Source organism: Tripterygium wilfordii, chromosome 1 (genome assembly GCF_013401445.1).
Source record: "Tripterygium wilfordii isolate XIE 37 chromosome 1, ASM1340144v1, whole genome shotgun sequence".
In the NCBI taxonomy this organism is placed as follows: Eukaryota; Viridiplantae; Streptophyta; class Magnoliopsida; order Celastrales; family Celastraceae; genus Tripterygium; species Tripterygium wilfordii.
In genome coordinates, this window is record NC_052232.1 from 8,204,086 (window position 1) to 8,341,559 (window position 137,474).

The following is a 137,474-nucleotide window of genomic DNA, read 5'->3' on the forward strand; positions in this document are numbered from 1 at the left end:
ATAATGCAACTTTTTATTTTATTTTATTTTATGGAATGCAACTTTTATTTACCTAGTAGAAAGTATTCCCTCTTTAAATCTACTTTATCTTAAAGTATATATTTTGTATTTAGATAGTATGTGATCGATGGGACTCTCATGTTTGATTAAGCCAAATCCAGCTAGGGATCCAAATTCCAACATTGATAAAATAGTCAGAGATGAACCTATCATGAATCTCTCCATATACTAAAAATGCTCATTTTTTGAAATATCGTAGAGAAATATTCTTGCAGTTGGAATCGAATCTTAAGTACACATATGTCTAATTCAACCGATTGTTTACCGAGCCACCTCTCGTTGATATTAAAAATGATATTTTAATTTTAGTATATACATATGCAATAGTTTAATTTTACCAATGCTTTAAAAACTGAATATGAAACTTAACCATTTTCCTGACCGGTTCTCGATTTACTGATCCGATCGGTCCAAAATCAGACGGTTCATCGGTCCGATTATAATATTGATAATAAATCATTTTAATTATTTTAAGAGGTTACTAAACAAATAACTTAAAGATCCATTAAAATAGTTATTAAACCTGATCAAAATGCAACAAAATAAGCATTAAACTATTAAACGAAGCACCAAATAAAGAAAAATAATTTTATTTTTGTTTAAAAAAACTTTAGTTAACCGATTTTGAGCCGGTTTTTATCGGTTTTGACTGATTTTAATCAGTTAAGCCGATTTCTCAATTAATACGCATTAACTGGACCGGATTGATGTTCGATTCCCTTCAACCGGTCGGACCGCTCTGATTTTTAAAATAACTGGTTCTATTTGGCTAGATATATTCCCTTATTATGCTATATATGTTTTTATTGGTGCAAATTTTAAAAAAATTGATTTATTCAAGAAAAAAGAAGAAGGAGGAAAATTATGAAATCTATGAAAGTAAGTGTTGACCAGTGTCAATGATTTATATAGTAATGGATCATTGAAACAAATATTTGAATAATTTCTCTCTTGTCAAACATGGTGGAATAAATGCTTCAATATGCATGTTTATTATACCTTATCTTGTTCTACAAATCCCAAATTTTCCTACCACTTAATCATTCTGATTTTGGGTTGGATTTAAGATTAATTGTCATTAATTAATTATAGGTTTTTTTGTCTTATTGTAGGACCTATATAGCAATTCATGTTCTTGCTTTTGTAATTTTATTCACATATATATTATTCAAAACCCACATCATTATAATGTACCATGACTTTGAAGTTTGAACTCAAAACTTTCTTCACATATCAATCAGATTATTATTGAAGGAGCCCTTTGTAATTGTATGTATATGATAGTACTGATCAACAAAAATATTGGAAGCTAAGCGCCAAAATGTTGCAATGCATCCAAATTATTAGAGTTTATATATATATATATATATATATAGTAGTAAACCACTTGGGTGATACGATAGTAATTATGAATCTCTTTGAAACCAACTGATATGGACTCGAAAAAGTTTTAAGCTCGATTCTCACACATAAACAATAATCTTGTGACCACGTGCTGAACTTTCACCAAAATTACTTTGTTGTGAGGTGGGAAATTTATGGACGTGCGGGCTTGACGACTCGAGTTTATGACCGTATCGAATGTTCGAAAGACAAACTTCGTTCTCGGTTAAAAACAAATTACACAGATGTATATATATATACATGAGCTAAAGAAATAATAATGCAATCAAAGTCCATATATAATGTCACTTTCTTTTTTGGTGAAAGAAACCAAGTATTGTATTATGAGATGTCGTTCTCTAAACCAGTTAAAGCAACTCGATCGATACATATTAACGAGAATATCTTGTTTGGTGACTTGTTAATTCTGGTTGCTGGACCAACTTGAGTCAGAAATTAATTACACTAACAAGTATCATATATAACTACTAATTTTAAAAAGAGAATGTATTGGTCAGTAATGAACAGTTTGTCTGCTTTGGGTCTGAGCCTGTATAATTTTGTTCTTATGATTTGTTGCCTATGACACTTAGAGCCAAAAAAAATGCATGGATACCATCACAATAATGCAATTTTTTTTTAATTTTATTTTATGGAATGCAACTTTAATTTAGATAATAGAAGGTACCACTTTAAATATACTTTATCTAAAAGTGTATATATATTGTATTTTGGAGTTTGTGAGCGATGGGACTCTCATGTTTGATCAAGCCAAATCAAGCTAGCCATCGAATTCCAACATTGACAATGTAGTAAGAGATGAGCGCCTATCATGAATATCTCCATATTTTTTTAAAAAATTGATATTTTAATTTTACTGTACATGAGAACAACGAGTAGTTCAGATGATACTCATGTGTGTGGTATCACATAGAGATCTCGAGTTCGAACCTCCTCATCCCTTTTCTCTGTATTCAAATTTTTTTTTTACTATCTTTCTTTAGTTTAGTCTTATCTATTTACCAATGTTTTAAAAACCGAATCGAAAACCACATTTTCCTTACCGATTCTAGGTTTACCTGTCCAAACGGTCTAGAATCAATCGTCGGTCCAACTATAATATTGATTATAAATGTTTTAATTTTTTTTAAGAGGTTAATTACCAAAATTTTAAAAGATTGCTATTTAAAATATATGGTTCTAGTTAGTGAGATATATTCCCATATTGTGCTATATATGTTTGTATAGGTATGAAAGGAAATTTCAAAATTTTGATTTCTCCAAAAAAAATGAAGGAGAATTATGAATTCTATATATGAAAGTAAGTGTACTTGACCAGTTTCAATCTCTCTTGTCAAACATGGTGGACAAAAAAGAATAAAACATGCATGTTTATTACCTTATCTTCTTTTGGAAATACCGCTAAGAAGTTTCTCATTGAAATCAAACATTAGACACATATATGTCCAACCTAGTCGATCGATTGTCAATCGAATCACATCTCGTTGGTGTTTATTATTATACCTTATCTTGTTTTATATATATATATATATATATATATATATATATATCCCCATTTTCTACCACTTAATCATTCTGATTTTTTTAAGATCAATTGTCGCTGATTAATAATTGATTTTTGGTCTTATTGTAGGACCTATATATAGCAATTCATGTTCTTGCTTTTGTAATTTTATTCACATTATTCAAAACCCACATCATCATAATATATGACTTTGAAGTTTGAACTCAAAACTTTGTTTACATATTAATCAGCTTATTATTGTATGTATATGATATTTGATCAACAAAATTATTGGAAACTAAGCACCAAAATGTTGCAATGCATCCAAATTATTATGGGTTTATATCTTAGGAAATTTACACACATGTATACAAAAATTCTCATTCACAAAAGTGTGAACCAACTTTGTGAACACGAAATCTAATTATTATAATAAAACACAATAAAAGTGGAGGCCACACATTTATTATGGGACCCGTCACATCTATGGTTGAAAAACAAGTTTACAAAATTGGTTGACGTAGTAGAATTTATGCGTATGTATATATACATAAGCTACAATGAATAACAATGCAATCGAAGTCCATTAAGGTCACTTTCTTTTTTGGTGAAAGAAACCAAGCGTTGTATTACGATGTCCTTCTCTAAACCAATTAAAGCAACTCGATCGATACAAATTAACGAGGATATCTTGCTTGGTGAGTAGTTCATTCTAGTTGCTGGACCAACTTGAGACGCATAAATTAATAACACTAACAAGTATTATACATAACTACTAATTTAAAAAGAAAATGGATTAGCCAGTAATGAACATTTTGTTCATTTTGGGCTTGAGCTCATAGGGTTTTGTTCTTCTGGTTCATTGACTATGGTACTTAAACCAAAAAAAAATGCCTTCGTTGTGTAAGAGAGAGTGTATGTTTACTTATAAACCACTCAGTTGGTTTATGCTAATCTGATGTGAGATTTTTAGTATTGACACTCTACGCATATGTGGGCTGAGTTATGCTAGATCCAACAATTGAATATGTAGAGGTCACGTCCAATTCTGAATTGAGAGTTGCACCGATATCATTTTAGAAAATCCATCCCAAACACTACAGATCAATATCATCCGCTTTGGGCCAGAGCTCGCACGATTTTGTTCTTTTGAGCCATTGCATATCGTACTTAAACCCTAAAAATGTATTGGTTGTGTGAAAGAGAGAAATGAATATTTATTTATAAATTATTTGGTTGGGTTATGTTAATCCGAGGTGAGAGGATGGATGTATAGTTTAAGAGTCCAATCAAAAAGCTTGTAAAAACACATGAAAACATGTCCATTAATGTATCCTTTAGAACAAATTGACATTATAGAGCCCGTTTGGCTTACCATATTACTTGACAATATATTGCTCTAGTAGCATATATTGTTTGTACGCACCAAACAGCAATATTCGGGCGGGTATTTCAAGACATTTTTGATACAATTTTATTGTGGTTTTGAAATTGTCCACAAATGGACAATTTTCTACATTTGTGCAACCATTTTCCAGTTTTGTCCAACATATTTTATTAAACTGACTATAATGACCTTTATGTTAGTGCAACCTCCATTTTCCACTTTTCTCCGTCTCTCTCTATCCCCCTATTTCGCCTCTCTCTCTCTAACCTATTTTTGATTCTTTTTCTTATAAATATTCTTTTTATCCAGTATTGATTCCAATTGAGAACAACGGTGCACAGCTTGTAAATGAAACGATAACTTAAAAAAAAAAAATTTCCTCGTTTTAGTTGTGCAATTAATTTCTCTTAATTTTATTCATTTTTCTTTCTATAATTCTAAAGATTTTATTTCAAATATTTAAATATATAACATTAATTTTTATTTTATTTAATTAATTTAAATGAAACAATTACAACTTAAAAGCATAATACCCCTGCAAGTAATTTACACAACAACTTTAACACCATATATGCTACCAGCAAAAGTAACACCAAACACCTACCAGCATTTCAACAACAATATATGCTACCATTTTATACCAGCATAAATTGTCCACAATATATGCTACAATATATGCTACTGTCAAAATTGTCTACCAAACGGACCCTATATATGTGTATGTGTGTGGTGGCATATATGCATGAGGAAAAGAGAAATAATGCATGGATTGAATATACATATATATATATATATCTATCTTGTCATGAAATCTAGTCATGCATCATTGATGATCATATTTTTCTTTTTCATAGGGTTTTGACAAATCGAATTCACGTATACTTTAATGCCACTCCTAATTAATCATAACAAGCATTACTATTATATATTAATAGGGAAATTAGATAATGAAAAAGAACTTTAAGCCTATCAAAATTGGAATCTTTCCCCTCCATCCATGTCCACCTTTACACCTCTTAATTATCATTTCATTTTTATGGGCCCACATACACACACCCCACAAGAGAGAAATGTAAAATTGAAGCAAAGCAAATTAAAGTCACAATTCTATATAGCTGTAGAGAGAGAGAGATGTTGTAGTGCATTATGGTCCAGACACAATCTTTTGGTGCATGACAAAAGATGGGGTCCATCTCCCAATTAAGCCCTTTTAAGTGGGTTCCTCAAATTATTGGATGGTTCTAATATACCGTGTCATATGTTTAGGGATGAACCAGAATTAATAGAACGATATCAATGTACATGCGGTTGGTGTATTTTTGAAATTTGAATGACGATCTATCTTTTTTTCTCTATTCTCATCTACTCACGCGTTATTACTAATATCGCCTATGAATTGACACCATCTTTATTGATTTTGGTATAAATAATTTGCATTGTCAATATTGTGAAATCAGGCAATGTGAAGTGGGGGAAAAAAGTTAAAACATGCCTCCTAAAAGAAGAGTTAAAAAGTTAAAAAGAAAAGAGTAGGCATTATGATAAACATCTAGTGTATATTCAAGGAGACAAGAAAACACCAAGTGAGTTTGTGTAGTTGTAGTTGCACCCATTGACTCCTCCCCCATCATGAGCCATTAATCATAAAACATATCGATCGATCGAGAGAGAGAGAGTCATTGACTTTTTGAGTTCACAAGGTTGACATTTGCCCATAAAGTGTCTAAATTTTCATTATCTTCAAAGCATCCAAAGCCGTATCTATAGAGATGAAGAAAAACAAACAATGCTCTCTCTCTCTCTCTCTCTCACAAAGTTGTGTTGGATTCTTATCAGTGAAGGGATAGGCACTCTCAATTGTCACAAGAAAAGGTTGTTGGATACAAACCCACAAAAAGTGGACGTTAGATGGATATAGCATTTCTAGTGCGCGGCACATATTTAGGGTTTGAATATTTGTACATACTACTACTACTAGTAGTTGCAAGTCCGAGATGTAATTGTAATTATTACTTATATTGTAGTGTTATCATGTAATATGAAATTTGGGAAAACCACACCCTAAAAGCTACATTGTGAGATTAAAGAGCTCAATGTCCATATAAACCCCACACCAGAATCTCATACTTCTGATGTGGGACTTGAGTTCGTAACATTTCACCATGTTCCACAGCCCTAGCGCCCACGCGGACTGACTTTACACTAGTTAGTCTCGACGAATCGGCATCACGACTTTTATGGCTTGACGAACACTGCTATGCCGACGTTACCACCTGCGCCGCACGATTGCAATTGAGAGACGTGGTGTAGCCTTTAATACCAATTAATACGAACCTTGAGAGAATCACACCCCAAAAACTAACTTGTGAGAACCACATCCCAAAAGCTAGTTTGTGAGGTTGGAGAGCTCAATGTCCATATAAACCCGACACTAGAATCTCATATTCCGATGTGGGACTTTAGTTCGCAACACCATGCTACATGTGTTCTATAGTTTTTTTTGACAATAAAGACTCCATCTTGGTATCGTTCTTCGTGTCTTTGTTCTTCTAAGATCATGTATCAAATATACGGAAACTGTTTGATCTTCCCTCCCCTTACAAGTGTGAGAGTAGCCGAGTTTTTGTTTATAAATCACTCGACTAGGCTATGCCAAGCCTATGTGAGAATTTAGTCGTGACAAATACAAATACTCAAATTGAGTTGGCAATAATCAAAATTCATATGGACAAAGCAACTAGAGCTTTCAACCCGGATACTCAAAATAAAGGAAAAAAATACGAAAATTTGTGAACTACAAAGGCAAAATTCAATTACATAAAAACAATTTAAAAAGTCAGAGAAAAAAACACCAGACCACTCTTCCTGACACAAACATCACATTCGGGCCCCACAAAGGAATGGGCCGAAACTTACACGTGAGCCCAGGCCCATTTCCATGTAATAAAACAAAACTATGTTTTGTTTTTTCCTCTCTCAGAGTTTCCCTCTCTTCACGCTCTTCATGCGCATCCATGGCTGCCCACAGACTCGTACACATAGATACATACATACATGATACATACATCATCCATTAAAAGTAAATGCTGTGGAGAGAGAGAGTGATGCAGCTGCTGCACACTACTACAGTCTACAGTACTGCTTTTCATAATTCACAGACCCCAGAGAGAGATTAAATCCTCTCCCATGCGTCCAAAATTTTGAATAACGTCTCTGCTTTTCTTTTTCTTTTCTTTTTTCAGGTTCAACGCATTCAAGGCTCTGCTGCTGCATCTCATTCATTATTCTTTTATTTTCTTTTTCATTTTTATTGTTTTCACATTATGGGTCTCTGAGCACAAAGGAAAATGATTTCTCTCCAATTTTCTACCCCCATTTTAAATGGATAAATTCCATTCAGCTGGCCTACATCTGTGTTTATGATCAGTGAAATACCCACCTGTCTTTTACTGTTGTCTTCTTGTGTTGTGTTTTCCTTTCATTTTTCAATAAACTCTCTCCAAATACGTCTCTTTCTGCTGGTGGTTTTGGCTTGTTTTCCTGTTTCTCTCTGTCTATTTGTCTTGGAATCTCGAGATTGGCGATAATAGACCACAACAGGACCCAACCTCTAGTTCTTTCTCAAGTGGGTCTTTGAGAAAAAGAGAAGCGAAACCCATTATCAATCTGATGAAAGCGAGAGTAGGCTCTCTTGGAGGAGAGAGCCTGCCAGAGACCAACACCAACAAAACCAACTCTAATAAGGAAGAAGATCACGAACCAACACCTGCGCAACAACAGCCCTTCTAATCCCAAATTGTCCTCCTGCGTTCCTGTAATTGTTTTCTTTTTTTGGGTTGTTCTCTCCCTTGTTTGTAGCCTTTGTGCATTTTGTGACCAGAAAAACACATTCTTGGAACTTTCATTATTTTGGGTTAATCTCTGTCATGTCTATGGCGCATGTTATGCACAACAAAGAGGCATTAAAAAACCAACAGATGGATTCAGGTAAGTATGTGAGGTATACAACCGAGCAAGTAGAGGCTTTAGAGAGGGTGTACTTGGAGTGTCCAAAGCCTAGTTCTTTGAGAAGGCAGCAGCTTATCAGGGAATGCCCTATCCTCTCTAACATTGAGCCCAAACAGATCAAAGTCTGGTTTCAGAACCGCAGGTAAATTTTTTTAACAATTTTGTGAGTTCGTCTGCTTGTGCGAGTAAATTAAAAATGGGTTGCAGGTTTCGGTTTGTTTTCCTTTAATGCTCAGATTTGGATTATTTGCTTCTCGTTTTCAATTGGATTTCTACTTGGTTTCTTATATTTACTACTTGATCTGTACGCCTTTTCTGTGTGGGTCTTTACAAGAAAAGCATAGTGATGGGACAGAATGGTTGCAGGTCTTAATTTTTTCTATTTAAGGGAAGAATGGAGCTTGTTAAGTCTTTGTCTGGTGATTCTTTGCCATTCTGTCTGTATTTACTTCATTTACCTATGGCCTTTTCACTTTGTAAAACATTTTTCTCGAAGATTAAGTGAGCTGCTCAGAAAATTCTTTCCTTCATTCGGTGATTGTTTAATTATACTATTTTGCAATTTATTTGATTAAAGGTTTCCTTTCAGTTCCTGCACAAACTTTTATGGCAACTTTATCTGTCTGGGAAGGTCTCTGCCATTTGTGTATTATGGAAATGTAACGGAAGATGGTGGCAGCTAATTATTAGCTTTTGATGACCGCCTCTCTTGGTTTTGTTTAGCAGTTGATTTACTTGTTTGGTTTTGTGGGTTTTTTGATGTTTGATATTTATGTTTCTGAAGGATAATTTCGGGAGCTAAATTTACATCGTTTTCTTTTAATCAATTATTGAGGGTCGATCATGAAGAGAATTTGAAACTTCCTGTTATTTCATCCTTTGTTCACTTTGTTGGGGATTTGAAATTCAATGAAGGTTAATCAATCTTACGTGATGAAGTTGGTATTTGTACCTTCAGTGAACTAAAAGATCAAGATTTAATCATAAGCGCATTTATATAGTAGCTCATGGATATTATATTTAGTCTTATTTATGTTGCGTGTGTCTATTATCTAGCAATTCTAATGATACATTAGAGGAGTTTGGGTTTTTTAAAAGAACTTTGGTTTTTAAGAGTGAGGGAATTGTGTTCTTTGTTGTTTTGGTTGTGCAATTTGAGGTGTTGGCCAATAAAGTGTCTTGTGCTTGCATTTCACACCTTGACTATTTCTCTCAGATGCCGCGAGAAGCAGAGGAAGGAAGCTTCCCGTCTTCAGACTGTCAACCGGAAGCTGACTGCTATGAATAAGTTGTTGATGGAGGAGAATGATCGATTGCAGAAGCAGGTGTCACATCTGGTTTATGAGAATGGATACATGCAACAACAGCTGCACACTGTAATTTTCTTCTTTTTTGCGAACCATTTTGATTGGGTTTTATGCATTCTGAGATCAATGCGTAAGCTTCAAGAACAGACATCTCTTACTCTTTCTCTGCATTTACGCTCCATCTTGTTTTTGTTTTTATCTGAAGCATGGTATTTTGTAATATAGGATGATCCTTGACCTTAGTTGCACTTACTTAGTTTAAGGTTTGAAACCCAGTACCTCTTTTGTTCTTCTCAAGAATATTTTTCTGATGAGCTTTCCAGTCAGGAACTTTTCATAATTTCCTTTGGCTTCATTCAGAACTTTCCAAACATGTTTTTCATTTATGTGTCGTAATAGATTTTATTTGAATTCTGATTTGTGAACAGGCTTCTGCAACGACGACAGACAATAGCTGTGAGTCTGTGGTCATGAGTGGTCAGAACCAACAACAGCAAAACCCAACTCCTCTGCATCCTAAAAAGGATGCTAACAACCCAGCTGGGTAAGTAAATCAGTCCCCTCACCCAGCTCAATTGGGATGCTTCGATTCCTTTTTAATGTAATCTTACTAGCTCGTGAATCTTCAATTGCATTGTAGTCTTCTCTCGATAGCTGAGGAGACCCTGGCAGAGTTCCTTTCCAAGGCTACTGGAACTGCTGTCGACTGGGTCCAAATGATTGGGATGAAGGTATGACTTTTTATAGGATTATTTGTGCTGAATATTTTCATATTGTATAGCTTTGGTTTTTGTAATTAAATCTGAATTGCATCTCTCTTATTGATAATAATGTAGCCTGGTCCGGATTCTATGGGAATCGTTGCTGTTTCCCGCAACTGTAGCGGTGTAGCAGCACGAGCCTGTGGCCTTGTGAGTCTAGAGCCCACAAAGGTACTTGCTTCTCATTTTGTTTCCTACTTTTCGGTCTAATTTATTATTTGTTTCAGATATAAAGCATATTGAGAATTTTACTAGGTTGCTGAAATTCTCAAAGATCGTCCATCTTGGTTCCGTGATTGCCGATGTGTTGATGTGTTGAGTTCAATTCCTACGGGAAATGGGGGGACAATTGAGCTTATGTACATGCAGGTCTGTAATTTTGCAAAACCAAATATTACTTGTTATCAGATACTCTTATGCATATACACACTTGCCAACCCAGTGGAAAATTCTTTTGGACATTCTCTCCCCTTTCTTTGGCACATTACTTTTTTTCAGTTTCTAATTGTGTCTTCTGCCCAGACTTATGCTCCGACAACATTGGCTGCAGCACGGGACTTTTGGACACTGAGATATACTACTAGTTTGGAAGATGGGAGTTTTGTGGTATGAATGTCGGGGTTTATTTCTTTATTCATTCTAGCTATTCAATGGTCTTTCATTTGGATATTACTAATCTTTTCAAGGTGCTGTTGATCTTGAATTTTTAGTTAAATATTAGGTCTGTCATTGTGTATTTGCATGGATTACCTGCTGCTACTGTTTGCTCTGTTTGCTTTAGGATTTGTGGTTTCTAGTGAGAATGAATTTTATGCAGATATGCGAGAGGTCATTAACTAATGCTACTGGTGGGCCGCCTGGGCCCCCCACCTCGGGGTTTATTAGAGCTGAAATGCTTCCTAGTGGATATCTAGTCCGACCCTGTGAGGGTGGAGGCTCCATCATTCACATTGTTGACCATGTTGATTTAGATGTAAGGATGTTTTTTTTTATTTTTTTTATGTTCTCCTGTAAATTTAGATATACTTTTTTGTTTTATTGCTTTGCATTTGCTTGTGCCAGGTTTGCAGTGTTCCTGAGGTTCTTAGGCCACTCTATGAGTCATCAAAGATGATTGCTCAGAAAATGACCATGGCTGTAAGAACTACTGCTCAAATGAGATATCTCTTATTTAGTCATTACTGTTCTCCAGGTTCAAATTGGAATTTGTTGTACAGGCCTTGAGGCACATTCGACAAATTGCTCTTGAGACCAGTGGAGAAATTCAGTATGGTGGGGGTCGTCAGCCTGCTGTATTGAGGACATTTAGTCAGAGGCTCTGCAGGTAGGTCCCTGAACTTAGCATTATTGTTTGGTATCATCTTTTTATGATGCAAGCCAACTTGACTCCCCTGCAGAAATATTTGAAAATTTTTATCTTATTAAAAACATTGCTTAAGAAATGAGATTGTTAGATCCAAGGTAAGAATAACACCAAGTGAAGATAACTTGCAAGGAAACCATTTATGATGGTATGAGCATGTACTCATGTAGCCAACCCCAAATTTTTGGGATAAAGGCTCAAATGATGATGAAAAGCATATGCTTCTTTTGTGAATCATAAGTTCTTCTATCTATTCTTCTTTCTTTGGCAAATAAACTCTTTAAATCACTTCATAGGAGTTTCAATGACGCTGTCAATGGCTTCCTTGATGATGGTTGGTCACTTATGGGTAGTGATGGTCTGGAAGACGTGACCATTATGATAAATTCATCACCAAACAAATTTATTGGGTCTCAATATAATGCATCAATGTTCTCATTTGGAGGGGGTGTGCTGTGTGCCAAGGCATCAATGCTGCTGCAGGTACTTACCTAGAAGCCAAGATGGCTGTGTTTATTGTCTTTGATTAGCTGGTTATGAATCTCAGTTTTTCATGTTTTGCTACATGCTATGTTACCCTGATAAAGATTCTTTTACGGTGTACAGAATGTTCCTCCTGCTTTGCTCGTTCGTTTTCTAAGGGAACATCGTTCAGAGTGGGCTGACTATGGGGTTGATGCCTACTCTGCAGCATGTCTCAAGTCTAGTCCTTATGCAGTTCCATGTGCAAGACCTGGTGGCTTCCCCAGTAGCCAGGTCATTTTACCTCTTGCCCACACTGTGGAGAATGAGGAGGTAACTACTTTTCACCTTTATCTGTTGGGTTTTACATTTTTTGGTGCTATGATCATAAAAGTTAATTTGCTATGCTAACTTCTCCATAAATTTCTCACTCATGAAGTTCTTGGAGGTAGTTCGACTAGAGGGTCATGGTTTCACCCCCGAATATGTAGCAATGGCGCGTGATATGTACTTATTACAGGTGTGTACCCTTTCGAGTAATAGATATGGACAACTCTTACCAGTGAGTTAAAATCTCTTATTGGCTAGGAAAAAAAAAACAAAACACAAGAAAGGAAAAGCAAATAACATAAACAATCTGGAACTGCAAGAGCTTCACCTTGAAATATAATCTCAGGAATGTAATGCCATGTTGATATCGGTGGAATAGCTCGTAGGCTTTTTGTGCACATAAATTCTGGGCAATAACCACCAGTACAAAATAATTTATATATTTTCTATCTTTTTTTTTTTTTTTGTGTTTTTTAGTCTCTTACAGTACTGTAAGAATTGTCCAAGTTTACTTGCCCCATTGTACATACATGCATGAATCCTTAGTTGGTTATGGGGTTTTTTTGTAAATGACTTTTTTTTCCTTCCTATAATCCTATTTTGGCAGCTGTGCAGTGGAGTTGATGAGAATGCAGTTGGTGCCTGTGCTCAGCTTGTTTTTGCTCCCATTGACGAATCTTTTGCTGATGATGCTCCTTTGCTGCCATCTGGCTTCCGTGTCATTCCGCTGGATCCTAAAACAGTTGGGTGACTTTTTTGTTCTTACTACCATAATTATTCTTTAAACTTGCCACTCATTGGGATGTCATGAGAAATCTTGTTAGGGCTGTTGCTAGGAGTGCAGCTAATTGTTGACAGACCAAATCTGAATTTTTTTATTAATCCAACATTTCATTAGTTGGTTGGGTTTGATTGTTGTATCCGTAAAAAAAAACTTATACCAGATGTGAATGCAATGGAAAAACTTTAGGGTTTAAAACCAGCCAAGAAATGAACTTAATAGCGGTTCACTCTAGTTACCAAAATTTTTGGTCATGATTGTAAAAACAATTTATAACCATTTTCTGGTATTACCTATTCCTTGAATATGTTTTTGGTTTCTTTGCAACATAGGATGGGGCTGCTGCATCTCGGACATTGGATTTGGCATCTACTCTTGAAGTTGGAGCTGGTGGTGTCCGTCCAGCTAATGAAACTGATCTGAGCAATTACAACCTTAGGTCGGTCCTGACTATTGCATTCCAATTTACTTTTGAGAGCCACTTGCAAGACAATGTTGCTGCTATGGCTCGGTCCTATGTACGAAGTGTGGTGGGGTCTGTCCAGAGGGTTGCAATGGCTATTGCTCCTTCCCAACTCGGCTCAAATATGGGACCAAAGTCTCTTCCTGGTTCTCCCGAGGCCGTTACATTGGCACAATGGGTTTGCAGAAGTTACAGGTGGGCAGTTCATGTTCTCATCTATAATTTTCGGTCCATATGCCCAAAAGAACTGAATACACATCATCACTTTTTATCGAAATGGAAGCCATTTAATAGCTGAGCTTTTGAAGTACTTCCAGTTTATGATTCTGATTGGCATAAGATAATAAGTAATGTGTAATGCGTTATGTTTCAGGATTCACACTGGGGGAGAACTGCTTCGCGGTGACTGCGAAGCTGGTGATGGATTGTTGAAGCAACTCTGGAATCATTCAGATGCAATCATGTGCTGCTCTTTAAAGACAAATGTAAGTCCACTAATCTAATTGTTCTGATTTTTCATTTTAAGTGAAATCCTTATATTTATGGCTCGTGGAAAAGCTGAACATTACTTTTGAACTAAAAATGCAGGCATCTCCAGTTTTCACCTTCGCGAACCAGGCTGGTCTTGATATGCTGGAGACCACTCTTGTCGCACTTCAAGACATTATGCTCGACAAGATTCTTGATGAAGCTGGTCGGAAGATCCTCTGCAACGAGTTCTCAAAAATCATGCAGCAGGTAATATACTGACCAAGCAGCTAGAATTCCACTTTTAGTGTCATCGCTCTGTTAACATCAATTCAAATGAGACTATATATTCCTCAACAAAATGTTGATAAGCAAACCTATATTTGCAGGGATTCGCATATCTGCCCGCAGGGATCTGTATATCAAGCATGGGGAGGCCGGTGTCGTACGAGGATGCGGTTGCATGGAAAGTTGTGAATGATGAGGACTCAAACCATTGCCTTGCCTTCATGTTCATCAACTGGTCCTTTGTTTGACATTGATGAATAAAGTTACTTTTGAATCTGACTTGGCTATCTATTTAAGTTATATTTGCTCTATGTTGGTACCTTAAAAGATGCTATATGGCATTATGCTGGATGTTATAATCGCAGGATGTCGGAAAAACCTATATATAATGTGTATGACTGGATTATGGTTTCTATGGTCTTTGGAAGACATGTTGGAACTTGAAATTCCACTGCAAATGCATAGTGTGCATGGTGTTTAGGAGAGAATCATAAGTCGCATGATAGATTCTGGTGATATTAGTTGCAACATCACATTGCTTCAGTTAGTATTCATGTAATATAAAACTAATGAAACGAAAATTATAAAGATGTCAACGTATTTCAGTTATCTTATCTGTTGAGGTGGATGCATAGGATCTAAGTGGATTCGTGGACGTAATATGTCTCACATGATGTACATGACGTCTTGTGTGCGCAATTCAATCATTGAGATAATTAGGATATTAACAATTGAGATTTTAATTGGTATTGAGACTCTTATAGATTTCATTGTAGATTCATAAAGAGGGGTCAAATATTTCCTTTAAATTTTTAAAATTTATGTGATGTATTTTTTATTTGAAATAAAAATTAAGTTCACATGAAATATATATGTAATGTTTTGGATTTGTATTCAACGTTCGAAAATTGTTATAAATTTTTTATTTTGATTTTGATTTTTGTTTTCAACAAAATTTATATTGTTAGATCAGCAAGATTGATCAAAATATAATATGAACATAATTTTTAAAAAAATTGTGAGTACCATTATTAAGGAATTACAGCAGCAGCCCCTGTCATCATACCGATTGCAGTAATCCCTATAATCACACTAATCCTAATCAGCAGAGCACTATAGGTCGTACCACGTGGCAGTTTGCGCCATACCTTTTGATGATATTTGGTGTAGGCATATCCATCTTTTTTTAAGCTATAGCCTGTCTACTTGACAGAGATCCATTAATGAACATGGTCAAATCAAATCAAATCAAATCACGATCCTCATCTGTTTTTAGTAGTTTTTGGTCAAATCAAAACCCGGCATTGAAGGGTCAAATCAGACGGTAGCAGTTGTTGTGCCACACATTGACCAAAGAGAGAGGGAGGGGAAATCGGTTATTTCAGTTGTATGGTCAGAGCATCCACAATGGTAACCATATAATACAACAATTCAAAATCATTCTCTCTCTTCTCCTCTCTCTTATGTGACACAATTCAATTGGATGAATGAGTCCCATAATAAATACTATTCATCAACACTTCATAAATTTCAACACTCTATAGTCTATTCTCATTTTCTCTCTCTTCCTTTTCATCACCTCTCTCTTCCTTTTTATCATTTCTCTCTTCACCATTCATCAACTATATATATACTCCAACTCTCAAGTATCATTTTTCCACAACTAAATTTTCAGGTGTCATTTTTCATCCATTGTGTGCATGTAGCGCTATACTTATCAAAAAAGTAACATTTTAAGTACTTAAAGTACACTCTATTATACCCATTGTAATGATACAACACTATATTTATTCAAAAAATGTTGTTAACATTGTTAAATATCATACCATTGTGAATGCTGTCACAGTTACAGAGTGGGACCATGGAAACCACGTCATGCCACGTAAGCACACAAATATAGTCAATGGTGAGTGAAGTCATGGTATGCCCATGTCACATCGATCCCTTAATCCCTTCGCATCAAAAGTTGTGCCTTCGCCCTTTCTTCTTTCTGGCTTTGTCTTTAATTTGTCGCCCAGTAAAGTACGGCGTCGTTTTAAATGCTTGGTAGGTTAGTATCACGCAGACGCCGCAGATATAGACAATTCTACAAGACATGTAAGTAACTACCCTTGAGAAATAAAGTGGAAAACTACAGAAGTCAAAGAAAAAATACCTATATATATTTACTGAAAGGAAATCCCTCACAGGCAGGCTTCTGACCAATCAGTCTACGCATGTCACAGAAGGCAATGATATATACGTATATCAAGGGGCCCACCTTCCAGTCTACGTGTATGTGTGTGTATGTATATATGTAAGCACAACATGCATGCATGATACATGCATGCTTGGGGACTAACCTTCCTGACTTTATTATGGCTTTCCAGTTTTGTCTATGTTTTTGTTGAAATCCTTTTCATGGCACAGTGTTTACTTACAATTTGTGCAGAAGCCATTAAACAAAATCAATTAAGTAAAAGTGTTCAAAGATCTGTGTGACTTTGTCAGAACCCAATGAACAGTAAACAACTTAACAGGGATTGTTTAATTAAAGTGCCTTGTTTTTTTTCCTGTCTGCTCTGCTGCACTAAGCAGAAAGAAAGAAGCAAAGAAATCTTTTTAGAGTCTCACATGGTAGATTTAGTAGACTATATCATTCATGGTCTGATGAGACTCACACAGTAGTCCAGTACTATCATTTAACAGCTAACACAATTACTAATTTGGGTTTGACAGGGGCTTGGCGTGTACTTGTTTTATGAATGCAGATGCTGTTCTTGCACTGACAGTATTTTAATTAACCCTTTGTTCATGAAGTGTAATGATAGTTTTTTTGGTGTTTATTATTTATTGCATTTGTTGGGCATGCAAAGTAAAAAACAGTAACCTTTCAAAAAAAAAAGTAAAAAAAGTAACAAGTTTGTGTCAGTTGGATTTATGGATTTATGGATATATGGGTTTATGGGCTTATAGTATGGGCCCTATCCACCGTGTTTTGTATTTACAGGGCCCTCCTTGAAAGATCCAACAAAAAACAGTTGGTCTGTTTGAGCCCAAGAAAGGAGGCCCATTCGTATGAGTATTTGAACCGAATTATGGCGTGAAAGGCCCACGCTTGTTTGTTCAATGTTCAGAGTGATCGGAAATGGAGCAGGAGGAGAAAGAGTCGATCAACGCGGCTTCGCGCGAAATGTCTCGTGAGTTCAAAACCCTAATCAACGACCACGATTTGGAATCCCTCAAGCAATCGCAGAACCTCATGTATCACCCTTTTCCTCCCTTTTTGCTAATCTTTAATCTTACATTTTTGTTTGGCAGTTTCAATTTCTCAGTTGGTGTAGTTATATGATCGGGTATTGAAGCTTAAAATTTCGTCTTGGAACAAATCATGCTTTGTTATTGGATTGTGTGCGTCTCTGTGCTTGAGTAATTCAAGAAGATAGTGTGTATATATTAAAAGCCCGTAGTTGAACTTAACTGTTATAGGAAGTAATTCAACAAAGATTTACAATATATTTGTTACAAAGTATAAGAAGTCTGAAGTTCCTGTTGTCTTTGAGTTCAAATTTTGGTTGGCTTGGAACTAATCAGCCCGTCTGGTTAGGATTGTAATTAATAAAGATTTACTCATGGACCATGGTACAATCTATTTCATTCAATGACATGCTTGCTACTGCATATGTAGGAGCAAGTGAGCTCAGCAAAAATGAAAAGATACAAAGGATTATGGTTTTACATGAATCTCTGCAGATGTGTTCTTAATCCCTTGATTTAGTTTCAGATTCTGATTCACTGATGCAATGACTTGGTAAGATAAATGTAGCACTGTAGTGGAGAAAAAAGGAAGAGTCATATCGTGTTGAATTCACAATAATTTCTTGTCATTGATGTTCTTCTGTGTTCAAAATGGTATCAAGTACCCAAATATAGAAGAATCAGTTTTGTTGATGAGCATTGGCCATTCCATGGAAAATTTAGTGTTTTTGCTAGGGAATCTAAAATTCGTTAACTTCTCTGGAGATTAAAATCCCAAGCGTCCATTAAATTTTCGGTAGAATTTTGTGGCTCTTATACGTACTTTTTCCATTTCAAAATTTACAAGATTATTATGATTTAGCAGAACCTATTCATTTATGAAGTGTTGCCATTCTTAATCTGTAGAAGTGACCATACTCATATCGTGTCTGCGCTGCTAAAAACTTAGTACTAAAAAGAACCTGGCTTGCTAACCCCTTTGCTCCCATAAGTGGACGCATCCATGATTCTAGACTGCTAGTGGTAAGGGCCATATTTTCTCCTTGGTGGGCTTGTTTTGCCTTGCTGTTTCCTTGATTGGTGGCATAAATATTCTTGATGGCCATTCTCTATTCTTGCCGCAGACTTGCTTTACCCAGTTGGAATAACTTGTGTATTATTTGCTACTGCTTATGCCAACTGAATGATTGGGGTGCATGTGGGCTCCTTAAGGTTCACCACCGCACATGTTTATATTCTTCTACATGTCTTTTTTTGCTTAAGTCAGTATGGCAGCTGGTGACTACATCTATCCCCTGCTTCTTTGTCTTCCCCAAATTACAGATTAGGAAGATTACAAGACAGTAATGCTGTCTTATCTCATTTCAATGAGTATTCAGAGCATTGCTTTGCTGAGGTTTCTGGCGATTTTGTAAGAAATACACGTGTATTAAAGTCTATGAAGTCAGACCTTGATTACATATTTCAGAAGCTTAGGTACAGTCAAACTATGCTCTGTTCCTTGAATTTGGCAAACTCCAAATTTATGATTTGTGGTATTTGACTTTATTTTCCCTGTTTTCTTCTCTCTTTTCCCCTTGCATTCCCCCTTTTCTGTGGTTACCTTAGCTTTTCATCTAAATTATTTCATTATCATAGGAGGATAAAAAATAAAACTTGTTTCCTTCCTGAAAGTGAGGGAAAAAAATGAGTAAAAGCTGGTGATTTGTTCTCGCCTGACTTCTGTCTTTACTCTTTAGGCTGTTTAATCATATCTTTGCTTATCAGGACATTTGGATTGTAACTTATTTAAGGGTTTTGGTACAACAATTGTAGAAGTTCAATGCACCTATATGCTCAGTTCATAGTTCCATGTTATGCCAACTGATGTATTTCTCCTCACTCTATTTTCTCTTTGAACTTATACATGCCTCGTCTTTTAGTTCCTTGGGTACAAATCGAGTGAGAGTTTTGTGGTCAGCTTATGATTAGGTGTTAGGGCTTCTTATTTGTTGTTTCATAAGTTGTTAATTGATAAGGGCATTTTGTATTGGAGTTCTTTATTTTGTGCTGTTCCCACTGAAATGTGTGTGTGTGTATATATCTCCTCTTAGACGCAGAAACTCTTCGCGCCTTGTTTGCTATGGCATGGGGTTGTATTTCTACTTTCTAATACAGCTAACCTCACATCTATAGGGATTCGTGCTTTTGACTTGAATCCTTCCCCCCTTTCCTTTACAGGGGCATGAAGGCTAAAATTCTGGCTACCTATCCAGATGCATTTCCTGATGAGTCAACAATAGAAGTACTCGACCGAAGACCAGATCTTGAAATGCCTCAATAGAATTATTACAACTTGTCAACGTGTTTGCAGCACGCTTATATCATTTGGCATTGTGGCATACAAATGCAAGATAAACATCATGTGGATTTGTTTTGCTTCTTTTTCTTCTTGAACAATTTCTTTCCAATATGGAATGAGGTTTTGTGGATGTGCTGTACAAAGTATCTGTTTAACCCTTATTGCTTCTATTAAAAAACAGAGAAATGAAAACCGAAAAATGGGAAAAACAGAAAGCGGAAGCTTGAAAAATCTCTAGGTTTAAGCTTGTTTGTTGTATGTCTGATAAAAGTTTTGAAGTAGTAATTGAAATTAGCTTGATGCTACAAGCAAAAACCAAAAGAAATGAATGCTTTCCATTAATCCTACCCAGCTTTCTTGATCCTCTTAGAACTTGTTTTTGACTTAATCTGCAACCTTCTCACCCTGCCCCTAGAAAATCGTCGTCTCTGCTGTAAGATTATAAGGATGCTTAGCATGTTTTTGGAAGCTCCTTGCTCGTCTTTGTTGACTCTGGAGGTTCAAAATTTCCTCATGTCCTGAACTTCAAGACTCAAGGTAAAAAAGGAAAAGAAATCTCTGGCATAGCTTGTATTTGCTAGTCCTGTTGATGCTTTACACTTGCTTCCTCTGTGCTTTGTTGTAACCCTACCTTCTTGGCTCTTGCAGGACTGATGAGGGAGAGAACATCTTGTGCTTCGTCAGCCCAGTTGGATTAAATAAGATGGTTTGCTTTGTATGCTGGGAAGTTACCTGTCAAGAAGATCCCATCGCTTTCTCCCTCTAGCTAGGCTTGGACTATCTATAAATTGTAAGTCGCATTTATTCTTTGCAGTAGATGGAAAAGACAAATAAAAGACTTACCTATCCATGCATTGTTGTCTCAGTGAATGTTATCATTTCGGTCATGGAGTTTGGTGCATGTCCTCTAATTGTCTTAAGCTCTCTAATTGACCTTCAATCCTTGTTTCTTTTGTGATTGGAAACCTGAAATCATGTCTAATTTCAAACTTAAAACTTCCCTTAATGACTCAAATATTTGAAAAAAAAATTACCATTGAGATGCGGCTGTAATTACCATTCAGAGGAACAAATAAGGGGCAAGTTGTGATTGTGAAAGGAAGCTGAAATGAACAACACTGTCATTTAGACAGACAAAGTCAACCCCTTCTCTTTTTTGGGTTTACTGTATATGCATCTACAGAATGTATTCTTGAATCTCAAGGGGACTATGACTCCAATGCAAGACTTCTTACTTTCTCAAAGGAAGCAAATCAGTGTTCATAAGACTTCAATAATCAAAGTTCATGAATTATTCAATAACATCTTATATGCATGCTTGTATCTTTAAGAAAAAAATGTATGTACAATTAGCTAATGATTAATAACCAGTAAAACTAAATATTGACAAAATATCTTTCAAATTTTTCAAAATCAAATTTCTGCATCAACTTCTCTGCTGAAGTTTACCATCAGAGTCTCTGCTCATCATGGTCCCAAAAGCAAGCACCAAAAGCTTCAAGTCGAACCCAACCGATAAAAATAATAATAAAGAGAGACAGCACAATTCTAATCCATTCTCCATGGAATCCAACAACAAAAACCTGACAAGGAACATCGCAAAAGGAGTACAACAATCCATTTTGTATCGTGAACACATTCTACATCATTAAAAAATGGTTTCTAAATAATCTCAACCAGTATCCGATAACATAGCCAATATGGCTTGAGCATTCTGCTTTCGAGTTAAGATGGATGGTCCAAAAATGAAAGATAAGGACTTCTGCTTTCGAGTTAAGATGAATGGTCCAAAAATGAAAGATAAGGACTTCTACATTTGCAAACAGCAAGTATATCCTACATGAAAAACTCAATATCCAGCTCTAGGTGGGAGCAAGGATCAGGAATGCCAAAGTTGCTCAAGACCTGAAAGCCATACGAAAAATGTATATCACAATGCTATCACAGATTAAAAAGATTTAATTCAGTAGAAGGAAGGGATACCTCAGGGTGCACTATTCCGAAAATCCCAATGCACTTCCCCTTATAAATAATACTGGCTTGTCTGCCTTGAAGGAATTCAGGTGCCTTCAGAAAATACACCAAGGTAGTGAGTACCAATGTACCATAGACCAAATATATTCTACAAACCATAAAGTGTAACAAATTAACACTTACATCTGAACGCTTGATATAGTATCCCGTATCATCACCAGCTGGAACAAAAGGAGTTCCCATAACTTCCATAACTCTGTCCACCAGGGAATGAATCAGCTGCAAATAAGAAGGTTCAAGTTTGTTATATATCAGGCTTGCATATAACACTATAACTGATTCATATCCTAATTCTTGTCTGAACTCATATCAGGCTTGAATTGACTTGTCAATTCAGTTCACTTTATTCATTATCCTAATTCTTGTCTTCTTCCAGCACCAGCGCTGGCTGAACTCATATCAGATCTTCAACAGCAATACAAGAAAGTGTCATCACAGTTAGATGTCAGTTGTTCAGAACAAGATGAAATAAATTTAATAAGCAATATCTCTAGAGGCCTTTTCTATAGCCATTAAAATTTCCCCACTATGGTGGAGAATAATGAATTCACACAAATATCTTGAATGCATGAATGTAGCCCCAACATTGTTGCCCATAAAGACTTAGATGATGATGACAATGATTTTTAATCCTAAAACCCCCCTTTCCAACCAGCAAACAGCAGAAACCTTGCACACGGGATTTAACTTTAAGCTTCATAATCTTGCTCTTCTTCAGCTTTGTTCTAGCATGATTAGCAAGATCCTACATTTGCTTTAATTTAAAGTTCCATGAGACATGAAAACATATATGAACCATGTCCTGCCCCTACTACTACGAAACTGTTTATAACAGATTCAGGGGCTCAACGAATTTATTCAAACCAAACTAAATATATCAAATCTGCAAAATTATACACAAAACATATAAAGTAATCATCATAGATATCTTCCTCATTCTCAGAAGGAAAAATAAATCTAAACGTTGCAAGGCAAGTGTACCTCAAATCCTGAATTGGCACCACAGTGCAATGCTGCAAGCATTCGACGATTAGATGCACCAACATCTCTCTTCCCATCCAAACATGCTATATCACCCACTTCAAAAATCTAAAAGAAATACTTGTCATTTACACAAATGTATATATATTTAAAGCAGGAAACATAACAATGGATACCAAAGAAACAAAGATTTTTACGACATGAATTGCATCATAACTCTATTATGTAAGATAATTGAAAATGCTTAGCAGGAAAGTTATGCATGCGTGTAACAAAAGTGTGGAGAGAGAGATATGATATGGACAAGTATTTCCAAAATGAGTTCTGCAAGATTGTTGTAGTAAACTTGCAACCTTGGGTACCAAGAAAAATCACAACTCATTGTTTGATTTTCAAAAAAAAAAATGATATGTAAGATAGTTGAAAATGCTTAGCTGGAAATCTGTTCATGCATGCAAAAAAAAGTGTGGAGAGAGAGGGAAATCATACGGACAAGTATTTCCAAAATGAGCTGCAAGTTTGTTGTAGTAAACTTGCAACCTCGAGGGTACCAAAAAATTCACAACCCATTGTATGCTTTTCAAAATGATGTGTTCTGGCAACTTTTTTAAATTATGAACGACTTTAGTGGGAAAAAAACCTTTGAACACCCTAGTCAGTTATGTGATTTTTTAAATCAATGCCAAGTTTCGAGAAATATCCTGGCACACTTGAAAATACGGCTACCTCCAACCAGTGGCCACTCCACTTATTAGTCTTTGCAGATGGAGTTAGTAATGGATAGCGGTATCCACCTCCATTCATGTGCAAAATAGTACATGCCGCTCACACCTTTATTTCCACATCAATCCATAAATGCACAGGACAAAGGAAATGAAGATTCAACAATTGAAGGTTAAAACTCAACAAAACTCTCCCTTCAACATCTGTTAGATAAAACTAAGATGTCAGAAACTTTTTGATCATAGGAGCAACCAAAACAATTTAAAAACAAGCACACTGTCTTACAAGAGAACTGCAAGGTCATAAGAATAATTTAGTTAACAAAAACAGTTGAAAAAGTCTCCAATACCTTTATGGGTTTCGGATGGTCTTTGTTGTATGCAACAGTTTTCAATGTACCAGGCATGAGACTGGTACGGACAACCTGCACCACATTTAGAAAGAGAGTTTGTTAGCATATGCCTTACCATATGAGGAACAAAAGGGTTTCAATACAGACAAATAGGGGAACCACATGAACTTGGAGAATGATGATGAGGATAAACTAGTCATTAATTTACATATCACCAATAATTAAAAACCAAGTACTTTTTGTTAGTAAACCTGCTTATCATTAATTTTCTTGGCATGTTGTAAACCTGGCTATTACCATAGCATAATAACATCATGTCACAGCATTAAGCATTCTATTAACATAGCAAAAAATATCAAGGATAAAAATTTATTTTAAAGTTCAACACTCTGTCACATTACAATTAAGCGCAATAGCAAAATAAACAAACCTCAAAGTCAGAGGTACGAGGATTTGAGATGACAACAGTTTTGTCATCATCGCGATTTAACATATGAGAATTCTCATTGGAAGAGAGCAAAATCCAATTCAAAGTCTCTACAAACCCATTCATTGCTACCTAACAGAAAAGAAATGTTAAACACTGAAGAACGTGAGTTAAGACAGAAATTAACAGTAAAAAGAAAGGAAATAATGAACACACACACATCAAACGGACACATTCAAATTTTCCTTACCTCCAGTCTGATAAGATCACTGAGCTCGTTCAATGCCAATGGCTTTATAGAAGTAAGCTTTTTTTTTGGGATGTTATTATACCCATAAGCAATAGCAACATCCTACAAAACCAAAAAAAAAAAAAAGAGCTCGTCAGCAGGAAATGCATGTGCAATAACAGTTTAGTGGATTCAATGACCCAAACTGTTAGCATCAATACCTCCATTACATCACACGGGTGGAGAACATCACTTCTTGTTGGAGGTACAGTTACATTGATGTTACATTGTTCAGCATTTACAATGGACTGCTCAGAACGTAATTGCATACGGTTTAACAAACAAGTGACCTGAAGGATAAATACAATAAAAAAGTTGTTCATTTGTCTAACTTGAATCAGCAACTGGCTGAAAACACAGAGTGGTCAGGGATCTAATGCAATAACCTAACATAAGATGATGACTGGTTCCAAGACAAAAAAAACAATATTTCGATGATAAAACATAATTTAAAAGATCATATGGACTTCATAGACTTACTTCCAGCAAGCAATGTCTCTATGGTGATGCATATTCCAATAGCGCCATTTTGTGTTTCCAAATGTAGAATTTTAAAACAAAAAATGATCCAAGGGATTCACGTACCTCATCCAACTCCAAAGAGACTCCCATTAAACCAGTAATATATTCTAGAGGAACTTGCATATTATAGACGGATAAATCAGGGTAGACAAATGACTTCCCATCAGAATATATCACTTCAACAGGTTCCACCTCAAACTTTCTTCCACAGTATGATGAGAAAATTGTCGCCTAGGAATCAGAAGAAGAAAAAATCGAATGCCATCCGCTAATGAGTGGAAACACAAACACAATTTTGATAACAAAATGCAACCAGATAATCTTAGCTCTTACCATTGTGTTCAAAACAATTTTAGCTTTTGTTAAATCTGTGGCTGTGCATTCAATAAACACATTCTTAGTCTTTAAAGTGATTGCTGAATGCGCACCATTGATAATTGGGGGTAGAGACAAAACAGTTCTGTGAAGAAAAAAAGCTAAATTAATTCAACAAAAAAAAAAGAACTTTTTTGAGAAGAAAAACTATAAAACATAATCAAATGTAAAATTCAAGATTAAATAATTGTACACAAACCAGCCGTTTAAGCCCAGGGTATCCTTAATTGATAAAACAAAGTTAAATGAAATATCATAAAGGCAAATGGAACACCATCAGGGACTAATTTCTGGGTAAGAGTGCATATTAATCATAAATATGCTGTAATAAAAGAAGCCATACCTGTTAGAGTCATATATGACAGGGAACACTGGTGAATTCTCTATTATATGCAAAAACTTCTTCAATTTCAAATCAGACTGCCAAAGATTGTACGGTGAATAACATATTAGAAAAGGTGGAACTCTGTATTCAAGATCCAAATTTCAAAATCCTAATCATTAGTACAAAACTCCAAATTTCAGTATCACAAGATTGGGAAAAAATGAGAAACAATAATGGACACCAACGTCTTCAAGGGATCCCTTTTAAAAACAAGTCTCAGTTTTACTCACTCTGTAGAACTCCATCAACTCATCAGCTCTGAAGTTTTTATCCTAAATTACAAAACAAAATTACCAGAAATTAGAATCAGTATCATGTTACTAGCAACAACCCTATCTGCATAATCCAAGATAGCAAGATATCCAGCACTCATATCCTCCATAGAAGGAGTACAGAATAACAAAGGAGAAACAATGAGAGAAATGCAACAACAGATCTATAAAGACAACAGTAACAGACAAGGCCTTCTTTCTTATTATTTCATTCTCCATGGGGTATGCAAATTTGTTCAATCCTAAACCATATGAAGCTCAAGTGATCTAGAGCCCATAGAGAAGAGCTCGAACTTCAAATGAAGATATTTAATAAAAGAGCTTCTATCAAGATAGTTGCATTTCATTATCAAAGGTTCTGTAGAGCTCTTTTATACGAAACAGCATTAGAGAAGGCACCAACCTCTTTTAACAACGTTTCCCCTGTTTTTGGGCCACTTTTCAAAATTTATCCTTTTATGGATTGATCACAATTATGACGACAACGATGATGAGAGAGAGAGAAAGAGAGATTGGTAAGCTTGTTCTTTCTAAATACATATTATTGTCCCTATTATATAAAATAAATTGTCAATATTCCTCTCCCCAGGAAAAGCAGCTACATTAATTTTAGAATATCAACTCCTGTCTCTTATTTTTAAAGCACATATGGAAGTTTAACAAAAGCTTATTTGAGTAAGCTAATATATTACCAATTTTAAAAAAAATTAAGTAGTTCTAGAACGTAATTAAAAAATTAAAGTATAAACAGAATAACAACCTGTTTCAGTGGCACAAAATTTATGTCTGCAGGAGGCAAAGCCTGAAATTGAACAAGTAGATTAAAGTAATTAACAAGTAATAGGTTTTTTTGTAAAAAAGTATCATCCAAAAAGAATAGAATTTTCAAAATCTTTAACAATAATTTGAATATCCATATTGTTAGGCTCCGCCTCGTTTCTCGCTTAAAGCGAGCACTTCCTGCGCTCATGACAACTATGTGAGGAGAGGGAAGAGAGATGAGGATAAGTAGTCAAGAACTTCCTCAAGAACTTCGAACCAACACTATGAGAAACCAATATTACATCTTAATGCAGAGAATAAACAGAAGTCAACCTCGTAACTAAAAGGCCCTTGTAATCTATCCAAGTCATGAGTCCCAATAGCGACTAAAGTTCTTCGCCTAAAACAAGAAGAAAAGGTAAGCTCCAGAAGAATATTTGAAATGAAGAGAGAAATAATAATAATAATAATATAGTATAAGATCCATCCAATGAAAACGTGAAACAAGATAAAGCAATATGATTATTTGTTATCTTCCAGCAAGCACTAATAACCTCAAGCCAGGAAATGTATTGCAAATATTATCGATCAAAAAGTTTAAACATTTATTCGCTGAATGAAAAAATGACAAGTTGCAACTACTTTATACCAAATTGTCAGACATGTAGCATCAGTTTTTAAATCAAACTGGTATCAGAGGTTAAGTCCACTGGACAATATATTCTCTTCTATTGTGGGAACACGATTTAAAGCACACTATACTCAACCATATACAATGAGTTGATTCACACCCTGTTTGTTTGGCCTTGACTCATTTGGGAATAACAAAGGTGTACCTCCTTAATGATTCCATAAGAAAACAAGGCAAGAATTTGCAGAAAACAGTAACCTTTGGATAGAGAAAATTTTCCTTTAGAAGAGCAAGAGGGAATAAAATAAAAATAAAAAAACAGGAAATCATGTTCAACAACAAATAAAATCTACAAAAATTCAAAATATCTCTCATATCAAAATTTTTATCTAGAAGGGAAATAAAAGTATCTATACTAGATGTGTATGAAAACCGTAGATCACCCAACATGCTATGAGGGCTATTAGCAAAGACCAAAGAGATCACAAAACAAAGCTCAGAACTTTAAAGATTTCTTACTTCGGATATCGACTATGGAAATCAAGCCGCCATACTAAAGATGATAGGAAGGCCAACTTGACCCATATAAAATTTGTAAGGAGGCAAATTATGATGCTAAAATAATACCAAGCAAAACAAGCTCACCGTTCTTCACTTTACTAATGCAAATGGTTAAAACTTAATTCAAATACGAAATTAAGTCAAACTTTGTAAAGATCATGCCAAGCTGTTAATTGCAAGTGGATTCATCAGACATGTTACCTACAAATGTTTTGATGAAGCTTATCTTGAAGATCAATGAAGCTCTTATAACTTGCTTCATCAAAGGTCATTCCTCTCAAAACAGCACAAACAACAAAGGGACGAATTAAAGAAGTCTGCAAAAGTGCAAGCAAGGTCACATACACGCAGCAGAATATCCAAAATCAATATGTAATTATTGGCTATGATGGTTACCTCAGGTTTCACATGCATTTTAAGCATAGATTTTTTGCTAATTTCAGCCAGATTATAAGTGGGTCTCTCTTCCTCTCCAAGGAAAACACGTAAAGCTTGTGCAATCCCTTCAAGGCAAAGCAAATCATATCTGCATTGTATCAATATAAATGGTGATCACTCATAAATATTGCGGTCCATTTCCGTGAAATTTAATTTTAAGCTACCAATAAACAATCAGAATGCACATAAATTGATTTGTGGTAACTCAATTGAAGTAACATAATTTTTTGGACCCAGAAGATTAATCAGCTAAACCAAATTTCTCCATCATCTCTGTCCCAACAAAAAAAAAATTAGGGAAAAAAGACAGCTAAATCCAAACAGTGAGTTTTTGATCAACAAGAACCTGGTGAAGAGGAAGCAATTAATAGTATCAGGCTATCAGCACCATAAGCCAAACCCCACTTAAGTGGATTGGATATAACTTCAGAAAACTAAAACACGGAATGACAAGCTGACCAAATCTCATTCAAAAACTATAACTTGGTTCTTCCGAGAAAAAAAAAAAACTCTAGCTTTACAAAACCCAAATGCATTTGGAATAAAAAAACGCAACCATGAAGAGAAAAAGGAACATAAAAGTACCTGTTTGCAGGAACTTCAATTTTGTAGATAATTTCTTCATCATCACCAGCCGCTACCGTTTTAGATTCTTCCAAATGCAGCTCCTTTCTAATTATTTCTTTCTCCGTTGTCTACACCATAAAAGGTTAAAATCTTCAATAAAACCTATCAAATCCTATTTGATTGTAAATAATTTTTTTTAAAAAAATAAGTGAGAGAGTATAGTATTTACTCACCACATCGTCAAGCTCAATCCCAAAACGGAAACACAGATCCTCGAACTCTTCTTGAGCTGCAACTCAAGATAAAATACGCACAAGACACTGAAAATATGTTCTCTTGTGATCAATTGAAATAGAATGAAGGAGATAGATAGAAAGAGGAGATTACTATAAGTTTTGCCAAGAGCATTGAAGAGTCGATCCCTGCCCACACTCACTGTAGGCATGGTGGCGTTTCTTGAGCGACGAAGAGTGGATTTTCGTTGGCTTGTAAATTTCGAACCTCGAGGTTGCTCGACTCTCCAATTGGGGAAATTTGATCGCTGCAACGAGAGCAGGAGCAGTCGTTTTGTGGCGTGGTTTTATACCCTAAACCCTAAGCCAGTTACTCTCATGCAGAATTTTAAAAAGGCCGAACCATTGCTCGCGTGGGCTGGAGAGGCCCACTGTTATACTACAATGGCCCAAGGAAAAAAAAGGCCGAACCATTGCACCTGCGGCCCCTTTTGCATTTTCTTTCTTAGCTCAGACAGGCGCAACGAATCTTCACTACGCGTTTGCGTGATCGTCCGGCCACTATCGAACATCGATCTCAACATCAAATATAGACCAGGGCAGGAGCTTCCATTACCAGATCAGACCTTATAGAGACTATCGCAGGGGGGACGAGACTTGCGATCCTCAATGGCTGACGGAGAGAGTGAAAGACCGCTCAGAAAGATCGCGGAGGCCTTCAAGGAGCTCGCGGCGACTTTGAATTCACAGACTGTCGACATGGAAATGGAAGTGGCCCCATTCTCTCGCGCATGCTCTCTGGTCTCGCCTCTCTTTGGCTGTTTGGGGGTTGCCTTCAAGTTCGCCGAAATGGACTACGTCGCCAAGGTATATACTTTATTCTCTTGTACTCTTTGTTTACGGAGAAAAACTAGGTTAAGAAGATGGCTAATTTCTTAGTTTTGAGCCATTATTTGATTGATTATACCACTTAATACGAAAGTAAAATGGAGTTTAATTTATCTGCGATTGTAATTTGTAGAATGAGTTTGCGATTGTGTGCATATATTGAATTCATGTGTTCTTTTTAGGTGAATTTTTTTTTTTGGGCTGATTGAACATTGCAGGTTGATGATATTGGAAGAGCTTCGAATTCGATTTTGACATTGACAGCTATGCTTGACAAAGATATAAAAGAGAACACTGTGAGGAAAGCCGGTAGTCATTCGAGAAACTTGTTAAGGGTGAAGCGTGGACTTGACATGGTCAGGGTGCTGTTTGAACGAATTCTAGCTACAGAGTGAGTATATAGACTAACAACTTTAACTTGTTCATTTTTTGTAAAGGCGTAAGCTTAGATTCCAGCATTTCTACTAGGTAACAGGCATTTTTTTTTCAGTTCTTATAGAGGGATTGATGATCTGTTACTCTAGTTTGGTTGTGTATCTTTTTCTTGCAAATTGAATGCCTTTAGTTTTCTCCTATGTTTGACAATGTGTTGGTGTTGGATGTTGGGAATATTTTTGCTAAATGCTGGCTTAATTTGCAGTTTTCGCGGATACTTAGATTAGATGGTGTTACATAAAACAATCGTGACTGAAAATATTATCCTGGTTTGAGGTTAACACTATTTTCTTTTTTTATTGTGGCTTAGATTAGCAACATTTATCCTCAAAGAAGTGGAATGGTCTTCAAGTTCCAAATAGAAATCACAGGAATTTTAGTATCGAATGAATTCTTAAAGCTACTTTTATGCAGCAGTTCCAAAGCACAAAGGAAAGTGTTTGCAGCTGATCCTGCTGGACGTGTCCTTTGTCGAATCAAATTTATAGGATATGATACTGGCCTTGTATCTATTTAGATATACGAAGTTTGGTTGCTTAGGATCAGGATCATTTATTTATAATATTTCAAACCATAGGCTTTAGACCTGAACTTTGCAATGTACAAATGTAAGGTCAATAGTTTCGTACATATCATCATCCCTATTTCTTCTAATAATCCATTTATTCTTTTTCTCTTTCAAAATGAAGCTTTGTATGTAGTCACCTTCAAACTGCTCTATTCAATATAGCGCATCCCTCTCCAAAATAAATTAGAAATGGTTACATGAGATCACCTTGACGTAAGCCTCGTGATGAGAGAAGAACTCCGTGCTGCCTCCATTAATAAAAATGTAGAAATAGGAGAGAATATGCCCTTCTTGTTTCATGATTGGCGTCTACCAGCAAACCCCTTTCGACCTAAGTTGCTTTGAGCCTCCCCTATTTTTGCGGCAGTAAACACTGATTTTGGTGGCTGAAGAGTAATGTGCTTCTATTACAATGTTTTGTTTGACATTTACTTTCCCATGATTATGGTTGACTATGGTATATCATACTAATGAACCGGTGGTTGGGATATTGATTGAATCCTTCATTTTTGGTTGTCTTTTTTGTTTTTTCTTTTATCCTGCTCGACGATCAAATTGTTGAACTTAGATGCCTTTTCTTACTCATTCTTTTGAGCAACATATGCCTTCCATACTCATAGCTCCTTAGTTCGTTAGTAACTATGATAGTTCACCTGCAATTGACTCCACTTCTGCTTAATTTCTTGGATCCACATTGTCTTCATGAATAGTGACATTCAATCCATGCTATCAGCTCGTATGTTTTATGTAATATCATATGTGGGTTTTCAAAACCCTATGTTAATTCCTATCATAATTTCTGGAATTCTGGTTATCTCCCTGAATAGGGAGTTGTAAACTGTTTAAAACTTATTATGGTCCCTGGGAACAATTAGGTTCATTGATGTTAAAAAGGTTTGATACCTTATTCATTTTAAAAAGCGAACAACACATGGTGCATAGCACTCGAGCAGGCCCAATAAGGGATGTTCACAGTCTTATGCCTGCATCATGAGGAGGCCGTTTCTGTGGACAATGAAAAATAAAATTGTTTTGTTATCTTACGTAATTGTTGCAAAGATCCAGCATGTTGCAAATGAAAGCCTAGATATCTATATCATTGTCTTTTGATTTGGCTTGCAAGTTGCAATTCATTCTATTAGTAAATAATCATCAGACTTGGAATGAAAGTGACTTTCTGGACTAGATCATCGAAAATTAGTAAATTGTTAGGAAACTAATCTCTTGGTGGTGATGTATTCCTTTTGTTTAACATTAAGTCAAGTGTGTAGGTAGCTATTGTTGATTCTATCAACTTGTACCTGATTGAATAGGTACTCTCAGTTACATGGTTTGCGTGTTTCTCCATACTTTTACTGATGGGCTATCTTAGTATCCCTTGTTTAAAAATATGTCTTGGCTGTCATTTTGTTTCAATACATTGACCCTCACATGCAAAAGAAAGAAATAGGATCGGGAAAACAGAGGAACCTATTGAGAGTTTTGTTTCTGGTTTAATCAGATACATTTTGATGTCTAAATTGACACTATGTTTGTCATAGCTAACCCTAACAGTATTGATGTCTTTGTGGCAGGGGGGCTTCCCTGAAGGAGCCAGCTTCTACGGCTTATGCCCAGGTCTTTGCGCCCCACCATGGATGGGTCATCAGAAAAGCTGTTGCTGCAGGAATGTATGCCCTTCCTACGAGAGCACAACTGATGAAGAAGCTCAATGAAGACGGTGAGCGTTTACACCACTGGTAACACTGTACTTGGTCCATGTGTAATGTACCTGCTCAAGGGACAAAATGTGGTATCTGCATGAATAGCTTGAAAAATTAGTAGCAATGTGTGACAGTTGATGGAGTTGGTGAAGTATTTAAATCTCGATCATAATTGGCTAATCATTGAACTTCATGAACCTGTAAGTTAGGGGCAGATGTTTGGTGTGAAATAAATTCCTCCATGTTTTTGAGGGTTTATTTGACAAATGGGCTAAGGTGAATAAATATGCACCTCTAAGGTGAATAAATATGCACCTCATGCAATTTTGGGTCCAGCCTATCAGGATAGGTTTGCTTGTTGAACAGCTTCGAATTTTGGATTTAGGGTTGCTTTTCGATGATGTGGTGACCTTGTGGTATTTAAAAGAAAACTTATTTGCTTTTTACTTGTATTAATGGTTGATTTTGCTGCTGTTTTCCAGAAGACTCCGCGAGGATTCAAATGGAAAGTTACATTGTTACTTCTGCTCCAGTCATCACATACATTGACAAACTCTTCCTCACAAGAGAATTGGGTATAGATTGGTAACTAGTGAACCATCTGGTAATCATAAGTATTTATGGCTTCCTGTGTTCTCCCCCTTTTTTCCCCCTATTTTCCAGGGGAACAGCTTGGGGCCACCATTCTTTGATTTTCCAATTGGCATAAACTAGGATTTATGCAACTCTTGTTTGATTACACCACAAAAATGCAACCACACTGTACATGAAATAACAGGAATGGTAGTTTGTCTTGAGTTAAATATCCTACAATGCTTAAACCATAAGTTTAGTTTTGTTTTGTTACTGGTGTTTTGGCACCAGGTAGTGAAAAAGTTGTTGTTGGACCATTCATTTGGTGACATGCTTTAACATATTTATCTCTTGTATTGTCGTTTCTATAGAGTATAGACTTTGCCATATCTAGTGTGATAAAGCTTGCATCTACAGGGAGAAAACAAAGGGAATTTACCAGAGCCTCTTGCTTCCCAGAGGAGCCCAAATGCCATTTTGTGCTGTAAACTGGAGGAAACGTTTAAATATGTGATTGCTCTGAGCATCTTCACTAGGCACGATAAATGATTATGGAACAATCCTAACAATATTTGACAATCAATAATATGCTTGTTTGCAAAGGCTTTTGCATATCCACGGAATTTATTCATGAGGACAACTTTCATCAACAGTATTTATTTGTCATTAAAAAAAATTTCTTCCACCGTGGATAAATAGTGACTCTAAGGGGGTAGTGGATAAGGTTAATGCAAAGGAGGTTGGGTTGAATGAAGAAGGGAGCATAGTCCGAGAGATTCAGGACTTAAAAGACAGATGGTATGTTTAAGCGAATTCTGTTTCGCCCAAGAGGGGGGTAATATGGTGGTGCATTGTGTTGCAAGATTTGCTTTAGATTGTTCAATTCTGTGTACATAGAGTGCATTGAAAGAGCCGTTGTGGTTCAAATAAGTTGTATTGATAAATTTGCTGCCTCATGATTAATAATAAATTACATACTTTCCTTTAAAAAAAATGAGGACTTTAGAAAAAAAAATGATTATCGTAAATTTTTTAAAAATTTGTGACATTATGAGTTTGTTCCGTAGATCTTATATTTGAAATAATAAGTTAGCTTATAAAATGTCAAATAAATTATATTTGGGGAAAATAGGAGGACAAATAAGTTAATAGATCGCTCAAGGAATCTTAGATCCTTAAGGAGCCTGGCCATGCTTTCGATTTCGTTGATTCTAGAAAGGAAATGCATTGGGTTCTCATTCTAAATGACAATATTGCCCTTCTTTGCTGCCATTCTCTCGCCCGTCGCTTGCCGCTTGCATATTGCCCGTTAATCTTCTTATAATTACATCCCAACGGTCGAAATTTTCAAAATCACTTCCAAAACCCCCCATTCACGCATCTTCTCTTCCTCTGTCTCTCTGAATCAAACAACAAAGCACGCACCAACTCTTGCACTACCTCTTAGAGAGGTTCAGACTTCGGCGGCAGACGAGAGTGAGAGGGAAATTTGGGCCAATTCCAACGTAGAAACCACCTGCCATCGATTCCTAGGCCTCTGGATTCATTCACGGCCACGGAGATTGCCCAAATACGGACGAAGAAATCTTGATCGTGACTCAACACTTCCCAACATCAGCAGAGATCACCTACTAATCCACTCAAAACTTTCCTCGTGTAAGTTCTCTGTTGTATATCTAGCATTCGGTAGCATCGTTTTTCTTTACCGTGTAGGATGGGCTATATAAATTGAATTTTTTTGACGAATCCCGATATATTACTGGTGTATTCGATGTGTTTCTTGTTTAGTTTAAGATTTTATCTGTACCGAGTCGTCTTGGTTATTGATGCCAACAGGAAGTCACCCTGTGCGACGACTTTTGGTTAAAAAATTTATGCCTTTATGGCTGTTCGGATTTAGTGCAAGATCGTCTAGGAGATAATTAAGGAGAACACTCGAATTGTTTTCAAAGTTCTAGTTCCCTCTATATCAGATGATGGCGGCATAGCGCTTCAGATTGTCAAAGTTGTTTCCTTTTTCTTGTTTATCAAAATTTAAAATTTAACGTTTTTCCTTAATACTGTATGTTTTTAAATCATTATGAAATATTACATTAATGAATCTTAAATAACTATAATGGTGATCTTCATTTCTATACACTTTTCAAGGCCTGAAAATAAACCCTCTCATTAGAAGGCTTGCAGTTGTGCTGGCACAAATTTTAACATGCTTGATTACTGATATTTATGTAGTAGTAATAATTTTGTGCTCGTAACATGCTTGCTCCTGTAGTTCTGTGGATTTTTCTCTTTCATTTATGAATATAGGAGTCAAATAGTTCTAAATCAAATGATGTTTTGATATTTCTCAATTTCTCCCCTTTCATGTGATCATGCTTGGTTGTGAACTTTTCAGATGTTGTTATATTGGTTCCTTTTGTTTTTCTAATCCCTTCGTCAGTCACTGAACAGAGAGGAACAGAGAGGATATGGTTTGGTCTTTGTTGGTTCAGAGACAAAGGGAGTGGTGCCACTCTGGTGAGTGTAAAAGAAGAAGATTGCGTGAAGGAGAAAGTTGTCGTTGGATTTTTAAAATGTGACCGTTGGGGACCACGATGACCAATAATAACGTTAATGTGGGTTGTTTATTTTGGAAATTAAACTGAAAAACACGCCGACGGCCAAAATAATTGTGGGCCGTTCGATTGATTTGTCCCTTAATAAATGCCAATCCTGTCCTTGTCGAAGATTTTATGGACAGTGACAATTATATGCTGCATTATTGCAATCCCTATTTTCTTTGGTTTTAATATTAAAAAAATATATAAAAGGCCTAGTGGGGCCCATAAATCCCTCCAAGTTCAAACCCTAATTTCAAAACCCGCTCAAACTCTGGAGCCAGATCATGAGATTCTCCTTCCAACAGCTTCCATGTCAATTGGACCTAAATTTCTGATATCCGATGGTTCTGGTTCCGGTTCTGGAGGAGGTGGAAGATGGAAGAAACTGACATTTTCTGTTCTTACTTTTGACAAATTATTCCAACCCCAACCAACTTCAAAATCCTCTCTCTCACACTCACTCACTCGCTCGCTGTGTACTTTAGCGGCCTTTTTGTTTTCTCTCTCTTACTTTATCTTTCCTTTCTCTCTGGGCACCACGCTTCACGAATAGCTTTCTCTCTTGTTGATTTGATCCTGAAACGCTTTGTTTTCGGTTTCTTTACTTCACCAGATCTAGTGTTACTCTCTCTCTAGGTTGTTTCACCTTTTGTTTGCTTCTTCTGCTTGGATCGAGGAGGAAACCGGCTGTGATTTCGCTTACTGGAACTGCATTGTGGGCGAGATCCATGTAGGGTTTCTTAAATTCGAGACTTCGTGCTGCTGTCTGCGTGAAATTTAACTTGTAAGTGGTTTCGGTACTGTTTTTCTTTCTATTTCCGTCGTTTTTTGTTTTTGTTTTCCTGATTTGACAACAGTTCAAAACACGCTAATAATCGGTTCAATTTTTCGTTTTATTTCTTTTTTTGTTTGTGCCTTCGGTGGGTCGGTTTTTAGCTGCATTGCGCATCTTGTGTTTGGTAGATGAGCAAACTGATTTCCATTTTTTAATTTCACTTTGTCATCTCTCGTTTTTTTTTGTGGGTCTGCAACTGTGAAGAAGACCCAGACCCAGACCCGTAAAGTGAAAAGAGTTGTTGAATTGTGTGAAAAAATATTGAAGATTCTTCCAACTCGGCAATTAAAGGTCAACTCAACACGTTAACTTCAAATTATTTTCTTTCCCTTTTTGCTCTTTTATTTTTTTTCACGTTTTTGGCTTCCAACGAGAAGAGTAAGAACAGAGGTTTCTTTGCTTCATTTTGTAGAAAGCTGAGTCATAGAGAACAATAAAGTGAGTGATATGTTTTTGGTCTTTCTGGCAAATAGTGTTTTTTTTGTCTGCGTTGTACATCAAATTAAGATCATTTGGTAATATGGTTGCTGTTCAATGTAGTAATATGATCTCGTCTTTCTTGACAAACACTTCTTCTTCCCAAGTTAACTTCTGTTTCTATAATGCCATTTCTTGTAGTTGAATCAAGCTAATTTTCCTTTTATTTACTAGAAGTAGTTTTATAACACAAGCATGGAGGACTCATTGGGGCAACTGGGTGAAGATTTGGTGAGAAAACCCGAACCTTCTGCGGAAGAGTCCTCTACTAATTCATTAGAGACTGTGGAAAGGGTTACAAAACCTTGTGTGTCTGTGAATTCGAAGAATTTAGCAGCCTCTGGCTCTATTAGAAAGAAAGCAGACCGTAGAAGTGGATTGGAAGCTAGCGCTACTACAACAAAAACGAAAACAACAGTTTCATTGCGAAGTTCAAATTCAGTTTCAGTGGCGAGAAGAAACAGTACTGGAGGGTTGCCTGAGAAGTCAGCATCTGCTTCAAATGGGAAAACGGGTGTTGGAATGGTTGCAGCCAAGAAGAGCACCACTTTAGCCGCCACTGTTTCAGCTGAACCAGTTCGGCGGTCTCTTCCAGAACTTAGGCGAAATTCCTTGAGTGCAGTTCCTACAAAAACTTCAACTCGAGGAAGCCTTTCTGATACCAGGAAGTCAGTTCCAGTGCCGCTTGTCGGCCGGAGTTTGAGAACCTCAACTGGTGCTGATGTGTCAAAAATCAAGCAAGATGTTGTCAGGAAGCCTTCAGTAAAGCCAGTACTATCTGCTCCTGCCGCTTCGTCTTCTTCTTCTTCATCTTTGAAAAAGATTTCTTCTAGATCCTTGGATAGCAGCAGCAGTGGGAGTAAGAGGACCATCTCAAAAAATGTTTTTTCCCCATCAGCTCAATCGCCTTCAGTGTCCAGTGGATTGAGAGGGTCTTTGGGGTCATCTTTGGATAGGAGTTCTAATTTATCTGGACGACGGAGAGCAACAATTTCTGAAAGCCGCGATTCTAGGCTTATTGTTCTTCCACAAGTGGAGATTAAAGCAGGCGATGAAGTGGTAAGCTCTATCGCGCAACTCAGTAAACGTTTAAATGTGTTGATTATTTGAAGAACAGAACTATAGTTTCGATTTGAGTGCATTGGAAATCATCATTTTATTGTTCAAGAATACTTGCAAAAAAAGTTAGAAACATTTTCATCTGTGGCAAAGGCCATGTAATTTTCTATTGGAGAAATGCATAATAACTTAGCTTTTTTGTTTTTTTTCTCTCGGTTACCTACTTGCCTCTTTGTAATCCCGGGATTCTATAGATTTGCATATACTTCATAATGGGAAGGGCTCATTAATAAATTCGTAAGAATAATAGGCTTGAGATCTGCATACTAATTGAAGATATTGGAATGTCAGGCTTATTATAGATATTGGAATGTCTCAGTTGCCTCTTCTGCACTGAAAGAGACGGGAATCTGTCAGTTAACGTGAAAAAATGGGAGTTTTTTAAATTTATTTTTCTCCTAACTAAGTTGGTATATCCCTTTATTACTTTTATTGGCGGTTTAGTAGGTTCTTCTTTGAAGACAACTTAAAATTTGTAAATTAGAATTAGAAAACTATCAGTGGAAAGGCTAACCACGAAAGGACAATATGAAGGACTTAGTTATTAATTCTGAGGTTGTTTCGGTTGTAATGGCTTTGTAAATATGAAAAGCATCAAGTAAGAAATGGTTTGTGATAACAGTCATTTTCTGTACTAAGCTGGGACAGCACATGTGACTATGTGAGGCTATGTGCCGATTCCAGGGCTCTACTCATCTGATTGCACTTTTAACTGCGATGGTTTTCGGAACTTCTTTCATGTGCACATGAACTTATGTGTGCAAACACTTAGCGCCTTAGTCTTGAAGCATAGATGCAAAAAAAAAAGAACAAAGACACTCAGTATTCTCATGGTGTCGGTCCATTGGAACATGAATTATTGTATCTGTCTTTGCTAACTCTCTGTTCTTGATCTTCTCCCTTAACCAGAGATTGGACCTTCGAGGTCATAGAGTTCGCACTCTTAATGCTAGTGGGCTAAACTTGACACCGCATTTGGAGGTAAACTAATATTATATAACATTAGCTACTGCTTTTATAAGATAAATATCATCTTTAGGACTGTAGTTTTTTTTTGGTTTTTTTTTTTTTGTCAGCATGACCACTGATTTGTAAAGTTTTAATCAGTATAACTAAGCAGATTTCATATGTCAATATTCTTATTATATTATAGTTTTTTTTCCTTTTTTTTGTGTTGGTACTTAGCAGTGACATGTGACCTTGGATTCATATATGGAAAAACCAATAGGCGCCGTTTCTTACTAAAACAGTGTGAATCGTACTCTGGGCATTCACAGTCGGAAACTACTTGGTCTAAAGCTTGATCCTTGTTCCTTTTCAGAGAACTGAGATAATAATTAGTTTGTGCATAGGTTTGTATGAAGCAATGAAGGCTATTTCTTGGATTATTTTCGTTTCCCTTTGCCATAAGCCCATAATGCTTAAAGTTTAAATGCACTTTTGTATTTTTATATCATAATGTTTTATGCATGCGCACATACATAATATGGTGCACACACGAACGTAAGTGTATCTTATCTGAAATTTCGAACTGTTCAAGGTAGTCTTCAATGTTACATATTGTGATTTCAAGATTTGAGTTAGGAAGTTGGGCTTTGAATTAATTTAATGTCATTTGAAAATTTTCCACTTGCCGAGAACAATTATCATTTGAGTGACTCCTTTATTTGCTCTTGCCCTCCCGCCGACCTCCAAACAAACCTCTTTGTCAACTAATGAAAGTGGTGACTTTTATCTGATTGTCTTTGGTGACAGTTTGTTTATCTTCGAGACAATCTTTTATCTACTCTGGAAGGAGTTGAGATACTAAACCGAATGAAGGTTAGTGATTTCGTGATTATACTCAACACTTCTTCCCAATTTTCTTTTTATAATTGAACATTCTTGTAGTTAGAGATTTGTGAGTTCTCAACAGCACTTTAAGTGTTGATACAGTTACTTGGTTCAGTAAATTTCTTATTATCTATCAGAAGTTGAATGCAGTTAGTGTTTAATAGTTCGCAGTTTATTGTTTTTTCCTACTTTGTCAGGTTCTTGATTTGAGTTTCAATTCTTTCAAAGGGCCTGGATTTGAACCTCTTGAAAATTGTAAAAACTTGCAGGTTTGTGTTCATGTTTTTTCACATCTCAATGTTTTGATAATAATTTGAAATGATTTTCACAATTTGAAATGTCTTATTATTTTTGTAGCAACTTTATCTTGCTGGCAATCAAATTACCTCACTTGCAAGCCTTCCTCAGCTTCCTAACTTGGAGGTAAGCCTTCAAAATGTTTTTAAGATTTGCTGATCAGCTATCGTAATTTATCTTAAACTTCTAACTTATGGGCAAGGATAACTCATTGCTTTTCGGGCTTTGTTCCCCTGCTCCTCCTTTATAGTTTCTCTCAGTTGCTCAGAATAAGTTAGCATCTCTTTCAATGGCCAGTCAGCCTCGACTACAGGTTCGTTAACTGATTCAAATATATGCTTCACATTTCATGTCGCAATATCCTGACCATAAAATAAAATGTTGAACTATGTGCGCTCATTCCCGCTGTTTGTTTCTGCAGGTTTTGGCTGCCAGCAAAAACAAAATAACAACTCTACAGGGTTTCCCACATTTACCGGTCCTTGAGGTTAGTTCTCAGACCTGGTGTGTGCTATGAGTACTCTTACGGTTGGACAGTCTTGTCTGATCAATGACACTGTAGTTAATGGATCAATGATCAATCAACTATGTATAGGGAAAAGTCAAGGATGGCTTGTATTTTTTCTTTTTTGAAAAACACAAAATTTTCCTTCCCAAAGGAATGGTGGAAGACGACTTTTATATGACGAAAATTTATCAGTTGCATCTAAAAGGAAACTAGTTCTCAGCTTGCCTTGTACAGTTTTGATTAGAATCATCTTCTGCATATAATCTATTTCGGAATTCGGATGTGGTTTGATTTCATGTTTATATAGTGTTTGTTGATGAACTGAAAGCATCCGTTACAATAATATAAGTATGATCATGATGGTTTATCTACTAAAGCAAAAATGCTTACATCTTGACATCTGGGCTTTGCTGCAGCATTTACGAGTGGAGGAGAACCCCATTCTGAAGATGCGTCATCTAGAAGCAGCTTCCATTTTGCTCATTGGTCCTACTTTAAAGAAGTTTAATGATAGAGGTATTTTGCTGTATAGTTATTCTTCTGTTTGATTTTGGTCCTTAATGTAAAGTATGTAATATTCACTATGTTTTTATATAAAAAGCCATTGTCTTGTTCCTCAAAGGGTCAAACCTATTTCTCCTTTTGACTAACCTCCTCTTTCTCCTCCTCCCTCTCTCTCTCTTAAAATTCTTCTTTTAGTTTTTTGGGGTCCATTTAAGTGTCCCTTTAATCACTTTAATACAGTCATTGCTCTTTACATCTCATTAATTTCTCTTCTTTTGTAAGAAACCCAATGTTCAATATTTTTATTTAATAATTAAAATTCTAATAGATATTTCCCTGGAGGAGGTAGCAATTGCAAAGCGTTATCCCCCACATACTGCTTTGTGCATTAGAGATGGCTGGGAGTTTTGCCGTTCAGCGTCTGCCAAAGGTTTCTGCTTTAATACACTTGCTACTAGTAGATGATTTGCCAATTCTTACTTATTAGTTTGCGTGGACAAGTTACTTATATTGTGCTTATTTTGGAAGGCAAGCTGGCCTTGCAATATCCATATACAAATTCTGTGAACAGAGCAGGCATGTTATTCATAGTTTAGCTGATACAAGCATTAACGAATGCCGTAGTGATTTTCTTATATTGCTACTGATAATTGATATTAATATTACTATTCAGTTATCAAAAACAATTGATATTAATATGCCCAATGTAGGTTTTTTTTCTGGAATCTAGGTGTACATATTAATGTTGAATTCCGTGTATGGCCCAATGCTTACTACAATCATCATATCCACTGCACTACTATGAGTTTCGCAGCCTCATTATGGCATGGAACCTGATTTTTGGATTGTATAACGAGGGCTACTGACCAGGTCACACCGTCACAGTCATTATTTCATTATGTTTCATTAATTTGAGTTGATCTTATCAGTATGTCTCTTTTAAGAATTTCTAGAAAATTCTTGTTTACTCCTTATTTGTTCAAAATCACGTTCATTATTTTCTTGCTAGAAGATGGTGCACTTATATGCATTCATGGCAAGCAATGCTTAATCTGTTTTTCTTTTAATTTTATTGACTTGATCAATGGGTAAGAGGCCAGAGATGTTGATGCTCTGATTCTGATATAATGGTGTATGTTATTGATTGGTGGCTTCCTCTAAGGCTTTGCTTCGATTGAAAAATGAAGAGTAAAGTAGATTTAATGGAGGGAGAGTTATGGGAGGGGAGTTAAGGGAGGAGGACTACATGGACTCACCATTACTTGGATAAAAGGTAGAGTTGAGGAGAGTTAAGAGATGCGAGTTACAAAAATACCCCTATTAAAATTGAAATGAGTGAAAAATTTGTATGAATGATTTTGGAAATGATAAACAAACTTTTCTTTCACCTCACAAACCCCCCAAATTGAGGGGTCACAAAATGTAGAGTTGGAGAGTAAGTGGGGGAATTTCCCCCTCCTTCACCCCACTTAACTCCCTATCCCACAATTCAAGCAAGGTGGAGTTACTCCTTCCTCCTTAACCCTCCCCACTTAACTCTCTAAAACACCAATCCAAGCAAGCCCTAAATTTAAGTGAAGTATTTTAAGTTCCAATGTTTCTATCACATCGAGTACACTTGAGCTTTGGAATGGAGTCAAATTTTGTTTAACATAGATTTTGAGTTGAGAAATGCTGGATGCAACTTAATTTTCTATGTTTGATGTTTTGTGGAATTACATTGAACATGAAGTTCTAAGTTTTAGAAGTGTATTCAAATGAACAGACTCTACTTTTCGCTTTTTGTTCGAACAATGGAAGGATCATTTGCCTCCAGGCTATCATCTCAAAGAAGCCATTGTGGATCAACCTGTTGAAGAAGACATTTGTCACTGCCACTTTGTATTTGTTGAAGACAATCCTCAAAATGTTGATCAACAATTAGGTTTGAAATATCAATGGTTTCTGGGAGAAAGAACAGCATCAAATTTTGTTGTTATTCCTGATGCTACTGGTGAGGTAATAGATTCGTGCAGTATTGTGATTACTGTTTCTTTTTTGTGGAAATTGATGCTACTTTTTATTGTTTCGTGCTGATTAATCCTTATGTTGGCCAGGTTTACTGGCCAAAGCATGAGGAGATCGGTAGAATTCTAAAAGTGGAATGTACACCCATACTAGGAGAAATTGAGTATCCTGCTATTTTTGCTATATCTTCACCAGTTTCACGAGGTAATGTGTTTCACTCCCTCTGAAATTCCTTGTGAATCCTGCGTTTATGTTCGTGTTCTTTGTCATATATGCTATAGGGATGATATGAGCTTTAAGTGCTTATCCACTTTATAACAAACAATCTTTATGGCACATAGCACATCTAACTGAGATCCTTCTGTTGTTCCTAATTTTTAATCATTGTTATTTCTTTTTGTAAATGAATCAAGGGAGTCCTTTTACCAAAAGAGGAGGTATTCTATGTTTTGATCCCGCATGTTAGAGTTTCTTTGGGTCAACTCATAATGTGACGAGCCGCTGTTGAAGCTTTGCATTTTTTCTAGAATGATTTTATCCTAGAACCTATCCTAATATGGTTTCTCTTTAAATTTTTTTTTGCTATGTGAATATGAGGGAAAGCTATTTTTATTTTACATGGATGCTGATTTTGGACATAGGAGAAACAAGAAGCACATCAATTTTTGTTATAGCAGAAAACCCAGGGGAAGTTCCTGTCTTAGCAGTTAATTGTTGAGCTTTACTTTGTAATAGCATATGGGCAAGATTCAATAAGGTTCTAAGTCATGCATTTGGCATGCTATTGAAGTGGTTACCAGTTTACTGCATCTCTACCACCTCTGCCTTAATTTTTTTTTAACCTTTTTTGGCTTGCAAAGGAAGTGGAATTCCAAAGATTGTGAACCTAGAAATTCGTGGGGATCTTGAGGAGGGAAATGTTGTCAGGGGCTATGCTGAGGTTGCATGGTGCGGTGGAACTCCTGGGAAAGGTGTTTCTAGGTAAACTGCATCTTATTGCAGATAAATAGGATATTTTATATGTTGACTTTTTTATTTGGTATTCCCTTTAACATAACTGAATGTTATATAATTTTATTCACATTTCCCAGTTGGTTAAGAAGAAGATGGAACAGCAGCCCAACGGTTATTGTTGGAGCTGAAGATGAAGAGTATAAGTTGACCATTGATGACATTGATTCGAGTTTGGTTTATATGTATACACCAGTCACTGAAGAAAGTGCCAGGGGGGAGCCTCAGTACAAGTATACTGATTTTGTCAAAGCAGGTTTGCAAGAGGATTATTTTTTAATTCTCTTTGAAATTATTATTTCGTGCAATGCATTTGTTTTTTCTAATTTGACTTAGCTTTATGGTAAAAAAGGGTAAACAACTCCAATGCACAAGGCTCTCGCATTGGGTGGGGTCGGGGACAAGCAAGATGTATGTTGACCTTACTTAATGAGAGTTAAAAAAAGAGAGTAAAATTACAGAAAGAAAAACATATGAGACACCTGAAAAGGCAATGTTTGCAAACTAATTTTATGACTTCTAAAATCTTATAACTTTCCCTAAAATTTCGGAAAAGGAATAAATCAACACAGAATCCTTTAGCCATCACACAATAGAGTGTTTAAAAATTCCTCAGTTTGTCCTTGTACTTTCAATCGTTAAGTGGAAAAAGTATTAACGATCATTGGAAGACAACTACTTCATTACCTTTTTACAGTGCAATTGTCAAAGATGTCAGGGAGCTTAAAATTTGCTTCACCCTGGAAAAGAGACCTCGTATTATTGTTCTTAGCCCTGGAAAACAAGGTTTCCTGAATAACACATTAGAGGAACTCGGCAGCTGGTTTAGCTGCTTTTAATATTTGGTTTACCTTCCTTTATAACAATGTTCTTGAGGCTATAAGTCTAGCCACTGTGTAATGTCTGGTTTTCACCTTTTTGATGCCTCAATAAAAATTTTTCTATTAAAAAGACATTTAGTAGAGGCACTCTCTTATCATTTCAAAGTGCTTCTAGAATTTTTTAACCAAAAGTCCTGGAAATTCCCTCTAAGCCCTCCAAATCTGTATTTGAAGCAAGAAAATTATTCTCAATTGGTATGCAGTCTCTTAGCCTAGAAATGACATGAGTGTTTCCTGAATTGAGAGTTCAGTTTGACGCCATCTTATATTTGTCTCATTGACAAGGTAGTAGTAGACTTAGCAATTTACATTCTTATTGTAATATGATGTAGTGAAATTGTTTTTCTGGTGTGTGACCTAATTTTTTTATTTAATTGCTGAAGTCAACAGTAAGTATGACACTACAATGTTTTTGCGCCCTTGTTCGCAATGTCTTCTCAGAATTTTCTGGCTTCTGCTCTCTCTTTTTTCAAGTTATAAATCCTCGTCTCTGCAGTGAGAAGGTAAGATATTTACGAAAATTTTCTTTCTCAGCTCCTCCATCGGTCCATAACGTCCAAATGATTGGAGATGCTGTTGAAGGAAGTATTGTAAAGGGAGTTGGGAATTACTTTGGAGGAAGAGAGGGTCCCAGCAAGTTTCAGTGGTTACGGGAGAACAAGGAAACTGGGTTAGTATGTACTTATTTGCTTCAGTACCTGGGGTGGATCAAGGAGCAATTAATACGGAGCAATTAATACAAATTTTTTTTCCACTGCCATGGTGTTGTAACTTGTGTTTAAGAGTAGAGTTTCACTTAATTTTTATTGCGATATGGTTTGAAATTTTGAATGCATTGCCCTTTTTCAATATTCTTGTGCGTCATATACTTATTGTGCTTAATATTAGCATTTAATTTCTTATTTCATTTTCTCTGAAACTGCTTTGAAATATTACTACTAAAAACAATCTCTCAGTTAAATGAATCTTTCATCCTCGTGGTGGATGAAACCAGACATTTCTATTGGCTAATTGTCATTATTTTTTCTCTTGACAGAGAGTTTGCGTTAATATCAGCTGGTACATCAGAATACAGTTTGACCAATGAAGATGTTGGGCGACGATTAATTTTTGTATATATACCTATCAACTTTGAAGGTTGGTCTTTGCCATGTAGTAAAACCACATTATATGAGCTCTCTGGATTAATCATTAATTCTGTTGTGACAATGTATGACATATTTTACAGGGATAGAAGGAGAAGCAGTATCCGCAACGTCGGATATAGTTAAGCAAGGTACACTTAGACTTGTTTTACTTTTGGATTGATTTTTCATTTTAATCTCTAGATGGTTGTGAATGATGAAGATATTAGAATTGCATTCGGTTGGAATTCTTGGTCGTCTACTGAAGTGGATAGTTTTTTTCATGCTTGTCTGAAGCTTTATGACTGATGAGCTTTTAAGTTTTCCTGCTCTCTTTGAGGCATATATTTTATAAAGCTTGTGTATTGATTATTTTTCTTTGAATGATTCCTCTTTTGTTTGGACTCTGGAGATGATGTCACTTTATCTTCTACAATCATCAATTACTCAAATGCGTTAAAACTCTTTAAATTTTATTTTCAATTTATCAATTCTTAAGATCTTTACTTTCCCGCTGTTTACTTCTCAGCAAAAGATACTCTTTAAGGGGCAGTAAGAGAGTTTCAACCCAGCAAGTGAAGTACATAGTATAATAATAATAACTAGGCGATATCAGGTCTCAGAATTTCCAAAATGTTGCCATGTTCCCTTGACCACCAAATCCTGGTCACAAAAAGCCAGTTGTCCATAATTCGTCCAATTCTGTTTTTTTCGGTATTTAAGATTCAAACTACACTAACCAGCAAGTGTGATCGTCAACATGTAATAGAGCCTGTAACATTCTTGACTTTGAATGTTCTTGGGTTCAGTGAACACCTGCTCTTTAGGCCTATTTATGCTGCTCTAAATCTAAATGCATAAACCTCATTTTGTGGCAAGGTTCACTTTGAAAGCGTTCTCAAATTCTGAAGTAACCTTTCAAGTGTTACATGATTCTAAGGCACCATATATATGTTCATACACAGTAAAGTTATGACCTGCTGGCTTTCTGTCAAAATTTTTCCTTGAGAATAATAAATTTTCTGTTGTCTTAGAAAATAGTTGAGCAAAATACTGAAGACATATAGTGGCATTCTATTCTCTTCAATTTTCTTTGCATTTATTCAGATTCATATGGTTAAACGAAATACTAAAGTATATATGTCGCATAACCCCTTAAAGCTCTTCTTTTGGCCGTGCACACTTGCACTAATAATCATTGAGATGCCTTTTCTACTTGTGAGATAAATTTTCTTTTAGGTATGTTCCCAAGACCCATTCATTATGAATGAATTTATAGCTTCAACAAACTAGTGCATGAGTAGGTTCATGCATATGTTGATTTCATGTGTATACTCTTAGATACACAATGCATTTTTATGATTTCTGCAATCATGTTTAATCCCAATGTGTGTCTTTGTCTATAGACTTCTATCCTTATTTTATTAACTTTTCTTTTTCTTTTTGCCTCATTCTAGCACCCCCAAAAGTAACAAATGTTAAGGTAATTGGTGACTTAAGGGAAAACAGTAAGATTACTGTAACTGGTACTGTCACCGGTGGAACAGATGGTTCTAGCAGAGTGCAGTGGTTTAAAACAAGTTCTTCAACCTTGGCTGGTGAGGATGTTCTGGAAGCATTGAGCATATCAAAGGTTGCTAAGGTATGGGATGTGTGATTGTTGACTACTGAATATCTTTCCATCTATTATTTGTTCCTCTTAAAATGCCTAATTCTTATGTGGGGTTTTCGCTTTTTAGTCATTCCGCATACCTTTAGGGGCGGTTGGCTATTATATTGTTGCAAAATATACTCCGATGACTATGGATGGTGAGGGCGGTGAACCATCATATGTTATATCTGAGAGAGTGGTTGAGAGTAAGTAAATCTGTTTCATTTTCTTTGTTAAATAGTATTTTATTTTTTGCCAGTCTTGATGTTGTGTTGTGTTGTATTGTTCTCCATTAAGATTTTAATTTGCATTTTGATTTTTGTTTTCCAAATCATTATTTTAACCGCTTAGAATTCCCACTATATTGACTGTCATTCTGGAGGTGTTTGAGCTGGTATGTTCAGTTCTCAGGTTTAGTAATTTAGTGAGTAGTTTATTTCTGTAGTTTATGGAAGTAGGCTCTAACCAAACTTCCAAAGTACTCCACTCCACTAATTGGTGCTTCCATTCCTTGCAGCCCTCCCCCCAAGTCTAAATTTCTTATCCATCACGGGCGACTGCGTTGAAGGTGGAATACTCACAGCATCATATGGCTACATAGGAGGTCATGAAGGAAGAAGTCTTTATAATTGGTACCTTCATGAGGTATGCATGGTGTTAATTAATCCTCACATTTAGAAAAAAAAAAACTTTAATTTATATATCATTGTAGTCAATATTTAAATTATACGTAGCATTGCCAAACACATCTGATTGGCAAGGTACATCCACTTACTTTTGCAACAGACTACCAGCCAAAGTTAGTTTTCTAATATCGGTTTCATATCTTCGATGAATTTTGTAAGATATATGACTTAATTTTTAAATTTTACTATGCTCTTATTGGTTTCTACATGACATTTTTTTATTTTGCATCATTGCCCCGTTAAATGAACAACTTCACTCATATCTGTATGCAAAAAACTTGAGCCTTATGCAAGGAGGCTACTTCTTTTGTAGTGGACTATTTGGTTTTAGAAAGTCAACCACATTACTCTCATCTAAAGGTTGAATGAAATCAAACTTTGTAATTTCAAATAAAAATTTGTCTCAGCTCGGTGTCAAAAGCTTTATGTTCTTGAAATTCACAGGTTGAAACCGACATTGGTAGTTTGCTGCCTGAAGTTTCAGGAGTTCTTCAATATCGCATCACAAAAAATGCGATTGGTAAGTTCATCTCATTTCAATGTGTGCCAGTACGTGATGATGGAATTGTTGGTGAACCAAGAAGTTGCACGGGGCAGGAACGTGTTCGTCCTGGTAATTTTTTGCCCAACTCTTTTTTTTTTGAATGAAATTTTTTTTTATTCAAGCACCAAGAGGGTGCCCAGAAAGAATACAAGGAGGAGAGTGCAGCCCTAAAAGCTACATACTACATAAATTCATATAAACAAAAACATTCCCTGTTAGGGGTGCACTCCATAACTTTAGGCATTCCAGCCGTTTTTCTAAGAATACTTCTAAGGAGGACACGTTGTTGTTAAAAAAATTCTCTAAATTCATGTTAATTGCATCAACAAACATTTGGTAAGTTTTTCTGCCATTTTGGAAAGAACATTTCCTAGAGGAATCTTTCGGAAATAGTTTTCTGTTGTCCTTTTGAACGTGATACGTTAGCAGTGGTATCCTTAATTCTATAGGCAGATTTTAGTGGCTACCTTCTCATAAATAAAAACTAGCATTAACTCTTAAAAAGTCTGCTGGTTGTGATGATTAACTTCGATTATATCCTAGACGTTATTCATCAATTGCTGTATACGGACGCTAATCAATAATTAGAATTAATTACATTCGGCCGTCCATGTACTTTTCGAAAAAATCTGTTTCTGAAGCAATCTTTTTTGTGTATTTCCTTTTGTTCCTTTCATGTGTGATTGTCAAGCCGTAAGTGGTTACATTATTGATGCAATGAACGGAATCTGAGTCTAACTCTCTCATAGCATACATTCATATTCAACTCTAGAAATCTTCTCGTTGATTCTTGTAATTCAGTAAGAACCACTGAGGAATTTTCCTTCCTAGGCATATTTGAGCTAAATTTAGGCTGTTTATTGACGAAATTGTTTTTATGGATGGATGGCCTATAGCACCTATTCTGCATATTTTCCCCATGTTCTTGAAAAAAGTCCTGTCAAAAAGCCGGCTAATTACTCATCTGAGAATCTGTTGTTAAAAGTACTGAACTTGGGCACTTAATATAACTAGCTATTAGCTAGAGATGTTCTTGAAATATGCATCTGAGTATAGTAGTGCTAGAGGTATTTTTCGCATCTGTGCCTCATTGTGTCCTACGGGGCTGAACTTTTTGTACAACTTTTAAAGTCCACTTAAGGTGGGTCCTGCTTTGGCTAGGAAATTTTTCTGTGAATTTCATTTATTGCATTTAGTTTCTTTGTAAATTTCACAGTGGGGTGTTTTTGATTTGGCGATTATCAGTTAACTAAATTTATGTCCTTGTCACTAGATTTTATTCAATACTTTTATTTTAGTGCGAAGGAGCATATGATTGTCTTCTTGTTCAAAGCGAAATCTGCAAAATATTACTGTTCGTTCCTGGCACAAGGGTGAAATGTACCTCTCAAACTTGCTAACTGTTTCTTTATGATCAGGAAGCCCAAGATTACTTTCCCTACAAATAGTGGGGTCTGTTGTTGAAGGCACGACACTAACTGTCGACAAAAAGTATTGGGGAGGTGACGAGGGGGATTCGGTTTTTCGCTGGTTTCGGGTATGCTATATGGTTTTGTCTTTAGTCATCTCATTTGTATTCCCATGTAATAAACTACGAATGAATTCTATGCAGTTAGCATGAGACTTTTCCTTAACATAGTACAGGGTTATTGATCTAAGTTATATCTTCAAAAAGAGTTACTCTTAGCAAATAAAGTTTTGCATGGACAATTTTCTTTCTTCACTGCAATTTACGCTTTGAAAGCTCAAACCATGGAAATGGTTTGTTGCAATGCACCTGTTGTTGTTTCTTTACCGGAAAAACGTGGTGACGTGATAAAGTTGCTTCATTGCATCACTGGTTAGAAACATGGAAACAGCTTTTCTGCCATGTGCAGGTTATATGTGAATGTTTTCCTTCCTGGAATGCCACCACCATTGTGAAAGCCTTGTCCAATGTTTTTTAAATATATTCTTATATGTACGTAATTATGTATATATGCATTTAAGGAGTGGATTATGAATGAATTCATGTGACCATTCTCGATTTGTTTGGGATGAAGGCTTTGACGAAATTGATGAAATTGATTATTAATCTTTATCTTTCACTGCAAGAGCTGCTTGTGGGTGTTAAATTCTTCATTAACCAAACTGCTGTCATGCAGACTAGTTCAGATGGCACTCAAATTGAAATTCGAGCTGCCACAACCTCAGGATACATGCTTTCGGTTGAGGACATTGGCTTCTTTATTTCGGTCTCATGTGAGCCTGTAAGAAGTGACTGGGCCCGTGGTCCTGTTGTTCTTTCTGAACAAATTGGTCCTATCATTTCTGGTATGCAACTGTTTTCTTTCATAATAGTGTCTGCTGTACTAGTTGAAGAACATGCAGGCTTTGTTATGTTTCCTTTTCCTTTCTTCTCCAAATAACACATTATGCAACAAGTTTGCTATACATATATTTTTCCACAATATTGCCTTGTAGGCCCCCCAACTTGTCAGTCTCTGGAGTTTCTTGGGTCGCTGATGGAGGGACAGCGTTTGAGCTTTGTTGCTTCTTATAGCGGAGGGTGAGACCTCTTCGACTTCTCATGTCCTGGCGCCATATTTTTCTTGTGGCAAGTGTTTTGCAGAAACTGAATATGTTATTGATGACACAGGGAGAGAGGAAATTGCTTCCATGAATGGTTTAGGGTGGAAAGTGATGGTGTCAGGGAGGAACTAAGCACCAATGGTGAGTTCTCTGAAATTATGTGGCTTGAGAATGTGAAAATACTGGTGTTAGCCCGTACATTTTCTGTGTGCAGAGTTTCTGGATTTGAGTTTGGAGGATGTAGGAAGATGCATCGAACTTGTTTACACTCCCATGCGCAAAGATGGTATGAAAGGGAGTTCGAGGAGCATAATTTCTGATGTGATTGCTCCTGGTAAGTTGTAATCAATCATTGAGAACTCCGGAAATACTTTTGTGTATTGCATAAGTCTTCTTAGACATGGTTCCAACAGCAACTGATCTGAGTCTATTATTTCAATCATATTGAATTTTGGCCTTCACTATGATTCATGAAAGAACATATGCTGTGGGAATTGTGAAAGAAAATAATGTTCCACTCATTGTTTTTATGCTTGGTTTAGTAGGTTTTGCATTGCCTGAATACGGAACTTTTCAACATAACTTACGACCCATCCGGCCCGCCTCTTTTGCTAGAGGGAAATAATTACAAGGATGTTTTCTGGTGTTCTGAGTCAAGATTATTATGTGTTATTGTACTAAGTACGTAAAGATGATCTCTCACACATTGTTGTCATGCCATGTGTTGTGCATTGTTAAAGATTAGTTACCTAATAAGCTAACTTGTTGGGTTGGGTATTTCATATCATTTATATATATTCTAAGTTTCTAACACTCGCCCCCTCACGTGTGGGCTGGACAATCCTACAGCCCAATATGTGCACAACAAACGAGGCCCAACACTAGGTCTATTCTCACACAAAGTCCTCACTTGGGGCACCAACAAGGGTCCACACTTGGGGCAACAACAAATGAGGGTTTAAATTGCAAAAGTTAATATTTGAACCCAAGACCTCCTGCTTTGATTCCATGTTAAGATTAATTATTTTTCCATTCAACCCAATAAACTAACTTGTTGGGTTGGGACATTTCACATCTTTTATACATATGCTAACATGCATAATTTAAATAATCTTTTTTGACATGACTTTTGGCCAAGTAAGCAATGTTGATTTTAGCAGTATCAAGTTGTTTGACCTTTAGCCTCTGCCTCTAAAGAATTTAATGCCGGAGTAAATCATAATTTTAGTTTGACTTGTACTATTCGTGTTTTGCTTTGAGCAGAAATTGGAAATTCTTTTCTACTTATATTGTTTTAATTGGTTAGTCTTTACACTAACTCACTTGATGTAGAACCCTTTTTGGCTGACTCAAGTGATTAAGAGCAATAGCAGATGTCAATTTTTTTGAGCCTCCTGAGTTTATGTATCACAAGATATGAAATCGGTAATTGTTTCACTTGGCATCTTGGCTATCTGGCATATTTATGTCTCGTTTGTTGTGTTTTTTTCTTTTGCAGCGGATCCGTTGGGTTGGAGCTTATAATTCTTTTACTTGGAAAGTCTTTATTACCTAACTCACTTGATGTAGAACCCTTTTTGGCTGACTCACATGATTAAGAAATAAGAACGATTGCAGATGTCCATTCTTTTTAAGCCTCCTGAGTTTTTTAACACAAGATATGAAATCAATTATTGACTTACTGTTTGACGTGGCGTCTTGGCTATCTGGAATATTTATGTCCCGTTTGCTGCTTTTTGCCTTTCTGCAGCGGACCCGGTGGGATTGGAGCTTATAATTCCTGATTGCTGTGAGAACAAGGAGATAGTCCCACAGAAAACATATTTTGGAGGGCAAGAAGGTGCCGGAGAATATATTTGGTATAGAACCAAAAACAAGATATATGGATCTGAATTGATGAATATCTTTAATGCTAGTGAAGATGTTTTTATATGTGGCAAAACATTGTAAGTTATGATGCGGTTATAACTTTAATATTTATGAATCTCCATCATCATCAAAATGAGTGGCTGAAGCACATACTATTGCGCAGAGTGTATACTCCGTCACTGGAAGACGTGGGGACTTATATGGCCTTATATTGGCTGCCAACTCGTGCTGACGGAAAATGTGGAAAGGCTTTGGTTGCCATTTCCAGTTTCCCCGTTGTGGCAGGTACTATTGCTTCACAATTTTTTTGTATCTGAAATTATTACTGCCCTTTAAATAAGGGTATTATGTTACGATAACTTGATTATACTGATTGACTTGAGCGTTTTAGTATTGCCTAGCTCTTAAGCCTACTGTAACTGCCTTTTTGGCCCATGAAGGGGCTGGCCCGGCTATTGCATTTAGTAGTTCTTTTATACCGGTTCACCCAGTAACATGTGAAGCGGCTAATGTCCTTGCTGCTTTTGCTTGATTCTTAATGCAAGTCATAGCCATTATTATACTGTTCAGTCCTTTCCTTTGACTAAATCGAAGCAAAATAATGTTGCAGCTCCTCCATTGGTTTCTAATGTTCATGTGAAGGAGTTGTCTTCGGGAGTTTATTATGGAGAAGGAGAGTATTTTGGAGGATACGAGGGATCGAGCCTCTTCAGCTGGTACAGAGAAACAAATGAGGGAACCATTGTTCTTATTAATGGGGCTAGCTCTAGAACGTACGATGTCATGGATTCAGATTACAATTGTCGCTTGTTATTTGGGTAACTCTTCTCGCTTTCACTACTTTCGCAAGTTTGTTTAGTGAGGTCTAACATATGATAATTACCATTAAAGCACTTCATCTATAAGTATGGATTTTTTTTTTTATCTGCAGTACTGTGTGCATTCTGTTGTCAGTTTCTGTTAGAAAAGTCATTGAAAATTTAATTACTACCTGCAGGACAGATTAAAGGGTATCTTAAATGATTTGAGTAGCAATAAAGTGTTACTTTGTTCGAATAACTTATAAATTTTGCGTCGGTTTGTCAATTGTGAACATGGTTTTGGGTTGGGGCTCTGGTGATGATATTGATGGTAATCAATTTATTAATTATATTAGAACTTACCTACAAAGAGACAAAGGGTATCTCATTTGATTTGAGTTGCAATAAAATATTAACTTTGTTCAACTAAGTTATAAATTTTGCATCAGTTTATCAACTGCAAACATGGTTTTGGTTAGGGCTCTGATGATGATACTAATGAATGATGACGGTGATCAATTAATCAATTATATTAGACTTGTTTGAATAATTCCTTGCAGGTATACACCAGTTCGTTCAGATTCAGTTGTTGGAGAGCTAAGATTGTCTGAGCCAACTGATATTATTCTACCAGGTTTGTACAACAGTATTGCCATTAGTTTGTTAATGGCTGGACTACGATTATCAGTGGCATGTGAGATTGGTACTATTTGTGTAATATTATGACATTTTGCCAAATGTACATGGTTTCTTTATCTGACGTGTTGTTTTGTTGCTTGTTGACTTGCATTGATTTGGAAACTGCTAAAATTTGTTTGCCCTCATTTGTTGATAATTTAATGCAAAAAGAAAAAAGGGGAGAGAGAGGGAATTAAAAGTGGGATAGTTTTTCTTGTCGCAGTGTATATGCATGGGTAAAGCCTGAGACATGGCAGTTGTAAAAGAAAATGATAGTGTGGTCTATTGATCTCACCCTAAACCCGAAGAAGTGTAATTCCTTATCTTGAAAAAGCCTTCTTTATATTTTGCGAAAAAATATAAAGGGTTTGATCTTTGACCTGTTTATGTCATGAACTTTTGCTGTGATGGGATGTTCATGTACCTTGGAACTTAGTAACAACCTCCTGAAGTCAGTGCCTTAAGTATTCCATCTGCCAATTCGAGCCACTCCTAATAATTGGCGTCAATGTATCTATGTTGCTACTGTAGCTAAAAGTTGTTCTATCATTGCAGCATTTAGTATTTAAATAGGGATTAAGAGATCCTACTTGAAACTTGGGAAAGAATATTAAAGATGCAAGAGAGCCTAACACTTCCATTAAGAGATCCAATAAAGGCTCCTATCTTACTTTTGTGAACATAGAAGAAAAGGAAGCACAAATGTCTATAAGGATCCAATAGGTTATTCAAGTGCCAAACCCTTACAACCTGGGCTCTGATTGCTGCAGAGATTAGCCTCTCTTTTTTTAAGTGGTACCTAGCAGGTGCAAACTTGATATTACAGTCATTACACAGTAGTTAGACTTATAGCCTCAAGAACATTGTTACAAAATAAGGTACACCAAATTTCAAAGCAGCTAAACCAGCCTCCTATGAAGTTATACAAACCAGACCTTTCTGACGAGAAAATTCTACAATTCCTTTCTCTCCAGATCATATAGCTTGGACTAGCCTCAACCATATAGGTTCCGATTCAGCTTTACCTAATAGTGATTTAAACTCGTTGTAAGTTTTTCTTTATTTTTTAAAAAATAATATTTGGACAGCGAAAAGAAAGAAAGGAACTCACAGCGTGTGCTGTTTCCTATTATGTAAAGCTGATAGAATAAATTATGTGGATGTATATTTAAGTGAAAATATCTGGAAGTTAACTTGTGAACAAAAGCTATTGCTTTGTGCAGTCTAGTGATAAAGTAATTATAGTATTTTATGTTGTTTGATCCAGATAACGATGTCAGATGTGTAGTTTTCCGAATTATCCGTATCTCATGGACTCCATAATATCCAGATTTTGATCTATCACTTGTAAAAGTTCACTCCTTTCATCTTTTAAACCTTGAAATTTTATGATTTTGAGACCACTAGTGAACCCTTAACTTGGTAATGCACTATTGCTACTGCACATAAAACCTCCTGTAACTGGCTGTTGACACTGACAAGCTTTTCAAATTATCTCTAACTTCTTTACAGTGCATCTTGTGCGCATCATTTGATTTTAAGTTGCATATTACATTTCTCTCCAGAGCTTCCGAGAGTGGAGATGGTTGCTCTTACTGGAAAGGCGATAGAAGGTGATGTACTCACAGCTGTTGAAGTGATACCAAAGACTGAAGCCCAACAATGTGTTTGGAGCAAGTATAAGAAAGATGTCAGATATCAATGGTGCAATTCTACATCCATAAGCTGTGTGGTGTGATATTGTTTAGAATTTCTGAATAGCTGTAGCTATTAGGGGTTCAAGCTTTTTATTTTGAAATTTCAAATAATTTGTCGAGGGAAAACTTTTGCTGTTGGATTTTTGAACATATACTAAAAGGTACTTTGTGTATACATGCCAGCTTTGATTAACCTGTTAAGGTCGTAAAGAAATCCACTCTATTTAATACATGAATCTAAGCAATAGTTTCTTTACCAACTGTTTGTTCCTTGTATCTGACACTAGGGATACTGCAGGTTCTGTTCTTCACTTGCAGAAGAGAAAGAGTCCTTCGCGCTTTTACCCTCACAACATTCCTGCTCTTACAAGCCACGGCTAGAGGACATTGGTCGATGTATCAGGTGTGAATGCATTGTGACTGATGTTTTTGGGAGGACAAGTGAGCCGGCATATGCTGAGACTGCTGCCGTATTACCTGGTATTTTTCTCAGTTGGATGGTGGTGCCTTTTGATTTAGCTGTAGTTAAAGTAGCACTAAATGTCTTCAAATTTTTCATTAGTTGAATAGAGGTGTAATGTCAGTTGATCAATCACATTCGTCTTCATTAATAGTTGGACTATTTGATTTTGGAAGGTGCCTTGCAATGGGTTTGACTTGTGTAAGGCCAAACGGGGCTGATAAAGGCCTTAGAAGCTTGGTCATTCATGTATTTCAAGGGGTAGAGCATAAAAGTAGCTTACATTTTTTGAGAGACTAATAATGTAGCTTCTAAGTGGTTGCAACAACTTTTGTGTCAGTTATACATGATCCTTGAGACTTTTTGTGCTCCTGGATGTGATTGACGTGGTCTCTTATCCTGACTCATTTGCCAGCTAGTTTATGTGATGGTGGAAGACCATTAATTTTGTTTTTGTTTTAAATTTTTTTTAAGAGTCGAGGAATTCTTTGGAGAAGGTTTCCCTTTTAGTTAGGTCTTTTTTTAAAGTCATTAGTTTGTGTAGGTCAGTCATGTTCACGAATTCTAATGTTTCCGTAAACCAATTGTTGTAACCTCTATTTAAAGCCGTGCTTACTTGCCTCAAAAAAAAAAGGAAGAGAATTTTTTAGGCAAATTTGTAATAGGAGAGATTCCTTACACTCAGTGAGAGACTGATACATCGAGCACACTTGGTGAGAGGCTGAGAGGGCAAGCTGAGTTTATCCGGCTTTACATGAGAGATTGAGGGTGATCTTGTTCAATTTAGATGTACAAGAATTCTATTCCAATTTCAGACCTAGGAATGGAGAATTTTAGCCCTAGGCCTTCTTGAATTGGGGCTGATTTGGGGGTTAGAGCTTCTGGTTTTGCTCAATCCTTGTTAAAATATACATCAGTAGTTTAAGAACTACATCATTATCTCTTTAGATCTCACATTAAAGTTGCAGCTTATTTTTTAATTTTTTTTTGAATTAATCAGTATGCATTCTTCTTTAGGTTTTCCTAGGATAGATAAGCTTGACATTGAGGGACGAGGGTTTCATACCAATTTGTATGCTGTTCGTGGCATTTATAGTGGAGGAAAGGAAGGCAAAAGCAGAATTCAGTGGCTTAGAGCTATGGTTGGAAGTCCTGATCTTATCTCCATACCAGGTAATCTAGTTGAACAATTATCATTGTTTGGATTGGAAGTTTATATATAAAAACTGATTCATATGCATGGATAGAGCATGAGCGTGGATTTCTTACCTTTTATTCTGGGATGTTTATTTAATCGGCAATCTAAATGTTTATAAAACATAGATAGCCCTCTTGTTTTCAAGTAAATTTTCAATAAATATTCGGTTTAATTTTTATAGCTACTAACATACATTGGAAACATAATATTAGATGATCCACATTTCACTAAGGTCGTTTAATTTTGGTTGGATTTGATTTTGAAATATTGGCTGATGCTGCAGGAGAGACGGGAAGAATGTATGAAGCTAATGTTGATGACGTAGGTTACAGATTGGTTGCTGTTTATACTCCTGTGAGAGAGGATGGTTTTGAAGGGCAGCCTGTTTCTGCATCGACAGAGTCAATTTTAGTTGGTAATTTGCAATGCGATTCCTGTTTGCTCATAATTTCCACATCTTCCTTTTTAATTGTTTTAGCAAAGAATTGTTGAATGTTGAATTATTGACCCTGTTTGTTTACTGTTAGACATGATATTTTCTCTGTTTGCATGTTAATGTTAATTTTAGGCTAGTATATTAGTTTAATATCGAGTAAAACATCTGTATATTCCGTGAATAGCTAAGCTAAGGAGGTTGTCCTCAGAAATGTTACTTTTAAGTGATGATTGGTCTTGTGAGTTGGTTTAAATTGTGGGTTCATGAGACATGTTTCCTCAATTATGTGAGAGATGTTTCCTCTGTAAGTGCTATAATTTTTCTTTCCATTGTAAGGAGAATGATATTGTATGTTTGATTCCCAGGGTTTTTTTTATGTGTTTTCCATTGATTCGCAGAACCTGATGTGCTTAAAGAAGTAAAGCTGAAGCTTGATCTTGGATCTGTGAAGTTTGAGGTGGGTTAATGAAGAAGTTTCGTAGCTGTTTAAGTCTGTTTAGTGCTCGTGAAAAACATATATATTTTTCCATTCAGATGGTAGTTGAAATGAAGTTCTTAGATTTTATTTTTTGATTAGTCGTGTTAATTTTTTTCATTATTATTATTAGCGTGTAAGAGGACTTGTACCTTGCTTTGGTTCAAGTCCGAAGGGGAAGGCTCTAGGTCAAGAGCTTCCATATCATCTCAACTTTTTTGTTTTGTTTGCTCACTTTCGGTTTGGGTAGGTAGCATTAAGGAATTGTACCAACTTAGTTGTATTGCAGTTCTGTGATGGTAAAATGAGTTGGTTTTGTAAGTTGAATTTTTTTCTATACTATTTGAGCAATGATGTGGTGGACACTTAAGGCCGCTGCTCTCTTTTTAATACTTGAACTGTGCAAAAGGCTTCTATAATCCTGAAAACAGATTATTTGGTTAACTGCAAGATGGTCACCCTGACAGCGTTGGAACAATGGTCCGAGATGAAGCCTTCATTGGCATTTTAGAGCTTAGCATGAACTATAATTTGGTTTACATTTTCTGACATTATTTTTGACCATACGACTTCCTTTCTTTAGTCAAATGTTCAGGCAGAAATGAAAATTTTGTAGTCAAGCATCAGTGATATGTTAGTTTGGTATGATTTCTCCGTGAAGGTAGAAATGAAAAGTAGAAATTTTGCCTTGTTAAGGGTAGCCAATCACATAGAAGATCAAATATATATAGTTTTATCTTTCATATACTTACAACTTCTCTATCTTGAAGCAGGTGCTATGCAACAAGGATCCTTCTCCAAAAAAGGTCATCTCATCTTGTCTCTTTAACTACATTTTTAGGTATTTTCTGCTAGAACTTGGGGTAGAAAAAGAGTATGATTTCCATTTTCTGTTCAGGTTCCTGGAGAGGGTACCCTTGAGAGAAGGATTTTAGAAGTCAACCGAAAAAGAGTTAAGATTGTTAAGCCGGGTTCCAAGACCTCTTTCCCAACCACTGAAATCCGTGGAAGTTATGCTCCTCCTTTTCATGTAAGTTTTCCCTGAACTCTTTGCAATTCCATGTTTAACCATTTCATTCTCAGTTGAATAACAAATGCATAGTTCTCCTTTTTTTTTCTCATTTTTTTTTCCTTTTCAATACGGGTGCTCACTTTTTCCTATTACTTGAATAACTTAAAATGGTGTGAGCATGTTGCATATGTGAATAATAATTCAACTATGGGTTTGGGTCTTTCGATTAGTTGGATTTGGATTTTTGCTTTTTGTTTTTTTATCTGTTTAATTTAGAAGATGTGAAACTTTTTTCCCTTCTACTTTTGACTTTACACAACTTTTTTTGGCCAAGAAAAAGCATGTACGAATTGAGAACTAGAGGATACTTGATTTGGTTTGCGATATCTTATTAGTCAAGGTAGTGTTATTTATAAATTCCCCAAAATTGTTTGATGAGTGTAACTATAGATATTTTTATATCTGTTCCATATTATATGAATTGCAGTGTAAATATGTAGAACCAATGTTTGTTGGAGACAATAATAGTAGTTTATACTGTGGATATTGGTAAATATGCAGCTGTTGCCATCCCTAACTAATAATTTACTAATGTGGTTCTTATAGCTGAAATACGAGCTTTGTGCTTTTTGTTGGATTAGTAACTCTATTATCAGCTCGAAGTTGTGCGGTTGTTGTCTTTTGTTTGTATAACGACTTGTGATTTTACAGTCGTTCCTATTTTTGGTCGATAAAATACTAGTTCGTGAACGAAAAATTCTTAATAGATTGATTGGTACTTCTGAATTAAATAGTGACATTAAAATGGCAGAAGTAACCATGTGGTTGTGAGTTGTGCCCCTAATCTCCATCTCTGTATTGTGATTTATACGTTTTCTGATCGAGCTAGGAAAGAAAAGCAATGTATTGGGAGTTGGATTTTTTTTTTTTTTTTTTTACAATGTTGGCCAAGATAGTCAGATCATGTTGGAGGTCTGTGGCAGGTAGTACTGTAGTAGCATACACTTGCTGTTATGGTTTTTTCCAGTGTTCTTAAATGGCCTTCAGAATTCCTGGCATAGGACTAGATCATCAAATTTCATCTGTATAGGTCTTGGCATGTTGAAGATTCTGCTATTCCTCTCTTTCCTTGTAGCTAAAACAGACATCAGCAGATTTCAGTAGCTTTGCAAGGGGAAATATATTTGCCAAGCTGTAACCTCTCTTTTTTGAATTATCCAACTTCAATATCTGGCCTTACAAGACTTCCCAACAGAGAAAAATAGATATACCACCTTTCGTGAAGATTTAACTTTCCAAAATACTGAACCTAGGAATATGGGGGTCTCCATGATGGAAGTCTACATTGCTTAGCTCCTTGTAATAAGAGCAAACATTGAAAATACAGTCTTTGGGGAGCTTTCAGCATAATCAGTCATATAAATTTCTCTGACTAGATACTTTCCGATATCTGACAATAGAATCCATTTCTCGATCCCAACTTGCACCGTTAAAAGTGATATTATGGGAAATGCAACACAGGTCATTGACCTCTCCAATAAAAGTAATTCTTATTGATTATCTGAATCAGTACACTTCTGAAACAAATTCAATAGGAACTCTGTAATTATTCACGAAAAGGAAGGAAATTCAATAGAACATTTGCAAAATTTCAAGAGGGCCATCTCCAAACAAAGAGAAACTAGAACTAAGCTGGATTCATTTGAAACCTATGAAACCAACCACAGCTGTAGCAAAGCTTCACTTGAGTTCCAGACTTCCCTCCTAAGAATGTAAGTGCCAACTCCCTGCCATGAGCAACTTCTTAAGCAACTATCATAACTGACTTGAAAGACTTGGTAGGACTGAGCATGATTTGATAAAATGGTGTGCATAGAGTTTAAACTTAATGAAAACACATAATCAACTTTTACAAAACGATGTCTCTGAAGTCGGATGATAGATGAAATGATGTGTTTCATAAGACTTCCTTTTGTCTTTGACTAACTGAAAGTTACTACTTTTAACTTTCTTGTGTGTTACTATTAAAAACAAATAAACAGATTTTGGTTGTAAAATTTTTTTTTAGTAACCAAACGTAACTCTTCACAACATCTTTGGTGTAATCATATATCCTTGCTAAGTTTATTTAATATAATGGTAATGTTGTGCATTATTCGGTTGTTGAGAACCTATCTACTGTGGAGTTCATTCAGTTCTTTTAAATATTTCTACGACTAAGGTTAGATGTTGTGCCAGGTGGAGCTTTTCCGAAATGATCAGCATCGCCTTAGGATTGTTGTCGACAGTGAAGATGAAGTGGACTTGATGGTGCACTCTCGGCACCTAAGAGATGTTATTGTCCTTGTTATTCGAGGCCTTGCTCAACGGTTCAATAGTACATCTCTTAATTCACTCCTAAAAATAGAAACATAACTTCCAACAAAAAAAAAAGGTAAAATGGTGTTTATGTGTAGTTATGTACATTTTGTGGTCTTGATTTTCTTCAATTTCAATTTTTCCTCTTTCCCATTTGATTTCTTTTTCATGATTATCCTAGCTTGTTCATGTTCATTTCTTGTGTGAGAAAAACTCTGAAGTGGCTGAAATGTTGGTTTGCCCCAGTTATTGTATATTCATTGTTATACCAGAAAATTGTTTTGAGTCATTCCACTTCCTTCTGGCAGGCAATGCTTACTGATGACTTATGATGTGGGAAATGTGAATGTTGCTTTCATCTCATCATTGGTCTACAGATTGTGTTTGCGAACATTGTTAGCTTGATATGTATTGCCAATGTTATATGATGCCAAGTTTCCTTAGTATTTAGCTTGACATGTATTGTCAATGTTCAATGCCAAGTTTCCTCAATATTTAGCTTTATTTGTATTGCGTGTGGTACAATGCCATGTTTCCTCAATAACTTGTTTGGAAAAAGCTTTGTCTATTGACGACCTAGAGAAAAGTATTGAGGTCAACTTTCCCCTTTTTTTCCCGTTGCAGACGTGTTTGTACTCTACATTTTACAGGAGTGAGACTGCTTACAGGTGGAATTTCCCCTTCCTCTACCCTGCCTTCGTTGCAGAAGCCAACTATATTTGAAATTTGAAATTTTTACCCTGTTCTTGTGTACTTTTGGGGGAGGCTGTTTTCCCTCCAATTGTTGTGTGTTTTCCCTCCAATTGTTGTGTGTTCTTTGTCTTGCATCTTCTCATGCGATGTGCGCCGCCGCCATGGTGATCTCAGTGAACATTGCTTGTTGTGGTCTTTACGATTTTGGTGGTCCTGCAGATTCTCTCTCGGTTTTTGCTTTCAATTTTTGTGACGTGTATACGGCACGTTGTCTGATAGTTGAGTTCGGTTCGGTTCGGTTAGGTTAGTGTTGCGAGACTGGCATACTAACTGTGAATGATTTAGTGGTGATGGTCGAGCGACTGTTTTTCTACGCTTGTAGATGATCCTAAGCCTGGATAAAGGAGGAAGGCTGTGGTGGTAACCAGTATAAAATTTTGTAAAACCTATGAACGTAAGTTGAGATTAGATTTGTTGAGATGTTACCTAATAGCTATGCGGAACTCATTGCATTGGAACCTGGATGTGGTTAAACATGGGGAAGGATCTCATGTTATGGACGAGTGGGAATAAAGAAGCGTAGTTCAGGATTATTATAGGATTTGGATAGGTACTAGGAACATATGGTCACTTAGAGACATTAGTTGCAATAGTTGACACCGTGATTAAATGTAGGGTTAACATATTGTGTTTACAGGAGACTACATGGGTGGTGAAAAATCTAGGAAGATTGAAAACATAAGTTATAAAAGAATAGATGGCGAACTCAATGAAAATAATCAAGAGATTAAAAATAAAAAAGAATCTTAATGGCGAAATTGGTGTTCGAGAATGAGATAGTCAATGACATAAGTGCTTGCATCCTGCAAATATATTATCCTAGATAGAAATGGACGACAGAAACAAGCTGATCATACATCTATATATACAAAAATTGAAGTGAAATCCCAATTTGGGTATCAATGCATATCCTTGTTGACCTTAAATGGCAGCATTGTTTGGCAGTTGTGTCTCGATCTGAGTTGCTTCTACTTCCTTCTGTGTCTCTTTTGCTGCATCATAGGAAGCATGTAAAGCAACAAACAAATAGTAAACCAGCAATATCAATGTCCAGATACCAAATCTCACATATGATGAATGATCAAATGAACCCATAATGAATATGTTAATGGCAATGCTAGCAGAAGGCAGCCATGGAAGCAACGGCACGCCCCACTGCTTCGCCTTCCTTGCTTGTTTCAGGGTTATTTGCAGTCCTAATGTAGCCAAGAACCAGATTGGTGCCAGCACTGTGTAGCCAACCCATCCGTTACTGCTTCTTGCCCAATAAATAGCCAAACCAACAGAAGACCCTATAATTACAAGCATGAACCCAGTAAACTTGTTCCGGTCGGATACTGATGTCTCACCAGTCACATAGTATCTCCTCACTAGCAGGGCAACCGCCACAAGTGTGAAGAGAAACAGGGTTGAGATGGAAAGAAGGTTTGCTAAAACATCTAGGCTTGTGAAGAATGCAACAACACAATTCACAACTGTCATAACAATGGTGGCGTTCACCGGTGTCCCGGTTTTCTGATTTATGGCTGCCAGAAAGGGTGGCGCCATGTGGGTGCGACCAATGTGAGTGAAATACCTAGCTTGGCCAATGATGTTGGCTAGCAGACTTGTGGTCATGCCCTTCAATGCACCCAAAGCAACAATGTACTTAGCCCAGTTCATCCCTACAGCTTGAAATGCCAATGTGAATGGTGCATCAACATCAATTTGGGTATAAGGCTGCATTAAGACCAATGTAGTTGAAAGAAGGCAGTAACTAGCTATTATAATTGACATAGAACCAACTAGCCCAATTGGGATATCTCTGCCTGGGTTTTTTATCTCCTCACCCAGAGTTGCTATCCCATCAAACCCTACATAAGCAAAAAAGAGCTTAGCCGTTGCTGTCATAATTCCTCGAACACCGAACGGAGCAAAGCTTGTAATGTTCTTAGGGTTAGCCTTAGTAAGGCCTGCAATGAAGATGAAGACTATGACCAGAAGATGTATGATTGTTGTAACCGAGTTGAATCTGGACGACCCTTTTATGCTCAGGCAAGCAATAGAGCAAATCATGATTGACACAGCAACTGCGATGGGATCTAAATGTCGATAATCTTCCCCGAGAGATGAGACATTGATTCGAAAATCATTCGGTTGATGATTGCAGAGAGTGGCGAAGTAAGAAGTCCAAGCGCGAGCCACACTAGCACCACCAACCACATACTCAAAAAGAATGTTACCAGCAGCAATATAAGCTACAAAGTCACCAAGCTCCACTCTCAGATAGGCAAACGAGCCTCCTGCGACGGGTAATTCAATCGCGAATTCGACGTAACACAAGACTGAGAGCAATGCAGATATACCTGATATAAGATAAGAAATTATGACAGCAGGGCCAGCATCGTTGTTAGTAGCTTCTCCAGTAAGAACAAAAATTCCTGCTCCCATAACAGACCCTATACCAAACCACATTATGTCCAGCCAGTTCAGAGCCTTCTTCATCTCATGCTGGCTACGACCACGGACATTCTCGAGCTCTAGACTGTCGGAAGACCGTGTCAGGATACGGTCCTTGAGCCGAGTTGTTGTGCTGGACAATGCATTGACATAGCTTCCCCAGCTTTTGAATGACTCCTCTGGCAAGAAATCTTGTTTGCTCCACCCACACATCCTCCTCTTCTTGAGCCCAACTCCTCCATCATCATTGGTATTCACCATTTTTTGATTTCCTGTGAGCACAAATTCAATATTGATGGTAAATCTACATTGAAGGTGTTATTTATATATGCATGGTACTGAAGGAATTTTTTCTTTTCTGGGAATAAAGGTGGTGGATGTTTTCTTTTTAATTATTCTAATCATCTGCAAACTACATCCACGCATAATTGCACAGAATCTGCTTTTGGATAGAGAAATGCTGGGGGAAGAAACTGGATTCAAGCACAAGTATAGGAGAGGAATTTGATCAAGATTACAAATCCCTAATTTTTCTCCCTAAATATATTCTTATAGAGTACGTGGGTCTATAATGAATGGCGGGGCCCTGTTGTAATAAAAATTACAGCAGGCCCCACTGTAATGTCCTTTTTGGACATTAAAAAATTTTATTTTTATTTTTAAAAATCATAAATGTGTAGTATTCATCGCAACGAACATAACGATATATTTTTTGTTCGAAACAAAAATCAAATTCAACTTGAAAAAGACATGATAATTCTAGACCATCGGATATAATCTCAAAATATTCAATGTTTTGATCACGACAAATTAGATTTTTGTTTCAAATAAAAAAATATCGTTGGGTTCATTATGAAAAATACCATATATTTATGATTTTTAAAAATAAAAATAAAATTTTTGATTATCCATAAAGAGCATTACAGCGGGACCTGTTGTAATAAAATTACAGCGAGTCCTCAGCACCAGGCTATAATTTAGTATTTATCCCATTTTTTCAACCAAATAACACCCTCTGAGTTGGCCAAAACAAATATGAAATACCCCACCCACCCACCAACACACATCTCAACCACTTTTCTAAGATTACACTTCATACACACTCTTTTGTATTCCCTGAAACCTAATTTAATCAAAAACAGAAAGAAAATAAAATACACTAACTGATATAAAAACAACTTTCAAAGACTATGCTTAAAACATATATGGTCTAATTCAGACATTCATTGAAAACCTGAAGGGCAGTTGCAACAGAACCAGAACATAATTCTTTGCCTAATCCAGCATTCAAAAATAGCCCTAAAGCGTAGTGCCAAACAAAGTATATGTACATATTTTCTATCAGCAATTTGTGTATATATATTTATATATATATATATATATGGCAAAATAAAAAGAAGATATATGGGGATCAACAAGCATACCTTGAACTTGAAACCAACAGAAGCCAGGAGAGAAGTGAAAGACCAGTGGGTGTGGGCGGATTTATATATCAGAATAAATTACATTTAGTAATTTTTTTGCACTCTCAAAACAAAATAAGGAAAAAAAAATCTAGTAAAAGACAAACTAGCGCATCAGATTCAGAGATAATGAACACTGTTATCAATAGTGTCTCAATTCAATATCTCCAATTATTAATTAATTCCCAATTTTGTGATTTTTTTCTGAAAGTAGAAATATTATTAACGAGTTGCCAAATCTGTTTATTATTTAATGGTCATATATATATATATATATATATATATATAGCGTATTAAATGTCTTACTATTACCAACCACATTGTGACGGCGTTGACATTTTTATTCCACGTAGTCACCAAATCTACACAGTTGGGTTGACTTGATAATGAGTGTGATGGAGGGAATTGAATTCATTCTGCTCAAAACACAACAAACATCATCTTGAATAATCAATTCAACTTCTATGAAGTTCCAATCAATGATGATAAGAACTTAAAAGTGAAAGAATTCAAAGGAATGCTAGCTACTTGATGTGATTTGTGTTTCTACACAGGCTAGCTTAATTAACGTGATATGCTTATTATTTTTCGCATCAAAACTTATGAATTTGGAAAGTTCTGAGTTCGATCTCACTAGGAACAATACCCTGATGATCACGCACTCGACTTTGACTCAACTTACCCTGTTGTCGGGAAACTTCTGTGCATGCAAGCCCAAGTTTAGATCAATATTGGATGTCCAAATAGCAAAGTTGTAAAGTATCGTTATCGATTATCAAAAAAAATTATGGTTGATCATGTTAGAACATATAACACCATATCAGTAAGACACAATTCTTCTGATGGGTATATATGACTAAGCTCACATTTAAACAAATTAACTAGGCTTTTTTCTTAAGCCTACTGGTGAGTTGGATTTTGACCCGTAGTAGCTGGGCTTGCTCAGTGAGTTGGATTTCGGCTTGTATTAGCTGGGCTCAAGAGGAACAAAGTCATGCAGGCCCGATGTATCTACCGAAACCGAATAACCCAAAGCAGACAATATTATTGACATGTATGATAATGATGGTGCGGATTTTTATATAGTGTCGGAGAATTCAGTCGTATTGAAAATAGTCTCTACTACACTTGTTGAGACTGATATAACTCAGCCCACAAGAGCGAGGGAGTATTAGAACATATAATACCACATCGGTAAGACACAAGTCTTCCGATGGGTATATATGACTAAGTCCACCTTTAAACAATTAATTAGGCTTTTTTCTAGACTTAATGATTTGAGCTTAGTCCATTTGCTGAACTTGTGAGGAACAAATCCGTGAGAATAATTCGATATATGGGAATCCAAATTTCAAAGCGGATAATATAATTGGTTGTTAGAGGTATGGATTTGTGATAGATGACCTTCATAGATTTTTATAATTTGGTATGCAAATTCAGACTCGTTGACGTCACGGTACGTTATTTGATTGCCATATTTTTACAAATTTGGCATTCAAAGCATAGGGCAGGGCATACACAGCAAATTTTATATGATCATATTTACCAAAACTGATCAAACGGTCAACCTTAAAGCCGAAAACCAGCAGGCCAATTTGTCCGCCAACGGACTGGTCTGTACTCTGTAGACGTGGTTGAACTTTCCAATTCGTGCATTTACCAGGCCCATTGACAGCCCTACAGAAGCAATCGTGGCCCAGATTCAGACCCATCAACATCCCCGGGGGCCCCTAACTAGTGCATTTGCTATTTACCAGGCCCTTCGACAACCCACCGATGGTTATTGTGGCCCAGATTCAGGCCCATCAACATCTTAAGGGGGCCTACACTAAACTTTCACGGGCTCCCGCATGAGAAATCTTCATTCTCAAGGCTTGTTAATCCCGATATCCTTCTCTGCCTCCCTCTTCTTCCTCTTATTCTTCTTCTTCGGTTCAACGACCGTCCGCTTTGCGTCGTTAAGCTTCTGTAGTCTCTTTGTTTGCCGAAACACTGATATTCGATTCCGTTGCCATCTATGCCGTTCTCTCGCCAGGAGTCCCATCCGCGGCACTCAACGACTTAGAACACCTTGGAGAATATCGGTACCTAAAAGTTCAATTCTAAAAATTTGTATCAACCCTGAAGTTGTAACTTCATTGCCAAAGGCACAGTAAGGTCTAGAAAGCAGATTCTAGATCATAACCAGTACCTGAAAGGCATTTCCCACAGGTCTGTATAACATCTACTAAAAAAAAACTAGTGAACAAAACTAAATGCCCCATTGGTAAAACGGGGGTAAAAATATGAATGAATTAAGTTACAAAAAAGAAGAGGGGCGAGGGGGCTAAGGTAAAGAATATGAATAATGCGCAAATGATGACGACTAGGTGAACAGAGTTACAACCTCTCTACGGTATCCTCTCACAATCAACAGCCTTTGTACATTTTCTACCAAGAGATCCATGTACTCCATGTAAAAGTAGGATGGATGATTAACCGGCGGAGGTGGTAGACTCACAAGCACAACTGCAGCCATTCTAGAATATTTAAGTATTGTTGAATTCAACTTCAAAGTTGTGTAAAGAAACTTCTCCACCTGTTGCTCATTCACCACCACAGGCTTCCCATCGGCCATCAATGGAGTACCATCTCTCTTTGCTGCCTCCTTCATGTCAGCTAAGTAATCAGCAACCCGTTTACGAGCAGCATTGAATGCTTCCAATGAATCGTCTGGCGGAGAAGCACCCTCAGCTTGAACATCCCATGATTTCATTGTTACAACAATAACTTCAGCCTGCATCCGAAGGTCGTACAGAAACTTCTTCACGTCAGCCTTGAGCCCCTCTGCATCAGAATCCTCCTCCGCAATGCAGAACACTTGAATCTTACTACTCTCAAAGCTCTCCTTGGTAAGAAGAAGCTGAGAAAGGAGAAGCATAAGACCTCCGTCTCTCACAATCCAGTACAAATCAATGGTCCCATACTGTCTTTGATACTCATTGGGCCATTCATCAAGTCCCTTGACAATTACAACAGCCTTGTTTGCAATTGTGCAGTTATTAATGAAATCAACAAAGGTGGCGGGGATTTCGGTTAAATTTTCACGACGCCATATTTCTGGATAGCGCATCACCACAATGTTAGGCTTGAGATTTCCCAGGCCCATGGTCTGAACAATACCACGGAAGCCTTCAGACATATTAGGGGCAACAACTATTTCCGCTACACCTTCACAACGCTTATAGTCAATGTAGGTACTTAGCTGCTTGCAGGCTGTCTTGGCATCTTCAGCAAGTTCATGGTAATCTCCATCAATTATAGAGACAAATATGGACATCCCACGACCTTTTTTCTTCATACAGTTTGCAAAATCAGCAAGTTTTGGGTGGCATGGAACATTTTCTGGCAGCTTTCCCCATGGCCGGCAGAATATAAGGGGGATTGGATACCAATTCTTTGGGTGCACTTGGTTTGCTGCATATATGATGAGAGGTCAACTAAAACTATGACTTACATAAAACCGCACTTCATGCAGTTTATATATATATATGTACTTCATAGCATGCACGGTAGGAACACAGCTTAAACAGGCAAAGGAAAAACAGGATAGAAAACATATATTTTAGACAGAAGCCATTAGGAAACCAAAGACAAGCAACAATAGCACACACGTGAAAATACAGACTCGGACATACACAGGTAAAGAGGAAGAAGAATAGAATGTGGTTTCTTCTTTTGAAAGAACGTTAAACAGGAGAGTTATCAAAAAAACAACTAGTCATGCAATGTGTTTTTTTCATTGCAAGTACTTACCTCCCAGGGATCGAAGACTGCGAAGGGCTAGTTGAAAGTATGCACTCTTGAACCCATCGCCCCAGTCTCCAGCCTTTCCTTTGATGCTCACATAATAGTAGATAAGGCTTGCAAGGGCCAGAGACACAACAGTGAATGACCACGAGATCAAGAACATGATCACTGCAGGCAAACAGCAGCTGGTAAAAATACAATCCCCAAAAGAGCATGTATCCACTTTCCCACCCAGAACCAGAAGCATGCAACCCCATATGTACTATGGCAAAAACTATATGGGACAACCCACCAACATGCCTCAATTACCTTCCCGAGAGATTTGGACATTTATTACCCATTCTTCAGAGCAATTTGCGTTTGCATTGTGCCACCTAGACTAACAGTCTTGTGAATCGGTTAATAACAAATCTCAATGCACAAAAAGCAGCTTTTTTCCCTTGTGCCTACAGCTTGACCGCCCTATGGACATTCTTTAACAGCAGCCCAAAAAAATTTAGCAGTATCACAATCCTGAGTGGTTAACATCATTCTATGAGATAATTTTACTAGAACTACAAGAATGTCTGTCTCATAGTGACTGTAAATGAATTCCCTTTCTGTTGTATTTGATATTTTGATTCTATGATGCATCTGAATTCTGAAGAAAGCAAAGAGCACATCCCAGTCATGTCCCAAATCATTGTGCTGCCCCACAATTTAACTGATAAGTTAACTACAGGACATTGATAGAAAACATGTGACACTGGCTGGTTTCCGCCTTAAGTCGCACCATTAGGGGGAATTTCACCAGATATAATGGGTACTATTATCGCATTCTTTCTGCCACATGGAGATGAACCTTGAAAGAACTACTTTGAACACATTTAGTACAGAATCTAAGATTTATGGAGTTGTCCTAGTTGGAAAAGCAGTATTATGTAAAGGAATTATACCTATACAAAGTGATGCTCCAAGAAGAGAGAGGCTCCAGTGATGAAACTTCCAGCGAGGACGCCAACTAGGAGCATCAAGAAGATCCAGAAGGAAGCAAGACAAGTTCACACCCGCATAACATAACAGGAAAAACATTGTTATAGTTGGTGTGATGAGATCTAGATTCCCAATAATGACACACCCAATACAGATCAACGAAGTAAACACGGTAGCAATATAAGGCTCATTCCCATCTGCGACTTTGAAATAATTGAGAATAGGAAGAATATCGTCATTCGCTATTGCAGCAAGCAGGCGTGGGGCACCTGTCAAGCTTTGTAGAGCTGCTCCTAAGGTTGAAAGGATGATTCCGATGTAAACAACAGCTGGGAAAGGCCATGCAACTGTCGCTGTAAGTAGCCTGCACAGGGAATACGTTCAACATTTTATTTCCAGTGCATTTCCTTCTTCCCAAAAAAGAATTCCACTAATAAAAGATCAATATAAAAATTATCAAATAAATGGTCAAACTTTCCCAAGTGAGAATTCACAAACTATTGCTGTCACCGATATTTTTCACAATAATAGACCACACCCTTCTCTCTCTTTGGGGCCATAGAACAAAGTATCCTAAACAAGGGGAAACTCACAGGACTTAAGTTAATAAAAGTAATAAGAAATGGGAATTTTCTCACAGTTCAATACAAGGACGTTTTATAAGACACCCTGGTTAGCAACTTCTTCAATGACTTTAAAGCCTAAAACTGAACTCCCTAGTACCTAATTATATTGATTATATGTTTATGAATAAGTTCTAATACTGTCCAATAAACCCTAGAGGAGCAGATGACTAACAAACCCAGAGAGTACTTTCTAGTTACCACTTAATACACATTTACACCAATAGATCTTTGTTCCATTAAGAGAACGCATGAAAAAACACGTAACATGATGCTCTGCTAATAATAAGTAATTTGAGATGAAGTTCCCATACGCCGGCAAAAACTATAGGAATAAAAAGCCATATGTGCGCAAGTTGAAAGCAACAACTTAGTAGAATATAGATATACCTGTCCGTCAAAAGCTTTTCTCTGGTTGCAAGTGCTCCAAAAAAGAACACCGATATGATATATAGGGCAGTGGTAGTAAGTGTCGCAGCCAATGTTCCAATGGGAATTGAACGTTGGGTGTCTTTAAGTGAGGCTGATCGATTTGAACCTGCCATAATTCCTGTTACAGCAGGGAAAAAGAGACCAACCAAGGCACTGCAATGAGAACAATACGGCGTTAGAAAAACCAATAAAGAAGATACCCGTTTTCATGCTTCAGTAAATATTGGTCAAGCAAACACCAGAGGTTTTGGCAACTTACTTAACATAACAATGCAAGAATAAACCATTAAGAGCTTTGGTAACGAAAGAAAAGAGAATCATTGTCACAGCTTACTTGAAATTCCAGTACGATTTTCCATCAGGATCAGGGATTCCCGCATTATTGGTAGTCTGATAATCAGGACTCCAATTTTCTTTAAAACTTGTAATATTTAAGCCCGTGATTCCAACTGCATCAAGCATCGATAGAAGGTTACCCATTATAATCGGCAAGAAAAGCAGTTGAAGATGATGCTTATAGACTTTTAATGCAAACAAAAGTTAAGAAGAAGGCTAGGTGGTTCCTCTGTTACCCAAAAAAAAAAAAGTTAAGAGGAAATAGTTAACATGAATGTCAGCCTAAAATGTTTTGAGTCCCAAATGTCATCTAAATGCAGTACTTATGTTACAAAACAAAGAAACGTAGACCATACAAGATGCATAGGATGCAAAAGACTACATGATAAAAAAAAAGTTCATTATAATAGAGCTGCAAATGAAAGTTCCTGAAAGCCAAGTACTTTGTAATTCAGTCAAGGAAACATTTTTAATGAAAATGAAGATAGTCAAAGAAAATCAATCACCAGGTAAAACCTGAAGCAAGAAAGCTGAGCAAAATCCTAGAAGCAGCCTAAAAATTTGAATACAAGCTCAGTGAGAAGCTGTTTCGTTATAAAATCATCTCCTAAAAAATGGAGAGAAACAGATAAAATTTTTGGTATTGGCTCCTATAAGTGATTCCTTAAACAGCACACAACTAATTATAACATATATCTGCAGAAACTAGGTACTTATGGTTATAGTGTACAACATAGGTCTTCATTCACCCAACTAGTTTTTGTCCAAAGGGTTCTATAATGCCATATATCGCTGGAAACTCCAAGAGTGCAATGAACTAATGGCTTTGTAGACTAACGGCATCTCTGCTCACCATAAGCCACTCACCATATAAGTGGAGGGCAGGGCTGTGACATAATACCAGTTGGAAGCATGACTAGAGTTCCACTTACCAGTAAAAGAAAAACTGAAAAAGAAACACTAAAAGAAATTTGGCCAGAGAGAGAGAAGGCCAGAGACTAACCTGATGGTTTATCCGTCCCTGCTAAAAAGCCCCCAATAAAGATGCAAACAAGTGAAAGCAAAACTGGAATGAGAAAAGCAGGTGCAACCCGATTTATCATTTTCACTCCACCAAACACAATAAAGCACAGGAGGATAGTCACAACAATCCCATAAATTTGTAGATCATGTGAACTTGGACTTTGTATGGGTTCTGGAGTTACTGTGCCATTAACCTTTGTGATGGTCTCTGCACAAAAAAGAAAAGGAAATAATAAACAAATCAGTAAAATACTCATTTAGCTCACTTCAATTTTTATTCACTACCAGTAACCTTTTCAATAAAATGGAATTCCCTACCCGTAACAGATGTCAATGGAGCAGAAATCAGTTCCAGATGTCACATGACACTTTTTTTTTTTTGTTATATGGAAATAACAGAGCATGTGAGGTGTTAGGGGGAGAGAGAACATGTTATTCATGTCCATAAAAGCACAACGATGAAGGGTAGAGCAAACAGAACATGTGAGGCATTCAACATACAACCGATTTGAAAGTCAGTACAGTTCAATTGTCAGTAATCAATTTCATTCTTCCAGGGGATGCAACGGGCTAATACCACTGGTCCACTACCATCATCAACTGTAACAAAGTCAATATATTACCTCTAAAAATCCCAGCAGCAGGCACAGCTTTTAAGAAGGTTTCCACGGCTCCCAGCACATAACTAAAAGCATGAATAAAAACAAATGAGAACGAGGGTGTTAAAGTAAGTACCGTGGCAATTTGCACATTAATCTATCAAGAAGAAAGTGAGATTTAGACATCATCTTCAACGACCTCAGCCCTACAAGTCTACAACACATTCATACCGTCATCATAAAAGAATTCAAAGTCCAATACTCACAGAGATCCAGCAACCGCATTTCCAAGGAAGAAACATAATCCAATGCTCACGCCAACCTCAGGGCCAAGGGCACGACCAATGAGATAATATGGTCCCCCACCCTAGACGTAAAATATGACCCATAAAGAGAAAAAACTTAGGATTCTAAAATCAGAGTAACATGTGCAATTTCTGCTACAAGTATCAAGCGAAATGCATATCAAGCAAAGAATTCAAATATAATACATGCAGTCTATGAAAGTTATTGCAATTAGAACTCAAAAGAAATCAAATCTGTTTCCACCTTTGGAGAAGAAAATCTTGTACCTAAATAATAGACATATCACTTAAATCTCACTCACAGAGTAACGCCATTAGGAACTACAGGGAAATTTAAAGTCTCGTCAAGTAATGGGCCTCTAGATCTATTTCAAAAAAAACCGAAACCTTGGCAATGTTTGACCAAAAGCATGCAGCTAATGACCATTACATAACATTGGAATGAAAAACAGATATTTGTTGAATGATGAGTTAAATAATAGAGATAACAAAATACTTGACATCATTAATTTCCATTTTTGCAAATATTTGCCTCATGAATTGTAGTGATTGGGCTGTGTTTTGCAATCTTGATGATGTGCAAAGTGCAAACACAGTAATGCACATATATGATACAAATCATAAGTGTTGACCCGATTCATTAATGACCTCATTACAGCTAGGGAAAATGTTCTTTTCCATAGGCTAGGAAGCCAGCAAATTGCAGCGACTAAAAAAACAACTTTTTTTTTCCTTGTGAGCAAGTTTTGGGAAGAGGGGTGGGATTAGAACCCCGTCCTCATGGACAAGGAGGTGAGAGGCCCCCACTGCACAAGTAGGGGCTCCGGAAAAAATGAACAATATTTTTAAGTTCTCTGATATTTAATTATTGAGCATCTTTTATATTTCCATCAAAAGATTTACAAGCTAACTCTAGCATTAATGTCCAGAAAGTTCAATGTGAAGTGACTTTCAAGATTTGTTTCCCCAACCAGTAAGTGTTTCTTCATTCAAGAACCCCACTAGTAAACCAATCTCTTATTGGTTGACTTGCATCTTCGACTTGTTAAATTGTCCTTTGTAATTTGCATTTAGTTTAAGTCGTTTGTATCCCTATGTTTTAAGGGACTTTTATGTCTTTTACTTTGTTAGGATTTTATCCGGAGTTCTATCCAGTGTGGTTGCTACAACAAACAAAGTTGATCTTTTGAGCTGAGTTCCGGCTTTATCTGCTTGTTTTTTGATCTGTTCTACTGATAGTGACAAGTGTTAGGGTTGTTTCTTCTGCCCTCAACATCTCTCAGGTTAATGACAAGACTTAAACAAAAGAAAATGATTCTTGCACGTCTTTAAAAAGAAAAAGAAAACAACTAATACCCTCTTTTTAACAAGTCATGTTTGTTCTTTGAGTTATTATTATTAGCATGAGAGATGATTCAAACATTTCCCTGGTTCAAGGTCTGAGGAAACCTACTCAAAGTCTCATTCGAATACATATAGTAACATATGCCCAACCAAGAGGCTACATTTGGGATTTTTCAAAATTCAACTCCAAGATACAACCTTGAGAAGATGTTTATATCCAAAGGTTGGAAAAAACAGTTTCCACAATAAAATTTCACTCAACAAAGAACAAAATTGATTACTCAATAATCATAGCATGTGTCTTTCACAAGTATCAATGGCTTATACATAGAAGATGGTATGCTGTTGATTAGTCATTAATAACAGCATGTGTTTCACAAGTATCAACGACTTTTGTATGGAAGATGGTATGCTGTCAACTACCTTCTCCATTGCCTAATGCAAGTGATGTAGTCCACATTTCTTTTCACCATTTAGGGTTTTCTAGATTTTGAAGGGCTTAGCCAGAAGAACTAAGAATGGCATACTGTCTTACCAGTTACCAGCCTCATTGTCCTTAATACCAATTATGGTTAGAAAGAAACAATAGAGCACTAAAGCATGAGAAGTACTATTTCTTGGTTCTCACCCAAATTTTACTGGTCCGATATCCTTAGGAACTAATCTCTTCCATACCAGATGCTCACAGCATACCAAAGTGGCACAACCTTCTTTTTTTCCCTCTAGAGATTATTTTCGCATGCTAAATTGCACCTCTTCTTTCTTTTCTTTCGAAATTAATTAAAAAAAAGAGTCAACAAATAAGGCTAACAACAGAGAACACTACAAGTTTAATCACATTAGACATACACATACCTTCATGGCACCATTAGTCGCAATAGCACTCAGAGAAATTCCAGTAAGAAACGTACATGAGCCACAGAATGCTACCAACAGTAGTGATTCACCAATGCCAGCCATGCCAACAATCCTACGGTGCAAATTCCAAAGATAACCACAAACAATAAGTCAGGAAGGCAAGGAATAGAACTAATGAAGCGTAAGTTATGTATCATTGCGTTGTGCCCAAAATTAGAGAAGTAGTATAATCCTCACTCCTGATGCTAATCTACAAAATTCAATGAATACGAATTATTTTGAGTGGAAGCGAGAGTGTTATGAGTTCCAAAGAGAGAGACGTTCAAGTTTGATACTAAAGACGCATGTCATTGGTTACTGTTAGAATATAGTATAAATGACGTGAAATGCCCCAACCCAACAAGTAAACTTATTGGGTTGGCAAAGTAAGTAATCTTAACATGGTATTGGACCGGAAGGTCTTAGGTTCACACCTTAGCTTCCGCAATTTAAACCCCTATTTGTTGTTGCCGCAAGTGTGGGCCTTTGAGTGTGTTTGTTGTTGCCCCAAGGTGGGCCTTTGTGAGAGCCCCTAGTGTTGGGCCTTGTTTGTTGTGCACGTGTTGGTCCGTTGAATTGTCTAGCCCACACATGAGGGGGAGTGTCACAATATAGTATAGATGATGTGAAATGCCCCAACCCAACAAGTTAACTTATTGGGCTAAATGGCAAAGGAACTAATCTTAACAATTATTTCTGATATTTTATGGTAGGTCAGGGCATGGGCATTTTTATACATTTTCGGTTTTACGGGAACAAGCTCAGATTGAATCTTAAATAATCAGTACTTACTGGTCAAAGCATCCTTATTCATAAGTTTCCTATTAGGACTTAGGAGTTCAATCCCGTTATAATTATATTCATCTATTCACTGCTTTTCATGAATATTTTCCGAAAAAAATTGTGTGTAAGGCTTGCGTGGAAACATCTGTTTATTTCCCTCTCTCTCTCTCTCTCTCTCTCTCTCTCTCCCCCCCCCCCCCCCCGACAAAAAGAACTAGTTGCCTACAGTAGCTAAAACAATCTCTCTTGAATCTTGATCATCTTCCAAGTATTATTCAAGCCAATAAACGTAAGCCATTCTTACAACAGCACAAAACCTAAGCTCCTCATATTTGCCCCTCTTTCCCCATTTAATTAAATCATCAAAACAACCCCCAGATCTTACTATTAGGCAGTAACCCTAAAAGTCACATGCTCAACTTATACCAATACTTGCATCATACATGCATATACACTGAAACAAATATAGGAGTTGGAAACAAGAAAAGTAAACATCAGGTATAGCAGGAATTACCAAGAAAATCGAATATAATATATGATTCCCATTATGTTCTGCAAGCATGGGACAAACACACCCATCATTGTTCCCAGTTTGAGATCATTACCCTGTATGATACATTCACATGGAAAGTATAGAAAAGTATCAGAAATATAAGAGTATAATGCAGTGCTGCAAGTCAATAAAGCATATATCTCAAATGCTTTAGAACAATATTTCTTTTGTATCTCAAGCTTAGGGGTAAGGAATCTGCAACTAAAGTTAATTTCATGATAACAAATATGTCAAGCAACAAATAATAATATAGATCACTTTTGGCGCTCAGTTTCCAACAAATAAGGTTTAACACGATTTTCAAAGACTAAAGGAAAGATCCTCTTTCTTCAAATAAAAAATCTATAATCAACCGTGTGTCTTCTTTGAAAAGAATTTTCCAGTTTTCATTTCCAGAAAACTAAATAAAATGCTGGGGTGAGAATGCTACAAACTGTCTCTCTCCAAAAGGGAAAAATAAAATGTTGAGTTAAAAAAATGAAAAACCATTTTTGATTGATAGCATCATAATTTATTATTGTTTATGTTGAATGGTTACATACCAAACATATATTTTTAATTGGAAAAAACTTTTCATTCAATGGCACCAAGACAGTGCGTTAAAGAGGTACAGGAAGACCAAAAAAGGGCTTTCAGAAGACTAATACAAGAACAAAAAACCACACAACAGTTACATCAGATTTAGAATTGTTTCTCTAACATTACAATCCACTTGATCCGCCCCTGGACACCAAAAACAGAGGATATTAAGCCAAGCCAACACAACAGCACAAAACGAACTTTCCCACCCATTAAAACACCTATTGTTCCTCTCCAACCAGATTGTCCAGCAAATCACCAGAGGCAAAAGATGAACTAGAAGACTCGGATTCTTCACAAGTAATGAAAATTATTTTAACAATAAAATATCATAGCAATTTATATAGTTTTTAGTATTGTAAAGGCAGATTTAGTGCTGGTCTTCAAGGAGAAAGAGACTAGTGGGATGATTAGTTTACTACAACTGTCTTGCTCAAAGATAATAGAAATCCATAACTCATTGCAGCCACAATAATTACGAAATGGAAGAAGAATGATAGAGATACGCTAATTATGACAATGGCCCTACAGCGGTGCATTTCACTTCTACCAACTAAACGTAGGCATCATCAAAGCAGGAAATGGAATACCTTCAGTCGGCCATCAGTAATGGTAACATCTTCACCATCTCTAGGACTAGAAGGTGCAGCAGTCTGCTCCTCCGTCATACTGGAACAGCAACATAAAATGTAATAAAATATACCAAGCATAACTCTAAATCCAAACATTGAGAAAAAATTTTAATTATAGCAGATCATCCAAAACTAAAATGCAGCTTTCATCAATATTCAATAGGATAGTGGCAAGAACTGTGAAGCATATATGCACAAACAGATAAGGGATATTACCAAAACACACTCACTTACATCAAATTCACAAGATGCATAGCAGGTAGACAACACTCTAGGCATCATGTTTTACATAGTTCTATATAGATACAATTTAAAGACTCATTTTTTTACATGAAAGAAGTATGCCAACCTGAGTGCACGAGGCTTACACTACTAGTGCAGGATTAGAGAAAACAAATGTATGCAGCTTTTTTGCTGCATTGTGGACATTATGTTTCCAGGCTTGCAATGCAGCAAAATTAAAACTATGCCAAGGCTCACTCTCCTTTTTACCAAATCATCAAATCCAAGCCTTTATCCCAAAAGTTTGGGGTCGGCTACATGAGTCTATGAGAAAATCAATGGGAACCCATTTGCTTCCACCATTCAATTATTTTCATCAATTTTTACTGAATCCATATTGCTTCTTACTAATACAAGCCATGTATTTTTAGGCATCCCTCTTTGCTTCCTACCCTCTCCTATATGAAGTGGATCGGATCAGATAGCCCTTCGTGAAAGCAACCGCACATCCAATTCCGATCAACAACTTGGAGGGATGGCTGAGTGGCAATTCTACTTACCACCGCACCACTATCTCTATGTTGTACATGCTCATAACATCTTAAACGGTTTTCTCGCAACTTGTCTTCAATTGGTGATACTCCTACCTTAGATCTAATAATCTCATTTCTTATCCTATCTTCCTTCATGTGGCCACATATCCAATGAAGCATTCATATTTCTGCTACATACATTTTTTGGATATGATGTCTCTTAATAATCCAACACTCAACCATACATCCTTTTTACCAAAGAAGTATTACAATATAAAGCTTTAAGGCATGAAGAATGCAGGCTAAATTTCAACTTCGCACACAACATAAATATATGTGATAGTGCTGATGCAGGAAGACCATTAATATAGTTTTTTATAAGTTAGTCTATTATCGGGTCTATTTTAACTAAGTTTCTTTTAGTTTTCACAATAAGGGTATTGTCGGAATTTCGAGGTGTGCTGGAATTTCGAATTTAGTATTAGTTATTTGTTTTGAGAGTCTTGTATTAGGTTATTTTGTTAAGTCAAGTCCTAGTTATAATTGGCGTCATATTAGTTTACTTTTAGGAATCTTAGTTTTATTTGAAGGAAATTTCTTATGTAATTAGGATTACTAGAAAACTATATATATGGATGTAAGTCATGAATTAAGAGAATGAGAGTTTTTATACAAATTTGCTATAGGAGAGATTCCTTAGACACGCTCGGTGATAGGCTGAGAGGGGAAGATGAGTTTATCCAACCATACCTGAGAGATTCAGGGTCATTTTTGTTTAATTCAAGAAATCCAAGAATTTTACTCTAGTTTCAGACCTGTAAATTGTGAATTTTGTCCTAGGGTTCTTAATTTTTGGGCTTAATTTGGAGGTTAAGGTTTTGGTTGCTCAATCCTACACAAAGTCTACATCGGTAGTTTCAAAAACTACATCAAGTGATAGTTGTCCCTCAGAAAAAGGTCGAACAACGAGATTCATGAAAAAAACAAAGGCCAGTTCCTTGTTTTTAAAGCATTTCCATTTCAATCATTCTCCCTTTACAGTTTTGGTATTTCTGCCAATTACTGCATTGCATGTCTATGAAAGGAAATTAACTCATGATTAAAAGATATATTTAGGATTTGGAATAGTAAACATTGCTATAAGTTCTTTGATTGATGCACCAAAAAAAGAGGGAAGAAACAGAGCCAGTATCAAGTTCGATTCTATTTTGTGTTTCACAAGTGACAATAGGTAGTACTTATTGACATGGAAAAAAATTTATGTTAACAAAATCAGCCCCAAAAACACATGATAGGATTTGAAATTAAAAATAAAAAATACTATTTAGTCTTTGACCATTAGCATTATTCAATGAATTGCATTAAAGCTCATACCTCTTGAGACCAAGAATGTTGACAAGAGAATCGAAGCCAAATAGCTCCAACTTGGACTCCCTATGCAGGCCATTAGCTCCTGCATTAGGAGGAGCAGAGCCTTCTCTAGCATCAGGATCCATGTTTGCTTGCCCACCTACTTTTATTTTCCTGCCATGATAACATTACATTAATAGCAATCTCTCCTTTAACATAATAACTAATCTCTTCATAAGCTACATAAGGAGGTGAGTATTTGGGCACAAGTATACTAATTATGACAAAGTATCTTTCCCTCCTTTTCCAAGTTCCATAAATGTGTATGATTCAAAATTCCAACAGGGAAATAGGATGTCATATGGAAAGTGATGTTCTTCCCATTGCATCCCATTAAGATTGGCATGGTTTTCCGCATAAGCTTTACTGCAAATCTGTAGCATCTAGAAGCATATGCTTTCGTAAACACAACAACTACCTGCAACTGAAATCAGTATCTGAATAGAACTGGTGTTATAGGTCCATTCTTTCATGTAGGTCATAAGGAGAAATTTCCATTACATTATTTCTTCGTCCACTATTTGAAGCGAAGTACATACTACATACACCTCAACACAGTATTCACTCATTCCCCTTACAACTCTTTTTCCACATTTTCCCAGAAACTTCCACCTTCATTGCAAAAACGACAAACTGTCGAAACAAAAAAAAAAAAAAAAAAAAAAAAAACGCTACTCACGCCAAAAGAAAACACATCATCCAATCAAAAACTCACCAAAATCAAAGGCAATAGAGGAGAAAATGAGAAAGAGAGGCTTACTTGAGAGAACTATGATGAATCTCGGAGGAGGAGGATCCAGGATCGATCGAGGACATCTCAAGGACGGCGCGGTCATTGGCAACCACTGGCCGGTATTTGCGACCGCCAGGCATCCGCGACTGGAATTCGTCATCTCCGCTTTCTATATCCCCATTGTCCATTATCTGATTTCAAGAGCACAAACTAACAGATCCAATCTCCCACAAAATCGTTCGTTCCGTAGATTTAGATAAGCATATATATGTGTTAGATCTAAAGAACACTCCGAGATTTTGTTTGCTAGGAAATGCAGGATTGAATTGATGAGAGAAAAAGAGACAGAGAGGGAGAGAAAAGTCTCTGAAGAGGAAAACCGGGCTTCAGCGAAATTCTTGGGGTTTTTCGGAAAAGTAACACTTTTTTAAATCAAATTTTGAAAACTAACCCACTGTTTTTAAAAACATGAAATCTAACACTTTTTTGAAAGGAATTATCTCAAATACCCTTATTTCACATTGGAACGACATAGTTTTGGTTCAAAGGCCGGCCTCCACTTCCCGCGACATCCTTCACCTTCTTCTTTCTTCTTTAACGTTCTTTTTCGACGATTTCCGATAGTCTCCATTCTCGAATACACTGTCATATACGATTTCTGCGACATTCGACCTGGTACAGCATGGGTATGTTATGTATTATTTAGTGTTGTATTTGTGTTTCGTTCCAGTAAGCAATGATCACGGTTTGTGTTTTTGATTTTATCAGTGGTGGGTGCTTAGGGTTTTAGTTTTTCCTGCTATAGGGTTTCCATATTTCATTAGCGTTTATGGGTTTAGGTTTCCAGTATGTTGTTAGTGGATTTGGGTATGATAGTCTCCATTCTCGTTTTAAACGAAAGCAAAGGCGATGTCTGTGACTCTGTTGTTCTCTTCGCATGAGAATTTTTTATTGAATTTAATATTTTTATTATTTTGAGAATTACAATTAAAATTATCCTATTTTCTTTTTCTCAATTTCCAGGAAACTCCATTTTTTTCTATAATACATTTTGAAATTTTTAAATATCAAAATAACATTTTTTTTTTACCAATATGGCAGTGTAAAACATGAAATTTGCTAATGACAATAACGCTATTAAAATTGAAGTTTAAAATGCACTATTGGCAGTAGTGCATTTTCTTAAAATTTCATCATAAGATAAATGTTAAAATCTTTATGATAAGATTGATTATTTTATATTTTATCATAGGATAAATGTTAAAATTCCTATTATCTTTAGGATAAAATTGATTATTTTATTAGTTATCAATATTGATATGTAATTACGCTTTTTATTTTAGTTCATTTTATATTTTTTTAAAAAAAATTTATCATAGAATAAATGTTAAAATTAGTATTTTATAAGATTGTTCTTTTACTAAACAATAATTTTAGTTATTAATATTAAATATAATCTTTAAAATTTTGCTTCTAGTAAATCTTTTTTTTAAAAATTTAACCTAAATTAAGAGAAAAATAAAGGTTGAAATCATTTTTAAATATTAAAAATAAAGATTTTAAGAAAGGAATTGAACAAAAAAATAAAAAATAATTAATCTAAAATTTTTCAATTTTATCTAACGTATAACTACAATATTTATTATTTATAGAATTTTGGTTGAAATATGCTACTAGCTCACTTTATAGGTAAAAAATATATATTAAAAAAACTATGTTATTTTAGTAACTAAAATTTTCAAACGAGTTATTATTGAGAAAACCTCAGGAAACTCTATATCATCTCAATTTCACTTCTTAAACCCTCTGGCAATAACACATTTTCAACATGCAATAAATCCAATTAATAGTATGGATGAATTGGGATTTGTCTGAATTTTGAAGAATGAAAACTGTTACTATAATTCAATAGTGTGGTGATGGTACCTTTGCTCAATGTTTACATAAAGAGATTGAGGGAGTCCTTTTTGCTTTTACAACAAACTATTATTGCACCCTTTCTGCTTCTTCCATCCTCCCCTTACAAGGTTAACACAATAAAAGCACTCAAACTAAGAAGTCCTGAGGCACAGAAATCTGAACTAGAGATAAATGAAGGAACGAGGAGGATAAATGATAAATTTTTAGCCTTCCAGAGTTCAGTTTTTCTTGTGCTTGGCCATCTCAATCTTGTCACACTTACTATTCTGGTTGCTAACAGACCCAATTGAAATTGAAGTCCTAAGCTGAAGCTGCTCGAAGAAGGGAGAGGACTTTGACTGCAGATTTGAATAAGATAAACGACATCCGTACAAACGACATCCGTAAACAAAGCTAAAGCTCCCGCAGTGAGAAGGGCAAGGACATGAAAGATAGAAACAGATTTCACCCCCACATAATATCTGAAGATACCCTTTCCAAAACCCATAACCTCTAACTTACATCCCTACAATTCTACCATTGAATTTCATACTCGCTCTAACTGCAGATTTGAATACCACAAGAAATTGATCAGAAAAATCAAACAAGGAATTTAAGCCTGCTGAAGACCGTTTCAATCTCCACCCAAAGCTCTACAATGTAGTTCGAGAAGATTGCAGTACTTCGACCAACATGGTAGACAAAATGATCAAAAGCTGGGGATTGCCAAGCTAAATGCAAGTCGGGATTGGCTCATTGTTCAGACTGAGACCAATACAATGAGCTGGTGATGTTCAGCTGGTTTTAAACAACGGCAGTTGTTTAGGGTTATGAACAATGGGGTGAAGTCCGAAAAGCCAGAACACAAAACAATATGGGCCAGATCTGATCATCGGACCATAATGTTTACCGGCTCCGGTTCGACAGGGCCTAAACGTAACACATGATGCTAATAGAAGTTGATGGGAAAATATACAACCGGAATGGACCCCATACAAGGATACCATTCCCGACATGAACACATGATTACTTCCCACTCTGCAACTACTACAGAGAGAAAATTTTGGAAAATGTTACAAAATGAAGAAAGCAGTCAGTTGAGAGGAAAATAAACAAGCAAATTTTAAAACACAAGAAACGAGTGAATCGAGCCGGACGATAACATCAATGCAACCTGGTCAGTTCTTCAACTCTTTTGGAAAGCTCCTCCACCGAAACACCCATTGCCCTTGAAATCTCATCCATCCGACTACGACTGAGATCAAGGAATGCCTCAATTAGATCGCCATCTAAGAAATTTTTAGCATCTACAGTTTTCTTTTCGTTGTTGAATGACCGCCATTGCTCGTGACTCAACCCTCCCACGCCCTTTATGACTTTCCTCAAGTTTGACTGAAGCTTCTCCAAAAAGAGGAATTGCTCGTGGGGTAGTGAAGCAATGACGCCAATTACACCATTAATAGTCCCAAAAATGATGGTCGGAATCTGGCCCACATCAGAATCTGGCATACGCATCACCAGAGAACCATGCCTGAACCGATTCACAAATTCCCCAAGATGATATTCACCAACCACCTCAAGACGACCACGTTCTTCATCAGTGGCACCTTCACTATTCTTCCGAACTGTAAATAAGTTATAGTTATTTTCGGCGCCAAGGTAAACATCATCATCTAGAATCTCTACAGCTGACATCCAATTTGCGTTGTAGTCACGAGCTCGTTCCTCGATAGCACCTTCTTCATGCTGCAAACAGATGGACAATCATTTCAAATAAGCGAAACAGATCATCCTATATACACTCAATCAAGAGTCTAAACCCAGAAAATTCAATTCAAGGACAGAAACTGTTGTGAAATATTACGCAACCAACTATATAGAACGTTTTGGAAATAATTTATTGAATGATGATTAAGACTGATGGGTAAATTGATAACTTATCTGTGCAAATAAAATGGTCTCTGGAAATGTGCTTCCCATGACACTGTAAAGAAAACACTTGTCCAATCCCAAAAGTCTGAGTGGATGTCAGTGGAATGGGGCAATGGGAATGCTTGAAACATCAAAGATAAAATAAACCATTTCCTAAAAGTGCATGTGCAGTGATTTGGACCCATTATTTACAGGTATTGATCTTCTTCTTTATGTGAAGATAAATGCTGATTTGGGAATGTAATAATATAAGATCCCTTTGTTGGTTGTTATGCTCTCGTTCTCTGTCACGTAGTTTGCTTCTTATTATTGTTTACAACTTCAAAAAAAGACCAACAAAAACATTGGATTCAAATATACTTCAAACATAAAAATATATATATAAAATAAATAAAAAATTCTGCAATCAAGGACGTAGCTATGCATAATATACAATGGCACAAATCAATTATAGGCAAATTTGATATAATTGACGACTCATTGATTACCTTGTAGATTAGCAATGAGATTGACTTCATCAGATCACCAACAACAATGAAATCTCCACGGGTTTGTACATAGAGCGCAAGTATGTGTCCATGATGTCCACACTCAGACTGCAATTCACGGCTGCCATCATCCCGAAGCATCCATTTATATAACTGAATCTTCTGATTGATAGCAGCCAGCAGTTTGCCATTGAAGGCATTGAGAGAGTAAACAGCTCCTTTAGTTTCCTTCTCAGCAATAAGCAATAACTTCCCATCTTCAACAATGAAGACCAATATTCGACCCTACAACAATTTGTGAAAATTATAAACCACGGAATGTCCGCATTCATCTTCAAAATTTCATTACAGAAAAAACATATATATACCAACGTGTTCTTTACCTTTGAAGGTTCATTCTCTTCGGGTAAAACATATGCAGTTCCAACACAGTAATAGACATTAGTATCATCAGAAAACGAGCAGCTAAGAATTGAGCAACCATACTCAAAGGTGTCAAGACCATAAGTTGATAAGAACTCAAAAGTTTGGTCATCTAATAATCGAACAAAGTGCAACTCAGACTCTTCAGCACTTGTCTGATTTTTCAAACTACATATGGCGAAGGTTCGAGACTGCTCTTGATGGCAGATACGCCTTGCATGTTCCCCAAGTGGGATGGAACGGATGTGAAGTTTCTGGATATCATCAATGGTACCAATAGTGAGTTCACCTTCCTTAGCAATGGCAAGGCTGTTGAGAGGAAACTATTAGTCAAAAGTGGTAGCTATATTGCAGGACAAAAATGACACAGTTAATACACCAGATAGCACCATCGAAACTAATAAGACGTCAATTGTACAATTAGAATCATGATAGAAATGAGGAAAGGACAATAATTCAAACCCACCATCAAAACATACTATGGGAAAGAATGATTTGACTTCTGAGTGAGTCCTCCAACTATAAATAGGCATTTAATTTTCTAAAAACATACAAGAGTCAAATGCTCCTGGAAAACCATTGAAAGCCTTCTAATCACATATACCACTCAATCCTGAACAGATAAAAACATGGACACATCTTGCTTGCAAGTGAGTCATGACGAGGTCAACAACTTTTGACGATGACAATAAAGATGAGGCCAAAAGAACAAACCCGCAACAGCTAAAAGAGCTGCAAAAGACATCAGCCAAGTGGATGTTGTTAACATGGTTTTTCACAATGTCACATTAAACCAGCCAATAATGAAAACATTTTACAATTATAGAACGCATCCTGCGTTATTTTGATAATGGATGTGAGGACACTAACCACCCGCTTGTATTAGACATTTGGCAATATGGTGAAGAAACAGGAGGTACAGATGACTTATGTAGGAGCTCACTTGATAGTGAACCCCACTAGAGGTACAGATGACTTATGTAGGAGCTCACTTGATAGTGAACCCCACTAGCCCAACTCGTACAATAATGGAAATTTAGCTTCTGTCTTTATACAGTATGTTTCGCCAATTTCGGAGAGTAATCCTATGTTGTGCCAAGCCTCCGGCAGACTAATTACATTTTGTTCTAATCCAACTTGATGTCAGCATCATTAAACAATTTAAATGAAAATTCAATCTAAAGAACATTGTTAAAAAAAACTAATAGATTGGAATATTGTTCATAAAAAATTGCCTTACGCAAATGTTGTAGATATCTATGCCACACATCCTTTCATAGCAAACAAATCATTCTTAGAACATTTTATTGCCCGTTAATTATTCTCCCAATCGAAAAAAAATAAAGAATATCCTTAATAAATATATTATAATTCACTGCTAGAATAATTATATGAATCTAAAGTGTAATCTTTATCTTAATGTATAACACACATTTCGAGCAAACCAAATTGGCAAAGAAAAGTACAGGGAATACCTGTCTGGAAAAGCAGCAGTGTTGAATGGGCACATATGACTGACTTCTTTTAAATTTACATTGCTGTAAAGCAGTTTCTTGTTACTGCTGTATATGACAGTTGGTCTATCTGATGCAGCAAATACATAAGTGGTATTCTTGGATGAGAAAGTCCGGAGTGTAATAGGCTGGCTACCTAGAGACACCTTCTTCCTATCTGTCAACTCTCCACTAGTCAGATTCAACAGGAAGTTCAAGAGATGACCATCTCCAAGGGCACATAACAAGTAAGATATCTGAAAAGGGAACAAACAGCATATTTCAGAAAGAGAAATGTGATTCAAATGATTGTAACCAAAGAAGATGTGTAAAGCAAGTGGCACATGTATAAATTCCAAAATCAATCATCCATGCAAAACATACAGCTTAGCCCATAGTTGACGTCCTGGATCATTCAAATGATGACAAATATATGGCTTTTATTTTATTTCATTCCAGGATTACACACATTAATAATGAGACCAGTCACTCCCAAATCACATGTTATGTCAAGCCGCACAGACCCAAGCAGAAACTAAAGTAAATCAAGACCAGAGAATAGATGTGAATCAAGCCCAACTGGAAACATACCCCTTCAAAAGAACATAGAAGAACAGAGCGAGGTATTATCTCTCTCCCTAAATGCTCTTTCACAATGAGATTTAGGTCAGGGAGTGACAATATCGTCACGCTTATATCTGTCCACATTCCAACTGCAGCTAGCTGACTATAATTTGGATTTTCACCAATGGGATTTATGTCAAGGCATGAGATCTCATACTCCAGCTGTGCATGTTTAACTTGTGTCAACTTCCCATCACCAATCTCCAGGTAGACCAAGTGACCTCCTCCAGTTGCCAGTAAAACCTGTGACAAAAGCAATGAATTCTTATATCATACACAGACTCCACGGCATGCAAGACATGTAACAAGGAGCATGCCAATATTCAGCCAGCTCTCTGATTCACACGGCTTGCTTGCTGGACAAAATTCAACATACAACCAATCACTATACTAATTATGGTGTAATGACAAGACGTACAATGGTAAAAGGCATCAAAGCCATTCATGTGAAATTGTGAAGGAAAAACAAAATGGCGCATCTTTGTAATCAACTTATTTATGGTGCTTAGCTTCACCAAGAAAATAAGATAACCAAAAATATGCTTGCTTTATTAGTGACTTATCATGTATTCCTTGATCACCTTTATAAAAAGTTATACTAAAGTCATGGAATGTCGATAATTCCAAATGTACCACACGAAGACTTTGAGTGATTATTGCCTTATTGGAATATCTTGAATGTTAGTTGCACAATCTCCTGGAACAAGATGCTTCTGCAGATGGAAAGTAATTCCAAGAAAAGTACAACTTGCCATGTGATATTAATTTGAGCATGAGGGATAGTCTAAATGAACCAGATTGATTAGAAGTCACAAGTCTCAAAAATTAAAAGTTTATTACTAAATGGAGTTGCCAATGATGACCGGATGGAAGCTAAAAAAAATAGTTTACATTAAATGAATTGAGAAACAACCACCAAACTCAGAAGCGGGAAACACACCTGTGAGGCATTTGCTGTGGCAACATTGATTGAATAATCTGGAGGTGCAGGCCATTCATCTTGAAGCTCTCTTGAGGTAGAACTTACTAGCCTTACAGAACTTGAAGTGACCTGTAATGGTGATTGATTAGTTCATTAGCCACCAATCATAAATGTCACACTCGACTATCATCTAAATCAATTGGTATTCACTTCCAATTACACACACTACCATAAAATTAGAGCATGACAAATGTAGAATAGCCATCTCACAGTCACATCCCTCGCCTTTTAATTAACATTAAAAAATCTGTTTCATTCTTTAAAGGGCATGGAAATTGGACTGCAATACAACACGGCTGGGACTGAAATAAAGTTTTAATAAAAGATAACGTAGAACTGGAAACTTAAATACAAAAAATGGTTTCAGATGGTTATTGTTATCGTTTGGTCTAACACGGATACTTGAATTATGTGAAGATTAGTTATTTTGTCATCCAACCCAATAAGTTAACCTGTTGGGTTAGGGCATTTCACATCATTTATACATATTCTAACAGTCCACCTCACATGTGGGCAGGACAATTCAACGGCCCAACACATGCACAATAAACAAGGCCCAACACTAGGGCTACACATACAAGGCCATCACTTGGGGCAATAACAAACAAACACAAAGGCCCAAACTTGGGGAAACAACAAATGAAGGTTTTCATTTAAATTGTGAAAGCTAAGGTTAGAATCCAAGACCCCCTGCACCGATACGATATTGAGATTAGTTACTTTGTCATTCAACCCAATAAGTTAACTTGTTGGTTGGGGCATTTCACATCATTTATACATATTCTAACACTCCCCTCACGTGTAGATTGGACAATCCGACGGCCCAACACATGCACAAAAAACAAGGCACTAGGGGCTACTCTCACACACAAAGGCATTGGGAAATAACAAACACATACAAAGGCCCACACTTCAAGCAACAACATGTTAAGATTAGTTACTCTGCCATTCAACCCAATAAATTAACATGTTGGTTTGGGGCATTTCACATTATTCATATATATTCTAAAAATTACAAAGAAAACTAAGGACCTTTTTGGGATTATTGTTGTTCGCCAGTTTATTGTTTCTGAAAAACTAAACTGCTAATGTTTTTTCCCCTCTAAAACCTGTTCATTTATTTTTTGAAAGCCATATTATCATTCATTATCTCTTCCTAATTTTGCCCCTTCTGTGACGATATGAACTTTAATCTGCGACATATGACATATCAATGCTGACAAATTGAAGCCTACAGAATGATTGTATTTGTCAGGGAATGGGCAAGAAAACCTACTTGTACAAGTTGATTGTACACAGCATCATGGCAGAATAATGTCTGTACTTGAGAAGAGAAACCCTCTATATCAGTTTCTTCAAGTTCATCATCAAGATTCATTGCTAAAATCCGAGTCTCGCTGATGAAACTAACAACCAGGAAGGTGTCAAATGGATCATCAGTGGAAGATCTTAATGACCACATTCCCTTGATACCTTGAAGTTCTACCGAAGCCTGCATAACTCATATTAACAGAAAGTCTTATGAGGACATAAGAAGATCAGAGCCTCTAAGAATAAAGATATTGAGTAAGATTCACCATACTTGCTCATTGATTCCGATTCCATTTCGAACTATGCGTAGAGAACCATCCTTGTACGCGCCAGAGCAAGTCACAACTTGGCCTTGGCCTTGCCTCTCAAGGTCCACCACACAGAAGTCAACAATTGGCCCCAAATTCACATATCTTTCCAGCACTTCTACGTATGAACCTTTGGCATCAGGTTGTAGATTTAGCTTTACAAGCTGCATAGGCACCATTCAAGATCAAATTGACGTCTAACTAATACATAACACTATAACAGGGATGTCAACTAGATAATGTGCTGCAAATACATATGTTACAAGTAAGACACTCATTCCCTCAACCAACAACACATAAATAGACTCAGGGATCTGGAAAACTAAGGAGATTCCCCAAAGTGACGCCTATTCCTAGTCCTCCATAATCAAAATAATGGAGTAAATTTGCTGATTCACATATTGCTTTTGTTCCTCTCTAATATCCAGGCATAAATGCCATGAAAGTAATTAAAAAAAACAATTACAAAGAGAGAGTAACAATCGTATTTATCAAATATGAAGTGTGAATAAATTGAGAACGAGGCGCTGATGCAGAAAGGTCAAAGAATTCCTTGACTTCTAAAAAAATTAAAAAAAGAAAACACAATCAATGGCTTCCTGCATCAGATGCAACTTGCAAGTTCAGAAAATATGGCCCGAGAGAGAGAGAGAGAGAGAGAAGACAACAAGAATGAAATATTAGTTCACCAAACCTGTGCATCTCCATAGCTTGAGCCTATGTATACAAATGCATTGTCAAGATAAGAAATCGTTGATGCAACAGAAGTTTCCCCCAAGAGCTCAATTTTGAGTCCAGTGACCCTAAGAGATGAAATACCAAGAGATTTAAAAAACACAAGCTTTCCATGGGAGCCAAAAACATTGTATTTTGTTATTCCTTTCACCAAATCTTTCTCAAGGCAAGTGGTTAAATCATAACTCTAAAACTTACAAAGAACGAATAACCAGTCAACTTACTTCTCTTTCTCATGGGTTATAACAAGTAGATGAAGAAGCCCAGCATGATCACCAAGTAAATATCTAGAACCATCGGGATCAACTCTTCCATACGCCTTTGTGATGGACTGAAGTGCAAATGAAAAAGAATGTTGAAGACAAAATACTAATAAGATCATAAGAAGCTCAAAGAAGTTACAAGCAACCTACTGGTCTTATTGGGATCGCTCGGAAAGTATTAGCACAGCAATAGACAATTGTTTCTTCACCAATAATGAGAACACCACAGAGGGGTGGGGGTACTGGTATTAGCAAATCAGCTCCATTGTCAAGATTGTTTTGGGTCCATGGACCCTCAACAAAATCTTTATCTTTCAAAGCAACCTCATATGTTTTGACATGACGAGCATCTTTGTTATCCTGCACAGTTAGACAGCCATAATTAGGCAATCTATGAGCTAGCATTAGAACCAAACTATATGACATTAATGGCAAACTGGTTGGTTCATATATTGGTAAACCATTTCTTTCTGAAGGATAAAGTTTTATTGGATTTATTGCATCAAGAAAGGTCGATTTGATTGTGTATATAATACAGAAAGCATAGAAAAAGTATCGGATTGTCTAGCAAGTATGAGCAACTTCCAAAATTCATGTATGCATTGGTCATTGACATCACAGCTTTGACATTAATTGGTTACAAGTTCTATGTACTTTGGACCATCCATGATGCCTACACTTTCATCACTTACAAAAAATAAAGAATTAATTACTAAATGCATCAGATGCTTGGCTATGGAACTTGCACTTCATCTGCTCACACATGGAAATTTGCCTTATTCATGTATGTCCGTGCAGCATTGTCAAAATTGGACTTATAACTTTTATTCTTAATTGAATAATTCTACAAACATCCTTGGAGCTTTAACTTGTTCAAAAATAAATGAAAACAATAACAAGAAAAATTCCAAAGATGCGCATGGAGTAACACATGAACATTGAAAGGTCAAACGTCCTAATAAAACTAATAAATATACAAGGGAACTTGGTTACCTGGTACAGAACTACAATTGTGGGCTTTGGACAGCCATAAAGAAACTTGATATCCAAAACTTGAAGCTCCTCAAGCCTGAGGACATAAGTAGCCATGTAAAGTGCAACACACATAGTCTTATTAGTTATTACAGATAAAGCATCAACTGCCACGACATGTTTTTTATTGTTCAAAGAGACTGGGGTATTTGAACCCCTGCCCCGAACATATAAACCAAGGACCAGTGTTCGAATGAGTATCACACACATTCACATAGAGAATCAAGTGGATGTAATTTGTCTCATAGTTGTGCATATTCATTGCATGGCAGAACTTTCATCAGACTACTTTTTTTAGCAGTAACTTTCTTCTGATTCCAATATAAGCACATCATCAACACCCCTCAAGTGTGTGAAAAATGGGGGTAACACAACATGAATGTAGTTGCTCCAACAGACCTCACAGCTTCAGGTACCAAGTAAAATCTCAACCTTTCTGAAAAGTAAAATTAAAATCCTAAACTGTCTAATAATGAGTTCAAGCTACAAAACAGAAGCAAGAGGGGAATATAAAAAAGTTGGAACCTGAAGGTACTGAGTTATGAGATCAAGAGACCAAAGGTAAGACTCCAAAACCGCTTTAGACTATTTACCATTTGCTGGCTTGTTTGGTTGGAAAGAAGCAAAAGAATCTCCTAAGGTAAGGAAACTGGCTTGGACTCTATTGTAGATAGTTGGTTCTCTACTAGCAAGTTTTGGCTTTCCAGAATTTGCAAGTACTTTTTAGATACAATGGCCCAATGGTCACCAAAAGTGCTTTTCTTTTCCTACATTTCTCTTTCTTTTTTTCTCAAGCATCTTTTCCCTTGGGTTTCACCTCATTGGGAGCCCTGAATAAAATTTCCTTTATTCATTCCCCAGTTTTTCTTTTTAAAAAAAAACTATTTACTAGAATTGTCGGAACGAAATGCAAAACAAATAATAACATAGGACCAACGGGGTGCAAAGACTACAAGGAGTTTACCTAGAAATAAATACATACAATTGCGAATGCACGACAAGACCTATCTACATTATACCTGATGTTAAATGCTTCTTTCAGCTGTCCCTTATTATCAAAAGGAATAACCTGGAACAAAAAACAAATATTTGGGATGTTGACTGTTAATGTTAAAATGTAAAGATGACTATGACCATAAAGACAAAAAGGGGATTTATAAACTAAAGTTAATTCGTTGCAATGACTATGTACCTTAAATAGCCCATCATATAGATGAAGTCCAATTAATCTACAATCCGGATCAATTATACCAATCTGCAAACAAATAAAGAAGGTTGAATACCAGAAATTTTTGGATATTCTGCAACATAAAGAGGGGGGGAAAAAGCACATGGAGTCCATAAAAAAACACAGCCATCCTAAAAGATATTCAAAAACCGAAACCAAAATAAAATTCAACTATAAATAATTACCTGACCATTGTCTGTTGGACGACCGATACGGTCTGACACATCCCCCATTGCTCTACAGGGTGAAGGACGAATTCATCAATGAAAAAAAAAAGATCAAGGTCTTCAAATATGAATGAGAAGAAAGCTACCGGCCTTTGCAATATTAAGATCAAATCAAATGATCGAGTTAAAGAATTATTAAAATCACTGTAGTTAGAGAGTCTTGCAAGGGGTATCCCACCAATCTCCAGCATTTACAGTTAATAGTTTCTTTTAATGCACAAATTTACACTTATTAAGGCTCCATTTGTTTCGAGGAAATAAAACTTTTGGAAAATCTAAGCTTCTTGAAACAGACACCCGAAATTATACGATTTCCTAGAGCTTGATTTTCCTTGAAATAGACAGAGCACAAGTATTATACATATTTTTCTTTTGAGAACACGGGTTGTATTAGTTATAATAAATTTAAAAAATAAGAAAATACAGCACATAAAATCCCAGCTCCAACTTTTACCATATGATTCGTAATTAAACATCTTTTTTTAAGCGACACAGTTCCAATATCAACAATCTAACTCAAAACATCCAATACTTTGAATCATTCTATTTTATTATAATTTTCATGTTCACAGTTTTGCTCTTTGCTTTAAATTATAAATTTCCAATCATTAGCTTAACTATAATTATCAAATATTGATAAAGCAACCTTGTAACAAGCTCCGACGATTCAGCATCCCATTGGAGAACGCAAAATTTATATCTTTCAGTTGCTACAAATAAAAGATCTTGTGCTTCACCCTGAAAAGACATCAGAAGTAAAACTAAATGAAAATATGAATCCTGATGCAAGCAGGAATGAATAGATCTACAAAGGTACTCACATGAGGGCGGAAAAGCTCAAGGGTAGCTATTCTTCCATATAATGGCACATCCAGCAAAGGCTACACAAGAAATTCAACTAATTTATCAGGACTTAGAGCTCTGGGAGAAGGGCAAGCTCAAACATATTATATTTACAGCAGTCTTCCATTTAAATTTTTTACTGGTGCAGAAAAGTGGAAGCTTATTAAGGAGAAGAAAGTGAATGTATGCAATATGACCATACTCACCGTTGCATTCTCTTAGTAAAAGCCACACAAACATATAATAAAAACCCCAAACGGTAACTTGACATCATGTGAAAGAAAACAACTCACAACTCCAGCCACAATCATTTAATTACAGAAGAGGGCTAACTATCACTGCTTATGTTAGTGTGTTCGTGTGTGTGAGAGAGAGCGAGACGAGGGAAGGGTATTATACCTGTAATCCCTGCGCCGTAAGCAAATGGATTTCGATGCGGGTGCATTTCCTGAAAGCAGATAAACATAAAATCCATTTACAATCACTAAATAATGAGAAAGAAATAGTGGAATGAACAATTTAATTGAGACAACTACAGATGTACAGGTAGACATTAGCTCCAATCAATTTCCGGTTAAAAGGAAAACTACTCCTTGAATCTAAAAAGGGAAATAACTGCTTCTCTAAATCTAATTGCTACAAAGGCATCAAAGTAGCTGATATCTGCAATCGAAAGATTAAAATGGCAAGCTTGTAATACTCCGCCTAATTTGAAACCCTAACACAAAAATCCTAATACAAAGCATACAAGAAAATGAATATAATCATGCCTAAGATACAAAACGACGAGAAATCCAGAGAGAAAGAGGAGATTACGCTATAATGAGATTGAGCTCCTGAGGACTGGTGAAATTGCCGACACAGGAATGGGTAACGTTGGTGGGCTTGTGAGCCGTGACGACGTAATTCCATGAACTCATTTTCTCTCACTCTCTTCCTCTCCCTCTCCCTCTCCGTGACTGTGCGCGTAAGACTGGGAGATCTCTGTATCTGCTCGATAGCTTTCGGTGTGTGAGGCTTCTGGGCTCTTCTCTATTTCACTCACTTCCCTCGCTCAGCGCGGCACAGCGAAAGGCGTGCGCGCAGACGCAGACGATAATTAGCGTGTACCGTATTAAAGCGTGGCCTCAGCCGTACTTATAAGTTACACTGTACGTTGGATCTAACAAAATTGAGACACTCCGATTTATTAGTTCGAATAAACGGCTCTTAAGAGTATCAAAATTAGGATCCAAATGAGTGAAATAGAGCCGAGCTTTTTCCACTAGCTCTTAATGGCCTGCTTAGATTGATATTTTAATTTGTTTTAGATAATCAACAAGTCAGAAGAATTAGCTAGACGAGAGGTGGTTCGATTGACAATCGAATGAGACATATATGTATTTAATATTCGATTCTAATGAGAAATATACGTATACCTTTCAATGGTATTTTTAAAAAGAAAAAGTCAGAATCTCAATGGTATTTAAAAAAATAGTTAAGTAGAGCTAAGGAGGTCGATCCCCCACACACCAAAATGACGAACACGGACCCATTGGCACAAATTAGAACCCCATTGTATTGATGTTCCATGGTGTAACTCGATGAGAATAATGTAAACCCTAATCAAGCCTAATGGAGTTTTGGCTCACGTTGCTCATGATTCATTAATTAATCTATGGCATATTCTAGCATATAATTTAATAAAAATATCTCATTATTCTTTGTGAAGATCCCACCTTTGTCTTTTAGGATTAGCCCATCCAATCCATAAACCAATTAAGTTACTTTCACGGTGAGAGCCAATAACTTATATAATTAGGAAGGAAATATTATTTTCATACATGAGAAAATGTATAATTAAGCACATCAACTATCATCCATTCATTTATAATGAACCTAATATCCTTCAAACTTATCCATACGATTTGGCATGGAGTCGGAAGGTTCTAAGTTCAATTCTTACGAAGATCAATACTCTTGTAGTTACGCAATGAATTTTGGCCGAACCTGTCGTCAGGTGAGAAATTTTCATGCGTGCAGGTCTAACGACATGAGTTTATGCCCATATCAGAGGTCTAAAGGACTTATATCGTGTCATTCTCAGTTTCAAAAAAAAAAAAAAGTTTAGTAATATCTATGCCTCAACAACTTAAATATCCTCCCTTGATTTCTTCAATATCTTTAAGGAAGGAAAAAGGTTATTTTATTTAGATTGGCAATGCAAACTACAAGAGCATTAGGAGAAATACATATATATAAACAAGAGATGCACAACTTAGTACAAAAATGTGAGATATTTAGAGAACACCAGTGTTTTTAAGGCCAAGAACAACCCCAACACCAATAATGTGACCAACAACACCACAAGCCAAAGTATCAGCAAGTGTGAAACCAGCAGGGTCTTCAGTTTGCAAGCCAGAGTCCCTCACTTCAAGCCTCAGTCCTGCTGTGGCCTTCTTGTTTGCAGATGGTGCCAACCCAAACCTCCCAGCAAACAACATCAATGTGGTGCTTGTCACCATGATCTATTATCTCAAACACCCACAACAAAATTTCAAAACAAAATCCCAAATTAATCTTTAATCACTATAATAGTATAATTGCATTTGAAACCCAAAAACAAAACCCAAAAACAAAAAACAATGAATGAAGGAGAGATTGTGACCAAATTAGTGGGTGAACCAATGAAGTCACAGCGAGTAACCAATGCTCCATTTCTTCTATGCCTTATTGGTTTCACAGCAGCCTGTGTAATACAAGATATTCACTTAAGAATATACAAAATGACTCTGAGAAGTGCAAAAATGAAAGGGAAGGGAAGTGGGGAACAGGAACCATGGTCTGCGCTGGGGCTGCTGTTGCTGGGAATTTGGGTCTGAGACCATTGAATTGTGGGAGACCGGTCATCACACTGGTTGCCATTTAATTTTCTCAAAAGACAAAGAGATGCAGATGTGTTGGCAAGTTGTTAGATAATTTGGAAGACTGTAATTGAGCACAAAAAGAAATTATTAAGAGACGAGGTAAAAGAAGGCAGAGTGGTGTATCAAAATCATATGAGAGATAATGCTGCTAAATTTGGATACATATTGCTGAGGTGGCAACATGTTATTGGTGATAATTATTTGGATAAGATTTTGGGTGTATTGAGAATGTTCTTTCATTTGATGGAAGCTACTTATTCATTGGTCAAGAAATCTTCTTTGGCGTAGCACGACGTGAGGATACGTACCAAAACACATCAACACAGAAGTTAATGAAGCAAACATGTTAAGAGTATCACATCGTTTAGATATGGAATACTCGTATAATTTATAAATGGTACACAACCCTCAAACGAGCGAGAGTCCTTTTAAGGACAATGCCTCAATCAAACCCTTTCTCCTTTACTCATTTTTCAAATTATCACGAACCATAGCAAAACTGCATCGAAGATCACACACAGCTTGACTCAATGTCATTCTCTTAAGCAAAGACTAGACTTAAAAAGGTAAGAGTAATTGCAATGGTGCTAATGTGGCATAGGCATGGAGATGTAGAAAGCTGAACAGAACACACTGCAATTGCTCTCACCAACAATTGCAATTGCTCTCACTTACTTTACAATCTTTACTATGCAGAAAGCTGAACTGAACACACTGCCCAAAACCAATAAGAAAAAGGACAAAGATATCCATATACAGAGATCCCCCCCCCCCCCTCCTATCAACCTTTCAAATTATCATATCGTGCCACGATATCTTGTGAGATATCATATCATAGTCAACGCTTTATGTTTCTAAGCAAACAAGGCAGGACTTTCCCTTTTGGTGTAACAGAAAACAGTATTGGGTCTTTGGGCGGTAAAGATGCTGTTATATTAAATTACAGAGGATTAAAACAAAACAAGCGGGAAGAATTTTAAGTTTCATAAGTAGATGCCAGATGCTTAACTCGGCAACAAAGATAGGTATAACTTGGCATTCACAAAATGCCTGATTAAAGCAGGCAGGCAGCATCTAGAGATAGTATCACTAGTCTTAAACCCTAGCTCAAGCTTGTGTTGGCCAATTTAGCTTCAAACCCAAGTTAACAGACAGACATTCATAAGCTTCTCCAGTACAAAAGCAGCAAAATTGCAGCAAATTTCCACCAAATGATGCTCCGTTCGTATATTGAAATCCGCGGGCCAGAAGAGGCCACAGATCTAAACAAAAATTCAGGGAAGAGTGTATGTTAATAAAACAAATATGGTAAACAAGGCTAATGCAGCACCATATGAACATACCCAGATGAAGAGTAGAGGCATTTTCCATAACCTGCACAACATTATACCAATTTAAGTCATCAATGCATGTTTTGCACACTCGAAGTAAAGCACCATTATGTGTTTTAACTACAAAAAGAATAGCTTACTGGGATCATTTTTAACTAGAGTGGCGGTTCCTCCGAAATTGCAAGCGATATCTGAATTGCCATTCTGCTGGTAGTAGTTGTTAAAGGCATAAGAAGCATGAGATACAAGTGTGTCCGGATCATAACATGGTCCGCCCTTTTGAATTGGATTGCAATCTGCTATCCCCAGACCACAAGCCCAGTCTAATGCATTCTGCAAATCAATTTGAGAGACACCTGCTAGTGCCACACACCATGTTGTGCCATCCAAGAAACTAGTGTTCCCTTCCGGAGGTGATAGTGCCGTTACTGGAATTGCTGCATCTGCCTTCACTTGCAACACTTCTCCCCTTGCTGCAACTAAACATTATGCATATTTTTTCAACAATTCATTAAAAATCGGATCACAAATCGACGAGTACCACATATTCCTCATAACCATTTGAGATTAAACTACGGAAAGGTAAACAACACCCATGTGGATACGTTCAATCGCTCATGTTACAAACGTATGTTAGATCAAAGGAGCATTTAGAACAAAACACCCATGTGGATACGCTCAATCGTTCATTTTACAAACGTATGTTAGATCAAAGGAGCATTTAGAACAAAGCATCAGCCAGAAATGTGCAAAATAATAACTTCCACTAATAACTACATTTTTTACACCTTCCAAGGCCAAGATAGAGGGAGAGGGACATACAGACAAACAGACAGAGAGTATATCCATCCACATTCCACACACCTCCTTTAGAGTTATGTGAGCTTCTAAGTGGGTGTATTAAGTACTCAATTTTTTTTAAAAGCATAACATGCCTAGGTAATCTAGAAACAGAACATGAAGACAGAGTCTAGCTTTAGAGCAGAATCAATAAGGTAAGAAATAAAATTTTTACTTATTTCAAGTCTAAACATCACTTTTTGGCTCCTTTAGTATGAACAAAGAGTAACATGACCTGCAACTGCAGGTTCAGATCAAAGAAGTTTATTTAGACCAAAGAATGAAACATTATAGTTAAGTGCTTATTGTTCATCTTCAAAATAAAAGAACATGAACAACACTACAACAGTGAACCAAGAAATCAAACTACAAGACCACAAACAAGAAACCCAAAAAAACAGACAAAACAGGAGAGAAATAACACTTGCAATAAGAAAAATAGAACATACCCAGATAGCATTCCAGCAAAAATAGGCACAACAAAACAACTGTGCTCTTTCTCATGGTGACCCTTAAGTCTTTAATTAAACTGCCATTTACTACTCTCTTTCCCCTAAGAAAAACATACACAATGCACAAACCAAACTTCTCTTACTCTATGAGCACTTTTAACTCTCTCACTCTCTCTCTCTCTACCAACACACAAGTATATACACACTAGAGTAAGTTTAATCTTGGTCGTAGTCAAGACTCAGAGAGTGCCAGAGTGGTGGGATATATGATGACAGTGATGGGCCTCACTAATGCTAGTTTTGAGGAATCAGAAGCTTTCTTGAAGGGCAATTATCTACTTTCCCTCTTTTTTTGTTCTTTTCTTATGACTTTTGAAAGATCAACAGAGGAACAACAGTTGAGATCAGAAGTGGCTTGTACCTTGTATCACTTGCTTTTACAGTTTACACTTTACAGGTTATGAAACGGTGCGTTTTACTATATTTCTTCCGACATAAAAAAGAGGAGGAAATTAATACACTTTCTGCTCGTACTCAATACTCACCCCCCATCTCATACACCAATTTATCGCGATATATTTCCCACATATCGCGATATGATGACAGCGATGGATGGGTCTCATTCAAGGAGTAGAACTTCTGGGCCGGGCTAATATGGAATCTTGGGCTTTTAAGTTTAATATGCTTGTTTGAATTGGACTCTTGGACTGCTTTTCTTTACAATTCTGAATGCCGTTTGTGGGCTTCAATTAAATGGCCCACTATCAAATTGGATCCAGATTATTAGTGTTTTTCCCCCCACAACCTTGGCTCCTATATGGACAAGCTTATATGAGAAAACATGACTCAGTTTCACTGAAATATGAAAATAATGGGAAGATAAGAAGGTAAATCCATTAGCACCTCTCAAGGTGGCGATGAGAACTTGAATGTACACTAAGTCACCATGAAAATGCAAAAGTAAGTACTCTTTACAACAATTAAACCAAAAGTCTACAAAACCCACTGCTAAAATTTAGACGATACATTATCTAACCACCGTTATAGTGCATTCACGTAGCTTACCTAAAATGTTTTGAGTTACATGCTTTGATGGTAATAATGTCCATGACGACGAGGATTGCCCGCTACTTTCATCCATGAAAGAAATTGCACTGAAATGCCTGCTTAAAAGATTGCATCTCCACCTACAAAACAGCATGATGGTAATTATCAGCCACAGTACACACCAAGGTCTTCAACAGTTGAGATACTCTTGGTTACAAAGAATACTGTTACTTAAATCAACTTTACGGAGAAAAAAAAAATGGAATAGTAAATGACAGTGACTAATGGGTTACAATTAAGAGAGAAAATAAAACACATGTACACAATTTCTACTTCAACACCAAGAAATCATAACTCATAAGTTGCATTGGTCAAGCATTCTAGGTCTATTGTGGGTTTCTTACTGAATTAAGGTCCTGACTTCATCAACACATCACAATAATCTACCTATATGTTTCCATAGTCAGAGAAATAATTACCTTCAGAAAATTAATTGAACTCTTAATCCACAGAAAACTCGGATGGGGAGTCTTCATCAGAAGATCCAACATCAGGAAGTTCGAGATCAGAGGGATAATCAAAAGCGACACCGTCCATGTCCCCATAATAAGAAAAATCATTGCCTTCAGAAAATTCATAATGACCATCATCGTCCGACACTATGTCAATCTCAGAAAACCCAGCTGGGTAGTCTTCATCAAAAGAATCAATATCAAAAATTTCGATATCAAAGGGATAATCATAGACGGAATCATAAGGACTTCGCAAATCTTTGATCTGTTCAGCACATCTTTTTGCTACACTCCCTGCCATTTCAACATTGAAACACCGGCGCAAGTCCAGGGATTCAAGATGTGGACAACCATCAAGGATTGCCAGAAGGTCTATATTTGTTAGCTTATTACCAAAAATCTGAAGATGGTGTAGCCCAGGCATATTTCCTGCAATAGATCGTGCCCCCTTCTCGCACTCCACATGTCCACAATTAATCCAACTACAATTTAGTTTCAAAGATTTTAGAAGAGGGCAACAGCGTCCAACAGCTTCTACAGCTCGTCCTGAAAATGAACAGTGTGATAGGTCTAGCTCTTCCAACATCGGAACCTTCGCAGCCAACTCACTCAATCCGTCATCAGTCATGCCAAGGCAAGATACAAGTTGAAGTCGTTTAAGCCCACTGGCACTGCAAGAAGGCACCAGGAGATCAAGTTAACAAGCATCAGCATTCTCATGCAAAAAATAACCAATTAGCAATTTCCTGTTACAGGAGATAGAGATCTCAACAAATGCAGCACAAGGTTATCAAAGTGACCAAGTGCAATGAAATATAAGTTATATAACTCCAAGAAAATGTAGAACAGAGCAACCAAGAAATCTGTAAAGGTGGGTCTCCGACACGGACAGTATCTGTGCAACAAGTCAAATATGACAGCACAGGTCAGCTTGCCAGAACATAAGCAACTTTCGAAATTGCATGACACATCCGTACACTTACAGCCCTTGGATACACAAAAGGCATGATTATAATCATAGAGCTGAAAAATGCTCACTGATCTTGATTGATATACTTTGACTATGATACCAAATCCTCTGCGATGTATTATACATGGAATACCTAGGTCTTGTTGCAAAACAATATTGATCAGAACTGGAAATGAATATATATATACTTCATAACATTTGTTCTTAAGACATGGCACTTTGCATCAGTAGAACTTTTTATATATGCATGATTTAGTATAGTTTTTCCTGTGTTTATACAAGTATTAATGCAGAAGATTTTGAAAAATTCTTCAATTTTTCTTTTTGTCTCTTCATTGATAACTGGCTCAGTGGTATAAAAATTTAGCTGAATGAACTGTAAATTCAGATTAGGTTGCACCCCATTGGTGCCCTATAAAAAATGCACCAAATAAGATTCCACACAGTGCCAACCAAATCACCCGAAACCCTTATCACGAGAATTATATCATATTCAAAATACCTGTTGGCGATGTGCTTGAGTAGTTCGTCCGAGCCGAAGTCCTGAATACTGATATCGACCAAGTTGCCACAGCTGCGGTCAATGGCGAGGAAGCACATCTTCTCGAGACGGAAGTCCATATTCCAGAAGTCTCCGTGATCGCGCATGTCTATAGAGCGCCACATGGACGGGTCCTTGGAGATGTTGCGCCACGCAACGCAAACATACTGTGCACTCTTCAAGATACCTACTGCCCCAAGCCTCTGTAGAATTGTGGATGTAATTTCGTTCGGCAGCGCCAACCAGTTCCGATACTGGGATTCATCGGATAGATTCGGTTTTAAATCGCCCTCCATGATCGCTCGCTGCTTGCGTTCCGAATGTGTAAATATGAGTGATGAGAGGGTTTTCGTGGTCACCGATGATAATCTGGGATTGGGCTTCTGGGCCAATTTCCCAGTTCGATATGAGACTTTGGGCCTAAGTATTTTAGCCCTTTAAACTTGGAAGCCCATTAGTCAAAGTTTTAATCTCGTGTGAGCAATCTCATTCTCAACTAACCACAATTAACAGAAATAACCGTTGTTTCTAAAACCCTGTATTTGGCGCCTCCCCCTCTCTCTCCCTCTCTGTCTTTCTCTTTGCTTTGATTTTGAATTCTCTTGTTCTTTCTCCAATCAGAGAATCAAAATGGACCCGGAAGAACAAGCCGAAGAGAAAGCCATCAATGAATTGGTAGATCAAATATTCATACTGAGGATGCGTCAATGCGAAGTTGGAAGATCACAAGAAGAATTCAACTCCTGTGAGAAGCAAATCGAACTTCTCCAGAAAGATTTAGACTTACTGGTGATAAGAAAGAATGAGCGCATGATCATGCCTCCGCTTCTTCCAGATTACATGACAGTCACTGGCGGAGATGAAAGAAAAGACAGAGTCTTGAATGTAGAAAATGAGGGACTGAATGAGCAAGAAACAGAGGATGACTTTGAATCCAAGAAATCAGGACCTGATGGTGGTGGTTATGTTAAGTTGGATTTGAGTGAAGATATTGATGATTCCAGTATTGGGTCTGGTGCATTCGATGATCATGATCTTGGGATTTATACCAATATTGAAGGATTAGGAGAAGAGATGCGCGAATTCTTGCAGGAAAGTGAAGGAATGATGCAGAAAGCAGAAGCTGATGGTGGTGATGTTAAGTGGAATTTGAGTGAAGATATTGATAATTCCAGAATTGGGTCTGGTGTATTCAATGATCCTGATCTTGGGACTTATACTAATATTGAAGGATTAGTAGAAGAAATGCGCGAATTGTTGCAGGAAAGTCGAGGAAAGATGCTGAAAGCAGAAGCTGATGGTGCTGGTGATGTTAAGTTGAATTTGAGTGAAGATATTGATGATTCCAGAATTGGGTCTGGTGCATTCAATGATCCTGATCTTGGGATTTATACCAATATTGAAGGATTAGGAGAAGAGATGTGCAAATTGATGCAGGAAAAAAGTCAAGGAGAGATGCAGAAAGCTCGTCGTTTCATTAAATGGATTCAGCATTGTGCTGATTCTGATCAAGAATTGGAGGCTCTGCAATCAATCAAGTCTAGAGCAGTTGATCTTGGAACCAAGCTCTGTCATATGCTGGTTGATTTTGTGTTTTCAATGAGAAAGACAGAGAAACTGGCGCAAAAGTTTCAATCTTTAATCAGTTGCTTTGAAGATGAGGATTCTCTGGTGATCAGAAGATTCACAATGCTGCTGGAGATGACAAAAGTGAACAAATCCCTTAGAGGGTACTTTGTGAAGGTAGAAGAACCAGAACTCAAAGAGGATGAAATCGACGAAATCATTAATCATTTTGTCGAAGAAATTATGCATCTGCGCTATATTCTGGAGCACAAAGATCTGCCAGAATCTGGGTTTTTGAAGGGGGAAGTGATACTTGGACTAGAGGCTGGTATCAAGCAATGTGAGGGAAAATTGGAGGAGATAGAAATGGAAGGAGTCGGGTTTGTTCATGTCGATTTCTGGGGATCACAGATGGTTAATTCTCAAAGTGAAGAAGTTAAATCAAAGATAGATCAATTGTGGAAAGGATTCTGGCTATCAGAGGATGCAAATCATTGAAATTTATGCCCTGTTAGGGAGATGAATGCTGACCGAATGGAACATGTACTGCTACTATGCTAGTTATCTCACTTGGATCATACTATCAAAGATAGAGAAATTCCCACTTTTCCCAGTTCAATCAAATTCTGAGATAAAGCACAAAAAATTGAAATAACCAAAAGCCTGTTAGCGAGACAAAAATTTAAAAGAGTATCTGCGCAAGAAAATTGAATGATTCTCATTGATTGCATTGACTGGTTAAATTGACATTGGGGTTTCATGTTTGCATATATAATATAATTCTACCATCTTCATTGCTTTCATATCCAGCAGACATGAGATTACCTACCTATCTATCAGCCGAGTACAACAGCAAACAATCTGTATCCTCCTCCTGAACATCCCTCGAACCCACTTCAATTGACAAAAATTGGAAAAATGAGAAGGATGAAACTACTTGTCATCTAAAGTTGCAGCACTGAGCCTGACCCCTACCCAACTTATCCCAAAGACATATCATCTGCCTTGGCGATTGGTAATGAGCAGTGTAGTAGTCCACCATGCAACCATACTGACAAAATTTCCAGTTATGGGAGTACTGGACTGGAATGGTACCATTAAATTGTTCAACCCACATTCCCATACTCACATCCTCCATTTTAAAAAGCTGCATACCAATCAAAAGAAATTGTTAAGTCACAGAGATGAACCCAAATGAAAAGCGGGTAAAAGTGATGTTTACACTGAAGGACAAAACATGGTTATTAAGGAGGAAACCTCATCCACACAACTTGGGAATTACTCCAGGGGAAAAATTAAGAGAAAAGAAAAGAAGATATGATATAATGTTCTACTAACCCTGAGGCCCCTTTTAGCATGTAGCTCTCCAACAAATTTAGCTATATTGCTGGAAATAATATATCCAGGCCCATTGGCGTATGGTGGATAAACTTCCTCCGGCCATTCCTGCAAACACCAGATAATCTATCAAATATATGAAATGCATAACTAACTTTTTTTGAAGGAAAAAAAAAACACCATATAATGGATCAATCATCAATCTATGTCTCTGAACTGATTTTGAAGTAACCAGTTTGGTCTGGTGAGTCTTCGAGAAACTAGGACATAATTCCTAGTTTCAACACTTGTTATCCGCTAGTTTTGGTGTAGGACAAAATAAGACAAGCTGTAAACGAAGCTTATTCTTATATGCATCTGAAACATGCAAGCTCTTCAAAAATGTGCTCTCCCAGAAAGATGCTAAGATTTGGTAAGGATGGGTTCACTTTTGGGATCAACAATATCAACTATCATTCAACAGAGAAACCAATATCAACTTTCTTATTGATGAAAAATACAAAGGTTTAATAACAGCAAAAGACGCGAAACAACATAGTTTGAAATTGGGTCCCAAATTTAAAAAGAGATATAGCGATTGGTTAAATACATATTAAACTCAAGGCAGGGCTTTGAGTCCCCCTAAACTAAAGCCTGCTCCATCCAAACCACCGAGGAAAAAAAATGAAAATATTAAACTCAGCATACCTCATAAGTGACTGCCCATTTTCCATTTCTAAGAGGGCGATGCAAGAGATTGAGATTGCCCATATACAGGGACTTGTTCCGAGAGATGCCTCCAATTTCTTTGAGGACACTGTCCACTCTAACAAATGTGTCATCATCACATTTCATAATATATGCAGCCGTCACATTTTGAACCTGAAGGGTAGAAATTTGAAATTTAAGAAACAAGGTTTAGCTCCACCAAAGCCCATCAAACTAAATTCCGAAAAAATGAACAAATTTGTTGAAAAAAAATCCAATAAATGATCCCAACAAAGATTAAAATGAAAATCAGAAGGCTATAATAGAACTCACCCCAAACTCGCAGATGGCAATAGTTTTAAGCACTACGAGCTCATAGCGATCCATAAAGGGCAAAATGACAATATCACCAAAATAAGCGGCCTCCTTCTTGAGCACCGCATTAACCTCCTTCCTTTGATTCTACAGTTGATTTGATATATTAAACCAGTAACTCATACAGGTGCAAATTAACAGCGCAGGTATGAATTTAGAATAGTCATCCACAGACATATGATATATCTGAGAGGACATCTGAACCGACTATGCGGTCATGATTTTTTTTTTTACAAAAAAAAGAAAGATAACTGAGTTTCATTAAAGGCACAAAAAAAGGCATCACCAAAATACTATCTAGGTATCTCAAAAAGCATCAGATGGGAAGAAGAAAAAACTCAGATGGGAAGAAGAAATAACAGAGTTGACATTGCAGCCACAACTTTACAGGACGAGTTAACAAGGCCGGGTTTACTAAATCTTTGTTAATGTTTCGACATTACTACCAAAAGCAAAAACAACCATCAAATATGGAATCATTCCTACACAAAAAAACTCCAACAACCTTTGTTTCCCATATAACAAAGCCCCGAAAGACATTAGTTCTAAAGGATTTTCCCATCATGATTACATTGTAGGCAGATTTATTTGAACCACAATAGTTATATCCAACATCAAAGACAACTAAAAAAATGGATCCTGCCACATATGACATAACCCATAAGCTATTAATATGACATTAAATTTTCAAGGAACTTAATTTGTTTTCTTTTGCTAGACGGTATAACTCTTATTTATCTTTCTCCTTTGGGTCTCACCGCTTCAGTGGCCCTGAATAAAAATTCTTTGCGTTAAAAAAATTCAAGGAAAATAAACAGTGAACTTACTAATGCAACAAAGAATCGAACTGCTACATGTGAAGATTTGATGGCCGAGGACTGCATCCAAGTTTTTCTAACTGCCATGCGTTCCGCAAAATGATTAGTAGCAGAGAGAACCCCAATAAAAAGTCGAACAGGAACCTTAGGTAAAGGATGAGCTTTCCACTTCTCCGACATTTCCAGTACTCTCTGAGGTGAGAAACTTGGATGAGAAGTGGGAAGAGCTGTTGCATAAACTGAATGAACATCAACATCCCCTTTAATTGCCAGACCTGTGGCATCTTGAAGTGTAAATCCCTGAAGATACAGCAAAAGGTAGACAGAAAGGCATTTATTTTCCACAATGCAGCCAAAATTGAAGAAAGCAATCAAACACAATATTGCATAGCAAATGAACAAGAATATAGAAGAACTCGCTTCCAAATCCGCTGACAAAGGATATTCCAGATGGGAATCAGAGGTGAAAGACTAGGAAAAAAATTATTTCCACCAAAAAAGAGAACTAAAATCCATTTCTAGACACAAAGAATGTTACTGATGAGGATTTTGTTTTTTAAACATACAAGTGCAAGAAGGTAGCCCCTGAAAAAAAAAAGCATATGAGAGAAACTTCGAAGCATCACTCCTATAAACAAATAAGGAACATCAATCTTCATTTTCTTCATGACAGCACGAAGCCATTAGCCACTGGGAAGAAGACACAAGACTCTTGACTTGCAAGCATGCACCACGTAGCTTTCCACAGAGACTAGTCCCCACATAGATAGGACACAAACAACAAAGTTGTTAATAAAGGGAACACTCATTTTATCCTCGTCTAAAGCAACTTACCAGACGGTATGGGAATGATGTCAAATGACGACCCCCGACATGAACATGGAATCCATCAACCCCCGCACGCAGAGTCAGGATAAACAGTTTACGCTCTACAAAAGGAAATGGCCAAGTCAACTCGGGCTTCTGTTCACGTCCTATAAACCGATTGAACCATGAGGTCGTCTTGGACTCCTTTGGGTCGACAATATCGTTTCGCACCCATTTTTCACACCGACGGTATCCATCGACTGCCAATAATATAAGAAGCATGTTATAATCAAAAGATTAATAACAGAGTTGAGAGTTATCATGGAGCGAAATGAAGACAATAGTTGAACAACATGAAAAACATCTAAGTGATACCAAATAAGTAAGCATCAAAACTTATCCATCCTTCCCACTAAACATAGACATAGCGGAGTCCAAACTGTAAAGCAAGGACAGAACTAGATTCATAATGGATGGGAAGAACAGTTAATAACGAAATCAAGATGAAGTGCTTGCAGGTTTAGCTTAACTCTAAAAGTTCTCGACTGCTGCAGCCTGCAATAATGGCAAGCAGGATAGCCAAAGGCACAAGACAACCAGCTTTCAGGACCAAAGAGCAACAGTAAAATATGGCTATTACAAATAGAGATCAACAGCACAGGTAAAATTCAGTCACGATAAATCATTACATTATCACCAGAAAAACCAAGTTCAGTTTCACCATAATAACAATAAACCCACCAAATTGAGTACAGAGGACTTCGGCCAAACTTCTTATATCCAAATCAAGATGGCTGTTACCAATTTCCATTAATAAAGCTACGACAGTATTATGCCAAAATGTTACCAACTGTCAAATTATGATCTGTTATAGTAATCCACTAGGTGACATAAAGACTATGGAAAATTTATCCCCGTTTCCACATTCCAGCATATGATTAAACATATTTATTTTCTACAGGAATGACTTCCTTTGTTCATATTCATTTTTTATTTCAGTGCCAAAAGCATTCAACATTCTTGTGAGGATGTTGACACTCACATGTAGTAGGTAAAGCTTGGAAATAGGAAAAGCACAAAACTAAAATACTAGATGCATTGTAATTTTTACCCAGCATGTCTTCATCATTCTTGGATGGTAAGCCATCACACCTCTGAGCTGCCCCCCATTGCATCCGATAGCAGGTATTGTGCTCAATGACAGGCCGCTGGCTCCAATCTCCTTTAAGTCGAGGATTCAAATGTAGAATTTTTGGAGGATCTTCCCCATCCACTGCCTTCAATCCTTGCAATTCAACCATAAACTGAGAAACCATAACTAAACCATCACGCCTCCTCAATCTCACAAGTTGAGGCACATACTCTTGATGCGCATTGTGTGGCGTTCCAACCACTGTTATGGAGGACCCTGCAGCAAGCCCGCAAGGAAGGAACATAAGCCTCTCACCAGCAGCCAACTCATTCCCACTCGCTGATGTCCACAAAGGACAAGACTCAGGCTTCCCCTCCAACATAGTACCCTCTCCACTATCCCCTATGTCAAAATCTTCCACTTCTTCCCATGCCTTTGAACCCAATGTCCAAGCCTCATCGACCATTCTCTCAAGCACCGACAAATCACTAGTCCTATTTCTTTGCCTCATGATCTCACCTGTTATCCGACCATACTTGTGCTGAATTGGCTTTATAGACCTAGGAGGACCCCTTTTTTCTTCACCTGTATGTTCTTTTTTCGGCATAAGTGGCGCGTTATGGTTCTGGTTATCCTCTACCTCCCGATGTAAGGTATCCTTATAGGCAGAACCAAAGAATCTTTTGCTTAGATCCACTTCTTCATTTTCCCCCACCATAGACCCATCCAATCCAACATAACTATCATCTCCACTCAACATTGCAGCAAGCTCTAGAAAATGTTGAAACTTAAATCCTAAGAATAGTAAGTATATTGCTGCTATACCAAATAACAAATGTGACAATCTGAACCTCCTAACAGTAGAAGGTTCACTTTTTGACCTCTTCATGATATAACAGCCCGAAAACCAACAATTACACACTTCATAAAATCCCAAAGTCTACCATATCCATTTATCTAACTGCCCACGAAAAACTCAGAACAAACTCAAAATCCAACAAAATAGGCAGAACCAAACATACTTACTTCTTCAAAAAGCAGACCCATTTACATTGCATCAACGCACATCAACAACCAAATAGGTGCTAATGATCCTACCGATTCACAGAGATCGAGTTCAAAAGAATGTCCGAACTCACCAGATTTCGACACCCAAAAACCCTATGACAGCAGACATTCCACCAACATTCCCTGGAGACTAATACTCCTATGAGAAACCAGGTGCCTACAGTAGAATTTGAAGATCGAAACGCACTATATACAGACCACAGAGAGAGAGACGGTGCGATCTCGAACTTGATGTGCGGGTATGCCAAGGCAGGTCTGAGTTCTGTGATGTGGCGTCAAAAATGGAATATCTTAAGAATAAGGGGGGCAAAATACAATACTCGAATTAGTTAGTTGAGCGTCACAATGCGTGCCTGGCTTTGCTTGAGAAGTACTGGACGAGGAAGTAAAATAAAAGGCATCGAATCCCCCTCCCTTTTCAAAATAAATAAATAAATAAAAATTGCTAAAAATGAAATAAAATTAAAAAATACAGTACAATGACAGGTCCACAGCATGATGCCTAAACCGATAATGAGAAAATATATATGACAGAACTTAGGTTTTTATTTTTTTTATTTTTTTTTTATTTTTCTTGATAATCGAAAACGATATCATACAAACTTGTTATTTGGACATTCGATATGTAGATGTCTAAAATCGGGCCGTCAGACTCGTACTCACATAAATTTCTCACATGAAGACAAGTTAAATTGGGTCAAAACCTAACACATCGTCATAGAAGTATTGCTTTCAGTGTTAATTAAACTTAGGACTCCCGAATCATACGGCTTGGCAGCAAAAATATTGATCAACTAGACTATCACCCAAATGATTATTGAATTTTATATTGTTAATTTTTCATATATGATCCATCAAAAAAAATGTCGTATAAGATAAATTATAACAAAACCTAAATTGATCAATTAAACCTGCTCTATGAGTGATTATTAATAATTAAAATGCTAAATGTTACATTTTTCTAATGCTAAAATGAAACTTTAACTTTAATTTAAAGAATAATTTCGGGTTTAGTTTAAATGTGCAACAATTTTTGCTTTGTTACAAAGGCAGAGAAGAAAGTGATATTGAGTTTGTCATATTGCCTAAGAAATATGTTCCTTAAGAATATATTATACTCCTAATTGAATAAAGAGGTTACATATTTTTAATATGTTATATTTTCAATTTTCATGTGATTGTGATGAGCCTCTAATAGTAATACAAATGCAAAATTTTAAATTAATTTAGTTACACGTTGACCTCATGACTAGTCATGAGATAACTTATCAAACAAATTTAATAAAAACAAAAACAAAAAAACCATACACATTAAAGTTATAATCGCCAACTTGAAAGAATAGCAAAGCTCACCACCACCACGAGGGGATAATTTTTTTTATTATTTTAGAAAGAAAAAATTATAATATGAAAATTGTACTAATAAAATTCTCGCACTCATAGTTATTGTTTATTTTATACCAAATATGGTCATACTCACCCCGCACTCGTGTCACATTCACCCAACGCTCTTCTCACACTCATACTTATTCAATTATAAACCAGATGTTCCGTCATGATCATGGAAATGAGATGACAACTTCTTGAGTTAGTAGTGCTTCTCAAATAATTATTGCAAATTTCGACAATTGCCCGTTTGGTGAACAATATTTGTAGACAATATATGCTATTAAGACAATATATTGTAGTGGTCAACCAAACATCAATATTGGGGCTCAAATTTGAAGACAATTTGACAACAATATAATTGTCATTTTCAAATTGTTGCTAAATGGACAATTTCAAGACAATTCTCTAACATTTGATATGTTCTACCCTAAATACCCTCAGCTTTTTAATGTTTTGCCCTAAATGCCCTAAATACCCTCAAGTTCTTCTTACCATTCTCTCTCTTCCTCTTCGAAAACTTCTCCGACGACGACACAAAGCTACACCAGGGACCTCGAGAAGTGAACACTTTGGCCATGGGTCTCAACATAGAACAATCAGAGACAAAAAAGGAGAGGGCCGGTGCTGGTTTGGTCGCCAAAGTTGAACTGGGAGTTGAGTGAGTTCGGGTCGAGGAATTCATCATCATCCACCGGAGCGCACAATTCCAATGTAGAGGAAAGAGGATGTGTAAAGTAGAGGAGAAATTGGATACTAAGCGACAATGGAAAGATAATGGGATTTTTATTTTTATTTAAAATAAAAACTAATAATAAATTATGAATTATGAAAATTCAATAATAATGAATGATGAAATTTTTTAGTTTGAATTGAATAATAATACCCCTGCAGTAATTTGTCACAACAATTTTAACATCAATATGCTACCATCAAAAACACAACCAAACACCTACCAGCATTTCAGGAACCGTATTTACTATAATTTATTGTCACAATTTATTATTTATAATATATGCTACAATTTATGTTATTGTCAAAATTGTCTACTAAATGCACCCTAAGAGCGTGTTAGTGTGCTTGAAAGAGGGGGTGAAGGGTTCCATCCCTACTTGGCAATCACTTTGGGGTGAGTTGGGAGGTGTTCGCGAACCTCTCCAAACCTCTCTTAACATATAAATATGAAATTGAAAGTCGAAACCCCCCAAATAAAGAGTTGACAGTGGCCCGCCCAGCCTAGCCCAATAGAATTACGGGCTTGGATAGTTGTATTAATCCCATGGGCCGGGCCTGGGAAAAAAATGTGGCCCGACAGGGCTTGGGCCACATCCTATTGTTTCTTTCCAGCACTTTCCGAGTATTCGAAGTCCAACCCACTCTTTCTCCTCTTCCTCAGTCCTCCCACTCTCTCTAGTCTCTCCTTCTCTGCGACATTACACGAGAATTCTATCCGAAATCCATGCTCACTTCAAAGCCACATCTTTCATGCGTGTTCTTCGGCTTTCCCGCCATCTCCAATTCATCGTTTTCCGCAGATTCAAAACAGGTATGTCACTGTTCGTCTTCAATTTTGGGCATTTTTTTTTCTGCAATTCTGTCAAAACCTAAGAGAACAGTTTCATATCATGCACAATGAGGATTACTGAAAGGAAAATATGCGATTCATATCTTCTATCCAGACACCATTTGTAGGTTCCTTTCGAGATGGAATGGTACAGGTTAGAATTGGTTCTGATAATTTGGTAGCGAGAGCTCCTTTAGTGCCCCGTATAAAGTGTAAGAAGAAAGATGAAGAACCACCCTACAAAGAAATAACTGTTGAACGTTATCCCTACCATTGTTACATGGACTCAACGTCTGGGCAGCTTGAGCCGGCATCTGGTGCCCGTGCTAGTATTCCGGGACAGGACTACTGGCCGGAAGGCACTGCTGAGCGTGTTAGGGCTGCCAATGCTCCAGAACCAACTGGCAAGTCAACTGGTTCACCTTCATTTGGCAAGAAACCTGGGAGTAGGAGGAAGAAGTATAGAACATCTGCTGCTGCTGAATCTTCTGAGGTGAGCGTAGAGTCAAACAAGCCGGAGATACCTGAAACTTCATTGGAAGAATCTGATGAAAATTCTGAGGAAACAATAGAAGGCTCCAAAGATTTATTGTCGGACTATGTTGTTTATAATACCGAGGAGGAGGAAGAAGAAACTGGATATGAATTAGATAAGAAACTTGGACTACCACATCCCTTTATTGATCCAAAAAAGAAGAAGAAGATTGAGGGGACACTAACAAGTGATGAGTTATGGTGGAACTGGAGGAAACCCGAGGAGGAACAATGGTCCAGATGGCAAAGGAGGCGACCTGATACTGAAACGGTTAGTGCAAATTAGATTAGTTGGAAACTTCACAACTAAGATAAAGTAATGTTATTTTTTGGTATGTCAACATTGTATTGGTGGCGCTTCTTGTCTTGATGGCTTGACCCTGTAAAAATGTAACCCTATTGTCATCATTCATTTTGATTGTTGTGGAAATTGGATAGCCTTTTGTAATGATATCTCACTTACATGTTACTTTTATTCAGTGTCTGAAATGATAATCTGAACATTTTGGAGGAATGCATTCTGTGGTTTTTGTTTTTTTAAGTTAATCTGAGATGTTTTTGTTGGTCCTTTTTTGGGACATTAGATATTTTCAAAGTATGTTGTTCAATGTTCAGCAGTTTTTCATTGAATAATAGAAGCTGAAGCTTTACTGGAGGAAATCACTTGTGGCTACATATGTAAGGGAAGTTTGCCTTTTGGTTTCCATTATTTGGTCATTCCACCCCAAGGTCAAATTGTTGAGATAACTCCAATGTGTGTGACCTTAATGGCATTCTCTTGAAACTGAATAGTTCTGCTGTATTTTGATTTTTGAAAAGTAAAAAATTCATCTCAATAGGATTGGGCTTGAGCTGGATAATATTTTTGTTAGATCCATTCTTTGTTGGTTTCTGTAGCATTTTTTGCTTGGTGGATTATCTCATAGTGCAGCATACACAAAGAGATAATATGGCGTGTATTAGGTTTATTGATGAGATGAGCTCTTTCATGGCTCAAATATGTGTGTACATGCGCTTCATGAAATTCCACCTGTTGAACAATTAATCGACTTGAAGTGCTCACTCATCTTGGTTTTCTCTATCTTTGACAGTCACCTTGATTTTGAACTCACCTGCCCAATTTTTCAGGTTTTTCTGAAAGCAATGGCCGAAACTGGACAAATAAAACTTCATGGTGAAAATCCAACGCTGACAGAATGCGCTCTTTACAGGGCTCGGAAACACATTTACAAGGAAGAAAGGCAATGTTGATGTCTAATTTAATATCTGTCACATGTTTAATGTTTGATTTGCATCCTTGTCTCCCAATCTTTCTCTTTCTCTATTTATCTTGATACCTGGGTTCATTCTACCTATATGCGTAGAAACGGAGGATGTTTGAAATTTGAATGAATAGGATTATAGGACGATTTACTGGAGCGTAATGTAGGAAAACTAGAACTACATATTGACAGTGTACAGTAAATTAATGGCTGATGCCCGACAGGTTCTAGTAGTTGAACATTGCAATGGTAATGGCTGATAGTTACTAAGTTTGTTGACCCATGGAACTAGGAACTAGTTGGCTAGCAACCCCATTTTTTTTGTATTGTTCGTGACTCGGTAAAACCAGGTAATTTGGTTAAACTGGATGGCACTTAAACTGATTTTTATTTTTTTTATTTTAGCTCTAAATGATTACTATGTCATAAGATGAGAAGTGTGGCATAGGGTGCCTATGTGTCTTTAATTTGGTTAGAATCGAGTGGGAAAGAGAACAAAATATTAAATTATAAGTTCTAACTTTCAAAGAAATTTTGGTACTTCTGAACCTGTAGAAAAAGAAGAAAAAAGCACAGATAAATTATCATGGAAGACTAGGAGGCTGATAAGTTGTTTAGGGTGGAAAGGAAGAGATGGTGACCTTTTTTAAAAGAAGAAAAAATCGTCAATATCGCTCTTTCTAAATTGGAGTTTTCAGGGATCTAGCACTAGACATTTGTCACAGTTGATTTATCATTCACCATCTCCAGTCACCAACAAGTTTATATAGAGGTTTTAACATCAGTCGTTTGCCTACTTGTCCATTGCTGGCTTCTTCCAGCCTTGGGTGTTTGGTGTTATGGCAAGCAATTCCCATTTCCAAGTTTAGCATTAGATATGCACGTTAATTAAATCTTGTTCTGCTTAGGACAACGAGATTGCACCTTATCAGGATGTTTGTGGGGCAGCAGCCCTGTTTGTTGATTGGATTCTTGTATCCTTTCCCTTTAACATGCATGTTTCATTTGGGTCATGGGATTGAGAACTACTTCAGGTAAAACCATATACTTCTCTTAGTGGATGGTTTTCTGGAACAACTCTCCATATTCGTACAATTGTTTCTCGGAACTTTATATGTTTTTTAAATTTTCTTCTATATCAGGTCTCTCTTGTATGATTAAAGCCCCCCCCCCCCCCCCAGAACATTTCTTTTAATACTCTCTATCGTAGATAAAGTTGATTCTTTCTTCTGCCCATTATGATCAGTAATGATGCGCCAATCTAAAGACTTCTGCATAACAAAGATTCCATTGACACGTAAACATACACGGTAAACATAACTTCCAAGAAAATGGAATTTTCTGATGGCCGGCTTTGTTGCTCGAGATTATCCGGTCAAACACAAAAAAGTATGCATTCTAGGTTTATGTGGAAGTACAAGGAAATGGAGTTTGAGAATTTTGGAATTTTTTCTTTACTGAAGTCTTTTAGATCCATGGGCTTGCATATAATACCTTGTAAAAAAATCCATGCTTTCTTGACGGTCAAGAAAGGTGAAGGTTGTTTGTGCTTGCCCCTTCTCTTCTATCATTTCATTGCATGTACTAATTGCAGTGCAACCTGATTTGTTTGTTACTTTAACTCCTCAATATTGAGATCTTTTAAATTAAAATATTTACACTGACCCGGTATTATTTTATAGGCTTCAAGCTGAACAAGACAGATTTGAAAAAATAGGTCCAATAGCATACTACTCAGAATGGGTAGAAGCATGGAATAATGACACCTCACTCGAAGCTATTCAGAAACACTATGAAGAGACTGGTGACGATGAGAACACCCAACTAATTGAAATGTTTTGTCATCAGACAGAGCGAGAATATCGCATAATGATGGGGACTGATGTTCGTATACGTAGGGATCCTTTAGCAATGCGAATGCGAGAGGATCAGATAAAACAAAGTACGTAAAGTACAAGTAATAATTTTTCTTTCATCAGTTTTTGTATTGGAACTTCATATTTCCTGAAATTGCATTTAACATATGTCAAATGATGATTTCTTATGCATAATTAGTCAATGAAAGTTACATTTATGAGATTACTCGTTCGACTGACCTACTTTTTCATGATTAACATAATTTTTTTTTCTCTCTCTCTCTCTACTTGTATGTTGGAAATAACAGGCTGTTCTTTTTTCTAAATCTCTATAGCTAAGTGAGTGAGAGTTCAAACATTTACTGGGTAGTCTTGAATGAATTTTTCAGTTGATAGTTCCTCTTTCAGTATTTTATATCTTCTATTGTTCATCATGGTCCAAAAGGTTTGAATGGATTCCAGAGACATTAAGAGTTGCTTCAATAGCAAGCTATAACGATTCTCTTTCCAATTTTTCTATTTTTCTATTTGTTTATTTTGTGAATACGGCCATCATTTGTGATATGAGTCAAGATGGATGTGTATATGTTCTTTACTCCTATCAAAGGCATCAGGTGGGATATTAGTTAATACACTATTAGTGGAGAAAAAAATGCTAATGCACCTGTTATTGGTCACAATGCTGAATTCTCCTTTCCTTAGTTGTTGACAATTCTTTCGAACTTTGCAGTTTGGGGTGGAGATCCAGTTTACCCCACAATAAACTACATTCAAGATCCAGATGAAATAATCGATTTCAGGGGTCCAGATTTTCATGAACCAACACCAAATATGGTGGCTTACCTGAAAGAGGTTGTTGCTCTACTTCATTGCATTAACAATAAGAATCTTCTTGAAATCCATATTTTTATACAATAAGATTCTTGTTTTTCAATGTTAACTATTCGCCATCACGTCTTTCATGAGTTAAAAAAGCGCAACATATTAAAAGAGATGCTGAATTTTGTAAACATCTTTTCAAGTGGTTGTAGTGGAATCTGTAACTGTCTTGGTGTATAAAACACTGACTCCCTTTCCGTTATTTTCATTAGCATGGAAAAATGGTATCCAGGGAAGAGCTTGAGCAAATGTTAGCTGAAGAAAAGACTGAACTACCCGTGGTAAGATATGTATTGATTTACTACTCATCTTTTGCACCAGAGGTCTGTTTGGATGGATCATTTTTTGTTTGAGAACAAATGTATGTGTTCACTTTGTATGCTTCAGCTTGTTTATTTTTCCTTTTCTATTAGCTGTCAATGGGGGATAAAAGAAAGAAAATGAATGAGGGATAGAGATTGAAACTACGTGTAAAAGGTTTTTTACCCTATGCTATCATATATTATTTGCTTCACATCCTAGCTGATTTCTACACTTTATTGTAGATATTTCACCATGATATTTTTACCATTGGACATATCAAATCTTTAGGTTGGGCAAAACTTCAATTTCATTTTTTGTAATAGGCAGCCACTCATTGCAAATCTGAAAGGGCTATGACTCATTGTTTTGGTTTTTTGATATTTGAAGCCCCTTGGTTTTTTTTTTCCGGTCCCACCACTGATGCTATAGTTTCCATGTCCTTTTTGGTCATTTCGACTTCATTATTCTCTTGAAAGGGTTATAAGCAAACATGTAAATTACGATATTTTTCTCTCAACTGTGATATAAACTTTTGCATATTTAACCTTGACTCTGAAATTCTGAAAATTTCCTAGTTGACAGCTTTACTTATATCGGCATTGTTTTCTCTCTTTTGAACTGAGGGTATATTGCTGGAGTTTTCTGTTAATCCCTTGTTTCTCAGAAGCTTGAGTTCCTAAGTTCTAAGTTGCAGCTAGGCTTTGATGCTCCTCAAATGTCTAGTGATTATGAAATTTTGTGCTTCTATACATGCGCATGAAATTATATTGCCTGATGAACTACAAGACAACTTTACCTATTTGCATAAAATTATATTTTATTATCTTCCAAGAATCACATCTCGCGGTCTTCTTTTGTGCCGTTCAGTAATATTTATGGTGTATGATGCTCAAGTGTATTAGTTAACTTATATGGTTATTCACTTCATATTTTTTGATAAAAGCAAGTTAGAGACGTGGATGAAGCCATGGCACAGGCTGTTGACATTGGCGAAAATGATGTGAGTAGCATTGTCTTAAATATTTTTGTTCCTTCTGCCTCTTTTGTCTTTCCAGATGCTCTGTCATTGTGGATGGAAATAGATATATTGTTATGACAATCCCATATATTCCTTCCCTTGTGTTTGGACACTTATTGCAATAGGACGACGAAGAGGATAGTGAGGTCGACGGCGATGAAGAAGAAAAAGTTACACGCAATTGGAGTATTCTGAAAACTACTCCTCAGCCTCGCAGTTCAAAGGTGATCTTTTTTCTAGTCGTTCATTCACTTATCTGCCGCTTTAACATCTCCTGGTTCTGCATCATGCTATCCTCTCTATGGTTGGCTAGTTGAAACAAACATTATGATGTGGGCTATATTTTATTGATAGGCAATAAAAATATTGGAAAGCTGCAAGATTGAAGTTCTGCTACCTTAGCGGAACTTGTGTGTTTTACAATCAAAGTGAAGATGAATTTGCAACCTCAAGGACAATCACAATTAAGTTTTTCTTTCTGTTGACAATCTCCAGAACATAATTTAGAATTTATGTGCATAACTCCTTGTGCCATTCTGGACTCGAACTGCATTTAATTCACCATTTTGAAGTAATAGCACCCCAAGTCATTACACGAAGTATTCTTGGTCATGGATAGACGGAAACTAGAAGCTTAATACAAAATTCATAAAGCCAACTTGAATTGTAGCTATGTGCATTTTACCATTGTTCACCACACTGTTCTTCAATACTTACGCTTCTGAGCTGCTGAGCATGACTTGTTCTTCCTCGAACTTGCAGGCTAAACCTAAAAAGGATGGACCCATGTCTCTGGATGAAGCAATAGAGGATTCTGAAAACTTGACTGATTTTCTTATGGACTTTGACGAAGATGCGTAATGCTACACACTTCAAACCTGTCAAGTAAGCTTCCGGAATTCTGAAAGCCAACAAATAAGCACGTCTAGAATGTATTGTACAGTTTTTCGACGAACTTATTAAGCTCTATATGACTGTATGTGATTCTGGTCCTAGTGTATATCTTTTAAAAATTCTTTCCTAGTTCAATAATATTATAGAAAGCTGAGTTATGTGGGCTGCATAATGACATTGCACTAGCTTCAGGGATGGTATTATAGGCTTTTGTTTGTAGCAAAACCCCTCTTCATCATATCTGATTCACTTGGATAAGTGAACACTGAATGAAAAATCAATCTCACTGTTTTTGGATCCTGCACACTAAAGAAGCTAATGCAGCTATTTGTGATGATTTGGGCTGTTGGTTTACATAAATACATTCTTAGGAATGTGTAAGGGGTCTCAGGCTTCATTGTTGGAGTTCTCAAAACATAGTCAAAAGAAACCAAAACATATCACTTATCATCAAAAGGTTAAATGCTGCTTAGTGTATATAGCACCCAAGATGGACAGCATAAAAAGGAAAATTTTATTAGTGCTTTTGATACCTTGGATTATGGAAGGTGGTAGAAAAAAGTCCTTGATTTAAGATTCCCCATGCCAAGTGGAATTCTAAATGTAGCTAATCTAAGATCTCTCTTATGTAAGCAGATTACCCTTTTTATTCTTCTTTCAGGCGTTTGAAAAAAAAACACAAGCATGGGATTTGCTTTTTGGAGCTAGTGACTTCCAGATTTCTTAATTATTTGTTTATTTGTATAATTTTTTGTATTCATTGAAACCCATTATTGTACCTTACTGCCCCATCTACCTTAATTTATTCCACTCTACCCTACACTATCCATCTCAAAAACCTCTGCTAGATCTTCAAAAGTGCTCTCTCTCTCTCTCTCTCTCTCTCTATATATATATATATATATATATATATATATATATATATATATATATGTCTGTGTGTTGTATATGTTATCTTTTTATGTGGAAAGAAGTAAAATAATAATTTAAATGTTCCAATTATTCTCCAAAAATATAAAAATAATGTGGTCCCTTTCATAATTTAGACACTTATTTGGACTATAAATATTTTAATGTTTCATTTCAGAAACTCCATGAGTACTTCATTTAATTTGCTATCCACTTAACTGTTAGAATTCTACCATCTAATTGAGAATAAAAGGATATTAATGGATCCATGGTCTTTGACTAAGCTTAAAGGTATGGATAGATAGATACTGATTTTTATATATATATGGAGAAAAAAAAAAGAATAAAAACAATTCATTCATTAGTACATCCACATTAGGTGGTTTCAAAATTCTTTGCTCTTGCATTAAAAAACTGTTTAGTTGCTGCAAATCCTTTTCTTTTTCTCTCATTAACTTCTAAGTGATAGAATATTTTAGACCCCACATAATCAATTCATTACAAGTGCTTATCTTTGACAAATGCAATTCTAAACCAAATAAAGAATTAGAAAACATATCTCTTAAGGTACATTAAGGGAGTTTTTTCCCCCTTTTCTTTTAATGACCAATAACCATGGCCCATGTAAATTCTGGATGTTTGTATTGCGCTACTCTCCCCAAATATTTAATAAGTCGCAGGGTGTTGATGTGGAAAGTTGAACTTGAATCCCCTAAGCGGAAGGATTCATCCCTAACCGACTTGGCTACCCAGGATGATTAGTTAGACATGAATAATTTCAATTTGGATAACAAGTTGGGCTTACTATATTAATGTTTAGAGAGAGTGAGAATATCATATTTGTTCATTTGGTACAAACTAATTCTTGAAACAATTCTCTTCATTGTGTAGTGAGAGGGAGAGAGGGAAAGAAAGAGATTGACTTTGATTAATTTTGTATAATAATTGACTTGAGGACACATGAATTATGGGAGACAATTAACACTATATATATATATATATATATATATATATATATATATATATATACACACACACACACACAAACATGAACAAGTATGGTCAGCAGTGTAACAAATTATTAAATTAATTTGGGACATACACATACATATTGTGCTAATTGAGTATTTGGGTTATGTTGGAAGGTTCTTTTGTCAAGCAAAACATGATCAAGAAAAAAAAAACAGAGAAACACATGGTCAACCATATTTGATTATGTGTTCTTTGTGTCTCACAAACATTGTTATGTCCTTGGATGCTTTCGATTTAATTAAGAAAGAGTGTCTGTCATTCCCTTTTAATCATATCATTAACTAAGCTTGTCCCTCCTTTCTTTGTCACCAAATTGGGCTAATGTTGTCACTAATTACACTAGCATAATCAACAAAAAAAAAAATGGGCTCCACCCTTAAACCTCGTATTAGTATATATTGTCCCATTTTGTTGTTAAACTTGTCTACTTTGCACTTTAAAAAAATAATGCAAAGAACATGATCATGTTTTGTTGCACAATTAGGGTACATCTCTTACCTAAATAGAACCTCAAGTGTGGCTTTCAACGTTGGGATTAAAGATGTTTTGATTAATTACCAATCATTAGTACTAATACGCGCCGCTAATCCTGCTTGTCTCACTAGTAGCAGAATCTAATCAGAAGTGTTGATTTTTTGCTTGGTAATTAGGACACACCAACAATATCTGTTTTGGATGAAAAATAATAATTGATTTAGTTTAATTAAAATCATGATAAATAAAATAATACATAAAAATGAGAGAATAAGTAGTCATCAAAAAAACAAATTCAATAAATTATTAAGAAAACCATAGCTAGCTATATAGCTAGTCCTAGCTAGAGACATAGCTTGGTTGGTGTTTCTGCACTCATAGGTTCCCACGAAAAATCCTTTATCATCATCAATTATGCATGCATTTGCATGTTAATTAGCTGAACAAAGGAATGCCCAATATAAAAAGTCCACCACATTAAAAAAGAAAAGAAAGAAATTGCACGTTTAATACGTGATATCTTCCGGACCACGCATTAGATTTTGACCCAATTTATTATATTGTTAGGTATAAAATTTTTATGCATGCGGGCCTATATTCATATCGAATGTTCAAAGAGTAAACTTATATTGCATCGTTCTAAAAAAAAAACTGCACGTTTTAAATGATAACAAAAAGAGAGCCGTAAGTATTGATATATATACCAGCCAACTAAACATGTAAAAGCTTCAAAAAGATAATTATTAAACGAAAACAAATCGTCCCACTTATACTCTGAAGAAAAACTGATGATATATATATATATATATATAGACACACACACACAAGCATACTTTTTTTTTTTTTCTAAATTACCTTGATTAATAATATGTCCAGCCTGAATAAAAATGAGCTGGTCTTGCTTATGTTAAAGTACGAATTAATGTTTATATGATAAATATAAACAAATCAAAATATGGTTGGTTTGTTCAACTACCAAATCATAGCACAGGTTAGATCTATAGATATATGTAGGGGTTAGGGACGATATGTTTTTCCTTGTTTTCTTCGAAAGCCTGCCACAACCCTTTAGGTTAGGGGGAGGGGGAAGAGGAGTGTGGGGACGGAGTAAGCATGTGCATTGGATCTTAAGGCTATAGATAGATTTAAATGAAATTTGAAATTATCCCTTGATTGATATAAGTGTAGAGACCCACAAAACTCGATGATTGAATCAGAAGGTGACATGTCAGTCGTTGGGATGACTGAGATTTCATTTATTGGGATTCTTATCACTTATGTTTAAATTTTAATGACATATATGGAAGTGAAAGGAAATGGAGATTTTTTTTTAATTACTTCAATTCCGTTCTACCATTTTTTTTTTTTGGTTAACTAGGGTCTTTCAATGTATTAGTTGTTCATACTAGGTTTGTGTAGATGGGGATAGGGGGCTGAAATTATTCCAGTAATTTCACCAAATCTACACCATCCAATACAACAATGCATTGATTTGACAACACTACACCCAATACATTCAATGGTGTAGATCTGGTGAAATTGCTGGAATGATTCCAGCAAATCCTTTTCCGTATAGATGTCATTTGGGCTAGATTTTATTAAAATCTAAACAAACCACAATTAATTCCGTTCTACCATTTTTTTTTTTTGGTTAACTAGGGTCTTTTCAATGTATGAGTTGTTCAGACTAGGTTTGTGTAGATGTAATTTGGGCTAGATTTTATTAAAATCTAAACAAACCACAATTAATTTTGGAAAAAAAAAAAAAAAACTTCAATAGTACAATGAGAATTGCAGGGTCAAGGGTTTCAATTTAGAGGTCACAAATTCGATCTCATCCATTATGAAATATTGTCTATGGATGTTGCTTATTATATATATATATATATATAAACATAACTATAAAAAATTTCACTGGGGGTGTTTGGCCCCGAGTCATTTCTGAGTGGCTCTGTCACTGGATGTTTGGTCTCTTTGATCCCCACATGTATCATGAACTAATCCCTTTAGAATGTACAATTTGTATTGAGTCACACAAATTTATTTTTTTTTGAAATATCACAAAAGATTATGTTTGTGATTGGAATCGACTATTGGGCATATATATATCTAACCCAGTCGATTATCAACCAAATCAACTCTCGTGGGTAATCACACCAAATTTTACTAAAAGAAATATTGGTAGAAATAAATTTCAAACTTCTTAACCTACTGATCATATAAAAATAAATATTTGGGTTTGATTTAATAAGTTAATTATGGTTGGTTTTTCAGGCAGCAATAATTGTTAGGGTTTTTGAGGCGTAGCCGCAATAGAAAAAGGTTACAAGTGTGGGCCACAGGCAGCTCATGTGTGATTGGACAGTGTTGACGTCGGTTTCTAAAAATAGTAGGATGGGACCACCAAATCTAAGAGGAGGAATTGCGTAGGCCCCATAAATCTAAGAGCTGAGCTGTTGCTCTTTTGACATCCTAACTTTTCGTCCACTCCCTCCCCCTCTCTTGCCTTTTTTTTCCTCTCTCTCTACATATATATATATATATACACGTATATATATAGTTTTCCGTATGTATGTATTTATTCACATTCATCGAATAGATAGAAGAGAATGAGAAAGTGACCAAGAAAACAGTGTTTTAGTATGTGACCTTTTTTAATTTATTTATTTTTTTGTCTGTACTCTAAGTACTAAGGGCAAATGCAATGAGAATTGATTTGTTGGGCAACATTTTTGTTGGCCCGGTCCCATCTTTATTACATAAAAAGTCAAGTCAAACACGTATTTTAATACAGTCACATCAACAAAACACAAATTTCTATACTCTTTTTCTTCCCACACACTTTCTCTTTTCACCCAACCCAACAACATTCCATTCCTCCATATTATCCACAACAAAACTACACCAAAACATCAAATATCAATACATCCACATCAGCAAAACACTTATCCCAATACAGCCACATGAGCAAAACACATTTTACAATACAACCACATCAGCAAAAGACAATATCTTTGTTGGCCCAATACCACTTCACCATTGCATTTGCCCTAACACTCAAGCCGAACACCAATATTAATCAATTGCTAGCTGTTGATGATCCATGCACTTTAAAGGAGGTTCCTGTGACCTTATCTCTCCTATATATATATATATATATATGTATGTATGTATATGTATTTGTATATCTATATGTATAGGAGAATTCTCACTTGCATGCCAACTATATGTATCAATTTTATACACTTGTTTTTCAATCATAGATGCGATAAGTCTTACAGCTGACGTGTGATTCTCACTTTTGTTGAGATTAATTACAATGATTAGATTTTGAGTGCGTAAAATTGGTGCGCATGCAATAATAGATAAATCTTTGGCATTCATGTGCTCAATTAATACACTCATCTTCTCATAAATATCGTCCCAAATTTATTGGATTTTTTGAAAGAAACATTATTTTTGAGTAATGATATTATCATATTAATTGTTCAAAATTCTCATACTATGTGAAGCACAGCTTAATTACCTTTTTTCTGAAATTTTTTTCCATTCGTATATATGTATATATATATATATAAGTAATACAAGTTGTATGAGATAAGATCATAAGACTTTGCTGTCAACCAAAAAATTCATTGTTTGGTAAGATGCATAGTATTGGGACATTATTATTGGTTCATTTTCATGCATTTTATGTTCATGCCAGCTTCAAATTAATATATAAATATATATATATACATATCAATTAAGCTTAACAATAAACAAATTCTTATACATACATACATATATATATATATAACCTTTTTTATATGTTTCCTCTTTAATAAATACAGAGATCCTAGCCTTTTTTTTCCCCTTCAAATAACACACATATATGTTGGAAACTAATTAAATACCTTAATTACCAAAAATTAATAACAATTAATGAAGTTGTAAATTAAGGGAGTTAATTTAATTCACGCATGTATGATTTTAAAGTAACTTGTAAATGACATTATTTGGATTGATTTGATTGATTAATACAGGAGATGGAACCCCGGCCATTCAGTACTAGTTGTCACAAGTTGATTCCCAAGTTGATTCCACCATATTTTCTTTCCACGATTCATACTTTGAAAATATGAAATATGCAATATATGCGTGTGTCACCTGATGAACTATGGTGGACCCTTTATGTTTCCCTTGTTGTATCCCTTTCTATATATATCTTTCACAGAAAAATTAGGAAAAAAATAATCTTAATATTAGAAAAATAATGTTTATATCTAAATATTCTAAACCCTGTATACTCGTGTCGGCAAACAAAAAAAAAATTATATATATATATATATATGTTGAAGAGATTTTTCATTACAATTTGAATAGTAAAAAGAAATGACAAATTTGTAAGATATCGTTATGATTGTGGATGACTTATTATAAGACGTTCTAAGTCCAATTTATATAATTATTATCTACGGTTTTTTATTTGTAACTAATCGGGAGCCCACATAATAATATGTGAAAAGTGTCAACAAAAATATAAATTTTAAAATATTTGACAAATATTATATATGATTTTTTTTTTCAAAAATATATATTATAGTCATAGAACTATTATTCAGTATTACTGTATACATTTTTATAGAGTTAAAATTCAATTTACTATACAAATCACATAAATTTTTATTTTGATAATAAATTTTTTATTGATTAATTCCACGTGACGCGTCGTATAAATTCTAAATATTTGACCTTTTAAATATTGTATATAGATAATAATAGATGTTAAAGAGTTCGACAACATATAAGTGTCGGAGATTTAAAAAAAAAAAAACATGTAAGTGTTGGAGGGTCCATTTGAGTTTGCAAAGGATTAAGGGAAAATAATCAAAATGACCCTTGAACTTTGATGACTCAGTCGAGTTAGTCCTTGAACTTCATTTCGGGTCAAACAAACCCCTAAACTTTGATGAATGTTTTCCCTTATGTGTTTATGAAGCTCTCTACCCCAGCACACTCAGGGGATTATTTGACCCAAAATAAATTTTAGGGGCTAACTCAAATGAGTCATCAAAGTTCAGGAGCCATTCAGATTCTTCTCCCAAAGATTAATAAGAAAGTTTAGGTTGGCTTTGATAAGTTTTTGGTTTACCTAATTTTACTAAAATTAGAAAAACGTGATAATAAATAGACGACACAATGTCAAACTCAACCTTGATCTTTCACGTCCAATTTTAGTTGTGTGTGGGAAAAAAAAAAAAAGAAGCATGGGGTGATGTATTTCTTGTGGAATTTACAATGATTTGAAAGACCACATCGTCCGTGGAGTAGCCTCGACGGTAAGGCAGATTTTAGTATGCATGGTTTAGGTGCACGTAATCGTACTTAAAATTATATTCTTTTTTTTTTTGAAACAGGGGTTTGGGAAGAGGTAGGATTCGAATTCATGACCTAATGGATGGGTGATCCTTTACATGTACTGTGATTGTCGTTCAACCAACGATTCACTTGCATCTTAAAATTATATTCATGATTTAACTGAGATACGTTTTGGGACATACATGGGTGAAACAAGTGATGGGGTTCAACTGATCCCCTCAAAAAAATTAATTAGTTCTAGATATATAGTAAATTACATTAAAAAATTCCTCTGAATATTTAATCTAAACCCCTTTTGTAAAAAATCATACTCAAATTATTAAAACAAGAAGAAATGTGACCATTATTACTTATTTTATTTTATAAAATTTGAATATTTAGTGTTATCTTTCATATTTTCGAATATATAATTCATAGATAACCTAAAAAAAATTCAGAAGGCACTGCCCCGAAACTCTGCTTGGTAATCACTATGATTTTAGGGTGAGTCAACTATTGGGTAGTTCTCTGTCACGAGAAAATAACAAGAAAGAGGACATCATGAACATAATCACTATAACTTTGGGGAGTGACCATATTTTCTCCAAATTAAATCCAACCATGTTTGTCAAATTTAGTAAAGAAATTCCATCACCTATATAGCTAGCTATTATATATGCCCTAAAAAGGTTATCTAAGTTTAGTGCTCTTAATGACTTTGGTGCTCTCTTTCACTATCTAATTAAAATGTCCCCTCATGAATGTTTTAATTTCTTTTCCTAATACTATAACCTATCTAGCTAGATATATACCACCATAAACTTTCAAATTTTTTAAAGTAATATTGGCCAACTAAATGTACTATGATACATTTTGTCCGTCCAAATCTACCTAATATTTTTAATTTCTAGAGCTATGCTTTAGAGCATCCCTAATGGCCAATGTTAAAATGGGGTTTTGGTATAATTTCTTTGCTCCAATGGTGGATTGAAAATGGGGTAGGAAAGTGATTTCTTTACATTATTGATTTTTTTTATGTGAAACTCTTTAACTACCAAACTTTACTTCCTTATCCTCCAAAATCTCATCTCTTCATTTGGGAGCCATATTTAGTACCCCATGCCCATGATAGCACCTTGGTTGGAGAAGAAAAGTTCCTTCTCAACGTGTTATTTTAGAAGTTAGGAGGGATATAACCCATATATCACTTGGGTTGGAGATGCTCTTAGAGTCTTAATTAATTTGAATAATATTATCTAGCCCTACCTACTTAATTAATAACCTAATGAAAACAACCATTACCTAATTAAGACATTAATTAATTGTTACAATATCATGGTCAACAATGAAATGTGGCTTTTTATATATTTAAGACACGTACACGTATACTTAAGAAACTTTATAGAAAAGAAGATTTGTGCTATCACGAATATTTAGAAACTTTAGAGAATTTTGAAACTTGGGATTTTGTTATTCTCTTAGTCATATGTAACTCAACATATATAGAGTTAATGGCCACTGCAGTTTCAATTAGGAGCATTCATTGTAATTATCACTGTGGGGTCCAGTTTGTTTTTTAACTTTAGTAAACATAGTTGACCGTGTTGATTGAAACTGTAAAACATTGCAAAGAAATCTATTGTAGATACCCCATCTACTCAGGAAAAGGATTTGCTGGAAGTAATTCCACAAGATCTACACCATTGAATGGTGTGAGTGTAATGTTGTCAAATCAATGTATTGTTGCATTGGATGGTGTAGATTTGGTGAAATTCCTGGAATAATTTCAGCCCCCATCCCATTTACTCAATAGTCAATATCGTCAAGAGATTATGTATTTAAGTTAATATTAGAATGTAAACCAACACCTTCCACAACCTAAAAGCTCCACTACCTTTATTAATGGAACAGTTGGATCAATGTTGAACAACTAATCAAACAAACTAGCTACAATGATGATTGTAACTTCTCCTCATGACTATGTTACCATATTTGCATGAGACAATAGCTTTTGGTTTTTAACCAAACTTGGCATGATGTGATCTAGATTTAAAAGGCATCTCTTATCCTTCAATCAATAAACTACTCACATCCATGTGATACATACATACATATATATATGTATGTATATGTATATATATACATGGCCAAAACCAAGACTTTCAAAACAATTGGAGCTACATATATATATGGGTGTACGTATTTCTTGCGCACATGGGGTTTTGATTCAATTGTTATGTGGACTTCATGCATGCACGGGTGTCCTAGACTTTGCTTTAATCCATATCACAATTTATGATGAAGTTGACTTCTTTTTTTCTTTTTCTTTTTTGTCTTGGTTATATAGAATTCGTATATATTTTATCCACCCAATATATATGTTATGCTAATAAATTGAACATGTGGGGGAGGGACCATTTTCCTTTCTTTGTCAAATGTTTGGTGAGATGCATGTACTTTGTGATGAATCTTATGTGCTCAAGTTTAATTTGAATTTGATAAAAAAAAAGAGTTTAATTTGAATATACTAAAGTTGCTATATCAATTAATTAGTTAAAATTGCTTACTTGGTAATATACTCAAGTTACAAAATGGTATCGGAGCAATTCGACTTAGTTGAACATGACCTCTATTTTACTTGTTGAGTCTTGGCATAACTCAGCCTACAAGTGCAGGGGAGTGTTAAAACAATATATTACATCAGTTGGTTATCCCAACCCTGTGTGATTTATAAATTCAAGCCCACCCTTTTACATCCAACAAAGAATTTTCTCGGGCTTATGTAAGTTGGATTTAATCCATTTGCTTGGGCCTAAAGAAAAACAAAGTTGTGCGGGTACAATATAATAAGATAATTCAAAATCGATAATATTGTTGGAATGAGTGAGATGGGATTTTACAACATAAATCAAGATTCTAATTAATGTTGAAGGAATAGTTTGGGTATTTTAATTTTGCATTGAAAAATCTCAAGAACAAGTCGGCAGCATTTGACAAAACTAGGGTCATTGTCAATAAATAGATGCAAGCAGATGCAATAAAACACACAATTCAGAAATATGACCCACATGTTCAATTTTCTTGTTCAAGGATATTATGTGAACATATAATTTTTCATTTTTTGATAAATTCGATTTAGTATTAAACTAGTAATAAACTAAATAAAATCAATTAAAAGAGCTAAAACTTATTATTTGGTGATAAAATGAATGATTTACCTTTTTCCCTCTCTTGGCAATATTACACGTTACAAAATGTCGAAATAAATGTCACACAAACACAGAGAGGGTGTTTACCAACGGAGAAGTAGCCCAGTTGGTAAAAGTTGATTCCCCTCAAAGGGTTGTAGATTCATGAAGCATAAGATTTGCTCATATTCGCTTATAAAAATAAAAGAAAATTGTTCATATTTCGTCTGTATGAAACCCTTGTGGAGAATGATTCATTATTCGTCAATCGATGCAATGTTGGGTTGTGGTGACGGACTCTGAGACACGCTCTATGTGCAGTAGTTATGACTCAATCCAAATATTACGCAACAAATCCATCAATATTCATATGATCGTCCACAGGGTTTTGTTATGTTGGTCGCCCCAGCTCATTTTTTTCAAAAAAAATGACAAATTGGGAGTGAAATTCATTTCCAAAATGAGGTATAATTGTGAATAATTAATTATTTCCAAAACAAATGGGGCAGATCCATACGTGCGCACCCTGCTCAAAATAGCGATGTTCTATCCACTTTTTTCCTCTCAATTTTTCTATTTACGCATCTGCCACTCAATAGTACTGAAAGGGTAGTGATTTGTTTGCGTGTACCGTCAGTCCACCGTACGTTCTGACAACAACCAATGAAAAGCGCGACTAGAGAGCAGTTCAACGACAAGTCCCATCACAGAAGCGCGACCACCAACCCTTAACTTAACAGACGGTGAAGGGTTCATTATTTTCTGCCCATCGTCCTGTCCGTGCCATCCGTGAGAATCGATGAGACACGTCATCTAATTTTATCTCGAACTACAGAAACACCCCTGAAAAAGTGCATAATGACAAGATTGCACCAAATGAGTTTGTAATTTTCCGATTCACCCCCACTCACAACTTCAATGAATCCAAGTTTGGACATCTACCAAAACTCATGCCATCCTATACCATCACCATTAGGTGTAATTTTGTTTGTGTGTGTTTTTGTTATTTAGGGTTTTGGTAAATAAAAAAAATTTTCAATTTTTTTTAGTGATCGAGAGCGACATCGTACAAACTTATCATTTGAACTCCGATGTGAGCCTAAACTGGATCGTTAGGCATTTCACTCACAACATATTGATACAACAACTTAATTAATAAGATCAATTTTAACTAGCTAGTGATTATAATAATTTCAAAATTTATTGAGCCAAACTGTATAGGTATATAACTTATTTTTCTTTGTTTACAAAATGTTAATCAAACATCATTACAAATCATTTTTTTTAAAGAATGTGATCTTTTTGAGCTCTTCATAAAATATTATTTGAATGAATGCTTGCATTCAAAATAACTACTGTCAATTCTCATTTAAAAAATCAATGATAAATTGTTTTGTACATCATTGAGTACTTGATTATGTGACTTTTCATAAACTATATAACTAGATGGACAAATTGACAAGATTGGCAGGATTTTTAAGGTAATGTAAAAAAATAGGAAATTAAATGTATTGTTTAGGGTTACCTTATTGCCACACGTTGGGTTTTGGTGAAATTACCCTGTCGTCATATTGAAAATTTGTTTACACACGAGTTTAAAAGTATGAGTTTAAATCCATATCAAATACTCAAATGACAAATTTGTATCGTGTTGTTTTCGATGTAAATGCCCAACGATATATTCGAAGCCAATCAATCAAAGACATTGTTACAAAAACACCTATAAAATAAAATTAAAAAAACTTTATTATTTAGGCATGCGACCTTTAATTAGCAATAAAGTTGTGGTAATAAAAGGCACATGCATATGAATTTGAAAGTCCACGCCAATTGATAATCATTAATCAATAGTATTGGATTCCTTAATGTAAGCAAAATCCAAGAATCACTACTAATTATTCCAAAACTCTATTTGACTCTTTTTTCTTTTTAGTTATGATGTCCTCGTATTAAAATTTATTTCATGCTTGAATCATACTTAATTATGAAAATGTTCCTGAAATAAAGCCTTAATTACAAGTAATGATCATTAAATTTTTTAAGAAAATAACTTATAATTTAACACTTTCTACATTTAGCATGCTTGAAGGCAACATAAACACAAACTACACCCGAACAATTAGTTGAAGTGATAAGGGTGGTATGTATTATCATAATGATCGGGGTTCAAATCCCCGTTCAAAAAAAAACACACACACAAACTTGTTGTGCATGTATAAGATCAAGAAAATTATTTCTCTATCCAAATGGATATATATACTACAGGAAAGATTGTGTATTTCAATATTACAAATTAAGTTTCACCAAAAATGTGTAGAGATGTATGCATTTGATTGATTGGCTGTAAATCATCAGGTATTTAGATTGATCAGAGTATTCAGGATTTACAAATGTCAAAGGTGTATAAATAGTTATTTTTGTCATAAAAACAAACAAACAAACAAACCTCAAGTGCGTACATATTATGCACAGTGAAATTAATCGGAAGATTCGTAATCATGGTTGTCAAAATAAGGATTTAATTCGTAATATCATATGATCTTACAATGCTATGTGAGCAAAACGATACAAATCATATTAAAAATCCCATTTGGTGAGATCAATAGTCATGGCTGTCAAAATCAGGATTTAAATCATTATATCGTACAATTTAAATTGTAAGATTGTGAATCGTGTTTTTCTTTTGGGCATGCTTTTCAATTTAGGTGTGATGATTTTGAGAG

General features: G+C 36.1%; 13 protein-coding genes across 22 annotated transcripts; 5 read left to right on the forward strand and 8 right to left on the reverse strand.

The window, feature by feature from the left end:
• The first annotated feature begins 7,566 nt into the window (after nucleotides 1–7,566).
• Nucleotides 7,567–15,025, forward strand: LOC119999832 (homeobox-leucine zipper protein ATHB-14-like). Its single transcript, XM_038847601.1, has 18 exons — nucleotides 7,567–8,505; nucleotides 9,580–9,739; nucleotides 10,099–10,214; nucleotides 10,311–10,401; nucleotides 10,507–10,602; nucleotides 10,687–10,800; nucleotides 10,954–11,037; nucleotides 11,249–11,404; nucleotides 11,494–11,568; nucleotides 11,649–11,755; nucleotides 12,091–12,277; nucleotides 12,401–12,589; nucleotides 12,696–12,776; nucleotides 13,194–13,328; nucleotides 13,700–14,025; nucleotides 14,204–14,315; nucleotides 14,419–14,568; nucleotides 14,688–15,025. Exons 1-18 carry the CDS (start codon nucleotides 8,282–8,284, stop codon nucleotides 14,832–14,834), a joined length of 2,550 nt encoding a protein of 849 aa, XP_038703529.1. The 5' UTR covers nucleotides 7,567–8,281; the 3' UTR covers nucleotides 14,835–15,025.
• Nucleotides 15,026–17,682: 2,657 nt separating this feature from the next.
• Nucleotides 17,683–20,307, forward strand: LOC120003557 (kxDL motif-containing protein 1-like). The gene is made up of 3 exons (XM_038852594.1): nucleotides 17,683–17,829; nucleotides 19,147–19,299; nucleotides 20,044–20,307. Exons 1-3 carry the CDS (start codon nucleotides 17,714–17,716, stop codon nucleotides 20,144–20,146), a joined length of 372 nt encoding a protein of 123 aa, XP_038708522.1. The 5' UTR covers nucleotides 17,683–17,713; the 3' UTR covers nucleotides 20,147–20,307.
• Nucleotides 20,308–21,660: 1,353 nt separating this feature from the next.
• LOC120003339 (phenylalanine--tRNA ligase beta subunit, cytoplasmic) lies at nucleotides 21,661–30,065 on the reverse strand. Of its 2 annotated transcripts, XM_038852403.1 has the most exons (20): nucleotides 29,871–30,065; nucleotides 29,717–29,772; nucleotides 29,502–29,611; nucleotides 28,875–29,004; nucleotides 28,680–28,795; nucleotides 27,620–27,686; nucleotides 27,285–27,326; nucleotides 26,483–26,524; nucleotides 26,211–26,287; nucleotides 25,826–25,952; nucleotides 25,556–25,723; nucleotides 25,132–25,260; nucleotides 24,932–25,033; nucleotides 24,685–24,813; nucleotides 24,252–24,326; nucleotides 23,180–23,287; nucleotides 22,322–22,417; nucleotides 22,148–22,231; nucleotides 21,973–22,069; nucleotides 21,661–21,924 (listed from the first exon to the last, which is right to left on the reverse strand). In XM_038852403.1, the coding sequence occupies exons 1-19, from the start codon at nucleotides 29,926–29,928 to the stop codon at nucleotides 22,001–22,003; spliced, it is 1,785 nt and encodes a 594-aa protein (XP_038708331.1). In that variant the 5' UTR covers nucleotides 29,929–30,065; the 3' UTR covers nucleotides 21,661–21,924; nucleotides 21,973–22,000. The 2 variants fall into 2 exon arrangements, with proteins under 2 accessions (XP_038708331.1, XP_038708255.1); XM_038852327.1 differs by having other exon boundaries at nucleotides 21,661–22,069; nucleotides 29,871–30,064.
• A 174-nt stretch (nucleotides 30,066–30,239) lies between these two features.
• Nucleotides 30,240–34,247, forward strand: LOC120003474 (accelerated cell death 11-like). The gene is made up of 4 exons (XM_038852514.1): nucleotides 30,240–30,583; nucleotides 30,823–30,995; nucleotides 33,182–33,327; nucleotides 33,793–34,247. The coding sequence occupies exons 1-4, from the start codon at nucleotides 30,386–30,388 to the stop codon at nucleotides 33,897–33,899; spliced, it is 624 nt and encodes a 207-aa protein (XP_038708442.1). The 5' UTR covers nucleotides 30,240–30,385; the 3' UTR covers nucleotides 33,900–34,247.
• A 1,002-nt stretch (nucleotides 34,248–35,249) lies between these two features.
• Nucleotides 35,250–64,435, forward strand: LOC119996884 (187-kDa microtubule-associated protein AIR9). 6 transcript variants are annotated; one of them, XM_038843666.1, is made up of 39 exons: nucleotides 35,250–35,539; nucleotides 37,120–37,267; nucleotides 37,970–38,854; nucleotides 39,824–39,895; nucleotides 40,670–40,735; nucleotides 40,945–41,016; nucleotides 41,105–41,170; nucleotides 41,295–41,357; nucleotides 41,466–41,531; nucleotides 41,969–42,068; nucleotides 42,385–42,486; nucleotides 43,822–44,054; nucleotides 44,153–44,267; nucleotides 44,924–45,044; nucleotides 45,155–45,330; nucleotides 46,490–46,625; nucleotides 46,992–47,092; nucleotides 47,184–47,231; nucleotides 48,537–48,721; nucleotides 48,819–48,936; nucleotides 49,248–49,375; nucleotides 49,861–50,029; nucleotides 51,379–51,497; nucleotides 52,105–52,273; nucleotides 52,424–52,508; nucleotides 52,599–52,672; nucleotides 52,746–52,865; nucleotides 54,282–54,477; nucleotides 54,564–54,685; nucleotides 55,011–55,218; nucleotides 55,761–55,834; nucleotides 57,444–57,582; nucleotides 57,874–58,055; nucleotides 59,053–59,208; nucleotides 59,517–59,648; nucleotides 60,068–60,126; nucleotides 60,918–60,950; nucleotides 61,043–61,174; nucleotides 63,395–63,812. In XM_038843666.1, the coding sequence occupies exons 3-39, from the start codon at nucleotides 37,991–37,993 to the stop codon at nucleotides 63,569–63,571; spliced, it is 5,178 nt and encodes a 1,725-aa protein (XP_038699594.1). In that variant the 5' UTR covers nucleotides 35,250–35,539; nucleotides 37,120–37,267; nucleotides 37,970–37,990; the 3' UTR covers nucleotides 63,572–63,812. The 6 variants fall into 6 exon arrangements, with proteins under 6 accessions (XP_038699594.1, XP_038699616.1, XP_038699621.1 ...); XM_038843671.1 differs by lacking the exon at nucleotides 35,250–35,539 and adding an exon at nucleotides 64,139–64,435 and having other exon boundaries at nucleotides 36,818–37,267; nucleotides 63,395–63,590; XM_038843684.1 differs by lacking the exon at nucleotides 35,250–35,539 and adding an exon at nucleotides 64,136–64,435 and having other exon boundaries at nucleotides 36,818–37,267; nucleotides 63,395–63,589.
• A 617-nt stretch (nucleotides 64,436–65,052) lies between these two features.
• Nucleotides 65,053–67,005, reverse strand: LOC120003857 (cationic amino acid transporter 1-like). Its single transcript, XM_038852993.1, has one exon. It carries the CDS (start codon nucleotides 66,965–66,967, stop codon nucleotides 65,189–65,191), a length of 1,779 nt encoding a protein of 592 aa, XP_038708921.1. The 5' UTR covers nucleotides 66,968–67,005; the 3' UTR covers nucleotides 65,053–65,188.
• A 3,279-nt stretch (nucleotides 67,006–70,284) lies between these two features.
• Nucleotides 70,285–84,331, reverse strand: LOC119998504 (cation-chloride cotransporter 1-like). The gene is made up of 13 exons (XM_038845860.1): nucleotides 83,962–84,331; nucleotides 83,166–83,315; nucleotides 80,995–81,073; nucleotides 79,787–79,878; nucleotides 78,448–78,562; nucleotides 76,210–76,310; nucleotides 75,968–76,029; nucleotides 75,325–75,552; nucleotides 74,320–74,434; nucleotides 73,944–74,138; nucleotides 72,894–73,294; nucleotides 71,965–72,126; nucleotides 70,285–71,625 (listed from the first exon to the last, which is right to left on the reverse strand). The coding sequence occupies exons 1-13, from the start codon at nucleotides 84,120–84,122 to the stop codon at nucleotides 70,535–70,537; spliced, it is 2,952 nt and encodes a 983-aa protein (XP_038701788.1). The 5' UTR covers nucleotides 84,123–84,331; the 3' UTR covers nucleotides 70,285–70,534.
• Nucleotides 84,332–86,698: 2,367 nt separating this feature from the next.
• On the reverse strand, nucleotides 86,699–98,804 carry LOC119997654 (DNA damage-binding protein 1). Its single transcript, XM_038844804.1, has 19 exons — nucleotides 98,539–98,804; nucleotides 98,122–98,170; nucleotides 97,701–97,760; nucleotides 97,526–97,617; nucleotides 96,838–96,889; nucleotides 96,617–96,679; nucleotides 96,444–96,493; nucleotides 95,386–95,461; nucleotides 94,543–94,752; nucleotides 94,354–94,460; nucleotides 94,089–94,197; nucleotides 93,358–93,558; nucleotides 93,052–93,267; nucleotides 91,734–91,844; nucleotides 90,761–91,036; nucleotides 90,152–90,426; nucleotides 88,637–88,985; nucleotides 88,254–88,538; nucleotides 86,699–87,579 (listed from the first exon to the last, which is right to left on the reverse strand). The coding sequence occupies exons 1-19, from the start codon at nucleotides 98,640–98,642 to the stop codon at nucleotides 86,998–87,000; spliced, it is 3,267 nt and encodes a 1,088-aa protein (XP_038700732.1). The 5' UTR covers nucleotides 98,643–98,804; the 3' UTR covers nucleotides 86,699–86,997.
• A 1,086-nt stretch (nucleotides 98,805–99,890) lies between these two features.
• On the reverse strand, nucleotides 99,891–100,721 carry LOC120003092 (photosystem I reaction center subunit psaK, chloroplastic-like). Its single transcript, XM_038852002.1, has 3 exons — nucleotides 100,540–100,721; nucleotides 100,370–100,450; nucleotides 99,891–100,229 (listed from the first exon to the last, which is right to left on the reverse strand). Exons 1-3 carry the CDS (start codon nucleotides 100,624–100,626, stop codon nucleotides 100,002–100,004), a joined length of 396 nt encoding a protein of 131 aa, XP_038707930.1. The 5' UTR covers nucleotides 100,627–100,721; the 3' UTR covers nucleotides 99,891–100,001.
• Nucleotides 100,722–101,538: 817 nt separating this feature from the next.
• On the reverse strand, nucleotides 101,539–103,473 carry LOC119991635 (glucan endo-1,3-beta-glucosidase 13-like). Of its 2 annotated transcripts, none has more exons than XM_038839138.1 (4): nucleotides 103,249–103,473; nucleotides 102,100–102,432; nucleotides 101,972–102,002; nucleotides 101,539–101,890 (listed from the first exon to the last, which is right to left on the reverse strand). In XM_038839138.1, the coding sequence occupies exons 1-4, from the start codon at nucleotides 103,301–103,303 to the stop codon at nucleotides 101,788–101,790; spliced, it is 522 nt and encodes a 173-aa protein (XP_038695066.1). In that variant the 5' UTR covers nucleotides 103,304–103,473; the 3' UTR covers nucleotides 101,539–101,787. The 2 variants fall into 2 exon arrangements, with proteins under 2 accessions (XP_038695066.1, XP_038694337.1); XM_038838409.1 differs by having other exon boundaries at nucleotides 102,100–102,438.
• Nucleotides 103,474–104,120: 647 nt separating this feature from the next.
• LOC119990856 (F-box protein SKIP19-like) lies at nucleotides 104,121–106,667 on the reverse strand. The gene is made up of 3 exons (XM_038837340.1): nucleotides 106,283–106,667; nucleotides 104,778–105,481; nucleotides 104,121–104,438 (listed from the first exon to the last, which is right to left on the reverse strand). The coding sequence occupies exons 1-2, from the start codon at nucleotides 106,615–106,617 to the stop codon at nucleotides 104,800–104,802; spliced, it is 1,017 nt and encodes a 338-aa protein (XP_038693268.1). The 5' UTR covers nucleotides 106,618–106,667; the 3' UTR covers nucleotides 104,121–104,438; nucleotides 104,778–104,799.
• A 1,915-nt stretch (nucleotides 106,668–108,582) lies between these two features.
• On the reverse strand, nucleotides 108,583–114,464 carry LOC120003597 (hydroxyproline O-galactosyltransferase GALT2-like). Its single transcript, XM_038852620.1, has 7 exons — nucleotides 113,024–114,464; nucleotides 111,940–112,172; nucleotides 111,115–111,405; nucleotides 110,246–110,374; nucleotides 109,913–110,086; nucleotides 109,226–109,333; nucleotides 108,583–109,034 (listed from the first exon to the last, which is right to left on the reverse strand). The coding sequence occupies exons 1-7, from the start codon at nucleotides 113,931–113,933 to the stop codon at nucleotides 108,828–108,830; spliced, it is 2,052 nt and encodes a 683-aa protein (XP_038708548.1). The 5' UTR covers nucleotides 113,934–114,464; the 3' UTR covers nucleotides 108,583–108,827.
• A 2,401-nt stretch (nucleotides 114,465–116,865) lies between these two features.
• LOC120004023 (protein PLASTID TRANSCRIPTIONALLY ACTIVE 12, chloroplastic) lies at nucleotides 116,866–124,589 on the forward strand. Of its 3 annotated transcripts, none has more exons than XM_038853241.1 (10): nucleotides 116,866–117,044; nucleotides 117,178–117,867; nucleotides 118,725–118,837; nucleotides 120,541–120,800; nucleotides 121,445–121,566; nucleotides 121,806–121,874; nucleotides 122,840–122,896; nucleotides 123,040–123,138; nucleotides 123,677–123,799; nucleotides 124,470–124,589. In XM_038853241.1, exons 1-9 carry the CDS (start codon nucleotides 116,958–116,960, stop codon nucleotides 123,773–123,775), a joined length of 1,596 nt encoding a protein of 531 aa, XP_038709169.1. In that variant the 5' UTR covers nucleotides 116,866–116,957; the 3' UTR covers nucleotides 123,776–123,799; nucleotides 124,470–124,589. The 3 variants fall into 3 exon arrangements, with proteins under 3 accessions (XP_038709169.1, XP_038709172.1, XP_038709163.1); XM_038853244.1 differs by lacking the exon at nucleotides 124,470–124,589 and adding an exon at nucleotides 124,015–124,451; XM_038853235.1 differs by lacking the exon at nucleotides 124,470–124,589 and having other exon boundaries at nucleotides 123,677–123,977.
• The last annotated feature ends 12,885 nt before the right edge of the window (nucleotides 124,590–137,474 follow it).

Excerpts from the sequence above, each read along its gene's own strand:
- LOC119999832 (XM_038847601.1), top strand. The coding sequence starts at position 8,282 with ATGTCTATGGCGCATGTTATGCACAACAAAGAGGCATTAAAAAACCAA. Across the intron at positions 12,590-12,695 it reads ACACTGTGGAGAATGAGGAG|TTCTTGGAGGTAGTTCGACT; the intron begins GTAACTACTTTT and ends TCACTCATGAAG. Across the intron at positions 14,569-14,687 it reads TCTCAAAAATCATGCAGCAG|GGATTCGCATATCTGCCCGC; the intron begins GTAATATACTGA and ends CTATATTTGCAG.
- LOC120003557 (XM_038852594.1), top strand. The coding sequence starts at position 17,714 with ATGGAGCAGGAGGAGAAAGAGTCGATCAACGCGGCTTCGCGCGAAATG. Across the intron at positions 17,830-19,146 it reads AAGCAATCGCAGAACCTCAT|ATTAGGAAGATTACAAGACA; the intron begins GTATCACCCTTT and ends CCCAAATTACAG. Across the intron at positions 19,300-20,043 it reads TACATATTTCAGAAGCTTAG|GGGCATGAAGGCTAAAATTC; the intron begins GTACAGTCAAAC and ends TTTCCTTTACAG.
- LOC120003339 (XM_038852403.1), bottom strand. The coding sequence starts at position 29,928 with ATGCCTACAGTGAGTGTGGGCAGGGATCGACTCTTCAATGCTCTTGGC. Across the intron at positions 29,612-29,716 it reads GGATTGAGCTTGACGATGTG|ACAACGGAGAAAGAAATAAT; the intron begins GTGAGTAAATAC and ends TTTATGGTGTAG. Across the intron at positions 24,814-24,931 it reads GTGATCTTATCAGACTGGAG|GTAGCAATGAATGGGTTTGT; the intron begins GTAAGGAAAATT and ends CTTTTCTGTTAG.
- LOC120003474 (XM_038852514.1), top strand. The coding sequence starts at position 30,386 with ATGGCTGACGGAGAGAGTGAAAGACCGCTCAGAAAGATCGCGGAGGCC. Across the intron at positions 30,996-33,181 it reads GAACGAATTCTAGCTACAGA|GGGGGCTTCCCTGAAGGAGC; the intron begins GTGAGTATATAG and ends TCTTTGTGGCAG. Across the intron at positions 33,328-33,792 it reads GAAGAAGCTCAATGAAGACG|AAGACTCCGCGAGGATTCAA; the intron begins GTGAGCGTTTAC and ends GCTGTTTTCCAG.
- LOC119996884 (XM_038843666.1), top strand. The coding sequence starts at position 37,991 with ATGGAGGACTCATTGGGGCAACTGGGTGAAGATTTGGTGAGAAAACCC. Across the intron at positions 41,171-41,294 it reads CTCAGCTTCCTAACTTGGAG|TTTCTCTCAGTTGCTCAGAA; the intron begins GTAAGCCTTCAA and ends CCTCCTTTATAG. Across the intron at positions 41,532-41,968 it reads CACATTTACCGGTCCTTGAG|CATTTACGAGTGGAGGAGAA; the intron begins GTTAGTTCTCAG and ends GCTTTGCTGCAG.
- LOC120003857 (XM_038852993.1), bottom strand. The coding sequence starts at position 66,967 with ATGGTGAATACCAATGATGATGGAGGAGTTGGGCTCAAGAAGAGGAGG.
- LOC119998504 (XM_038845860.1), bottom strand. The coding sequence starts at position 84,122 with ATGGACAATGGGGATATAGAAAGCGGAGATGACGAATTCCAGTCGCGG. Across the intron at positions 76,030-76,209 it reads AATGCGGTTGCTGGATCTCT|TTATGTGCTGGGAGCCGTGG; the intron begins GTGAGTATTGGA and ends TCATGCTTTTAG. Across the intron at positions 74,435-75,324 it reads AGGGACGGATAAACCATCAG|TTGGAATCACGGGCTTAAAT; the intron begins GTTAGTCTCTGG and ends TGCTTGATGCAG.
- LOC119997654 (XM_038844804.1), bottom strand. The coding sequence starts at position 98,642 with ATGAGTTCATGGAATTACGTCGTCACGGCTCACAAGCCCACCAACGTT. Across the intron at positions 96,680-96,837 it reads GTCCAACAGACAATGGTCAG|ATTGGTATAATTGATCCGGA; the intron begins GTAATTATTTAT and ends ATTTGTTTGCAG. Across the intron at positions 94,753-95,385 it reads CAATTGTAGTTCTGTACCAG|GATAACAAAGATGCTCGTCA; the intron begins GTAACCAAGTTC and ends CTAACTGTGCAG.
- LOC120003092 (XM_038852002.1), bottom strand. The coding sequence starts at position 100,626 with ATGGCAACCAGTGTGATGACCGGTCTCCCACAATTCAATGGTCTCAGA. Across the intron at positions 100,451-100,539 it reads CAGCCCCAGCGCAGACCATG|GCTGCTGTGAAACCAATAAG; the intron begins GTTCCTGTTCCC and ends TGTATTACACAG. Across the intron at positions 100,230-100,369 it reads TTGGTTCACCCACTAATTTG|ATCATGGTGACAAGCACCAC; the intron begins GTCACAATCTCT and ends TTGAGATAATAG.
- LOC119991635 (XM_038838409.1), bottom strand. The coding sequence starts at position 103,303 with ATGAGAAAGAGCACAGTTGTTTTGTTGTGCCTATTTTTGCTGGAATGC. Across the intron at positions 102,439-103,248 it reads TTTGCTGGAATGCTATCTGG|TTGCAGCAAGGGGAGAAGTG; the intron begins GTATGTTCTATT and ends CATAATGTTTAG. Across the intron at positions 102,003-102,099 it reads TCTAGTTAAAAATGATCCCA|GTTATGGAAAATGCCTCTAC; the intron begins GTAAGCTATTCT and ends AATGTTGTGCAG.
- LOC119990856 (XM_038837340.1), bottom strand. The coding sequence starts at position 106,617 with ATGGAGGGCGATTTAAAACCGAATCTATCCGATGAATCCCAGTATCGG. Across the intron at positions 105,482-106,282 it reads CTCAAGCACATCGCCAACAG|TGCCAGTGGGCTTAAACGAC; the intron begins GTATTTTGAATA and ends GCCTTCTTGCAG.
- LOC120003597 (XM_038852620.1), bottom strand. The coding sequence starts at position 113,933 with ATGAAGAGGTCAAAAAGTGAACCTTCTACTGTTAGGAGGTTCAGATTG. Across the intron at positions 110,375-111,114 it reads TTCGATTCTTTGTTGCATTA|AATCAAAGGAAGGAGGTTAA; the intron begins GTAAGTTCACTG and ends AATCAACTGTAG. Across the intron at positions 109,334-109,912 it reads AATGGGCAGTCACTTATGAG|GAATGGCCGGAGGAAGTTTA; the intron begins GTATGCTGAGTT and ends TGGTGTTTGCAG.
- LOC120004023 (XM_038853241.1), top strand. The coding sequence starts at position 116,958 with ATGCTCACTTCAAAGCCACATCTTTCATGCGTGTTCTTCGGCTTTCCC. Across the intron at positions 120,801-121,444 it reads AGAGGATCAGATAAAACAAA|TTTGGGGTGGAGATCCAGTT; the intron begins GTACGTAAAGTA and ends CGAACTTTGCAG. Across the intron at positions 123,139-123,676 it reads CTCAGCCTCGCAGTTCAAAG|GCTAAACCTAAAAAGGATGG; the intron begins GTGATCTTTTTT and ends TCGAACTTGCAG.